The sequence below is a fragment of the Lissotriton helveticus genome, chromosome 8 (genome assembly GCF_964261635.1).
Source record: "Lissotriton helveticus chromosome 8, aLisHel1.1, whole genome shotgun sequence".
Classification (NCBI taxonomy): Eukaryota; Metazoa; Chordata; class Amphibia; order Caudata; family Salamandridae; genus Lissotriton; species Lissotriton helveticus.
This window is the reverse complement of record NC_136069.1, coordinates 1,032,441,814-1,032,585,992: the sequence shown is the minus strand read 5'-3', so window position 1 is coordinate 1,032,585,992 and position 144,179 is coordinate 1,032,441,814.

Below are 144,179 nucleotides of genomic sequence, written 5' to 3'. Positions count from 1 at the left end.
TTCCTCGAGACGAATGGATTCCTCGACCCCTCACAGTCTGGCTTCCGAGCGAACCACAGCACCGAGACCGCCCTCATCGCTGCCACCGATGACATCCGAACCCTGATGGACAACGGAGAAACAGCGGCCCTCATCCTCTTGGACCTCTCCGCGGCTTTCGACACTGTCTGCCACCGCACCCTAGTACAGTGCCTCGGCAACATCGGAATCCAGGAGAAGGCACTGGAATGGATCACCTCCTTCCTCAACGGAAGAACACAGAGAGTCCGCCTACCACCGTACAAGTCAGAGGCCACCGAAGTCATCTGCGGCGTCCCTCAAGGATCCTCGCTGAGCCCCACCCTCTTCAACGTCTACATGAGCCCCCTTGCGGCCATCGCACGCCAACACAACCTCAACATAATCTCCTACGCCGACGACACCCAGCTGATCCTCTCCCTGACCAACGACCCTGCCGCCGCCAGAGCCAACCTGCACAAAGGGATGAGAGATGTAGCCGAATGGATGACGACCAGCCGCCTGAAACTGAACTCAGACAAGACGGAGGTCCTCATCCTGGGCTCCTCGCCCTCCGCCTGGGATGACTCCTGGTGGCCCCCCGCCCTGGACACCGCACCCAAACCGACGGACCACGCACGCAACCTGGGATCATCCTGGACTCCTCTCTCTCCATGACCAGACAAGTCAACGCCGTCTCCTCGTCATGCTTCAACATCCTACGCATGCTACGGAAGATCTTCTGGTGGATCCCCACCGAGACCAGGAAGACTGTCACCCAGGCCCTCGTCACTAGCCGACTGGACTACGGCAACGCCCTCTACGCCGGAACCACCGCCAAGCTCCAGAAGAGACTCCAGCGGATCCAGAACGCCTCAGCCAGACTCATCCTCGACATCCCACGAAACAGCCACATCTCCGGACATCTGAGAGACCTGCACTGGCTCCCCGTCAACAAAAGAATCACCTTCCGTCTCCTCACCCACGCGCACAAAGCCCTACACGACCAAGGCCCGAGCTACCTCAACAACCGGATCAACTTCTACACTCCCAAGCGCCACCTCAGATCAACCAGCCACGCCCTCGCCGCCGTCCCCCGCATCCGAAGAGCGACAACAGGAGGAAGGTCCTTCTCCTACCTGGCCGCCAAGACCTGGAACTCACTCCCGACCGACCTGCGCCTGACCCAAGACCACCTCTCCTTCAGGAAGAAGCTCAAGACCTGGCTGTTCGAGCAGTAACGGCACCCCCCCCCCCACCTAGCGCCTTGAGACCCTACGGGTGAGTAGTGCGCTCTATAAATGACTTGATTGATTGATTCATCTGTGGCCAAAAAGTGGGCTGGAGCACGTTTTGCCTCTTCATATTCGCCATACGCGAGGGGGGTGATGGTGTTAGTTAAAAAAAGCATTCCCTTTGTTAGTACTTACGAGGAGATTGATGATAATGGCCGGTACATCGTAGTGCAGGGGAGGCTCTGTGGCACTTTCATCACGATGGTGAATGTCTATGGCCCGAACATAGATGACCCAGAGTTTTTTAAAGTGCTGTGGAACAAAGTTTATAAGCTGCCGTCATCTGCCATCATTTGCGGGGGGATTTTAATGTGGTGTTGAATCAAGAAATGGATCGACATTTGAGAATAAGTGCTACTGTTAAAAAGGCTGCGCAGGCTGTTCATGATGTTATGTGTGACTTGGGCCTTAATGATGTTTGGAGGCTGCGACATCCTGGGTCATGGGAGGGAACGTACTACTCATATACACATAACACATGGACCCGGTTATATTATTGGCTAGCGACACATGATGTCAATGCTTGGGTGTCCCGGGTGTCGCATCTGGCCCGCACTTTGTCGGACCATGCACCTGTACTGCTTGTCATGCAAGTGCCCACTTAGGCTCTGGCCCCATTTAAATGGAAGCTGCAGCCCTCAGCTTTGCTAGATCCGGTTTTTAAGGAAGGTTTAAGGCTGGCTATCGAACATTATTTCACTAACAATCTTGGCTCAGTGCAAAGTATTGGCACTATATGGGAAGCATTTAAAGTGACTATTCGGGGGCTTGTATAGGCATGCAGGCAGGGGTGCTCAAATCTCTGCGTAACTTCATGGGAAAAATAGAGCGTGAATTGGTGAGCTTGGAGCGGCAGTATGAGGAGGCACCCGATGCGGCTACCCTGGCTGCTATACGATCGCTGGTGACTGAGAACAATGAGCTGGCAGATCAGGAAGTGAGGCATCTTTCGTGGCGATGCAAAGCCCGATATTATGTCGAGGGTGGTTGGCCGGGGCGTGCGTTAGCTGAGAGAATTGCGGAACCGTGGGCCAAGTATTGAAATGTGCAGGGAATTACAGAGGAGGGCACGTCATATTCAGACACTGCTGGTATTCTTGATCAATTTGTCAAACACTATAAAGATATGTATGGGAGCAGGCGGACGGCTAGTGAGGAGGAAATAGCACAGTATCTGGACGACGTGGCTTTGGTTTGGTTGTCTAAGGGTCAGCAAGATTTTCTGATGCCCTCGCTAACTGCTGAAGAAATTAAAGATGCCATCTCTGCATTGCCTAATGGGAAAGCAGCGGGCACTGACGGGCTCCCACCTGAATTTTATAAGGAGTATGTCGATATGTTGCAGCCCCATTTAACAGCCATGTATGATGAGGCGTTCAAGCAACAGTGATTGCCTGACTCGCTTAGAGAAGCATTAATCGTAGCAATGTTAAAACCGGGCAAGCCACCAGATCGGTGTGAGTCGTACAGGCCGCTATCACTTATGAACACTGATGTAAAAATACTGGCGAAAGTTTTAGCAACACAGTTGCGCCTGTTGTTGAATGTCATGGTACTTCCGGACCAGTCTGGATTTATTCCTACTTGCTCCATGGTGCATAATTTAAGGGCATTGTTTGCGGTCATGCATCTTTTAAAATCCGAACTGCCGGCGGCTGTGGTTCTTTTAGATGCTGCAAAGGCGATTCTATTGCCTGGACTTATATGTTTACTGTGCTACATTAAATGGGGGTGCCCTTTTTTTTCACCAGTTGGATAAAATTACTGTACACTGATCCGGTAGCCCGGGTGCGTATTAATGGGCACATTTCTGAGGTGTTTTCAATTAAGTGGGATACCAGGCAAGGCTGTCCGCTGTCGCCCTTGATATTTGCGGTCATGCTGGAGCCACTTGCATGTGTGCTGCGGCAGAGGCATGTTTTGATAAAGCCAAACCAAAGTTAGCAATAACCGCGAGGATTATAATGCACTTAAGAGTATATGGTATGGCAATATCCTGGAACAGCTATAAGGACATGGTTCCGAAAGCTGCAGACAGGCTCAGCTCATGCTAGAGCACCATCTCACATAAAACCAAGCACTCTGCTTTCAGGATTGTTAAGGCCTGCCATAGGAGTGACTTATAGGTGCATATGTGTCTAGATAAGGTTAGATATAGGAATACTATACCTAAGCAAGGGGTGATTACACAACCTTGCCCCAGCTGAGTGATCAGCCAGTTGTGTCAGTTTGGATGGCCAGCCAGGGGTGGCAAAAGATATGCTGCAGCCCCTGGTAGGCCTTGGGTGCACCTATGCCCTGGGTACCTATAGTACACTATACAGGGGCTGATTAGGTAACGTAATATCCAATTAGTTATGTACCTAGGGTACATGGAGTCCATTTTACAGAGAGAGCAGATAGCCTGGGGCCCTGATTAGCAGGACCCCAGGCCAACTAAGTCGAAATCCAGCTAAACACAAGGCAAAAAATCTGGGGTAACCATAGTCAGATATCCATGCACCTACACTGCCACTTGAGTCTTAGCAAGAGAGGCAGCAAAGATTAATCAGTCATCCAGGTAAGGACAAATAGACCGTCCTTTAACCCCTTCGCTGCGGCGGCAATTCCACCGCAGCGCTAGGGGGTGGGGCGGCCGCGCGGCGCTCCCATGCTCGTGACGGAACCGCTCCGTCACGAGCCTCGGGTGCGCTGCGCTTATGACGGAGCGGTTCCGTCACGGCCCCGCCTGCTCAATGGAACGTCCAGCGCAGGCGCAGAATCCACGCCGCGCAGGTGCGCCGAGCGGGCCGTGACGGAACCGCTCCGTCATCAGCACAGCGCGTCCGTGGCTGGTGACGGAGCGGTTCCGTCACCAGCATGGGAGGGGTTAAGTTGCAACACCACCACTACTGGAGCAAGTAGTTTCACGTTCATTTTTTCCATGCACAGTTAATTAAAACCATTACATGTACATTTAAAACACATTAATGTGCTACCATGATAATACAATATAACATTTAAGACAACTTAAAAACAGTGCATGTTATCAAGTTGGGCTTTTGATCCGTTGAGGCAAACAAGATAGTAGCTTCATAAAATCAGTCAAGATAAACACCTATGTGGGAATGTCTTGGCTCTGCGCCCCTGCATATGGATGTACCCCAAATATGTTTTGCTATGTTAGGGTGGGGGGGGTGTTAGGTTGGGTGTTGGGATGGCTTTGGCATGATTGGGGTGCTGAAGTGGGTGGGGGGATGGGGATGTTCGGGTGGAGATGGGGGAAAGTTCTTGGTCCTTTCCCAGGCACACAGTAGGAATGTATGTCAGTAATCACTGCCTGGTATTATTCAATTCACGACCTCTCAATAGTTGTCTCAGTGTGTTTGGAAGAGTGGGGGGTTGGGGAGGTTTGGGAATGTCCTCGGCATTGTTGTGGTGCTGGGGTGGGAGGGGGGTGACTGTTGTAGGGGGTTTTCTGTGTGCAGCTGTGCGAACTGTGTTATCAATCTATTGTATCATACATCTGGTAGTGCAACATTTGATCCTTTGTACTGGGTGTTATCTCAGTCTGGTGAATAATGGAGTGGACAGCTAAACTCACTTGGATTACTTGGAATATCAGGGGGTTAAATACTCCGAATAAAACTAGGCAGGTACTGGTGTTTTTTGGACAGTCAAAATGTCCAAGTCACGCTCCTACAGGGGACTCATCTTAATGAGCATACTGCATCATCTGTGGCCAAAAAGTGGGCTGGAGCACGTTTTGCCTCTTCATATTCGCCATACGCGAGGGGGGTGATGGTGTTAGTTGAAAAAAGCATTCCCTATGTTAGTACTTACGTGGAGATTGATTATAATGGCCGGTACATCGTAGTGCAGGGGAGGCTCTGTGGCACTTTGATCACGATGGTGAATGTCTATGGCCCGAAAATAGATGACCCAGAGTTTTTTAAAGTGCTGTGGAACAAATTTTATAAGCTGCCGTCATCTGCCATCATTTGCGGGGGGATTTTAATGTGGTGTTGAATCAAGAAATGGATCGACATTTGAGAATAAGTGCTACTGTTAAAAAGGCTGCGCAGGCTGTTCATGATGTTATGTGTGACTTGGGCCTTAATGATGTTTGGAGGCTGCGACATCCTGGGTTATGGGAGGGAACGTACTACTCATATACACATAACACATGGTCCCGGTTATATTATTGGCTAGGGACACATGATGTCAATGCTTGGGTGTCCCGGGTGTCGCATCTGGCCCGCACTTTGTCGGACCATGCGCCTGTACTGCTTGTCATGCAAGTGCCCACTTATGCTCTGGCCCCATTTAAATGGAAGCTGCAGCCCTCAGCTTTGCTAGATCCAGTTTTTAAGGAAGGTTTAAGGCTGGCTATCGAAAATTATTTCACTGACAATCTTGGGTCAGTGCAAAGTATGGGCACTATATGGGAAGCATTTAAAGTGACTACTCGGGGCTTGTATAGGCATGCAGGCAGGGATGCTCAAATCTCTGCGTAACTTCATGGGAAAAATAGAGCGTGAATTGGCGAGCTTGGAGCGGCAGTATGAGGAGGCACCCGATGCGGCTACCCTGGCTGCTATATGATCGCAGGTGACTGAGTACAATGAGCTGGCAGATCAGGAAGTGAGGCATCTTTCGTGGCGATGCAAAGCCCGATATTATGTCGAGGGTGGTAGACCGGGGCGTGCGTTAGCTGAGAGAATTGCGGAACCATGGGCCAAGTATTGAAATGTGCAGGGAATTACAGAGGAGGGCACGTCAAATTCAGACACTGCTGGTATTCTTGATCAATTTGTCAAACACTATAAAGATATGTATGGGAGCAGGCGGGCGGCTAGTGAGGAGGAAATAGCACAGTATCTGGACGACGTGGCTTTGGTTTGGTTGTCTAAGGGTCAACAAGATTTTCTGATGCCCTCGCTAATTGCTGAAGAAATTAAAGATGCCATCTCTGCATTGCCTAATGGGAAAGCAGCGGGCACTGACGGGCTCCCACCTGAATTCTATAAGGAGTATGTCGATATGTTGCTGCCCCATTTATCAGCCATGTATGATGAGGCGTTCAAGCAACAGTGATTGCCTGACTCGCTTAGAGAAGCATTAATCGTAGCACTGTTAAAACCGGGCAAGCCACCAGATCGTTGTGAGTCGTCCAGGCCGCTATCACTTATGAACACTGATGTAAAAATACTGGCGAAAGTTTTAGCGACACGGTTGCGCCTGTTGTTGAATGTCATGGTACATCCCGACCAGTCTGGATTTATTCCTACTTGCTCCTCAGGTGCATAATTTAAGGGCATTGTTTGCGGTCATGCATCTTTTAAAATCCGAACTGCCGGCGGCTGTGGTTCTTTTATATGCCGCAAAGGCGTTTGATTCTATTGCCTGGACTTATATGTTTACTGTGCTACATCAAATGGGGATGCCCTTTTTTTTCACCAGTTGGATAAAATTACTGTACACTGATCCAGTAGCCCGGGTGCGTATTAATGGGCACATTTCAGAGGTGCTTTCAATTAAGCGGGGTACCAGGCAAGGCTGTCCGCTGTCGCCCTTGATATTTGCGGTCGTGCTGGAGCCACTTGCATACGTGCTGCGGCAGAGGCACGCTGGCTCAGCATTCAGATTTTACTGAAGACCATTAGCAGTGTCCATGTATGCTGATGACATGGTCCTGTATGTGAGGGAACCGGTACAGCATCTAGAGCAGGTTATTCGTGAATATATCTGTTTCGAGTGGTATTCAGGATTAGATATCAATTGGAACAAATCTATAATATTCTCTCTCACACAATGTACTGAGCCATTTGTGTTAAATTACCCCCTGGAGTGGGCCACTGATCCTGTAAAGTATCTCAGAATATGGATACATAGGGACCCGCAGGAAGTCATCAGGGCGAATTATGGTATGGCAATATCCAAGCTCGAAGATCAGGTGGCTCGGTGTATTTGCTTACCACTGACATTCGCTGATAAGGTTGCCTTAATCAAAATGGATTGTGCTCCCAAAATTTTTGTATTTGTTTGTCAATGTACCTATCACTTTAACGCAGCATTTTTTACTATGCAGCGCTCCTTGTTAATCACTCTCACTTAGGGATGGGGGGGGCAAGAAGTCCTGAGTTGGATGGGAGACTCTAACGAAGCCTTACGCGATGGGTGGCTTCTCGGTGCCAGACATGCACTTATATTATTTATGTGCAAAGGCACAGTTTGCCTATTATTGGCAGACTGCTCCACCGTTCACACCGCAGTTGAGGCCGGCGCTGTTCACCCCTTGCCCTTGAAGGCAATGATTGTAAATCCCTATTCTGTGTTTGAACAAGATAAAGTGGACACGGTCAAATGTACGGCTCGGGCTTGGGATGAGCTGGGGAAGCGGGCGCGGCGTCTTCCACTGTATGCTCCGTCTATGCCTTTGCTTCATCACGCTGCGCTATCAGTAACAGGGGGAGCGGGAGCCCTTATGGTCCTACATGCTGCTGGGGTACTTACCATGGGTGATGCCTTCCCAGGTGGGACATTTATCTCCTTGCAGGAATTTATGAAGGATGGGGCGAGAGAGGCAATATCCACATTCATATACACTAGGCTTCGGTCTGCCATGCGTAGTTTATAATCATGCTTTCCTGAAGAACCCTCAGTGTTGGGGGCTTTGCAGCTAATCTACACTGCACAAAACAAGACTAAATTAGTTTTGCGGCTATACCTGCCTCGCAGCTGGATGAAGGTGCGGTGCTGAATAACTCCAGGGTCAAATGGGATGCGTGTCTATCACAGCCACTAACGGATGAGGAATGGGAAGAAAGCTGTAGAATGACTAGGAGTTTTGCGGTTAATGGTAACTTTAAACTCATTCATAATAAGTATATTCATCAAATGTACTATACACCGGTCGAATTGTATAAATATGGTCTAAGGGAATCGACTTGTTGTACAAGGTGCGGCGTGGATAACACTGATTTTATGCATCTAGCCTGGGCCTGTCCAAAAGTGCTAGCATTCTGGGATAAAGTGGTAACAGCATTAATGGTGGAATGCTGAAATAGTGGGTGTACCAATCATAAGAGATGTGAAGGTATGTTTATTAGGTAATGTCTCTAATCTTCCGTCAGGTGCTCGTAAATTGGTGGCGCTATCTCTGCAACTGGCTAAGCGCAGAGTCGCAATACACTGGGATATAGACCGGCGCCTTTGATGAAGCAATGGCTACATGATCTTGCTTATTGCCGTGATCAACTCACTTGTTATGCAGAAGAGTTGCCAAGTGCATCTAGACCCCGGGAAGTGTGGGGCCCGTACACTGCATATATGCTGACCCACTCTGTGGACAATTGAGCATACATTGCATGGCCGAATTGCTAAGAATGAACTGCCTTAATCCCATGATCATTTTCCTTTTTTAACTGATCTATGTACTGTTTCCCTTCAACAACTAATGTACTGTATGAGATATTGATTGTATGCATAAGGGACAGCTGCACTTTGTTTCTGTTTGAAAATGTATAAATAAAAATAAAATAAATAAAAAAGTTGAATATAGGAGTTAAGTGTGAGGACCAAAAGTAGATTATAGGCCCAATTCACAGAACTAACTTAAGACATAATTCTAAACTTACTACCATTTTGGTATTCACAGAAGGCACTTACTCATTTCGGTATTCACAGAAGGCATTTAGGAGTCCTAAAGTTAGGTGTCCTAACTTTAGGACTCCTAAATGCCTTCTGTGAATACCGAAAGTCTTAAAGTTAGGATTTTTCTCAGTTTAGGAGTAGTATAGTTAGAAGTCCTAACTTTAGGCCTCCTAAATGACTTCTGTGAATAACGAAATGAGTAAGTGCCTTCTGTGAATACCAAAATGAGTAAGTGCCTTCTGTGAATACCAAAGTGGTAGTAAGTTTAGGATTTTGTTTTAAGTTAGTTCTTTGAATCGGGCCCATCCTTTTTAAAAAAGTATTTGCAAAGGCCGTTGGGTCCTGGAGCCCCCTCAGACATGAGTCTTTTTAGTGTTTGGGCAACCTGCTTGTCACTGATCAGCAGGTAGTCCACTTCTGGAGGGTGCAAGCTTTGTTGCTTCTCCCAGCCCAGCAAGCCAGCCTCTGCTTGTGGTAGGGGTAGGGGGTCTTATCCGCAAGATTATAGACTGTGGCAATGTGTGTTGACCTGGCAGCTTCAGTGATATTGGTGTTGTTGTGTTTATTCTGCTCATTGGCCAATTTGTTAATTTCGTCCCAGAATGATTAGGAATTAATTATATATATAATTTGTTACATGGACATATAATCCCATATATGACATACTTGGTTTTACAATTTGTAAATTTAGAATGTTTCCATGAAACACCATTGTGCTTGAACAAGTCTCCTTCCATCGTCAGCGGACAACACACACACGTTCCGCACCGGTGGTGTCCTACGACTGGGGGTAGATTGAGGTAGGACACCACCGGTGCGGAACGTGTGTGTGTTGTCCGCTGACGATGGATATGGGATTATATGTCCATGTAACAAATTATATATAGGCAAGACAAGTCAAGAGGTCAGACAGCGGATTAGTCAACATAAATCAAGGATCAAGAAGACCATCCTCACTGCCCCGCTGGTGCAACATTGGATGGACAATGCACACACTGAAAATGACGTCAAGTGGACTGTCATTTCCAAGATTGAACCTGACCAAAGAGGATGGGATTTGGAAGCAAAACTATCGACAAGAGAGGCAACCCTCATTCTCAAATATAATTCCGCAGTTACAGGTTTAAATGAGATGTCGGAATTATACCACCTATAACCGCCCTGACCAGCCTTCACAGTCCATCCCTCATGACTGGTGCCGCCACAGATTGCACTCACTTCACCTCCCAGCATGCAACAGCACCCTCGTCTCAAAAACATGGAGTCCCCACATTAATCACACGGACCCAAGGATGTCTTTATCGCGATCCGCGACAACTAATGACTACATCGTACATAATTCACCACGGAACCCACAGAGAAAGTCCCAGCACCTCAGTTCCACTCAACACGCAACATCATCAATTAGTCCAACTGACACCGGACTGGACTTAAAAATAGAAAGGCAAAAATAATTCCGCCGTAAGAACAACTACGACTCCCAGAGGTCTCAGTGGCAGATACCAGAGTCATATGACTGGTGGTGAGTCACGCCTCCAATGCGACAGCAGATTGAGACACGTCGAACGAGGGAGAGGATCTTGTTTTCCAACACGGTAAGCCTGGGTGATCCAGCCCTGTCTTTTTCCGACTTTCTTGAGAATGTAGGCTCACGGTATTGGAGCCAGATGCAACCGTTCTGTGCTGTCCGGACTTAGGCGCCCTTCTCTTTTCTCGCCTCCTGCAGGCATTGAAGAGAAGAAGATAAGAAATACAACGCTGACTGAGCGTCCCTGGGAGGACAGGTAACTTAGTTGTGCGCTCGACACATTCCTTTGGTAGACATGAACCACAGTGCTGTTCCAAAGTGCGTTTTGGAGTGAAATCTGATAGTTACGTTTTTGTTAACAGATGAAAACGGATAATCGAGTGTAGAATAGAAAACAGTGTTTTCATCAAGATGGACATTCAACATAACGCTCAATTAAGATGAGGTAATGGCATTGGTGTTGCTTGTCGGTTTTAAAGTTGAGGGTCCATGTTTCAGGAGTTTAGTTGATTAAGATGTTGTTGTTTCTTTCACAGGACTTAACCCCATGAGGTCCTGAGGAGAATCCCCACAATAAAGGGGCTTCGAAGCGCGTCGACCCTTTGTACGACCTTTTGTACACAAGGCCAATCTTTATGTCAAATGAAATTGTGAAAATTTAGATTGTAAATAGATGCGATGGCCTTTTCTAAATGTAATGTAATATTGTTGTAATCTAAAACTATCTCCCCACCAACTAGAGTTAAGGTTCTGCTGAACCTTGGTGAGGCCCTTTTGTTATTCCCCAATTTGCTTTGCCCTTAGTTTTTACTCCTTCATTTCTTTCTCCACTTACACCAATCACTTTTTTATTTTCTTTCGTGTGATCATAAATGCTCAGTGAGAATGCTGGTATGAAAGTATCACGTACAAATGATGGATGTGTAATATAGTGTGTTCGAATGTGATTTATCCTCTAACTTTGGGTGACAGCTTGCACCATTTCTTTCTCCCCACTTTGTATACAATATACCCCCTCTGTAAAACAAATATAAATCTTGAATCACTTGAAAAAGTAAATCAAAAATAAGAAATAAAAACAAATTTATTCATATAGACACATTCGCGTCTTGTGTATATGCGACAAATGTTTAATCTCATTGTGCATAAAAATCGCCGAATGTTCATGGCAGTACTGGCATCCTGTTTTGTTTATATTGATATGTGGCGCAGCCTTACTGCGTATTTGCCAAACCCTTTTGGTGTTACTTGGTATTTCTGTAAAGTACAGACACCCCCAAAGAATAATTCATCTCTATCATTTTCTCTGAGGTTGCATATATGCGATTAAAGTGTCAGGTACAATTATTAACCTATATAGGAAAAAGTGGCTTATGCTCATGTAATCATAATGAATAAATTGCATTAGATGATTTACTGTTACGTACAAATATCAACAACTGGTTAATACTATTCCCTCCTCCTTTCCAACATTGCCCATACGTTATTAAAATACCAAGGGCCATATGTAGGTAAATGGCATTTACCGAATCGTAAATACCGAATTTTACCGATTCGGTATTTACAAATCGGTAAATGCCATGTAGGTAATTATTCGGTAACAATTACGAATCTGTAAAATTCGGTAATTACCGAATCGTTATTTACCGATTCGGTAATTGCCATTGATTCCTATGGGCCTTGAGGCCCATAGGAATCAATAGCAATTACCGAATCGGTAAATACCGATTCGGTAAAATTACCGATTTGTCAAGGGGGACAGGGTGTCACTTTGACACTCTGTTGCACCCCTGATTCTGGCTTGTGTGCCATGTGACACACATACATGCCCTTAGGGCATGTATGTGTGCCACATGGCACAGGTGTACATGCACAGATGTGCATGTACACAGGAATTCGTTTTACCATGCAATAGTATTTCATGGTAAATAACGAATTCCTAAGGGCCTGTGGCACTGTTTCCAGTGCCACCTACATCCCATATTACCGATTCTGTACATTTACCGATTCGGTAATTTACAGATTCTGTAAATCTACCAATTCGGTAAATTTACAGAATCGGTAATTTTCTGGCCCCCTACATCTGAAACTACAAATACCGGTCGGTAACGGCCGAAATCGTCCGTTACCGACCGGTATTTGGCCACCTACATATGGCCCCAAGTGCAGTTTTTATCCTATTTTGGAAAAAGTGACTCATGCATATATTGGAACACAGATATAAAACGATTCAAATTGGAACATACCATGAGTTAAAAAACAGGTAAACAATCAGGTAAACAATCAGGTAAGAAAATCACATTGATAGAAAAAAGTGGTCACATTGATAGAAAAGAGTTGATAGAAAAAGGTGGAAAGAAGTTGATAGAAAAAAGTTCAGAGTCCAACTGCTACTATAGATTGATGATCAAATCTCTGTATCAAAATATCACGGACATGGATTGGATATATTAGTAATCTATCCACTAATCCAATTGTACAAGAGGCATAAAAAAGGAAATACAAACAAGAGACACTACAGAAAGGTATAGAGTTTGGTGTCTGCATTGACGCCCCATAGATTTTCTATGCCCAGAGTAACTATCCATCTTGATTCTGCATGCCTCAGCTCTAGTTCTCTGTCCCCTCCTCTGATCTTAACCGGAATATGCTCAATGCCATAGTAAAAGAAATTTTTATGTAAGATACTACCGTGCTCTTTCCAAATATGCTTGGCCATCACATATGCAAAATCCTTGTTGATCACAGCCCGCAGATGCTAAAGAATGCTAGTTTCAATTCATTCAAAGTATTACCGCATCCGCATTCTAGGAGAAACACTACATGTGTGGTTTCACAGGTGATCCTCTCCTTGATGGGTTTCTTAACCCCTTGTAAAGTAGTTATATCCACTCGGTTGCGGCCAAAATTACATGCTTTGCATTTGGGGCATTTGACAAAGCCCTTATGTGTTAGCCAAGTGTTCTTTTGGTTATTCTTATTAGTAAAATAACTCGGGTGAGCAAGTTGCCCAAAGGTGGTACCTTCTTATATGTAATATTTGCATGTTCTGGAATACAATGTTTGAGTTCTTGGTCTTTCTTTAAGATATTCCAATGCTTGATTATTACTTGTTTGACTCTGATGTTAGAACTATTGAAGTCCTTGATAAATCTAGTTATTTCTGCGGTTGTTTCAGTTGCTATCACAGTTTGTTTAGGCAACAGTAGATTGTCTCTCTTTTGTTTGGTGGCTCTTGTGTGTGCATTTTCCAAGACAGTGACCGGATATGCTCTTCTCAAAAATCTGCCATGTATCACGTCAACCTGTCTTTCATATTCCTTTTCCTCGGAGCAATTCCTGCTAGCCCGCAGGAACTCTCCGTATTGACGCTCCGTTTTAGGGCTTTGGGGTGAGCACTATTTGTTGATAGAATACTATTGCATGCTGTGGTTTTGAGAAAAAGAGTGTTGCACATTCTCTCTTCCTCAATGTAGACCTGTATATCGTTAGTGTATTGAACTTCTACTATATGAATGGGTACATTGTAAATTGAGGGAGTTGTTGTTCAATGATGTCAGAAAATCTTTCAGATCACTCTCCTCTCCTTCCCATATGAGGAAGAGATCATCGATATCACAGACCCATAGCACCACCTTCTCCAAATTGATGTTATTGTTTTCTGACCACAGGCATTCTGCCTCCCAAAAGCCCATAGTTAAATTTGCGTATGTTGGAGTGAATGAAGTGCCCATGGCAGTTCCTTTGTTCTGTTTATATATATACCCATTGGCTACATTATAGTCAAAATACTGCCCAAAACCTACAGCAGTTGCCAGACTGCTCCATTCCCCAAACGTTCCTGGGGAGGGGGGGCAGGACTCCCTGTGGTCAGATGCCGCCCCAAGACTCAACTGGGGAATAGGGGGGGGGAGGGGACTGCACAGACCACTGACACCGGATTTGGGTGAAAAAGGTTTCATTTATTGAAACAGGTGCTCATCACAAGTATAAACCCTAGGCCTTTCACCTTACAAAACTATAAACTCACTATACAAATATTAAACATGTTAAACTACCCCACCCTTAAACATCCCCCAACAAACTTAACCTGCAAGTCTTTACCTCCACCTGTGCTGATCTTCATCAATTGAGACCTTAAACCTTCAAAACATTTTTCCTGTAACTATTAGCTTCTAACAAGTCAACTTCCTTTTTAACCTTAAACTTTCTGCCTCGTCCTTTCAGCCTTGATTGCCGCTATCAACAATAGACTTGACTGATCCATGCCAATTTCTCAGCCAAACGCTACCCAGAAAAAGGCCCCGACCACCTTTGTCTGCCCCACCTCATGACCTGCCACACACTAATGTGCGTTCAAAACCTTAGCTAGGATGTCCAGCACCTGCAATAAATACAGCTCCACCCCATAGTACGAAAGATGCACCCAGTCCCGGCTCAAAAATTAGTACCTCAATTCATCATGCTCGAATCCTACCTTTCCCACTTTCCCTACAAAATACTCTCATTTCTCTTTTTAACTTCCTCCTCACTGTCTCTATGGCCATCTGCTTGTTAGCCCCTCGCCAAAACCTCCTAGGTCTGAACTCCGTCACACAATGTGACATCCTAACCACTGCCTTAATAGCTCTTTGATATCGTTCTTCATCATTCTCATGAAAGACACCCCTTTTTCAACCACTAGATCATTCTCTCCTGAATGCAAAAACAAAACACCGGGGGAACACCTCCCTCCTACCATCCACTTATTCAAGCAGTGTAACATTTCTTGCTATCGTATCCCACCTATGCCATGCCATCGAACTTGGAATCCTTTGGGGTCAAGACCCCGTCTCTACTCTGTTTCACCTGCCTTTTGGCTCATTTAAAAAAGGAATGCCCCACTATCCACAATGATAATCCGGCAACCTCCGGCCCTGGAACCCAACCTAGTAAACAACAATAACAAGTGAAACGTAGAAATGTACTAACATTCCCACTCCCCTTCCCGCACATAGCGCTGAAAACAATCAAATGGCCATCAAACCAGGCCCATGATATCTGTCCTGCTCTAGCCCCTCTAACCCGCCTCCGTCGCCATGCCTATGCGGAACAAATGTGTCACCAATCCTTTCGCGTACACTCCCATCTGTTTCAGACCCTTGCGCAGTCCAGCCAATAGTTGAAGTGCCGTCACAGGCCTGCCACTAATATGCCTGTAAACCAGCCTTGTGGCTCCTGGGGATTTTTTCCCACAGAGAGGCAGCCCATTGCACCGGGGAAAACTGACCACAGGGTACCTGTGCAGCAAGACCGATCTTCCCTGACCACTCGGATCCATTTTTGATTTATGCAGCCGATACTGTAATTTTTTTTTTAAACGTAGTTTATTGGTTTTTCATACAAATATACATGGATCCTTGTGTGATGCGTATCGTCATACCCCCAAAAAGGATCAAGCAATACCCCCCCATTAATCATACATTACATGGAGTGACGATATATTGGCTGCCACAGTCAATACTCCAAGTGAAGCTGGACCCATAATAACTTAGCCCCTACGTTTATCCTTATGAAACTGTATCTTCCCTCTCCCCTCCCTCCTGACCCACCACCTACGTAGACAGCCGTATTTAAACTCTAGTAATATGCTTTCCCAGGAATAGCCATGTGTTAAAGTACGTGATGTGCCCGTTGTGACCCGGCTCATCTCCCCCCATCAGCGTCGTGTCCCTCCTCTGCGTCATGTGGCTCGTGGTCTCGAAGTGTCTGCACTAGTGCCTCCCAAGCCGCCGCTGCCTCTAATGCCTTATCATCATTACGCCTGCGCGCCATTTGAAATCGTAGTGCGCTTTCGCTGGCAGCCCACTTTAGGAACTCGCTCTTCCATCTATTACTGCTGGGACCTATGGTTGCTTTCCAATGTTTCGTGATTTCCCGCTTTGCCAGCAGTAGTCCCATGTCTATGAACATGCTTGTGATCTTGTTCTTGGGTGTGTGTGGAAACCAGTGCAGTATACTAATAGCCATGTCAAACTGCAGCCGCCTCCCTGTCACCTCATTCAAGATGTCAGCAACTTCCGTCCAGTATCGTCCTACTGCAGGGCAAGTCCAAAGCATATGGTCTAGTTCTACCCCTACCCTCGAGCATCTAGGGCACGCCGCCTCCTCGGCTCCAAAGTATTTTCGGATCTTTCCAGGTGTTAAGTACGCCCTGTAGAGAATGTAAAAATGCACCAGCTGGAATTGTGCGTTCCTTGTGCTCTTCCGGGCTCGCTGCACTATCTGCGCCCAGGCTGTCTCAGGGATGTCTTTGCCTAAATCAGTTTCCCACTTTCCCTTGAGCGCAGTCAGGGGAGGCAAGTTTTCGCAGAGCATTCTAGCGTACAGTCATGTGACTGCTTTCTATGTCCGAGCCGCCATCATGGCGTACTGGCAGGCCATAGTCGTCTTAGGTTCTAGCAACCCTTCCTTCCAGTGCGCCTGTATTGCTCTAGTGAGAGCAGCATGCAACAAGAATCCCCCCTCGGCAACTCGAGCCTCTGCTGCAGAGTTTGGTAGGGTAACAACGTCCCGTCTTCGTATAGATCACCCAGGACTTGCAGCCCTGCCTCGTCCCATGCTTGTAGCTGCGACCAATCGCCGCCGTGCGGTAGCGCCGTAATCATCCCGAGCGGTATCTCGGGCGCATATGGGTGAATCACCCCGCCCTGCATTGGGAACGATTCCAACAGAGCCTAAACGTCTTCTCTTCAGTGAGAAGGTCTCTGAGGTCCAGTCTCTGCTGCAAAGCTATGTATGCAAGGACGTGGCGCGGCGTTCCCCTCTCTCTTCGGTGTTCTAGGCCCCGGAATACCCTCGCTATCTCTTGCGTAAAGATCTGCAGTTGGGCTGCTAAATAGTATATCTCAAAGTCTGGGACCGCCAGTCCACCCTCATCTTTAGATTGCAAGAGCGTCGTCTGTGCCACCCTACATCTGCCCGAGCCCCAGAGAAACGATATTATTAATGATTTCAATAATTTAAAAGTAGAGCTGGGTATCCACACCGGAAGCGTCCTAAAGTAATATAAAAGCCTTGGGAGCGCTATCATCTTCAAGAGGGAGATGCGGCCTGTTACCGATAGGCGGAGGGTGGCCCAAAAGGCCATACTGCCTTTCAAAGCCCTTATGCCACGGCCCACATTGCCCTCTAGCATGTACGTCGTTGTGTGATAGACGTACACCCCTAGGTATTTCAAGCAGGTGGGCTCCCAGCTCATTTCCCGACTCATATGTGGTCTGGCTTCCCCCTGTCACACTGGGAATGTACATGTCTTGGACCAATTCACCTTCAAGCCCGACAGTTCTCCGAATTGTGAGAGTAGCCTCTCCGCTCCAGTCAGTGCCCCTTCCGCATCTTCAAGGAACAGTAGTAAGTCGTCTGCGTAAAGAGATATGTACTGCTGCCCGTCCCTGCTGCCTAGGCCTACATAGTGTTTCCCTGTTCGGGTCTCCGCCGCAAGGGGTTCTATCGCCAGGGCGAATAATAGTGGGGATAACGAGCACCCTTGCCTCGTCCCACGCTCTACCGGATACTGGGGTGATATCAGCGATCCTATTCTCACCCTGGCCACCGCGGAGGTATACAGTACTTTCGTCCATTGTAGATATCCCTCACCTAAACCGAATCGCCTCAAGACTTTATATAAGTACTCCCACTCCAAGCTATCAAAAGCTTTCTCAATGCCTATCCACATTATCAGTGGTGTTTGCGTGTCTAGGTGGTCGTCATCTAAAAGTCGTATCAATCTCCTGATGTTTGTGGTTGTGTTCGGCGTCGGTATGAAACTGGCCTGATCTTCATGGACCAGCGCAGTCATGTGTTGCAGGAGGCGGGCCGCCAAAATGCTACTTAGTGTCTTATAGTCTGTGGTCAACATTGACAGCGGTCTGTCTGAGGTCGTATTCTCACTCTCCCTTCCCGGCTTCAACAGTGGAATCACCAGCGCTTCGCGCATTGATTGGGGTAGGTGCCCTGTCTCTTTGGCCTCTTTATAGACTTCCTGGAGCCTCGGCGCCAATAGATCTACATACTTCCCATAAAACTCTATGGGTAACCCATCCAGACCCGGCGTTTTATTGCGGGCCATTCGTTTAATGGCGCCCCAAATTTTCCCCAGTTCAATTTCTTTCCCCAGGGCGTCTGCCTGTTCTTGGTCCAGTCCCGGTAAGTCCAACTCGTCTAGGAAAGTGTCGATAGTAGGGCCTCCGATCTCTAATTTACTTTTATAGAGCGCCTCATAATAGCGACGGAAGCACTGCATAATTTCGTTTTGGGTGTAAATCGGTTCTCCCTCCTCACTTTCCAAAGTCAGGATAGGGGAGTTTCTCTTTGTGGGGTTAGCCAACCAGGCTAGCAAAGTTCCCGCCTTGTCTCCCTCTGCATGCACCCTCATCGTGTAGGCCCTGTGGTCAAAACAGCGCAAGCTTTCCACTTCAACCGCTCCCGCTTCTTTGGCTGCGCTAAGCTCCTCTTGTAGGTCAGGGTGGCCAGGTCTCGCCACTTCAATCTCTCGCAATTTAGTGTCAGCTCTGTCCAGGTCTTCCCGGAGCACCTTTCGTACCCCTGCATGCTTTCCTATACAGAGCCCCCTGATGACCACCTTAAAGGCGTCCCATTCTGTCGCCCTCGATGTGGCCGTGCCAGCGTTCACGGCAAAATATTGTATAATCCCCTCTTCTAGCGCCGCATGGAAAAGTGGGTCGTCTAACGTTTCGGGCCGTAGCTTCCAAGTAGGGACACTCGAGATCCCAACCATCCAGTCCATGGTGATTAGCAGGGGTTTATGATCTGAGATCGTTCTGGTGAGATATTCAGTCCGCACAATCGTGGGCATCACTGTTGGGGAGCACAGCACCGTATCGAGCCGAACGTGCAGCTCATGCATACCAGAGAAATAGGAGTAGTCTCGGTCTCTCGGGTGTTTTGCGCGCGCCAGATGTCTGTCAATCCCCAACGCACTTGCCAGTCAAGTCTGCCTTTAGCCCAATCGATGCATTGGGGAGTCCGCCAAGGGAGGGTGAGATCTATCTAGTGAGACATCCACTACAGAGTTGAAGTCCCCCCCCATCACAAGCGGACCCGCAAAGTAGTGCGCCATAGCTCCTGATAACTTCGTCAGGAAGGTCAGTTGATCAGTGTTGGGTGCGTATAGGCTACACAGGGCAACATCCCTGCCCCTGAGCCTCCCCTCAATAGCTACGTATCTACCCTCCATGTCTATTGTCTGCCTAGTCAACTGAAAAGGAACTCCCGCCCTAATCCAGATCAGTGCTCCTCTAGCAAAAGCAGAATAGGTGGTGTTGTACACCTGTCCCCTCCATCTTCGCTGCAGCGCTATCCCCTCGGTTTTCGTTAAGTGTGTTTCTTGGAGTAGGGCTATGTGTACCCCCCTGCGAACTAGATAAGCATGAACTTTGTGTCGCCTCGCCATAGTGTGTAGCCCCCTCACGTTCCAGGTCATACATCTCAGGCTATTGGAATCAGCCATTTTCCCTAAGCATTCTGTGGTAACGAAAACATTCCTCCGCTTCTACATAGGTGGCGGACCCTCCCCAACATCCCCCCAACTGTCCCAATCCCCCGACCCCCCAAGAACAGGTCCTAGTGATTCCCACCTAGTTCCCATCAAAACCAAGACTTCTGTCATACAACTGTGAAGCCCAACAGCAGTCCCTGTGGGCGTGACTTAAGGGCTACGAGGGGGTGCCGGACACCAACGGGTAGCCGCCCCAATTCGTCCAGCTCACATGTATCAACCGGGCCCTGTAAAATCAAGCCCCCATGTTCTTCACCCTCCCCCCCAGGCAGCCGAGCGTCAATTAGTTCCAATGGTGTATGTCCAAAGGTCCACATCAACTATAGACCTATAAGCCAGCTATTTCGCTTGGCGCATCTACCTCTAGTGCTGCATGTCTCTGCCCGCCCCCACTGCCATCACTCCTCCATCCTCCCAACAAACCTGCTGTGGTGGGCCCATCAATGTCAAGGAGGAGCGCTATGCTCAGTCTGACAGCCACTTCAGTTTCCGTCCATCATGTCACCTGCCGTGGCCGGCGTGACTGGTGGGAGGTTCGTGCTGTCCGCCTCGGAACGCTCATCTTCCGAACCTTCACCGCCGATGTCCGAGTCTGCTTTCTCTGGGGAGTGGGGTCTGTGTGGGCCCGATAATGCCATCACCGCCTCTAGCACATCCCTCCGTTCTGATTCTGCCTGCTGCAATGGTGGGCCTCTGGGACTGCCCTGGCGACTTCGGTGCCCCCTCGGTCTTCTTTGCTGCTGGAATGCTGTGGGGCTCCGCGCCCTGCGGTCTGTGCCATCCTTTCCAGCTCTGTAGAGTTCTAACCACGGGCCGACCTCATCTGGTGTATCAAAGAGGAAGTGTGTCAAGCCATCAACAATGATGCGCAGTTTAGCTGGGAAAAGCAGCGAGTATTGGAGCCCCTCCGCACGCAGTTCTCTTTTAAAAGCCAAGAAGGAGGAGCGTTTCCGTTGGGTTTCGTATGTATAGTCCGGGAGTAGGTTCACCTTACTGTTACCCACTTGATATGGCCCATACATGCGCGCTCTCTGGAGCAGGAGGTCTCTGTCTCGGTAGTGCAGCAACCTCGCCACCAGCTGCCTCGGGGGGCGTCCCTGCTGTGGAGGTCTAGCAGGCACCATATGAGCTCTCTCCAGAGTGTAGAATGTCGACAGACCTTCTTGCGCCACTTATGTCTTGAGCCAGTCCTCCAGAAACTTTACCATATCAGAGCCTTCCGTTTTTTCGGGCAGCCCCACTATGCGGACATTGTTCCGGCGGTTGCGCCCTTCTGCCTCCTCCGTTCTTTTCTCCAGCGCTCCCACTCGGTCGAGGACCTCAGCCATGGTGGACTTGAGGGCAGTGTGCTCCGGAACCACAGTCTGGAGCGTCTTTTCAACCTCCGTGACTCTGTCCACCAGTTTCCCGTGGTCCACTCGCAAAAGGCCTAGCCCCGTCGCAACTTGTGCTATATCCTGCTGCAGCGTTGCCTTGGTGTCCACTATTGCTGCCAAGATCTTGTCCAGCTGCTGTTGCAGTTGTGGGTCGCGTGGCTGATCCTGTTCATCTTGCTCACCGTGCCCTGACAATTCCGTGTCGGATTGTTGTTGGGCCCCTTCTTTCTTGCCTCTCGGTTTCCCCATATTGCGCTCCCGTGTGGGGCCAGTCTTTACACCTGGCTTCCAAGTCGAGGATGGTTAGCGCCCCTTATCAGAGGAGGGGCCTTGCGTGTCTCTCTTGAGTAAATTGATGAATCGTACCGTCCCAGCTAGTACTAGCTCAGCCCTGGATAATTGCGCCGCTCGGGCTCCCTCGGTCTCACCTCCGCTGCGGCGCCAGCGGCAGTCAACTCTCCCAGCTCCCTCCTGACGACCCTCTTGTGCGGGTCTCCGTGGGTGTGTAAGCTACCTCTCAGGCTTCGCCCTCTCTCTCTTCAAGCTGCAGGAAAGCGTGCCGGTAGGGCAGGGAGCGCGGAGTTCATTCAAGTCCCGCGGGACAACAGTTATGGGGAATCGGACAGCTGTGGGACGCCTCCATGTTATAGTGCTCCGCCCAGGCGAGAGGGCGCCGTCCTGTCACCCCCTCTTGTTCCGCAGGGCTGCGCAGCAGGGCTAGGTCCAATCCCCAGTCGATTGTTCCACGGTGGGCCCAAGTCCCCAAAGGCCCGTTACCCGGTCCTCTAGCTCCCCAAGCACTCGGGGTATGCAAATTGTTCGGGGCTCAACTTCTCCAGGGAAGGGACGAGGTCCTTTGACACAGTAAAAGTCCTCCCACTAGGGCTCAGTAGCCGTCCTTATGAATAGGCCAGCAGCGCCTTCCGTAGGCCCCGCAGCCAGGGGCAGAGACCGCAGCGTAGCACAGAGCAAAGCACCTAAATCAGGGGCAGGAGAGGCCGATAACGGCCAGCTGCCATATGGAGAGAACTGAGCAATGTTACGCCGGCAGACACCAGTGGCCTATCAGTGAGGCAGGTCGCGAAGGGCCCAAGCGTCTCCTCCGACTCACGCGAGACCGCAGCCCGTCCCGCTGCTGCCGCTCCCGTCAGGCCTCCAGCTCTCATAGGGCCGTAAGCTGCACCAGGGTCTCGAGCAGCTCTCGGTCCCACAGCACACATGGCCCCGTCCTCCCACAGGGGCCAGCCTCGGGATCCGCGTCAGGCTGCAAGGCTCCGCAGCAAATAGGTCGCCTCGCTCTCAGCGGGGGTGAGCGCTCAGCAGCGATCGTTCGCCCGGCGTCTCACCTCCCGACACGGCTTTCTTCAAAGCGGGTCTTCCGTCAGCCTCGCCTCCAGCTCCCCGATCAGCCGCTAGCCAAGGGGGGGTCCGCTCCCCGTGCATCCAAATCTGGCGGTCCGATCTTGTGCTACGGTTGCCCCGGCCTCTCAGCCCGTAACTCGCCGAGTGCTGCGGGGGCGCGGCAGTGCGCCGTTGCCGCGGAGGTCTCCGGGTGACGACAATCTCAGCGCTCCGCCATTTTAGGCTACGCAGCGCCGTCTTCGCAATCTGTGCTTCCGGCCGCTGTTTCTCGCGTCAGCGACCGCCGATCTCCGCGAGATCCCAGTCGAGTGGTCCCCGCTCATTCCCCAACCACCTGGGCAGGTTTGGGGACCCAGGGTGCATGGTTTCCAGGATAACTGCGGGCTCGGTTGTGGAGCTCGCAAGTTAGGCGGCCGTGGCTCCAAGCTCCGCCCCCATGCAGCCAATACTGTAATGTTGCCTCACACAGTCGGACTTCCTCCCAGAGGACCCCCCGAGTCCCTCTTCCCCTCAAGAGCTCAGACATGCTAAAAGCCCCAAAGAACATCCAAGACATCAGTGTGGAGAACAAAACCTTTTCCTCCTCATCTGTACATATCCCGAGAAGATCCTTCCTGAGTACTTCACAAAACAAGGCCCACGTGAGAGACACCCACTTGTTCCCCATACACCCCTCATCTGTAGGCCAACCCTTTAACATCCTGTTTCCCAACTCCCCCCAAAGCCTGCCTATAAGCCCTCCTTGTCGACAGTACTAGCGGAGCCATAGCTTTCCTGCATACTGACCATACCTACTAACCATAGTGTTGGAAGGGGCGATCCCCGAGGGGCAGGATATACTCTCCCGACCACCCCGTGACCCACCTCTCCCAGGAATACGGCCGAGCCCTGACGTGAGGTCCTCGCCGGGGAGGACTTTGTGTCTAGGATTGTACACACTGAGCTCACACCACACTCATGAACGGACACCACACCGTGGATTTCAGTAAGAGAGTTCTTTATCACACAGTAGGATTTAGGCTAAATGAACACGTATTTACAAGCGATCGAGGGATCGTGAAGTCTCAGTTGTAAGGAGTAGGGAAGCGGGACAGTCTCTGTATTGGGCCAGTACGAAGCGTACCCTGCGCCCAGCTCTCAATCCTCGAGCCGGGGGATACGGGGATGGAGGTTGAACTGGCTGCTCCACTCACTCTTCTCGAGCCAGGTCATGTTGGCAGCGTCGATGGTCCAGCCGGACCAGAGTACTCCTCAAGCCGCGACGAGGTCAGCAGGGCTCGATCCGGAGTGAACAGAGGGTCTGTTGCATTTTGAGGAGCCGTGACTACGTCAGCAGGGCTCAGGATGTTCCACGAATGTCCTTAGAGTTACAGGGATAAGCCGCGACGAGGTCAACAGGGCTCCGAGGTTCCAGTTCCTTCTTCACGAGGATGAGCCGTGACAACGTCAGCAGGGCTCGATAAGTTCCAAAGTTCGATCTTCTCTAAAAATGGCTGAGCCGCGACCAGGTCGGCAGGGCTCTCTAGTCCAGGATTCCACTGCCCGCTAGTTCTTGGGCGGGTCTTCATATAGCACAGTGGCCCTTTGATCCTTTTGAAGATGCGTCCGGGGATTCCCAGACGCCCAGCAGGGTCTGGAGCCAGCTCTCGGGGAGGCTAGAGGTGTGCTCGAAACCAGCCCACAGAGGAAGGCTAGAGGTGTGAGAGAAACCAGTCTCCCAGGGGAGGCCGGAGGTGCAATCGAAACTCCTTGGTCTTATCTCACTCAGAAAGCCCTCTACCCCCCACCCGGGCATGGCGCGTCTGAAGCCTAAGCTTCGCTGGGGCCGGGGTCAGGCAAGGGCTATGGAGTCAGGGACCTCGGGAAGGGTAATGGCGGCCGGTGGCCCTGTGGGGAGATGCTGGTTCCGGGCGCCCGGTACCGGGAAGATGGATGGCGGGATGCGGGGATGGTCGTCCGTCGGTAGGGTCATGTGGGGAGCGGGACGACCAGGGGTTTCTGTGTGCGGGGCTAGGCTAACGGGGTGCTGAGGAACGGGGGGAACCACGCCACGAGGCCAGGTCCAACACACGTCCCCCCCAGCTGCAAGGCAGGGAGAACTACCCATCCCCTTGGGGGTTCTCTTCACTGAGGCGGAAGAACAGGGACAGGCCGTCCGCGTTGGCATGGTCAGCACCAGGACGGTGCTCAACAGTGAAATCCATCCCCTGGAGGGAGATGGACCAGCGTAACAGTTTGGGGTTTTCTCCTCTCATTTGCATTAGCCACCGGAGGGGCCGATGGTCGGTTTGGACCCGGAAGTGAGTACCGAACAGGTAGGGCCTCAGCTTCTTCAGGGCCCAACCCACCGCAAAGGCCTCCCGCTCGATGATGCTCCACCTTTGCTCTCGGGGGAGTAACCTCCGGCTAATGAATGCCACTGGCTGGTCTAGGCCCTTTTTATTCATCTGAGACAGGACTGCTCCGATGCCATTCTCGGACGCGTCCGTTTGGACCACGAACTCTCAGGAGTAGTCGGGAGCCGGCAGTATGGGGGCAGTGCACATGGCGACTTTCAATGCTTCAAACGCCTTCTGGCAGGCGGGGGTCCAGCTAACTCTCTTCGGCTGCTTTTTGGAGGTCAATTCTGTGAGGGGGACTACGATGCTGCCATGCTGTGGAGTGGTGTGGCTCACTGGTTAGAGGCGGCAGACCCGTAAGCAGAGACGGGCCTGGGACCAGGGTTCAATTCCCGATGCGGCAGGGTCGTGGACCAGGGTCAAAACGGACTTGATAATTCTCGCCTCGGTGCCTACTCTAACCAGGGAACACACTCGGCAACTCTGGGCATTAAGCTTGCCTCATCTCTACAACGGCCCCCCACAGACGCCGGGGATGCCTGGATTCACCTTGGAGATACCCAGAAAGGGACCATCTCATAGGGAAAACCAGGACGGGTTCCCCAGCGGTCTTCAGCGCCAGGATACTCCTTGGAGTCGCAGTGCGCTTTACAAGTACACCCACATTTACATTTACATTTACATACCCCTTTATGAATCTTCGGTAGTACCCCGTGAGCCCTAGGAAAGACAGCACTTCCGTCTGGGTCGTGGGGGCCTCCCAGGCAACGATTGCATTGATCTTTGGTTGGAGGGGGGCCACTAGGCCGCTCCCGACCTGGTGCCCCAGGTAGACCACTGACCCTTGTCCGATCTGACATTTACTGGCTTCGATGGTGCGGCCCGCTCGACGCAGGGCCATCAACACCTCCCAGAGGTGTTGTAGGTGTTCGGTCCAGTGGGAGCTGAATACCGCGATATCATCTAGATATGCCCTGATCTGTTGACTGGGTAGGAGTGTTCTGATTAACTCAGATACTCTGTCCATCACCACCCCCTTTATGAATCGTTTTGGCCACCACAAGTGTGGAAGGGTATGCTCAGATGTGAGTCCCTTGCTCACTGCACCATCAGGATTCAAGCAAGCCGGGCCGAAGACGGCTGTAATGCCAGAAACCGGTCCCCGGAAGCTTGTTTCCTTTCCAGTAAAGAATTGGCTTGGTAGTTTGGTCTGCCCTGTTCCCATGATGCACTGGGCCAGGGACAGACTAATTTGCATGTAGCCAGGTTCTGAACTGGGATGGTGCAGTGAGCTAAAAAACGGTGATGGATCAAGCCCTGATCTGTTGACTGGGTAGGAGTGTTCTGATTAACTCAGATACTCTGTCCATCACCACCCCCTTTATGAATCGTTTTGGCCACCACAAGTGTGGAAGGGTATGCTCAGATGTGAGTCCCTTGCTCACTGCACCATCAGGATTCAAGCAAGCTGGGCCGAAGACGGCTGTAATGCCAGAAACCGGTCCCCGGAAGCTTGTTTCCTTTCCAGTAAAGAATTGGCTTGGTAGTTTGGTCTGCCCTGTTCCCATGATGCACTGGGCCAGGGACAGACTAATTTGCATGTAGCCAGGTTCTGAACTGGGATGGTGCAGTGAGCTAAAAACAGGTGATGGATCAAGCCCTGATCTGTTGACTGGGTAGGAGTGTTCTGATTAACTCAGATACTCTGTCCATCACCACCCCCTTTATGAATCGTTTTGGCCACCACAAGTGTGGAAGGGTATGCTCAGATGTGAGTCCCTTGCTCACTGCACCATCAGGATTCAAGCAAGCCGGGCCGAAGACGGCTGTAATGCCAGAAACCGGTCCCCGGAAGCTTGTTTCCTTTCCAGTAAAGAATTGGCTTGGTAGTTTGGTCTGCCCTGTTCCCATGATGCACTGGGCCAGGGACAGACTAATTAGCATGTAGCCAGGTTCTGAACTGGGATGGTGCAGTGAGCTAAAAAACGGTGATGGATCAAGCCCTGATCTGTTGACTGGGTAGGAGTGTTCTAATTAACTCAGATACTCTGTCCATCACCACCCCCTTTATGAATCGTTTTGGCCACCACAAGTGTGGAAGGGTATGCTCAGATGTGAGTCCCTTGCTCACTGCACCATCAGGATTCAAGCAAGCCGGGCCGAAGACGGCTGTAATGCCAGAAACCGGTCCCCGGAAGCTTGTTTCCTTTCCAGTAAAGAATTGGCTTGGTAGTTTGGTCTGCCCTGTTCCCATGATGCACTGGGCCAGGGACAGACTAATATGCATGTAGCCAGGTTCTGAACTGGGATGGTGCAGTGAGCTAAAAAACGGTGATGGATCAAGCCCTGATCTGTTGACTGGGTAGGAGTGTTCTGATTAACTCAGATACTCTGTCGATCACCACCCCCTTTATGAATCGTTTTGGCCACCACAAGTGTGGAAGGGTATGCTCAGATGTGAGTCCCTTGCTCACTGCACCATCAGGATTCAAGCAAGCCGGGCCGAAGACGGCTGTAATGCCAGAAACCAGTCCCCGGAAGCTTATTTCCTTTCCAGTAAAGAATTGGCTTGGTAGTTTGGTCTGCCCTGTTCCCATGATGCACTGGGCCAGGGACAGACTAATTTGCATGTAGCCAGGTTCTGAACTGGGATGGTGCAGTGAGCTAAAAAACGGTGATGGATCAAGCCCTGATCTGTTGACTGGGTAGGAGTGTTCTGATTAACTCAGATACTCTGTCCATCACCACCCCCTTTATGAATCGTTTTGGCCACCACAAGTGTGGAAGGGTATGCTCAGATGTGAGTCCCTTGCTCAGTGCACCATCAGGATTCAAGCAAGCTGGGCCGAAGACGGCTGTAATGCCAGAAACCGGTCCCCGGAAGCGTGTTTCCTTTCCAGTAAAGAATTGGCTTGGTAGTTTGGTCTGCCCTGTTCCCATGATGCACTGGGCCAGGGACAGACTAATTTGCATGTAGCCAGGTTCTGAACTGGGATGGTGCAGTGAGCTAAAAAACGGTGATGGATCAAGCCCTAATCTGTTGACTGGGTAGGAGTGTTCTGATTAACTCAGATACTCTGTCCATCACCACCCCCTTTATGAATCGTTTTGGCCACCACAAGTGTGGAAGGGTATGCTCAGATGTGAGTCCCTTGCTCACTGCACCATAGGATTCAAGCAAGCCGGGCCGAAGACGGCTGTAATGCCAGAAACCGGTCCCCGGAAGCTTGTTTCCTTTCCAGTAAAGAATTGGCTTGGTAGTTTGGTCTGCCCTGTTCCCATGATGCACTGGGCCAGGGACAGACTAATTTGCATGTAGCCAGGTTCTGAACTGGGATGGTGCAGTGAGCTAAAAAACGGTGATGGATCAAGCCCTGATCTGTTGACTGGGTAGGAGTGTTCTGATTAACTCAGATACTCTGTCCATCACCACCCCCTTTATGAATCATCATCTAGATATGCGGCGCTGAATCCCTCCAACCCAGCCAGTACCTGGTTAACCAGCCTCTGGAAGGTGGCGGGGGCATTTTTCATTCTGAAGGGAATCACCCGGAAGTGGTAGTGGCCATCCGTGGCGGAAAAAGCGGATCTCTCCTTGGCCCCTTCCGTGAGTAAGATTTGCCAGTACCCGCAGGTCAAGTCGAAGGCGCTGAGATAGTGAGCAGATCCTAGGCGGTCAATGAGCTCATCTGCTCGGGGAATGGGGTGTGCGTCGGTTCGGGTGACTGCGTTGAGCCCGCGGTAGCCCACACAGAACCTCAGCTCGGGAACAGCGCCGGGGACGGTCGCCTTCGGAACCACAACCACGGGGCTGGCCCATGGACTGTCAGAGGCCTCGATCACTCCCAGGGTTAGCATTTTAGAGACTTCGGCCTTGATGCAGGCCCGGACTCTGTCAGGGACGTGGTAGGCTCTGTGCCATACCGGAGGGCTGTCCCCGGTGTCCACATCATGGACGCACCAACCGGTAATGCCGGGGACGAGGGAGAAAAGGTCAGAGAACTGTCCCAGTATCTGGCGACAGTCCTCTTGTTGCTCGGGTTGAGGGAGGAGGAGAGACTCACTCCCTCTACGGAGCCATCTTTTCCCTTCGCACACAGGAGATCGGGGAGAGGCTCCGTGTCCTCTTCCGCTCCGTCGTCGGTGGCGAGGAGCAAACCCAACTCAGACCGCACGAAGTGGGGTTTGAGGCGGTTCACATGGAGGACCCTCAAAGGGTTCCTGGGGGACTGCACATCTACGAGGTAGATAACTTGACTCTTGCATTCCACCACTTTGAAGGGCCCGGTCCACTTGTCCTGAAGGGCACAAGGTTCCACCGGGGCCATCACCCAAACCTGCTGGCCGGGTTGAAACTCGAGCAGAGTGGCATTCTGGTCATACCAGCGTTTCATTTCTTCTTGGCTCGCCTCGAGGTTGGCCTCGGCAAGCTCCCGGAACCTCCGAGTCTGGTTCCGGAGGGCCAGAATGTATCGAAACACATCTGGGGGAGGGTCCTGGGGCGCCGCCTCCCAACCCTCCTTAACCAGGCTGAGGGGTCCCCGGACGGGGTGCCCGTAGAGCATCTCGAATGGGCTGAACCCCAAGGATTTCTGGGGGACTTCCCGGTAGGCGAACAGGAGGCAGGGTAGGAGGATGTCCCACTTGCGCCTCAGGGGCTCCTCGAGACCCATGATCATTCCCTTGAGGGTACGGTTGAATCGCTCAACCAGGCCGTTACCTTGAGGGTGGTATGGGGTGGTGAACTTGTACGTCACCCCACATTGTTGCCACAGGGACTTCATGTATTTGGAGATAAAGTTCGCTCCTCGGTCGCTCACCACTTCTCGCGGGAATCCCACCCGGGAGAAAATCCCATGGCATGATCCACCAGGACGAGGATGAACCGGTGGCCTAAGGAGGTCCGGGGGTCCAGGGGCCCCACGATGTCTATTCCCACCCGTTCAAAGGGGGTACTGACAACGGGGAAGGGTTGGAGAGGAGCCTTGCTCTTCCCTCCGCTCTTCCCACTGGCCTGGCACAAGGGGCAGGACTTGCAGTGGGTCTCCATATCGGCATGCATACGGGGCCAATAGAAATGAGTGACCAGTCGGTGATAGGTTTTGTCTTGTCCCAGGTGTCCCGCCAGGGGCACATCATGGGCCAGTTTCAGGAGGAAGCCGCGGAAACGTAGGGGTACCATCAGCACCCGGGCTGACCCTAGTTCGGCAGACATCTGTTCACTGTATAAGAGGCCATTTTCCCAATAGACAAAATGGGAGCCGGACTGGTCACCAGCAGCCTGGGCGACGGCCTGCTGCCGTGGTCCAACTAGAGAAGGGCAGGAGGTCTGTTCCAGACAGAACTCCTCACTGGAAGGCCCCCCTTCCTGGTGCCACTGGGCTAACTCAGGGAGGTCGTCCAAGGTCTGGGTCTGCTCGACGGGAGGGTCTAGGGGACCGGCGTCGGGGTCAATTTCTTCACCGGGGGGTAGTCCGAGGACCTCGGGTCGCTCGCTGCCCTCCTGGTTGTCAGAAACCTGGCTAGGGGTCTCCGGTTCCACCCCCTGGGGGTGGACATTCTGGCGGTCATGGCTCGTGTGCTCACGCAGGCCCATTCGGGCAGGCCCACCATCTCTAGGTGAGTCCTTCGCTCCACCTGCTTCCACGGGGAGCTCTCCAGATCGTTGCCCAGTAGACAGTCCACGGGCATGTCGGTGCGGACCGCTCCCCGCAAGTCACCGGAGACTCCCTCCCACTCAAACGGGACCTGAGCTATTCGGCAGGTGCGGACGGAATTGTCGGCTGAGATCACCTGGCAGGAGGCGTGTGGTATAATTTGGTCCTCTGTGACTAAGTGACAGCGCACTGCGGTGATGCTTGCTCCTGTGTCGCGGAGGGCCCCTATGCGGTGCCCGTTGACTGTCACCTGTTGTCGGTACTTTTCAGTGTTGTCCGGCAGGGGGGCTCCTGGGACCATCTCCCTATCCCCGAGGGAGACTAATGACATGGCTGCTGGTTCCCACCCCTCTGTGAAGAACAGCAAAGCTCTCGCACACAACAAAGTAATATTCATAAATGGTAATCAAAATTAAAACATAACAACAATATCAGTCAAGGATAGAAGCAGAGTCTTGAACGTGTATATCAAGGTAGGTTGTATTTGATACGTCAACAATCAGCCGACACGTGTTTCGTCGTGTAGGTGTAGTCCACAACGACTCTTCAGGGCTTGTGGCGTTTCTGCACGTGAGCAGGTTTGTTAAGATTAGCCTTAGTATGGAGACCCCTCTGTGTCCTCTATCTCTTCCTCTTCTAGAGCTACTGTGGCTATCTGGCGCGCGGGGGGACTCGCAGCAGCGGGTTTCTTGTTCAGGGGGCATTGGGGATCACTCGCATAATGCCCTGGTTGCTGACATTTGTAGCAGGTTATGCTGGCTCAGGGTCCCTGTCTACCTGAGGGGGGCCCTGCTCTAGTCATGGGAGGGGAGCTTTGGGATTAGTTTCGGGGGGGCTATGCTGGGGCCCGGACTGGGACCCTCGCGGATGTATGACATTACAACGCATGCTTTTACATCGCATGCTTTTACAACGCGTTTTTTACAACGCATACCATTACAACGCATAGTGCTTTTAGGCGCTGGATAGTGAATTGTTTAATTTACTATTCCAACTCCAGTCCCCGTGGATAGTAGGGTAGGTGTTGGATAGTACATTAAACCTATTCCCTATCCTAGAGCGCCCCCCAGCGCAATGCGTTGTAATAGTTTGCGTGTTAAAAGTTGCATTGTAAAGGTTGTTTACCGACCCTCGCTGCCTCCCTTGACCTCCCCCTCCTCTCTGGAGGGAAGACCCCGGTTCATTTCGGCCATTGTCTCCCACGGGCCCCCTAGGGACTCGGGTGTTCACCCAACGATCGGCCTCGACAGCGAGCTTCCGTGGATCTGTCAATTTGCTGTCCAGAAGGTGCTGTCTCAGTTCTACAAAGCAGGAAAGGTCGAATAGTCCTTCAAAGGTGGTAACCTTGCTGCCCTTGATCCACCCTTCCAAGGCCCGGCTGTAGAAATTCACGTATTCTACCCATGTTGTGCCGGGGATCTTTTCGCAGTCTCGGAACCGCTGCCGATACATCTCCGGAGTGAGCCCATATCTGGATAGCAGAGCGTCCTTCATGTGGTTGTAAGAATTCAGGACGTCGGAGGGTAGGTCCAGCATGGTGTCTCTTCCCTCACTGAGGAAGCGCCCCACAATCCGGCCCCCCACTCCTTTTTGGGCACCCAATAGGAGGTCATGGCGATCTCGTATGCTTTGAACCATTGCTGGATATCGTCTCCCTTGTAGTACTCTTTTACTACATCCTTGGGGATGTGTACTTTGGCCTCCACCGGGGAAGTGGTTTCTCAGTTCCCCGGGAGTCGGGTCTCTTCACTTCTTGCTTTCAGTTCAATTTCCTTTAAGCTGCGCTCATGCTCGAGCTGGAGTTTCTTTCCCTCATGCTCCCTCTGGAGCTTCTTTTCTTCTAGTTCCCCTTGTAACCGTAATTGTTCGACGGCCAACTTTTTCTCGGCCAGTTTGAGCTCTCCTTCTATCTTGAGGCGCGCTAGCTCCAGCTCGTGGGTTCGGCCTCGTTCTCGGTCTGTCAGCTCCTCTTGTGACAGGCCCCTCTCCGTGCTGGGACTCCGTGTCAGGGAGTCGGTCCTCTCTCCTTCTTGGGCGCTGGTTTCGTTCTGCGGCCCTCCCTCTCCGCCGTCTCCTTCTGGTGGGGGGAGGGGGGACCCGGACTCTACCCAGCTGTTAGGGCTTTCTGGAAGTCTTCTTTGGTGCTCAAACCAGTGGTAGCGATGCGAAGATCCTTGCAGAATTGTTTCAGTTCTCTGTGCGTATACTCCTCCACAAGGTCCTTTTGGAACGTGGGCTTCTCGCTCGTTCCGGTGGAACTCATGATTGCTCTTTTCTTCTGTTGTTCTTGTGTCTTTGTTCAGGTGGTGTGTCAGTCGTTTACTGTATGATCTCTAGACGTAGGCTCTTATCCCATCGCTTGCCACCAATGTTGGAAGGGGCGATCCCAGAGGGGCAGGATATACTCTCCCAACCACCCCGTGACCCACCTCTCCCAGGAATACGGCCGAGCCCTGACGTGAGGTCCTCGCCGGGGAGGACTTTGTGTCTAACATCGTACACACTGAGCTCACACCACACTCATGAACGGACACCACACCGTGGATTTCAGTAAGAGAGTTCTTTATCACACAGTAGGATTTAGGCAAAATGAACACGTATTTACAAGCGATCGAGGGATCGTAAAGTCTCGGTTGTAAGGAGTAGGGAAGCGGGAGAGTCTCAGTATTGGGCCAGTACGAAGCGTACCATGCGCGCAGCTCTCAATACTCGAGCCGGGGGATACGGAGATGGAGGTTGTACTGGCTGCTCCACTCACTCTTCTCGAGCCAGGTCATGTTGGCGGCGTCGATGGTCCAGCCGGACCAGAGTACTCCTCGAGCCGCGACGAGGTCAGCAGGGCTCGATCCGGAGTGAACAGAGGGTCTGTTGCATCTTGAGGAGCCGCGACTACGTCAGCAGGGCTCAGGATGTTCCACGAATGTCCTTAGAGTTACAGGGATGAGCCACGACGAGGTCAGCAGGGCTCCGAGGTTCCAGTTCCTTTTTCATGAGGATGAGCCGCGATAACATCAGCAGGGCTCGATATGTTCCAAAGTTCGATCTTCTCTAAAAATGGCTGAGCCGCGACCAGGTCGGCAGGGCTCTCTAGTCCAGGATTCCACTGCCCGCTAGTTCTTGGGCGGGTCTTCATATAGCGCAGTGGCCCTTTGATCCTTTTGAAGATGCGTCCGGGGATTCCCAGACGCCCAGCAGGGTCTGGAGCCAGCTCTCGGGGAGGCCAGAGGTGTGCTCGAAAACAGCCCACAGGGGAAGGCCAGAGGTGTGAGAGAAACCAGTCTCCCAGGGGAGGCCGGAGGTGCAATCGAAACTCCTTGGTCTTATCTCACTCAGAAAGTCCTCTACCCCCCAGCCGGGCATGGCGCGTCTGAAGCCTAAGTTTCGCTGGGGCCGGGGTCAGGCAAGGGCTATGGAGCCAGGGACCTCGGGAAGGGTAATGGCGGCTGGTGGCCCTGTGGGGTGAAGCAGGTTCTGGGCGCCCGGTACCGGGAAGATGGATGGCGGGATGCGGGGATGGTCGTCCGTCGGTAGGGTCATGTGGGGAGTGGGATGGACAGGGAACGGGACGACCAGGGGTTTCTGTGTGCGGGGCTAGGCTAACGGGGTGCTGAGGAACAGGGGGAACCACGCCACGAGGCCAGGTCCAACACATAGATTTTTTGCCATCCTGGTCCTTACTCTGTCTGCCGCTGCAGTCAGCCCATGGAATCTCTCCCACTGTGAATGAGACAAGGCATCCACAATGTCATTGTCCACACCTGGGACGTGTCGGGCTCTAAACAGAAAGTCAAACTGATAACATTTCAAAACAAAAACCCATAACAAGCTCAACACTTGAGCATCCCTTGCAGGTGGTTAACTATGTACACCACTGCCATGTTGTTGATGCAGAATAACACTTTCCGGTGTGACAACTGCTCTCCCCACAGGAGCACTGCCACTACAATAGGAAAACATTCTAAGAAGGCTATTCTTCATCCCCTGCGCTTCCATTCCCCTAGCCATTCCTCTGTGCACCATTTCCCTTGGCAATATAGGCCAAAACCAATCACTCCGACAGCATCAGAGTAAACCTGTGCATCCCACTCAAAGTCTGACATCCGTTGAAGGAATCCGAAATGAAAGTTTGCATTCTCCTATTCACTTTTGTCCCTACTGAGAGCCTGACATGGTGATATGGTAACAGTAATCCTGACAGTGAACCCCGCAACCTCCTACAAAATGTCTTCCTCCTCTCACCAACCTACAGACAAAGTTCATATTGCCCAACAGCACTTGCACCTCCTTAACCATAACATTTTATTTTGTCAACATGGCGTCCAACAACAATTACATCTTATATTTTTTTCTCCACTGGCAATCAGGCTTCCATTGTCACCAAATCAATTTTAATGTCCAAGAATAATAGTAGCCTACTGGGTCCTACTGTCTTCTCCGGTGTCAACAGCACCCCCAGGTCCCCTATGAGCTCCTGGAAACTCACCAACATCTGCTGGCAGTCCACAAAACTGGGGTTCTCCACAAAAAAGAAATCATCAAGATAGTGGGTCACGTGCTGGTGCTGTAGACCAATAAAACACCCACAGGCGAAATGCACTAAAACCTTCAAACAGAGCACATGATATGGAGCAACTCATCAGTAGCGCTTTGTCTACATACCAATGCCCTTCGAACGTAATGCTTAGTCATCTGGGTGAACTGGGAGAAAGCGGAAAGTCGACTTGATGTTGCTCTTGGATGGTTAAGCCCTCTCCCCCATACTGCTTCTACTATTGACAGCACCACATCTACTGAGGAATATGTGACGGGACCCTGATCCTCTGGGATAATATCATTAACGGAAGTTCCCTCTGGCCACGACAGAATCAGTCTGAACAGACCTTTTTCTTTTTCGAAACCAATCCAATGGGTGACAAAATTAAATGGCTCATGGGCCAAACATCAAATGGATCAGCCATCCTCCCTTTCTGAATCTGCTTCTGCGGTTTGTCTTTAACCTCTTGGTTATATGCGCTGACCTCAGTGTAAAACCTCATTTGAAACCCTCAAACTAGCTTCCTTCTTCTGATCATAGAGTACCAACCAGAAATGTAGGAGGTCAAGCTTAAGGAGCATATGAGCTTTTGCTCCCACATACTTGTGTCTCCGCCCTTCCCTACCCCCGAAGGCTTGACCAAACTGCTGACTACCGCAAGTTCCCTGCTGCCACTGCCCTGAAGAATTACTGGATTGTGCTCCCACCCCATAGTTATTAAGAAGGAAGCGTTTGCTGGCACATTTTGAACATTTGTGAAGGAACTTGCAATATTCCATGGTGCATGCTCCCTTGTTAAAGTCCCAATAGGCAAATATTACCCAACCTGTCCTTCCCCTGTTGCTCCCACCCCTTCATGGGTGGGGCACCCTTGAAAGGGCCGATACACAATAGGCAATCCTCTGGCCATAAAGACTGTCTTGCCACACTTTGACAGGCCCGTGGTATGGTGCAGAAGGTCCGAGTTCACATCCTCCACTGTGTAACGGGATCTAGTGCCATGCATGCCCTAAACTCATCATCGTCTTGGGCCCAGGCATAACATCCATAGTTGATCCACGCCTTGCATATCGTGTCCATATATTTAAAAAGTGTCACACAACTCTTCGGAAATTTCTTGCAACCAACTCTGGCATAAATTCAAAATTGCACCATCCAGTTCTCTATTGACATCGGGAACTGGGGTTGCTTGGCTAGCTAATATTCTTCCTCATTGGAGCCCTCCTTAGCCCAGAGATGCCTATGTAACAATGTAACAACTTTAACATTTCAATGTACTCCCCATTCCAATGTTTTTCCTTTGTTGCCAGCATCAGTTGCGCTCCCAAAGGTTTCGAAACCCCCATATAGGGGAGTTTCTTAAATTTTAACTCTTCGCTCTACTTCCCTTCTGATTTCTCCCCAGTTTTTCTTACTCCGTCACCCCCTCTACTCCCTTCTCTGTTTCTTTGGCCCAGGACCCAGACGTCCACCGTCCTTACCGTTGGAACCTGCAATTGCCCCCTTGACCCACGTATTCTTGTCCCTGGCCCGCATCTTTGTGTTGTCAGCACCAGTTAACCTCTGTTCCTCCATGCCGATACCTATGTTGTACACATAAAACGCTTGCACAACGGTATGGTGTCCCCAACCTACGACTTCCATCACATCCACACCAACTGAATCTATTTCAGCAGCCATGCGCGCACTTCAGCGATCCTTACGTGGCGCCAGGGTTGGTGCCAGTTCCGGAGCTTGCTGCTTCACCTCCTGACCCCTTCGCTCAGGCACACCACAGCCTCCATGTTGCTGCCGCTCAGTACTTACACTCTGTAAGACAGGATTAACATATTCATGAGTTTCCCCCACGTTACCCCCATGGGCATTGCCACCATCCTGTTTCCTCTTTCTGACGTGCCTCATAATCCACCAATTCCTCTTCTTCCAAGCTCTCCTCATCGTAATTCAGCACCATATCCTCCACATAAGTAGCAACCCCAACATCTGTAGCAGCATTTGCCGCAAGCCGCCATGGCATGGCCATTCGTGTAAAACCTGAGCATTGCTCTGACCTGTGCTGGGAGGCCTTACCCTGCCCTCACAACTGCACCTCCCCTGCAGGACACTATATCCTGTGTTGTAATTCACATGGGGAAGTGCCATATCCACCAGCCAGTTGCACCGCCTACGTCGTACTGGACCTTCTTGGGCATTGATCTTGCTGTCCTTTGCCACCGTCGAGCTGGCCATGCTGGGCCCAGCCTTCTCTTCCCCTTAGGGTGTAGCAGCCGCCCTGAGCTCCCTCGAGTCTGCCATGATGCTGTACCAGTCGCCATGCAAAAAAGAAGAAAGGCTCAGTGTGCTGGTCACTACTTCTTGCCCGCTCTAATTTACCCCAGTCTCTGACAACCAACCGTGCCCCTCCACTGTCCCACTGTCCTCTCCTGGCGGATTTGCCCCCCTGTGCCACCAACACATAAGAGTGTCGGTCCACCCTGGCATACATCTTCCTAGACCTCTTTCTCTCATGCCCGGGTGATACACTCCTACTCCAAATCCTTTGCTCCCTGCCAAAATCCACATCCTTCAAATACAAGTCCAGGGAGACCCTGGGCTGCTAGAAGCACAACAGTTGGGCATTAAGCCTCTAAAAATTAAATGGAATTTTTTCACGTTTTCATTTATTTTTTAACCGGTAGCTTATTTGCTCATAAGTAGTAATCATCAAAAAATATATATACACATATGTTTCAAAAGAACATTAGTAATCAATATCAACGTTAGACACATGAAAATATTAACAAGACATATTTTCAATTCCTGTGAGATGGTATTAACGGTTCATCAATAATAGGTATTCAAAAACAATAACCAACATCCCAATGCATTTCGGGTTACGTGAGGAACCCTTCTTCAGGGGATTAATTGTATGCAGTCAAAAATTCAATCGTCCTTGAATGATTGGTATCTCAATATGCAATTTCGACAGGATCTAAAAGGCAACAACATACCAGAATATATTTTGAATTTTTTCATATGTACAAGAATTCATCACAAAAGAACATTCTGGAGTGAACACTGAGGGAAAAGAGCCAAATTACATGCCACCAGAAGATGACACCCGTGTCATACTCAACAATCAATGAATGTGAGGTGCAGGAAATGAAACCGACTCGTTAATGAAAAGTACTGAAAATTAAACATGCTGCACTCTCAAAAGTGTGAAACAGGCTATAAAACCGTGACATTAAAAAACATGCCGGTGACAGTTACACCATGTGAATTGCAGTATTCAAATATCTGCCCTTAAATCTAAAGGTGCATCTTCAATATAAAAGAGTACGTACACTCGTGAAAACAGTCTCACGTTTATCAAATGGAGCCAGCATCAATATCCCTTTCTGTATCAAAACCTAAACAACGAATAAATAAATGGGAGCCTTTGTTACTATAGTACACTGTGTTTATATACCAGTGTGATTCTGAAGTCGAAGCACATCTTACCGCCAACTTCAGAAACGGGTGATGACGCTGCTCAAGAAGTGGTCGCCCAGCAACATTCTATGTGTTAAAATAAGACTCGCGGTCAGTCTAATGCTGTAAAGCTGCCGCCCTTACCAAAACTAACTATTAATATTATATTTGTCAACTAACCTGCCGCCTCCAGCTTCGGCGTCCTGAATGAGTTTCTCCGGTGCGAGTCCACCCTACCGATCACGTGGTGCGGAACTCGCCCGGTGGTTACTACCTTACTCAACACAAAGGAGGGACAATAGTCACGCAGCTTTGTTGTGCCTCACTAAACATGGCGATTATAGTGCGCCCTGCAGCCTGAACGCTGTGTACAATGAGTGCATCTGTCGTATGGATCATCAGTGAACCTATTCAGAGTTTTCTTAATGGGTCACTAATTCTAAAGTCCTTTATCCTGAATTGAGACAAAGTAATGGTGGTGTAATACCCTCATTAGTGAGATTATGCACAAAAGTGTGTTGAAATAAACTCAAAGGGAGTCTCAGCCATACTGTCATGGATTCTTATTGTATTCCTACGCTTGATACAAGAATATCTAAGGTAACAAGGTGAAGGTGAAGATAAAAGTGAAAAAACATAATGAGTGAAAAAGAGTAAAAGAACTAATTCATGACTCAATTACGTGATTTATGAGAGAGCTGTAACAGAAATGAGAAAAGAAAAGTATGAGTGATTGCCAAGACTTTTGTGCTCTACTATACGAGTCTTTATTTTTCGACTTGTACGTCCCACGTAAACTAGTCCACAGGACTAGTTTACGTGGGACGTACAAGTCGAAAAATAAAGACTCGTATAGTAGAGCACAAAAGTCGAATTAGGAATCGCACTACAACCTCCCCATTGGCCAGACATTGGGTAGAAGCCAATCATACAATTCCCCAACTCAGGTACACAGTCCTAGAACGAATAGAACGCTCCCCAGGATTGGATTTGCATACACTTCTAGCGAGAAGGGAAACACATTGGATAAAATTCTTAGGAACCATTAATCCAAATGGTTTAAATGATCATTATGAACTCTTGTGTTTTCTTTAAAATTTCATATGATGACGTACTTCAGATTGTAAGGGGGAACACTGAGTCTTGGCAATCACTCATACTTTTCTTTTCTCATTTCTGTTACAGCTCTCTCATAAATCACGTAATTGAGTCATGAATTAGTTCTTTTACTCTTTTTCACTCATTATGTTTTTTCACTTTTATCTTCACCTTCACCTTGTTACCTTAGATATTCTTGTATCAAGCGTAGGAATACAATAAGAATCCATGACAGTATGGCTGAGACTCCCTTTGAGTTTATTTCAACACACTTTTGTGCATAATCTCACTAATGAGGGTATTACACCACCATTACTTTGTCTCAATTCAGGATAAAGGACTTTAGAATTAGTGACCCATTAAGAAAACTCTGAATAGGTTCACTGATGATCCATACGACAGATGCACTCATTGTACACAGCGTTCAGGCTGCAGGGCGCACTATAATCGCCATGTTTAGTGAGGCACAACAAAGCTGCGTGACTATTGTCCCTCCTTTGTGTTGAGTAAGGTAGTAACCACCGGGCGAGTTCCGCACCACGTGATCGGTAGGGCGGACTCGCACCGGAGAAACTCATTCAGGACGCCGAAGCTGGAGGCGGCAGGTTAGTTGACGAATATAATATTAATAGTTAGTTTTGGTAAGGGCGGCAGCTTTACAGCATTAGACTGATCGCGAGTCTTATTTTAACACATAGAATGTTGCTGGGCGACCACTTCTTGAGCAGCGTCATCACCCGTTTCTGAAGTTGGCGGTAAGATGTGCTTCGACTTCAGAATCACACTGGTATATAAACACAGTGTACTATAGTAACAAAGGCTCCCATTTATTTATTCGTTGTTTAGGTTTTGATACAGAAAGGGATATTGATGCTGGCTCCATTTGATAAACGTGAGACTGTTTTCACGAGTGTACGTACTCTTTTATATTGAAGATGCACCTTTAGATTTAAGGGCAGATATTTGAATACTGCAATTCACATGGTGTAACTGTCACCGGCATGTTTTTTAATGTCACGGTTTTATAGCCTGTTTCACACTTTTGAGAGTGCAGCATGTTTAATTTTCAGTACTTTTCATTAACGAGTCGGTTTCATTTCCTGCACCTCACATTCATTGATTGTTGAGTATGACACGGGTGTCATCTTCTGGTGGCATGTAATTTGGCTCTTTTCCCTCAGTGTTCACTCCAGAATGTTCTTTTGTGATGAATTCTTGTACATATGAAAAAATTCAAAATATATTCTGGTATGTTGTTGCCTTTTAGATCCTGTCGAAATTGCATATTGAGATACCAATCATTCAAGGACGATTGAATTTTTGACTGCATACAATTAATCCCCTGAAGAAGGGTTCCTCACGTAACCCGAAATGCATTGGGATGTTGGTTATTGTTTTTGAATACCTATTATTGATGAACCGTTAATACCATCTCACAGGAATTGAAAATATGTCTTGTTAATATTTTCATGTGTCTAACGTTGATATTGATTACTAATGTTCTTTTGAAACATATGTGTATATATATTTTTTGATGATTACTACTTATGAGCAAATAAGCTACCGGTTAAAAAATAAATGAAAACGTGAAAAAATTCCATTTAATTTTTAGAGGCTTAATGCCCAACTGTTGTGCTTCTAGCAGCCCAGGGTCTCCCTGGACTTGTATTTGAACGATTATTATTTAGGAGGGAGTCTGGCACGCAACCCTCATGCTAGTAAGCACGCTAAGATTTCCTCAGAATCCACATAACCTATTTACATAATTGAGTACTGGTGTGCAGATCCACCCCACACAAGCAAAATCCACATCCTGACTGTGTTCCTCCCCGTCACTCCATTCCAGACCTGCTACCCAAATAGACGCAGTCTGTGCCTGTGAAACTCCCTGCATGGAGTTTCTAAATGTCCCCCTTACTGACCCACTCTGTGAGTCAACTCACTGCTGTCTAGCGGCTGGGCACCTGCTGTTTACCAGCACCACCTGCGCCAGCCATTCCAGTGCACCTGACGGGACATGCTGCAAACCCCCCTGTCCAATGATATGGATGCCCATCACCTCCCCTCTCCCCAACCCATATGTCCCTCCATTCCACCCTCCCCTGCATTTACTCTTCTGTTAACCTGTATGGGATCTACCCAGTCAAAAGCTTCTCCACGGCTGCACTGAAAGTGTCATTCTCTGCCCTACTTTTCCCCTCCCAAATAGTGCCTGTTTCTAAGTATCCCCCCGCCGCCCCCCCCCCCCGGCACCACCCACTCTCTCCCAGCCCTGGATCTCCCCGGAGGACTGATGAGCAGGGGCGGATTGGCAAGGCGGGCATTCGGGCATGGGCCGAAGGGCCGGTGCCTCAGTGCCCTCTGTGGGCCGTTTTTTCTCCCCATTCCCAGTCCACAGAGAGTGGACTAGGAAAGGGGAGAAAAAAACCGGCCCACAGAGTGCACGGAGACAGACAGAGAAAATGAAAGCAGCCTCGCTGTGCGGCCGGACAGCGTTTGTCAGCTGTGGCCTCTCCTTCACCCCTGCCCTGCCAAGCAATCAAGCTGAGGCTGGGCTGGGGAGGGGTAATTGTTTGCAAGAATCGGCCTCCCTGGGGGCCAGGTGTTTCTCAGGCCTTTGAGCCATTTTCACCTCGGCCCCCCTGGGGCCCATGCAGCCCAGAAACGGTGTTAGTCTTAACACCTTGCCCACAGCCCTTCACATTCAGGGCATAGTGGGCGAGGAAGAATGGGTCTTGCTGTGGGGGCCAGGTGATGTTTGGAATTTTTTTATTTATTTATTTATTTATGCGATTTTATATAGCGCGGACTTTACCCAAAGGTGTCGGAGCGCTTCACACTAGGAACAGCAATAATACATGAGGAGAAAAATTACAAGTGGACAAATTACAAAAGCAAACGTTAAGTTACATGAATCAAAAGTGACAATAGTGAGCAACCAAAATACATGAGGTAGCAATCGGTACATTACAGGAGGAAAAAGTGATATGTGTGCAGGTTACAAAAGCGTACAAATTACAAGTAGAGGTATAATACTGCAATAACTGGCAGACACTCCAGCACAAGAACAAACGTTACGTAGGCAATGGTGGCACTTGTGCAAGTATCTAAAGCAAACAAAAGTGAGAGGTAGCATACAGTGTGATACCAGAGAAAAGTGACGTGTGCAAGTTACAAAAGGGTACCATACACAGGTACAAGGGTAATACTACAGTAAATGGTAAACACTCAAACTGCCAGAACACACTGGGAAGGCACTTCCCATGCACCAGCTTCACCTCAGCCTCCCCCTGGCTACCTTGGATGACCCAGAAAGCTGTGTTTTGTGCTCCCCTGCCAGGACATTTTCCCGAGGCCTGGAGGGCTGATTAATTTACTAATTGCAGGGGCCTTACCTTTGTTCATGTGCTCCTGAGCTGAAGGTATGGGGAGGGCTAAGTAGGTTAGTAATAGCAGGGGCTTTGCTGCTTTTCAGGTGCTCCTGTGCTGGAGGGCTGGAATAATTTTGTGACAGAAAGGGGCCTTGCTATTTTTTTAAGTTGCTCAGCATGTAGGCCATTGTCACCTTGACCCTGTGTCCTGTGCAAGAACAGTATCCTCCCACTTTCATTCCTTGTCTGTGCAAATGGTGTTTCATGAAAGGGGACTCCCCTTGAATGTGGGCCACGCCCCTTAAATATGGGCCACGCCTCTTGAATGTGGGCCACTTTTTTCGTCAGTGCCCGGGCCAAATTGTGATCCCAATCCGACCCTGCTGATGAGCCTTTGATAATCTTCACCCATTCCTCCCCCCTCCCAGCTTTAGCATGTGCATTTACAGCCTGCCCGTCGTCCTCGACTGGTCAGCCTCATTCAGGCCCCTTGCCTCTACTGGAGAGAAGGGAGCTGTCCGCTCTCTGACCTTGTCTCCAACCTGGGCCTCATTGTAGACGTGCTCCCAGGGGGCCAGTCGGGGGCTTACACATGCTCTAATACCAGTGAGAATGGACCGCCCTCTCTCAGTCTCTGGCCATGGCTCGCCCCGAGCTCTCAGGCCACTCTCCGAAGACGAGAGCAGACCCTTTCTCTCAGCTCATATTCCTGAACCATGGGGCCCGGCATTGCGTGGCAGAAGCATGCAATAACTGCTGCCTTGACCTCTGCTGAGGCCTTCTCCTGGAACCGCAGTGCCTCTGCAACTTTTTCTCACCGGCCATTATTCTAAGGAAACCGCTATCACCCAAAAAGCTCACTATTAAATGCCACAAAATGCTCTAAAAACAGCCAACAAAAATGCTCTACAAACTGTTACCAGTCACCGTGTCACTACTATAAAATGGTGGCTGGCAGTGGTAAAATGGCCGAATATGCCGAATATATATATATATATATATATATATATATATATATATATATATATATATATATATATATATATATATTACCTACTGGCGGTCGCCAGTAGGTATATATAGTTAGGATTTTTTCTCTATGGGATTTTTGAAAATTCTATGTCTAATAACTTTGCCGTTTGTGGACGGAATTGGCTGAAATTTTCTGGAAAATGGAACATTTTGTTTCTGAGCAGCCCCTGGAGATTTGGGGGGGGTTTGTCAAGGGGGGGGCCGAGAAAAAAGGGAGGTCCCAAAACGTGTTTTTAACATTGAGTTTTCCATAGGGCGGTTGGCCTCACTTTTAGCCCGAACGGCTGAATGGATTTGCACGAAACTTGGCAAAATTGTAGGGACTGGTAGCCCGATGTGCCTTTTGTAGGTCTCAATATATGTGCTCCAGTGGATTTTGAGAAATTAACGTTTAAAAAAAGATATATATCTGTAACAGCGGACCGGGCAGCGCCCCGGTTCGCGGACCGGGGCGCGTACCGGAACTTCGCGTAGCGAAGCTGATTGGTTCTCCGGTGTCTGTCAACATTCTAAACAGTCCGGAGCGGCCGCCATCTTGTCTCTCGGTAGGATTGAGAGACAAGAGGAGGCCAAAACAAAGGGGGAAATAACCATAAGGGGGCATAGTAGATCCTCCCTGACCCCCTAGGTTTAATGTGGAGGCTTTAAAAGGGCTTTTTTTGCGTGGGTAGCGCCCGGTCCGCTAACCGGGAAGCGTTCTGGGCAGCGTACTGCAATGAAAAATGAATGATAGACTTTTTAAATGCTGTATGTTAATTGATTGTTGGTTTTGTTGATTATTTTTTATTTTCTTTATTTTTTAAGCATTTTTTTTTATTGTGATTGTGTTTCATAATTTATTAAACTTTCTAACATTTCATTGTCAGAAATTTCATAATTATCATTGAATATACATTGTAGTCTCTGAGGGTGTAAAATGTCCTCATTTTCAAGGAGGTTATCTACTGCTTGTACACATTGCAGTAGTTCTTTGTCCCAAGTTTCATCAAAAAATTCAATATCATTTTCATCAATGATTTCTTGGCTGCTCTCTTGCAGGACAATTTGAAATTCAACTTTCTGTTCGCCTTCCATTTTGCCTGAAATTTAGATTAAAAAAATATATATTAGTAGAGATAGGGCACTGTTGGGATTAATTTTAGATAGGCAGTTTTTATCAGTGAATTTATCTTTGGGCAGTGTATAGTATCAGAGTGGAAGTAGGAATATAAAAAAGTGTATGTGATTTAACGTAAGTAAATTCATAATTATACAAGAGAAGCCTAACTCCATCCATAACTATAACAGAGAAGTCTATCTAAATCTATAACTACTACAGAGGGATAGTATATAACTATCAGAAAAAGTTTACCATATTAACTTATAGTGCACAATATACTTCAGTTTTAAAAATAAAAACTTACCTTTAGAAAGAAGTTGAAGGAATTAGTGAAAATACTATTGAAATGTACACCAAGAAGTAGTAGTCAAAATGGCTGTGTTTTCTTCTCTTCCTTTATATATATTCAGGTATATAACCAATGAAATGTCAGGTAAAAAAAGTAGAAAATGAAAGTAACATATTAATTGGTTGTCAATTCCAACACTTCAGATGTGTTTTGTGAAGTAATTTACCTCAGGGTATTTAGAGAGGTCTACAGGCTAAATGGCTAAATGGAATTCCAATCAAATTTGTGAAAATGGTAGGGATTGGTATGTAGTATGATCTAATCTATATTTGGTGAAATTGTCTCCAGTGGCTTTTCTGTGAACTACTTTCCCACCTTTTTTGATGGTGCGCTTCCCAGGGAGCGACCCGGTACGCGAACCGTTGAGCGCCCCGGTTCGCGAACCTTAAGCGTTACGGGAGTCCACCATTTTGTGTTTCGGTCGAATTAAGATACAAAATGGAGGGCAAATAATGTTCAGAATGGGTAGAAGGGGGCACGGTAGACTTATCTTGACCCCCTAGGTTTTGTGAGGGTGGCTGAGGAGGCTTATATGTGCGAAAAAAAACATTTTTTTTAAAAATTTCGCGTGGTTAGCTCCCGGTTCGCGTACCGGGTAGCGCCCCAGGGAGCGTACTTTGTTGAATATTAGTGAAAAATGTTAGAGTAAAATAATAATTGTGAGTGATGAGATGTAGGGTAGCTCTGAGAAGAGCTTTTGGGTTTATGGTACATTTAGGTACTTATAAGTAGGTACCAATGCACAGTCTTAAATTCAGAGTGAAAATTCTGTTGCCCTCATCTGAGAAGTGAACTCCATCTCCTCTGTAGATATCTTGCATGTAGTAACGCAAGTTATTGTTGTACATGGAGCCCATTCCATGGTCTCTCATGTAAGCTGAAACAGATTTGTTTATATGCTTCCTCGACTTCTCAATTTGTGGACAAAATTGGTTTGACCACCTCCATTTCTGTCTTTGGCATATATTTGATTATACCAAGGCAGTCTGAGGAAAAAGTGCCATCAATTGCTCAAAGGTGTCCTTTAAAAGCATTTCCAGACCTACCCCAGTCAAAGTGCCCAAATCATTACCTCCACAGTGCACAATTAACAGGTCAGGTTTGGGCAAATGCATAAAGGTTTTCACCAATGGTATCAATTGGTGACATTTTAATCCTCTGTGGCCAAACCACTTAATTTCCACATCTTGTAAATTGAGGTTAGGTAATTTTCTGTTCTCAGCATACCTGTGAGCCCAGTGAATATAACTATGTCCAACAATCCAGACAGAAAACATGGTGAGAGGAGGTTCTCCTGCAGTCAGATGAAGTGTGGCAATGAAATGGCAGTTGAAAAAATGAGAGTTTAAAATGAAAAAAACTGTGGAGTTTCTGTGTTCATGAAGCAGTAACAGTGATTGGTGGATTTTGATTGCTGAAAACAGAAAGTTAGGGTGCATGGATGTGTTCTTTGAAAGATGTATTTTGAGTGGTCAATAAAAAATCATTAAATGAAAGATTGCAGTGGATACGCAGGTGCACTGAGAGTTCAGAGTTCAATTGCAACATTGTTGTGTGAACTTGCAAACACCAGAGGTCTTCCAAGAGGTGGTTGCTATGCAGAAAAGGCATGAAATGGCAGAGGGGGGAAGGGTTTTCATTTGAAAAAAAGTGAGGGAAGAGTTTTGATTGGGTGACATGAGAGATATGTGTGAAGAATTACAGCATTTCTGTGCTTTTGATAGCTGCAGACTCTGGAGTGCATACCTTTTGCTCTGCTGAAGACAAATTGGTGTGTTTCTGAGACTGTTTTCAAACTCAAAGTATTTGCTAAGGTGAGAAAATATTTCTTTAATTTAGATAGAGAATAGTGTGCTTTAAGGAGAAAATTATGAATTATGTGGCGCAAATTGCTTGTAAATATGCTCCCATCTGTGCATGGAAAATTTAGATTTTGAATGTTTGTGTTACATAGCCATGTTAAAAGTGATACAAACATGCTGCAAAGGCAATTAAAAAACGCTTTTATGTGTCTTAAGGACATTTTAAGTAATTTTCCCATGTGCAGTGTTTTGAAATTATGATTTGAAAATCGTTTTTGGGGAAAAGGAATTGTTTTTAAATTTATGACAAGGACATAATGGTGTATGCTTCTTTATACGGCAATTGACTGTCCCTGATGTTATTTTTCCCATTTTAATGTAAGACCTTTCTCTGTGGCGCAAATTGCTTGTAAATATGGTCCCACCTGTGCATGGCAAATTTAGATTTTAAATGTTTGTGTTACATAGCCATGTTAAAAGTGACCCAACCATGCTGGAAAGGCAATCAAAAAACACTTTCATGTGTCTTAAGGACATTTTAAGTCATTTCCTCATGTGCAGTGTTTTCAAATTATGATTTGAAAATCGTTTTTGGGGAAAAGGAATGGTTTGTAAATTTATGACAAGGACATAATGGTGTATGATTCTTTATAAGGCATTTCAGTGTCTCTGATGTCATTTTTCACATATTACATTAAAAGACCTTTCCCCGTGGAGCACATTCCTTGTAAATATGCTCCCACCTGTGCATGGTAAATTTAGATTTTGACTGTTTGAGTTACATAGCCATGTTAAAAGTGACCCAAAAACTTGCAAAGGCTTTTAAAAAACACTTTCATGTGTCTTAAGGACATTTTAAGTAATTTCCCTGTGGGCAGTGTTTTCAAATTATGAATTGAAAATCGTTTTTGAGGTAATGGAATGTTGTTAAAATTTATGTGCGCCATATGCCCCCAAATTTATTTTTCAGGGGTGCAGCAGGGTGTTCTTGAGACACCCCTGCACCTTTGGAAAAATTCCAAATTTGCGATGAGCTAATTGCTAATCGCAAATTGCACCTTCATTCATATGGGCATCCTGGCCCATGGAAATGAATGGGTAATTTGCAATTAGCAATTTGCTCATCGCAAATTTGGAATGGTAAAGAATCGCTATTTATTCCTTAAAATTCGCTATTTTGGAAATGCAAAATAGTTATATGATACATATGGCGGTTGATGTCTAACAAGATAAGAAGCTTAGGGATACATTTATGATGACTGGCGCAATGAAGTGGACATCACTTACTTCATTGGTAGAGCTTTACATGTATTATGTCCTCTGTATTCTTCATCAAGCGTAACTTTAATCTGCAATCCTGAGTAGGCCTCACCTTAAACAAACCTCTGGATAGGCCACACCTTATCGTCATCATGAATTAATCATTTAAAATGCTAGGGACAGATTTATGATAGGTGTATGACTCTTTTGCGCCACTTACAAAACACTGTCCACGGGGAAATGACTTAAAATGTCCTTAAGACACATGAATGTGTTTTTTTAAAGCGTTTCCAATTTTTTTGGGTCACTATTAACATGGCTATGTGACTCAAACAGTCAAAATCTAAATTCACCATGCACAGGTGGGAGCATATTTACAAGGAATGTGCTCCATGGGGAAAGGTCTTATAATGTAATATGGGAAAAATGACATCAGAGACACTGAAATGCCTTATAGAGAAGCATACACCATTATGTCCTTGTCATAAATTTGCAAACCATTCCTTTTCCCCCAAAAACGATTTTCAAATCATAATTTGAAAACACTGCACATGTGGAAATTACTTAAAATGTCCTTAATTCAAAATTTGCTATTCTTTATTTTGTGATTGCACTGAAGGATTTGCAAATTTTGCGATTACTTAAATGCAATGTATCGAACAAAAAATATGTAAAAAATAACATTAAGGATTTGGAAACTACCACCAACTTCTAGTTTGTGGTAATTTGCAAATTCTTTTCAAAAAGCATTTTTTTCCAAAAAACAAAAGGTGCCATATGACGCCAATACATGTCCTTAGAGCATGTATGTGCGCAATATGCCCCCAAATTTCTTTTTCAGGGGTGCAGCAGGGTGTTCTTGAGATACCCCTGCACCCTTGAAAAAATTCCTAATTTGTGATGAGCTAATTGCTAATCGCAAATTACACCTTCATTCCTATGAGCCTCTCAGCCCATGGAAATGAATGGGTAATTTGCAATTAGCAATTTGCTCATTGCAAATTAGGAATGGTAAAGAATTGCTATTTATTCCTTAAAATTCGCTATTTAGGAAATGCAAAATAGTTTGATGGTACATATGGTGGTTCATCTGTAACAAGATAAGAAGCTTAGGGATACATTTATGATGACTGGCGAAATAAAGTGCACATTACTTACTTCATTGGTAGGCCTTTACATGTATTATCTCCTCTGTATTCTTCATCAAGCGTAACTTTAATCTGCAATCCTGAGTAGGCCTCACCTTAAACAAACCTTTGGATAGGCCACACCTTATCGTCATCCTGGATTAATCATTTAAAATGCTAGGGACAGATTTATGATAGGTGTATGCCTCTTTTGCGCCACTGTGCGTCACTTTTATGATGCAGCGGCGGTGCAAAAGATTTGCTATGAGGCGACAAAATTACAAATTGATGCATTTAGGCAGATATGTCATGGTGTAAAAAAAACGTACCACATGAAACCGATGCAGCAGTGATGCAAAAGATGGACCATGTTGCAAGACAGGCCTCACTTGGGGCCATATGTATCAAGCTAATTAGCATTCGCAAAAATCAAAATTCTGCGAATTTCGGCCTTTGCGAATGTTAATTAGACAAATGGTATGTATCAAACAAGTTTGATGCAAAATAAGGAGTAGCAAAATTTGCTATTCCTTATTTTGCGATTGCACTGAAGGATTTGCAAATTTTGCGATTACTTAAATGCAATGTATCAAACAAAAAATATGTAAAAAATGACATTAAGGATTTGGAAACTACCACCAACTTCTAGTTGGTGGTAATTTGTGAATTCTTTTCAAAAAGCTTTTTTTCCCAAAAACAAAAGGTCCCATATGACGCCAACACATGCCCTTAGGGCATGTATGTGTGCCATATGCCCCCAAATTTCTTTTTCAGGGGTGCAGCAGGGTGTTTTTGAGACACCCCTGCACCCTTGGAAAAATTCCTAATTTGTGATGAGCAAATTGCTAATCGCAAATTAAACCTTCATTCCTATGAGCCTCCTAGCCCATGGAAATGAATGGGTAACTTGCAATTAGCAATTTGCTCATTGCAAATTAGGAATGGTAAAGAATTGCTATTTATTCCTTAAAATTCGCTATTTAGGAAATGCAAAATAGTTTGATGGTACATATGGCGGTTCATCTGTAACAAGATAAGAAGCTTAGGGATAGATTTATGATGACTGGTGCATCACCAGGGATGTGTCAGTCATCCTGCGCCGCTTTTCCGCCACCCATGGTGTGCTGCATTTACAATGCGGGGCATCATGGGGCAAAAATGGCACAGATGCGTGACGTATCTGTGCTGTAAAGGTAGTGATTGCTGGAGTTGTATCGCAAGTGCGATGCAGCTCAAGCAAGGCTCAGGGGTGCCCCATCTCCACAATGTTGCGTCAAGACCTATGCCTGCTTAAAGCAGGCGCAGGGTTTTGACGCAGCTTTCTCCTATCTGATTGTAAATACGGCACACCATGGGTGGCAGAGCAGCGGTGCACGTTAACTGGTGCATGCCTGGGGATGTGCCATTTAACATAAATCTGCCCCTTTACATTTAAGTATGTGCAGGACACACAGAGTCGGTGAGGCTTATCCAAGGTTAAGAAGAGATGAGTCCTGTTCACTGAAAAATTAGACATAGTCTTCACCTGCTCAGCATTGCTGGACATGGCTAAATAATAGCTGCAAAATATTACTCTTGTTAAACAATTTTACTATTATAATCTCTGAGATTTGTCTCTTACTCTGCAACATCTCATTGTTGTTATGTTTCTTTAAAGATAAAGACAACATCAACATGAGCGACAATCTGCAATCAGTTGATTTTGACCTCATCATTGAACTCGTAATTGAAACATCAGTGGATGTTGATCCCTTGGATGATTTAAATCCTGAGGATGAAGAAGAGCGTGATGAGGATGCAGATTTGTCCGAATTATATGACATAGGGTGGGAAGCTGACCTCCTTGAGCCTATGGAACTATAAACATTTATTTTTAAAATTTATAATTAATAAAAAGTAAAAATGTAAACCGTTTAATTTAAAAATAAAGACACCTTCAAAAACAGGTTATGTGTAGTGTCTTCAATAAAATATTAAAATATGCTCATAAAATTAGATCAGATTCACATATAAAATAGCACAGGTAACATAAATATAAATGTCATTTCTTTTCTGCTATTTCTGTATTGTAAATTTGCCAAGGACTAAAAAATCTTCTATTTAAAATGTCAAGTAGTGTGTTAAGTTTTTGATCACTGTTATTGATTTACTGTTTGGTAATAGTGGTTAATAACATTTTTTATTATATTTTACCACAGATTCAACTGCAGATCATTTCAAGATTTCACCATGCCAACAATAGAAAGACAGAGAAAGGCTGCAAAACGTCAAAGACAGCAGGTGAAACAAAATAAGCAGCAGTCCTCTAACAAAAAGATTTGTCAAGTCACGAAGAAAGCACCGGGTAAGAGCACAAAATATTTCATAAGAAATATGTGTAGTAAAAAAAATATTACTACAGAAAATGTTTCAGTCCAGAAAAAGAGAACCAATTCAAATGGAAAGGAAAGGCCAATCAAAAATGTTACTGCTAGAGCAAGAGATAACTCTGTGCATGATAGTAGAAGGAAACAACAGTTTAGGGACATTCGTAAACGAATGTTCCGCAACAGGATAATTGGCAATTTGTTAAAAAATATTAAGAAAGGTCAACAGAAAGTGGTTTTTTATAAGAGAAAAAAAAAAGTTGAGAAAGTTATTGATCAGGCATTTGAAATTAAACGTAAGTTATTTATTTTGATAATCAATAGAATTAGGAAGCTAAACAAGGCAATTTATGATTTCAAAAGAAATAGTAGATGGAAGAGAATAGTTAATCGTAGTAATTTTTGTGAAGTTTTTTCTGGAGAATGGATGCATAGTTCAAGCTGTGAGGCATTTTTTAATGAGGAGAGTTATTTCCAGGATAATGATTTGGTGCATGCAGTTGACACCAGTGGTCGTGCTTATGAAGTGAAAGATGGTTGTCCAGTTGAAAAAGAAAAACTTGTGACAACAGAGACAGAAGAGGTGTTAGGTAATGAGGTTTTAGGAAGACGTGCTAAGGGTCCTGTGTACACCTGGAAGTGTAGTAGTATTTGTAGTGTGCGACAGGATTCCATCAATTTGCTTTGTGATTTTGTACGGTCATTTAATAAGAAAAGTTTGAAGCAGAAAATAAGGTTGTTGCAAGAATTAGATCCTTGCAGAGTGAGAGAAGTGACAGGTTTGCATGGTCATTCACTGGCTTGTCTTTCCAGGAGAGTATGCCAGAGTGTTTTTCATCATTTCAGGATGCTAGCAGTGCATCATAATAAAGTGAGGAAATTAGTTAGAATGTTGTATTATGCTAAGAGTCCAGCAATTATGCTTAAACAATTATGCGCTGCTCTTTTGCATGGTTCTGAAATAGATGTGAAGAATATATGTGAAGAAATTGAGTTTTGTTACTTTGGAAGTAAAGAGTAGAATGTTGAAATTGACCAAGAAGAAGAGGGTAATGTGGAAGATAGTGTACAGGTTTCCAGTACAGATAATTTTCAGAAGGAAATTGCGACGTTTTAGGTGAAATCAAGTGAGAGGCCTAATTTCACTTGTGTGTGTTGTCGACGCACTTATTATAAGAATCAGACTAAGTTAGTGGATTTATATGCAAAAAGTGAAAGGGAAAATAATAGTGAATGGAAGGATTTCGCAACATACTTGATGGTAGAAAATTGTTTTGATTTGGGATTGGATCAACGTGTGTGTACTTATTGTTGTTGCAAATTAAATCAAAACCAGATGCCTGCTAGAGCAGTTCATAATAATCTGGAATTGGTTGAGATTCCTTCTGAATTGAAGGATTTAAATACTTATGAATCTATTTTGATTCAAAGTATCCATCCCTTTCAGGCTATTGTAAGAATGGAGCCAAAGACAGGGAAATTGCCTCCATCAGATTTACAGAGAGGATTAAAGGGAAGAGTTGTTTATTTGCCTCTAGATTTGAAGAAAAACATTAACACAATTGGAGTAGAAAAAGTGGAAGAGGAACCTCTTGTTATCTTAGTTAATGGGGTTCCGACAAAGAATAAGAAAATATGGCAAGATTTAGTAGATGTTAGGAAAGTCAAAAGGGCAACATTGTATTTGAAAAAATATAATAAATACTATAAAAATGTATATGTTGCAGAAGAGGAAGTAAGTGAGGAAGAGGACAGCGATTTGTGTGCTGGTAAAATTGAGAAAGTAGAACCCTGTACTAGTGAAGAAATATATGAACATTATAGTGTTCATCCTTTGCATTCCAAGGAAGTCATGGGGAATGCTATTGAGTTGTTTCAAATGAAACAAGCGAAAGGGAGTCCCATTAGTGTTTGGGAGGAAAGTTTGGAAGCTCGGTGTTTCCCACAGCTTTTTCCAACAGGTCAGGGAGGAAGATATGATGAGCGACCTCATCAAATTCCTGCTTCTGAATACCGGACTTTGCGATTGTATGCAGGAGATGCTAGGTTTCGACAATGCATTCCTTATTTGTTTCATCTCCTGTTTGAAAGCGATCTGTCTGGACTGTCATATGCAGTGAACCACATCTTGAAAAGTGGTATACACATGCAAAACATCTCGGCAAGTGACTTTATGGATAAAGTCAATGTCCAAGACAGTATTTTGGATTCTCACCTGATTAATCTCATGGCGTGTCAGCGTGGTACTAATGAGTACTGGTACCGTCGTCATGGTGATTTAAAATGTATGCTGAGGAACTTAGGTACTCCCACATGGTTCCTCACTCTGAGCTGTGCCGAGTATGGCTGGGAAGACTTACTTGAATTTCTACGAGAGGCAAATGCTAACGTAGATAACATCGAATTCAAGACACCCGGAGAACTGTGCTCTTTGGATCCAGTCAATGTATGTAGGTACTTCAATCATAGATTTGAAGCTATGATGTCTTTCATCATGAATAAGAAGAATCCACCTCTTGGAGAGGTGTTGGATTTCTTCTGGAGAAAGGAGTACCAAGCAAGAGGTGCTCCTCATATACATATGTTGCTGTGGATCAAGGATGCACCTAAATTTGGAACGGATCCAGAAGACTCAGTGATGAGTTTCATCCAACAGTATTCTACGTGTGCTGTTCCAAACGCAAAGGAGAAGAAAAGCCTAAGAGAAAAAGTTCTGCGTTTCCAAAGCCATCGATGTGGAAAGTACTGCCGTCGTAAATTCCGAAACAAGGACAAGTTCTACACTAAATGTCGTTTCGGCTTTCCACGACCGGTGATTTCTAAAGGAAGAGTAAACAGTTTGATGTCTTCGCTGCGACACAATGTCATGAAGAAATCACCTAAAAACACATACAATTTGAAGAGGAACGAAGAGTCCAAGTACATCAACGACTACAACCCGGTGATTTTGTCCATGTGGAATGCTAACATGGATATACAGTTTGTGGCTGATAACTGTATGGCTGTGGCTCGGTATGTGACGTCTTACATCACCAAAAAAGAGAAGACAGAATTGAAGGATATGTGGGAGGACATTTCCCATGAAAAGAGCCTCAGCAAGAAGTTGTACAGTTTCAGTCTGAAGATGTTGTCGCATCGAGAAATTGGAGCTTACGAATGCTCTGACCGGTTGTCTTCAGCAAGTCTCTATGCCAAGTCCAGGAGTATCGTTTGGGCGAGTCTTGGTCTTGCTGCAACGCGTAATCGAGTTCTCAAACCTGTGCGGGAAATTGAGTATTTGGCGGAAAAGGAGCCAAACAGTACCGACATTTTGAAGACCAACATGTTGGATACATATTATCCAAATAGAAGCAGTCACCTCGACAATGTTTGTCTGTATGAGGTTCTTCAAAAATACATATTCAAGAGGAACATCAAAGAAGATACTGAGAAAGGAGTGTATGCTGTAATAGGAAGTGAGGGATGTCTGGTAAAGCAAAGAAAATGCCACTTGGTAAACCATCGAAAATTGAGTGGCGAATCTCCTGAAAAAAAGGAGTTTTTCTATTTAGCACTTTTGCAACTTTTCAAGCCTTGGCGTGCAGAAGAGGAACTGCTTGGAGATTTCCTCTGTTACGAAGACTCTTTCAATGCCGCCAAGGAGACCATAGAATGTCCTGCTTTTCCCAAATATGTAGAAATGTTGAATGCGGAAATTGAGCAGGAAGCAACGATTGCAGCCGAGATTGCCAGAGACAGTTCTCAGGACAGTCAGAGTTCTGCTTCATTGAGTCAGGATCCACTAGGAGGACCTGTTATCGAAAATGAAGCTGCCACTGCCATGAATGAAGTGGAAAGAGCCATGGCACATGCTCAGGAGGATGCGGTTAACTTAGAAGAGTTGGAAAGACAACTCAACGTTGAGCAGAGGAAAATATATGACGAAGTTACCATGCAAATTGATCATGGATTAAGTCATGACAAGAAAGAGTGCTCATGTACATCGTTGAAGCCTGTCCGACTGTACGTGAGTGGAGAAGCGGGAACTGGAAAAAGTTTCCTCATTAAAGCAATTTCATGCTATTTGCAGGAAAGGACAGAGTCATCGCTGTCTTGTGTTGTCACCGCTCCAACTGGACTGGCAGAACATAACATTAAAGGGATTACTTTACATCGTTTACTGATGCTGCCAGTGGAGCATGACAACAAATTACAATATCACAAGCTATCTGGAGATGCTTGTTTTGAAGTTTTAAGAATCTTGAGGAAAATGAAACTTCTTATCATTGACGAAGTAAGCATGGTTTCCAATGTCATGCTTGCCTTTGTGCATTTGAGAATGCAAGAAGTTCTCAAAACAGAGTATGATGTGTTATTTGGTGGCAAACACATCATTGTTTTCGGAGATCTTTTGCAGCTGACACCAGTGAAAGGGCAACCTGTGTTCAAAATGCTCACGCATGAAGATACCAGGAAGTGCCTAGGGAGCATTGGCAACGTCAATATATGGTTAAACTTCAATTATGCTGAACTGCATGAAAATATGCGTCAGGCGAAGGATGAAGTTTACAAGACTATTCTACAAGATGTTAGAATTGGAAAAGTGACCGAGCATGGGAAAGAAGCTTTACATGCACGATTACTGTCAAATTTATATCCAGAACAAGATGTTGTGCCTGAGAATATTTTTCAGAAAATTACTGAGAAGAAATCTGGAATATGTTTGATGCCAACTCTTGCAGAATGTGCCAAATTCAACAACAAAATGTTGCATTTAGAAAAGCAAGAGATTGTGAAACTGGAAGCTATTGACAGAGTAGAGCATATGTGATCAACAATTATTTTGTCTGAGAATCTGAAAACAAAATTGGATTCATTAGAGAAGAGTATATCTAAAACTGCAGGTTTTGAAAAGACTCTGAATGTGTGCTTGAACTGCCGTATAATTTTAAGAAGGAATTTACATGTTGAAAGAGGTCTGGTAAATGGATCAATGGGAAATGTTGTTGATTTTGTGAAATACAGAAATAGAGATGGAATTGAATTTTTAAAAATTAAATTTGATGGCATTGAGGAAGTACAGCTAATTGGTCGTTGTTCTGCTAGATTTTTGCTTGTAAAAGACTTATATGTTCGCCGTAAGCAGTTTCCTGTTTGCTTGGCATATGCGGTGACAATCCATAAATCGCAAGGTTTAAGTGTAGACAGTGCATTGGTGAATATTGGCAGTTCTGTGTTCAAGGAGGGTATGGCATATGTGGCATTGTCACGAGTTAGAACTTTATCGGGATTGTACTTGATTGAGTGTGATGTCACAAACATTTGTGCGGATCTAGATTGTGTTAAGGAATACAATAGGTTAAGAAGAGAGTATGCGCCACATTTGCCTCAGTATCCTTTGTTTGAGAAACGTGTGGTAGGCCGGAAACGAAGAAATGTGACCAATACTGGGGAGGTTGTAGCAAAAAGACAAAAAGTCAATGAACCTAAAATTACAAGCAGAAACAAAAAGGATTCTGTTGAAGATGTTGTTGGTTTTCAGTTTGAAAACAGTTCTGGTGTCAACTGCTATGCTAATGTAGTGGTTAATGTTTTGTTTTCTCTAGAAAATGTAAAAGAAGAGATTGTGGTCAATTCTGATCAAACATTTTGCAGTTTGTTAAATTCTGTGTTAGAGAAATGTAGCACTGATAGAACAAACATAGAAAGTGTGTCTGAAATTCGAAATCTGTTAGACAGATGTTCAGGCCAAACACAATTCTCTCAAAATATTCAGCAAGATTGTCAGGAGTTTTTAATGTATATGCTTGATGTATTACATGCTGAAGGTGTAGATGTAGATCAGCTGTTTGGGCTTTCTTATCAATGGCAGCATGACTGCGAGAACTGTATGGTATCAAGTACTACTAGTGTAGACTCAGAAAGATTTATATATTTAACTTTGCCAGACAGTAAATCAGTCTCCTTTAATAAGCTAGTAAAAGCAGCTGATCACAACATGGAGTGTAGCCAATGTAAATCTGAAATGATGTCCACATTATTTATACGAACATATGGCCAGTATGTCATTTTAATGTTCCAACGATGTAGGCCTGATGGAACAAAATTGACAACTTTAATTAAAAATTTTGTAGCTTCGCAGTTGTCAATATCAGGAAGGACTTTTGTAACTGCAGCAATTATATATCATGACGGTCCTTCAATAACATCAGGACATTACACAGCTTATTTAAAGTCTAGAAATGGCTGGTCATTCTGCAATGATTCTGTTTTAATTTTCAAAAAAAAATTGCCGTATGACCTTAAAAACTCTTACCTGGTGTTTTTAAAACCAAAATTTTAGGGAAATAATCTCGGGATGTGCTCTGTGGAATTTCAAGAAGTTCTAATGGCTCCTACACAATTTGGCCTTGAGGATAAGTGTAGTTCAGAGACATAACTTCTAACCATAAGACTGGACGTCATGGAGAAATAAGTGCACTTTGAATGAGTTCAGAAAAACTATTTCTTTTTATAAGCTAATTGAAGCAGCCAATCAAAACATAAAGTAGAGGGAATGTAAGTCTGCAATGCTGTCTACTGTTTTACATTGCTTTGTGATTAAAAGTGATGTAGAGAATTAAATAATTGTAGTAGTCATAGAGGTAGTGTAAGTCTGCTTCATAGTAAGCAGTATCAGTGTCATAGGAAATGTAGAACATGACTGAGCAAGAAGGGGAAGATATTACTATTCCAGGATTGTGAAAATGATCTTCAACATTTTAATTCTGAAAGTTGCGGAAATGCCAAATGACGGGATTGGCTTACAAGAAATCCAAGAGTTATAAATGGGTCTGACAAGATTTGGCCTTGTGGAAACTTGTGGTAGAGAGCAAGAAGTCATTTATTGCATGAAACATGTTTTTAAAAACGATGGAGATTTTCTTTCAGAAAGTGGCGGGCTGAAAGTAATAACAGCACAACAGAGTGTAAGCTGTTCATAGGACATCCTTTGACGTCATGGAAAGTAAGTTAACTTTAAGGAGTTCTGAATTCTGATTTGTTATGTTGTATGGGTTTTTTAAACACAATCATTTTGATTGTGTTTTTTTTTCCCCGCTGTTATATGATGAATACCTTCAAGTCACTGTTTTTAGTGAATTTTGATACATTCTGAGAACAGCAAAAATAAACCATTTAACATGTATAATTAATTCTGTACTGTTTGCATTTATGATGTATATGTAGAACTGTGTAGGAGGCATGGAGAAGGTGAGGCTTCTGTAAGTGTCAAAGTTGTTGCATGCAGTGCTGCACTTCTGCGTATTCTTTCATATGCTGGACTACATCTGCACAATGAGATACCTAAGCAAAGGAAACACAAGTGATGTGATTGTGAAATGAGCAAAATAAATTGCACGTATTTCATTTACATCACCTGTGTTTCCTATCATTACGAATCACATTGTGCAGATCAAGTTTAGGTCTGTCCAGGGAAACATAGGAGGTTTGGACTTTGTTCAAGAGTGCAGTGGACATGACTCACTTCATTGGTAGACCTTCACATGTATTATGTCCTCTGTTCTCTTCAACAACTCGAAATTTCATCTGCAACCCTGAGTAGGCCTCACCTCAAACAAACCTCTGGATAGGACACATCTTATTGGCATCCTGAAGTAATCATTTAAAATTTTAGTGTCTTGCGACACTTTTCTGAGACAACAGCAATGCAAAAGATGCACCATGTTTTAAGATAGGCCTCACTTCATCTGCATCAAGATACTGTTAGTTTAAAATGTATATCTTTAGGACTGTGTAGGGGGCCTGGAGAAGCAGAAGCTTCTGTAAGTGTCAAAGTTGTTGAAAAACTGTTTGTCCTTCAATCTTTTCCCTTGTCTTTTGTAATTTTTAAATACATGTTTTAATATTTTTCAAATGTTTGTTCTCTTTCACAGATTGAAAGTATAAAAACAAAAAGTGAGTAATTTAACGACAATTATAAGGTAAATGTTTTGTACTCTTTTCGTTACATTTCTATCACATTTAACTTCTATTAGTTCCACTGCTTCATTTCTTTAACCCTCAGTTTCCTGCCTTTGCTACTTTCCTCATTCCTTTCTCTATTACCTACTTACTCAACTCCTTCCACTCTTTTTCTCAGTCCCTCTCTTCTCATAGTTCCTCACTCTTGTTCACTCACTCCGTCTCTATTACTCTTAGTGTCTTTGACTGATCACTCTATCACTACTTGTTCATAATGCTTTCTCTGTGTAGTTGAAGCACACTAGGGGGCATATTATGAACACAGCCAATAAAATTATTGCTCTTTTTATTGGCAGAAAACTGGTGCAAAAGTGGTTTTAGCGGCAGTTTTCTGCCGCAAAAGCAGCTTTAGCGACACATTTCTGCCAATAAAAGCTGCAAAACTTTTATTGCCTATGTTGATGATATGGCTCTATGTTACTTACATTTCTTTGCTGTTTCAATTAATCTTTTTCTGTTATTTTTTGTTTTCTGTTTTCTATTTTTTCTCTCTGTTATTCCTCATGTTTTAATCTTATTTTGAACATTCACTCACATTCTCCAAGAAACTCTTCTTTGTTAATGTTATACTCTCTTTTTTTTTCTTTCACTTCGTTATCTATTTTGTTTTTCACAATTATACCCTCTTCCGTCTTTTCTTCGGTAAATAGATCTATTAAACAGTATCTCTTCTTTACTCCCTATAGCTGTCTTTCTTTTAACATCACTCTCTGTTTACTTTCCTTATACTTACTCTTTTTGTGTAAAAAAAATGTTTTTGGTTAGCTCCCGGTCCGCGTACCGGGAAGCTAACCGGGAAGCGAACCAAAAGAAATAGAGCTTGCCAGAGTGCTAAACATTCTAGCAATTTTTTTTGAAAGGGAAGGTAGTTCTGAAAAGAACTTTTTTTTAAATATTTTTGTTGTTTTATATTTTATTTTTTTTTTGAACATTTTTTGTTTTTTTTGTATTTTTTGAACGATTTTATATTTTTTTTTGTTTTTTTTGGGGGGGGAAACAACAAAAAACAGGCATTGAAAAGGGCTCAACAGGAGCAAAAAAAAAATTACTGGGGGCGGTTAGAGCAATTATGGTGTTCATACGCCAGGTTTATAGCATTTATGCTCATGTTGCCACATGCTAACAACGCACGACAGTGCATACAAGAGTGTATCATGTGGCCAAAATGTTCTTGTATATTTGGCACAGTTTCCCGTGCCTCTGCTGGTGTCAATGAAATGGGTATTCTTGATCTGGCCACAGGAGTTGATCTTGGATTTTCCTGCAAATCCCGTATTTCCGCCCGGCTATAATTGAGTGGATGCTTCCTTGTCATGTGCCTGTGCATTGTATGATTTCCGTAACTATATTTCTTATCCGTCCCTCTGGATAATTTTTCTTTACAGATGAGGCAGGTGACATACCTTGCATTGACTTTTTTTTGGCCAGGAGGGATCGAATAAAACTGCCAGATGAAACTGGCTTTCTTATGTGAAACCCGGGGCACCTCTTCTAAGAACTGTGGTTCTTCTCCCTCCTCTTCATCCATTTCTTCCTCTTCCTCCTCAGTGTTGGTCATCACCTGGGGAGGTGGTCCTCTCTTCCCATGAGGAGGTGGAGGTGGTGGTGGGGGTCCACCAGCTGAAGCAACTACTGAAGCCATTTCTGATATAGTAATGAAGGTCTTCCTCTCACAATGATGAAAGTCAGAGTGAGGAAAGAAGGAGGGGTTTTCATCATTTGGGAAAAACAATACTTCTCAACCAATGAAAAGTGTTATTTTTAGGTCACCTGACCTAGCCTTACATCATTATGAAACCAAAAGTGAAATGAACCAATGAAAAGTTTTATTAACAAGTCACATGACCTCTCACGCTCATGTTACGCGCTGCGGAACGCGCCCCGGTTAGCTTCCGGGTCGCTGAGCTTCGCGCCTCGGTCCGCGCCCCGGGACACTTCCGGGTGCGCTAACGCGGTACGTCACAAGACGCATTACGCGGCAACGCGATACGTCGCGCTTTCGCGACGCGCCGCGGATCGCTTCCGGGGAGCTGCGTTTCGCGCCTCGGTCCGCGCCCCGGGGCACTTCCGGGTGCGCTAACGCAGTATGTCATAAGACGCATTACGCGGCAACGCGATACCGTCACTATGTTGATTTCTTATCGGTTCGCGGACCGGGTCGCGGCATCAAATTGAGCTAACGGGAAGCTTCCCGGTTCGCGGACCGGGAGCGAAACAAAAAAAATATTTAAAAAAAATTATTAATAAACATATAAAATATATTTTTGGATTTAAAGAAGAATACATTTTACAGCTATAGATATTAGCTTTTAAAAAACCAATTAAATTCACTGAAAAAACCATAGGTTATAGACCATATATAGTTAGGAATTAGCATTTACAAAACCTTGAAAATTCACTGAAAAAACCATAGGTTATACACCATATATAGTTAGGAATTAGCATTTAAAAAACCTTATTTTACTCACACAAAACCATTGAAATTCCATATATAGTTAGTTGTACTAACTATATATCGCGCACCCGCAATCCACTGCTGATCATGTCACATATTACATCATTCATGACATGGTCAGTGACATCACTGATGACATCACTGATGACATCTCAAATGACATCACTGATGACATCACTGATGACATCTCAAATGACATCACTGATGACATCACTGATGACATCTCAAATGACATCACTGATGACATCACTGATGACATCTCAAATGACATCACTGATGACATCTCAAATGACATCACTGATGACATCACTGATGACATCTCATTTGACATTACTGATCACATCACTGATGACATCATTCATGTGATAATACGATGAACCTCTTCAGACTCTAATATAACCTTAGATACACTCAGTGTAAACACAGACTCGCAGATTGTCACTCATCCATGAAGTTACACACACACCTAGTCAGTCATGCAAACAATCAATCACACCTCCATTTCCTTAACTATACAGTTAAACACACCTTACTTATTCAAACATATACTAAAACATATTTACTCACTTATACAATCCTGGATACAAGTTCACAATGATCCATACAGCCACTCACACATTCACTGGCTCTTATGCACAGTTATTTATATATGTCAACTCTCACATGTACTGTATTTTACATATGTACTTACTTTGACATGTAGCACTGAGATATCTATTCACTCACCAATACAGTCATGCACACAGTCAACCGCCCATACAGCTGTTTCCACATGCACTTTTGAACCCATACATCTATGCAGAGAGTCATACACCTCCCAGCCACCCATACACACTCTCAGTCTCCCATACAAATACTTGGGCAACCAATCAATAACCCATATAGTTAATCATATAGCTACTGATCAACACATGCAGCAGTTTACAGAACAACAGACATAATGATGCACAAATTAAGACAGTTTAGTCACTAACCCATGCACTCAGTGAGACACATTTAATCACTCACTCATACAGTCAGTCATGCACCTACTAAATCCTTTGTTCAGACACTTCTACATCCACTCATTCTTCAATATGTAAGACATATTTTAACTTTACAGAAACATACAGTCACTGGATGTTGTCATCAGTGATGTCATCAGTGATGTCATTTGAGATGTCATCAGTGATGTCATCAGTGATGTCATTTGAGATGTCATCAGTGATGTCATCAGTGATGTCACTGACCATGTCATGAATGATGTAATATGTGACATGATCAGCAGTGGATTGCGGGTGCGCGATATATAGTTAGTACAACTAACTATATATGGAATTTCAATGGTTTTGTGTGAGTAAAATAAGGTTTTTTAAATGCTAATTCCTAACTATATATGGTGTATAACCTATGGTTTTTTCAGTGAATTTTCAAGGTTTTGTAAATGCTAATTCCTAACTATATATGGTCTATAACCTATGGTTTTTTCAGTGAATATATATATATATATATATACCACTGGGCTACATTACAGCCCAAATACATCCCAATGCACCAGCAGTCGCCGTACTGCTCCATTCCCCAAACTTTCCCTGCGGCAGACTCCTGTTGCCCCCACAAGAACCCATTTTAGAACAGGAAAGTGGGAGAATTTGAGAAAAAATCGTGGGATGCATTCTCCCCATTGACTTCTATTGAAGCACAGGCAATTTCAAGAGGCAGACAGCTAATATAAAGCGTTTATTTTACTTCACAAATCGCGAGTTTCCTGGCTGAATCGGGTATGTTGGCATGTACAGGCAATAGGCTCGGCAGACTATAAAGTTGCACCATGAGAAGTGTCTGGTAAACAAAGCAAACAAACAAAAAATACAAATAGTGGCTTAGGTGCTGTCTAGTACCAAGGACTCCAACAGACAGAAAAATGCACTTCATCGTGCAGCACGTGCAAGCATTTGCATCACAGGCCACTCGATGTTTCTAGCCGATAAAAGTAATCCACCCTAGACAATTATTGATTGCGTTATTGTTATCCCAATGCTTAAAAAGCAGCGTGGCAGCTCAGAGAAGCTTGAAGGATTGCAGCTAATCTTTCAGTTACGAAGGCATGAGACTTTTGACCTTTGCTCTTCTCCAGAACATTGGCCTGCACCATGTTTATTTTCAACTTACTGGAGTTTTCGCATTCTTTTTCTGTGTTGTCCTGGTGGATGTTCTTTTGTGTCTGGCGTACACGCACGTAGGAGCCAGCTCTTTCAGACACTAAGCACTTTTTTTGATTAATTCACATTTATCAGTTGTATTTTTTGATGGTCGCTTAAACATACAGTTGTAATCTTTATTACTAGCAATCAACCATATTGGGAAGAAGAGTAAATAACAACTAAAGTAAGTGCAAATGTTTAAATGATGTCAGGGTTGGCTTAAATCAATGTCGATGTGTCTCGATAGTATTCAGAAAATAATACGTTTTCTTGGTAATGACAGATTTTATTTGACCCAAAAATAACAAAGATGGTATTTTGCGTGATGTACATCCCGTATTCCTTTTAGACGAGTGTAAAAAAAATAAACATTATTCTAGATAGTCTTTCATATTTTGATATGGCCTAATAGATTCCAGAAATATTTTGTAGGTAGTGGCATCTTTTATTTGGCTAGCAAAATAAGGACATAGATAGAATTCGGCATGAGATACATCATGTAAAACCGTAATCAGTTGAAAGAGCATAACCAATATTCTGTATAGTCATTCCAATGTTTATGTGTCCCTTTGTGTGCATTTTTAAGCAGTAACAGCTATTATTTGTGCATCAGAAGAAGATGATATACATCATGATAGTAACTGGATGAAATATTCCCTCAACAGTATTAATGTGCATTAAAATAACAAAATAGCAAATAATACTGCCACAGAATGTGTTGCATTGAGCTACATAATTTAGTCAACCTAGCTACTTAATACTGTCCACCATTGCTACATAATTCTAGTATTTTAGTGGCTCAAATTATACTATACGGATTGGTGCATAGCAGTGGCTCGGCAAGGGGGGTGGAGAGGTCCAGTTTACCCTGGGTGGCACAAGTTTTTGGGGCGGCGGCCTCCCCAAACTCTTACCTACTGTCGCGGGCGGCAAATGCTACCCCCGCTCTTCCATCAAGGCCAAACGCAGGGACAGGCGGTCAAAGGGCTAGCTACTACACTGGTGGAAATAACAGAAACAGTATGCTCCACAAAGCTGCTGTTCTTAAGCCCAAAACCGGTGCTATTGAATGTCTGTGTGCCAGATACCAAGGCTGCATAGACTTGATTCCACCACATTCATTTTTAATCCACCACCCGAAACTCCCTCCCCCTTTATCTCTCTCTTGCTGGTTCCTGCTTTCTCTCTTTGTCACGTTTGTTCACGTCTTTCTTTTTCTCATTCTTTTTCCTTGTGTGTTTTTTTATACTCTCTTGTTCTGGGTCAAAGTCAAATAAGGGTTAGTACCCAAAAATGCTCGCCGGTGGGCTCTACCTGCAACACTGGCTCAAAGTAGGCACTGCAGGGCTGCAGCTGGTGAAGCAGGCATTCATTACTAAAGATCTGTCAATACTTCACAGTGTACCTGTTTTATGCTCTTGCACCACGTAAAATAGAACTACATTTGAAACCCCATTTCCAGTGCAGTCAGTAGATCAGTGCCATGCTACCTGTTGCAATGCAGGACACTAGCATCTGGCCTTTGAAGCAACCAAATGGAATGAAAGGTCATAGTAAACAGGACTCCAAGAATTGTAAAAGAGGGCTGTGCTGCATTCAAAATAGATCAACGTTGCTGTGGATTGCAGGATAATGCCTATAACTGGAATGCTGCCCAGTGCTTTGCAGAGCTAGATTGTGACGAAAACAAAAGAAATGCAGCCAGGCAATAACGTTCATGCATATACAACACCGGAATGAGTGAGTGAGCTTAGCAAGCCAGCCTGTTGCTCCTAAAGGAAATTTCCAGGTTCCCTTTGTGAAAAGTTTGGACAAAAAGGAGCCCCCTGGCACATTTTAAAGCATATTTTCAACATCTGTGGCTACAAATAGGCACTTCTGATGAGGTAACTAATGAATTATCCAATACATCATAATGCCATAATACCCTGTAGCCAGTACTTAATTTGTAAAGGAATCAGCACTACTGATATCGGGAGTGCTGAATACCAAGGCTGCGTAGTCTAGATTTCACCACATGCCTCTTTTATTCATTAGACACTATCTACCCCTTTATTTCACTCTTGCAGATTCTTTTTCACCCCTGCTTTCTCCCTTTGTCAGTTTTTCCGTCCTTCTCTTTCTTTCCCCCTTTTGTGTTTTTTTTCTCCTACACTGGATAATAGTCTGATAAGAAAAAATAAGTGGGGGTTCCCAAAAATGAGTGCTGGTACTCCTCAAACCACAGGCTCAAATTAGCTTAGTAATTGGCGGGTACTTCCTTTTCCGTTCCCACAGTAGTGCCTATAAAATAGGCACCTCAATGGGAAAGTCAAAGGAAGTTCTAGCACGGCATGGACTTGAAAGTCAAGTCCATGCCGTGCTGGACCTTCTGTGCATGCATACAGGGAGGCACATATTGTGCACCCCTGTGTACATCCACAAGGAGTGAGGCATAAGGGGTCCCTGCAGGGCCCCCTTTCTTTCCTCACTGCCACTGTTTTCATGGAGGAAAGACCTCCATGAAATCAGTGGCGGTGATGAAAGTCGTAATATGCTTGGCAGAACTGCGGCGGTCCCCACAAGCATATTGCTGCCTGTTGACTGCTGTGCCACGCCATTTCCTGGCAGAGTCGGCAATCTCAGGGTGGCACAGCCACTAGGGTCGTAATGTGGCGGTCTCAAGACCACCAACACCACGCCTCCATTTGGTTGGCGGTTCAAGGACAGTAATCGGGCCCTAAATAGGAATTTAAATTATTTAGTTTACAAGTTAATGTATGTTAATGTATACATTTGTTAATTTAATTAAGCATATTGTTATTTGTCTCTCTCCATCACCCACATACAATTTCCTCCATCAATGTTGTGTGCCAAAGATTTTTTGGGGGAGGTAAAGAAAGTTTTATTGGAATGATTTTATAAAAAGGTACATCTTGATTACACGTCTAATATCTGAGAAGAAGGATAATATATATCCATAAAATTGCAGAGAAATGCAGTCAAGGCATTAATCAACATTAAAAATACAGCATTTTACATGCTACGGTCACAAGAGTAAAAGACACACTTAATTAAATGTAGTACCATAATAAACTGCATTTTATTTTTTGCATTCAGAGGGGAAAAAAAGTAAGATAGATAAAGAAAAGGAGGAAGGAAAAAGAAGATAAAAAAGGCAATAGTAAATGTAGTAATGCAGAAAATCGAGTATACCAGAAGTAGTTATTATGAATTAACAAAAGGAATTGAAATGAATGCAAAAGCGTGCCAGGCGTGTTTGAAGTCCAACATGAGTTTGTCATCTAGTGTTATATTTACAAATAGAGGTAGGGGTTAAGAATGATCTATGATAAAAGTAGTATAAAGTTTGTGTAGTGCTAGCATTGCATGAAGTGTGATGCACTTTTTCCCATATGAAATTCGGGGTTTGTGTGGGAAAGAGGGCTTAGTTTACAAGGAATGAAAGCAGTGTGGTGCCGCATGCCATTTGGCTGTGCAGCACTGCGTTAATTCTGAAGCACAGGGATGCGTCAAATCTACAATGATATGATGGATCCCTTTGCTCTCCCCTGCGCTGGCGCACAATTTTCTGCCATGCCCCGATGCTGGCACCCTTGCACCATAGGGTGCCTGCGTTGAGAGGAATGATTGTTGATGTGCAGGAACGTGAACCTTCCTGCACATAAACAATCTGAAATGACGTTTTGAAACTTCTACGGGTGCTGCTTGAAAAACTTTTTTTTCCAATGATTGTTTATGTGCAGGAAGGTGCCCCTTCACAAGAGGTGATTTCCTCATTCTATCTGTGCTGCAGAATGCAGCACAGATGTGGAATAGTGTGTGGAATAGTGAAGATATTTGTAAGATTTGGGGGTCTCTAGTTGGCATAGGTAGGTACCTGTGACAAATAGGGACACTTGCGTCTAGTTAGGGTAAGGGTGTACACTCCTAAAATAACCCCTGCTCACACCCTTGGTAGCTTGGAACGAGCAGACAGGCTTATCTCAGAGGCAGTGTGTAAAGCATTTGTGAACATATACAGTAACCCAGTGACAACACTACAGATGGACACCACACAGTTGTATATTAAAAATAAGTATTCTTTATATATTATGCATCTTGTATCGCGCAAACTAAAACCCAAAGGTGTCAAGGCGTATATATTAATATTTTAAATATAATATATTTAAAACAGACCACAAACGACAAAAAAATCAGAATACTGTACTTAAAAATGGTAGAATTAGCTTAGTTCTCTTTAGATCTTAAAATGCGACACTTTGAGTCAATGTAACTTAGGATGCGTAACGCAAGGCAATGGAAATGTTGCAGGGAAGGTGACGCCGTAGTCCCTTACCCGCAAGGACGGTGATGCGTTGAAGATCTGGTGCAAAGAAACAAAGATGGTGCTTTCTTCTTGATGCGACATGCTTCCCGGTGATGCAGCGGCATCTGCTGTGACGTCGATCCTCTTTTCCTGTGATGCGAGATGCTTTACACGATGCGAGCCGCGACAGGCCCTGCAACACGCTTCCCGGTGATGCGGCAGCATCTGCTGCGACGTCGATCCTCTCCCCTGGCGATGAGAGTTGCTTCCACAACTAAGCGAGCCGCGTCAGGCCCAGCGACACTCTTCCCTGTGATGCGGCGGCGTCTGCTGCGACGTCGATCCTCTTCTCCGGCGATGAGCTGCGACAGGCCCTGCAACACGCTTCCCGGAGATGCAGCGGCATCTGATGCGACGTCGATCCTCTTCTCCGGTGATGAGCCGCGACAGGCCCTGCGACATGCTTCCTAGTGATGCGGCAGCGTCTGCTGCGACGTCGATCCTCTCTCCTGGCGATGTGAAGCGCTTCGTTGGCCCTGCAATGACTCAACGATTCTTCTGCGACACGCTTCCCGGTGATGCGGCGGCATCTGCTGCGACATCGATGCTCTTCTCCGGCGATGCGAGGCGCTTTGGGTTGTGAAGCCGCAGCGGCAGTTCGGCGACACGCTTTCTGTTCTTGAGTCGTGCTTCCAGCTCCTTGTGACACGCAGTTCCTCAGAAAGTCCAGCACAGCTGCAGGCACTTTCAAAGAACTTGTGGGGAGTTGGTGGTTGAAGTCTGTTGTCCATGAGACTTCAGCAGGATGCAAGCTCTTTTCTCAAGCCCTTAGAGATCCTTACAAGTTGATGAAAGTACACAAAATTCCTCTCTCCTTTCTTTGGCAGTCAGGCAACCACTGCAGGCCAATCCCCCAAGCAGCACTTCAGCTTAGGGATAGACTCTCCTCAGTCTCTCTGGTTCCACTCCTCAGCAAAGGTTTCTTCTTGTTGTCCAAAAGTGATCAAATTCTCTGGGGTCTGGGTCCCCTCTTTTATACACAGTTTCTCTTTGTTCTCTGAAGGCAGAGAGGCCTTTGCCTAGTCCAAACCAGTTATGGTCAGTCCTGGAGCACTTTGTTTACATGACACCTTCTTTACTTTTACCGTGCAGGGCAGAGACATCAGTCGTACCACAGGAGGTGGAGCCAGCATTGTGGAGGGAAGGCACAGCCCTATTCAGGTCCCAGGTGCAACTCCTCCCTCCCATCCAGATGCAGATCTCTCTATTCAGCACTGGGCTGACTCACCCTGTCTCCTGGAATCCCCCCAGCCCCTGTCACTCAAACTCCAGACAAGGAATACACAATCTAGCAGAGGCAGGCTTGGGTAGTTAGACAAGAAAATACCTACTTCCTAAAAGTGGTATTTTCAAACACAGAATGTTAAACCCAACTTCACTAAAAATGTATTATATCATTCTGAGTTCAGGCATACTAAACTCGAATTTCTACATAGTTCCCTGAGTCAGTTAGGATTACAAGATGTAATAATCAAACTGCCCATTCTGGCCTATAGGGAATAGGTAGCCTTGTAATAGTGAAAAACGAAAATAACTTTAATTCACTATTAGGACATGCCACACACATCAGGGCTTGTCCTACATTATACTTACAATGCACCCTGCCCATGGGCCTATCATAGAGGTGTCTGATATGAAGAAAAGGGAAGGTTTAGGGACTGGTAAGTTGGTGCATTTGCCCAGTCAGCATGACAGTACCAGACTGCACACAGACTCTGCAATGGCAGGCCATAGACACACTTTTACAGGCTGCTTCTGTGGGTGGCACAACCAGTGCTGCAAGCCCACCAGCAGCATTTGGATTACCAGCCCTGGGCACTCCTGGTGCACTGTACTAGGGTCTGACAGGTAAACCAAACCAGCCAATAATGAAATCACTAATCAATACATCAATTTACAATAGGGAGCCCTTGCACTGTGGCACTGGACAGCAGTGGCACGGTGCCCAAATCATCTAACACCAGCAAAAACACATGAGCCAACAGCAAAAATGGAAGGTAGACCCACGCCAAGGTGCCAGGTCTAACACGTGTCCCCTCCAGCTGAAATGTGGGTAGAAGTACCCTACCTCCTGGGAGTTCTCATCACTAAGGCGGAAAAATCTGGACAGACCATCATCATTGGCGTGTTCTGTACCAGGGCGGTGTTCCACCGTGAAATCCATTCCCTGTAGGGAAATGGACCACCTCAACAGCTTTGGATTCTTACCCCTCATCTGCATCAGCCATCTGAGAGGTCTGTGGTCTGTCTGAACCCGGAAGTGAGTCCCAAACAGGTATGGTCTCAGCTTCTTCAGTGCCCAGACCACAGCAAATGCCTCACGTTCAATAGCACTCCACCTCTGTTCCGGTGGAAGTAACCTCCTACTGATGAAGGCTATGGGTTGATCTAGGCCCTCCTCGTTCATCTGTGGCAAAACAGCCCCCACACCATGCTCTGAAGCGTCTGTCTGAACGATCACTCTCTAGAGAAGTTGGGTGCCAGGAGCACGGGCGCTGTGCACATGGCAGCTTTCAGGGCCTCAAAAGCTTTCTGACAGGTGTCAGTCCAAATCACTTTCTTGGGCTGCTTCCTGGAAGTTAGCTCTGTCAAGGGTGCAACAATGTTGCCATACCCCTTGACAAACCTCCTGTAATACCCAGTGAGTCCTAAAAACTCTCTCACCTCTGTCTGGGTCTTCGGGGGCTCCCAAGCCAGGATGGTTTCAATCTTGGGTTGTAGGGGTGCCACCTGGCCGCTCCCAATGTGATATCCCAAGTATACCGTGGAACCCTGCCCGATCAGGCTCTTACTTGACTTGATCGTGAGGCCTGCCTTCCGCAGTGCCAGCAACACTTCCCAGAGGTAACGCAGATGTTCTTCCCAACTGGTGCTGAACACTGCAATGTCAACACAGAGCTTGTGAAAGAAACGAGATGTGTAGTGTAAGGGAATTTTTTGTGATACGCAGGATTTTCTCTCAGTTTATGAGTAGTGAAGTTAGGACTCCTAACTTTAGGACTATTAAATGCCTTCTGTGAATACCAAAACTCTTAAAGTTAGGATTTTACTCAGTTTAGGAGGGATGTATGACGTTACAACGCATACTTTTACAACGCATACCTTTACAACGCAACATCCTTTACAACGCATTCCTTTACAACGCATGCCATTACAACGAATTTTTAAAAACTACCGTTACAATGTATTCCATTACAGCGCATACTACCTTTACAACGCATACAATTACAACGCATACCATTACATTGCATGTATGGTAAGTATTGGATAGTGTAGGGGTAAAAATTACTATTCTAACTCCAGGGGGGTGCAACAGTAGGGTAAGTGTTGGATAGTGTAGGGGTAAAAATTACTATTATAACTCCAGGGGGTGCAACAGTAGGGTAAGTGTTGGATAGTGTAGGGGTAAAAATTACTATTCTAACTCCAGGGGGGGCACCAGTAGGGTAAGTGTTGGATAGTGTAAGGGTACTATGCGTTGTAATGGTATGCGTTGTAATGGTATGCATTGTAATGACTGTGTTGTAATGACATGAGTTGTAATTGTATGCGTTGTAGTGTTATGCGTGGTAATGGTTGCGTTGTAATGGCATGCGTTGTAAGGGATGTTGCATTGTAATGACTATGTTGTAATGGTAGTGCGTTGTAAAAGTTGTGTTGTAAAGGTTGTTTCCCGTTTAGGAGTAGTAAAGTTAGGACTCCTAACTTTACTACTCCTAAACTGAGAAAAATCCTAACTTTAAGACTTTCGATATTCAAAAAGGCATTTAGGAGTCCTAAAGTTAGGAGTCCTAACTGCTGTGAATACCGAAATCAGTAAGTGCCTTCTGTGAATACCAAAATGAGTAAGTGCCTTATGTGAATACAAAAATGGTAGTAAGTTGAGGATTTTGTCTTAAGTTAGTTCTGTGAATCGGGCCCAGTAAGCATAGATAAAGTAAACAATGCAATACAAACACATGCTAATGGAAATGCTCTGTAGATGCATTTAATTTTTAACTACACTCTGGGCCCTAATTTTCACTCAAGTATGTACTGCAGCAGCCCAAGGGTGTTTCCCTGTGACTTGGACTGAAAGCATAATAGTCCCGATATTTAAGAAAGGGGACAGAGGGTATGCAAAATGTTACCGCCCAATATCCCTTCGGGGCTCATCCGCTAACTTAATGGGAATAATCATTTTAGAAAAGTTGGAAACCTGGACTATAGATAATCTGGTGCTGACTGGTACACAGTATTGGTTCAGAAGGGATAAGAGAAACAATGTATTAACATAAACCTTCTTATTAGCAAATACACTCCAGCTAAGGAAGGGCATATCCATCTCTGTTTTGCAGACTTGAGTAGTGCCATCGACCTTGTAAACCATGCTAAATTGAGGCATACCTTGGTAAACATGGGTCCCCGCAGACATCATTTCACATCTACCACAGCTGTACAACTCCCAGCCTGTACGAGTACAGTATGGAATAAACGGGGAATGCATGTCAAGAATTAGGGTTACAAGAGGCATGAAACAAGGGTGTGTCCTTGCCCCTTTCTTGTTATCTTTATATATAAATGGAGTGGATAGGTCATTGCAACAGGTGAACACTGATCCTCTGAGAGTTGGCACGCAACCCAATCCTGTACTCCTAAATGCAGATGATGTAGGTGTGCTATTTAGAACTGCCAATGGCTTGCAAACACCTGAGAGATAATTTTGTTGCATATATGGAAGAGAAAGATTTGAAGCTTAATTTAATGAAAACTTTCTAAGCAGTATGCAGGAGTGGGAAACCAAGTAAAAACCCCATTATGTTAAGGGACATGAATTAGCAGAAATACAATATTTTCCATATCTGGGTATTCACTGTTCACATGGTCGACAATTGGACTCTCAGTCGAGAATGCAAAATTGAGATTTATAAGGACATCTGAAGTCCTGTTCAGATTCGCTAAAAAAATAAGTAGTAAACCTGTAAGAGAAATGTTGCAACTATATAAAAGTAAATGCCTATCTGACGTTCCATATGGGGCTCCTTTGTGGGGGACGACAAACAGTATGATACTGCAGAACCCGGAGAACCTTTTTTTGCGCAGATTCCTGGCAGTGACAGGCTCAACATGGACATATACCATCCATATAGAACTAGATGTTCCTTAGCTAGATGTAATTCAGATAAGTCTGAATATCACTTGGCGTAGCAATTGGAGCAAGATGGGTACTAAGTTTACTAAGAAAACCATAGAAGACTGTTCAACACTTGCGCATCGTGATAAAAATTCCCTGGCTGGAATATGTGAATACATTATTAAAGGAGAATGATTAAAACATTAGAATAAAGGACCTCACTAGTATTTACAGTGCAGCAAAAAGGAATTGAAAATGATCCTCACAGTGAAAAGAGGATCCAAAAGAGAAACTTAGAAAGATCTAAGTCTACTGTATTCAGATATTGCTTAGTTCATATGCAACAAGGCATCAAAAGGTACCTGATCATTGTAAATAAAGCACAGAATAGACTTTATCTTACCAGATTACATTTAGGCATTTTACACTACTTGTTTGCTTTGACCAAAATGCCTATGTGATGGGAAAACTGTCCAATTCACATTGCACTTTATTTTATTTTGTACGTTTTATAAAGATATTAGAAAACGTTTCTTGCATTCACAAATTTTATCAATGAAACTGTAGTGTAGTTCCTATCATCCTAATAGGCTCTGCGCATTGGAATAATACCTTCAATAGTATAGGCCTAGACCAGACGTTAACTAGGTCTACTACTGTCGATATTAGACTTAAAGTTTTGGGTTTGCCAGCTTAGCTCAGAGTTCACTAGAAACTTTCTCGAATGTTCAGGAAGGAATTAACTTCCCTGATTAGACAAGAAGGGATTTAGTTTCTGACAACCATAGAACATGACAACTTTGCTCTCCCCTAATCAAGAGTGTATCTCGAGAGTCGTGTGAACAAAAGGCAATTTATTTTACTCAGTCAGTACGTGCATTCTTAGTCTCATCAGATTGTAGAGAAAAGGAAGAGACGGGCGTGTTCAATAAAAGATGTTATTTATTGATCAGTCTCTTTTCTCATACAAGAGAAATGGATCGATATTATTGCAATACTTATGGTTAAGTAAAGTGCATACATTAAAAGCAGAAGTATAAAATAATACTGAAAAAACATTGATATGGTTTCTAAGCCATATGAAGGTTTAAAATGAATAAAATAGATTTATACACATATACATTTGACTAAACGTACTCAACTGGTGTTTCTAAATACGCCTACCCCGTGTACCTGACCTAAGCCTAATACGTGGGCGGGAATAGAAAGTTACAGTTTAAGTTAAGTTTTGTTTTTGCCAAGTGACTGACTAAAGAATTCTCTGTGAGGGGTTATTCAGTTCTGTACCTGGAAGTTAGGATGAATGAGGGATGGTATCTCTCTCTCTGGTCTCGATATTCCAGGCTGCCTGCGAGGGCTACCCGGAAGCGCCGGTGCTGGATCTCTCGGCAGGAGAAAGCAGCGCGTCTCGTTCTCAGCGCGTCAGGAAGGCGGGGCTGCGCCAGCGGGGTCTGCTCTGCTCTGGGCTTCGGCAAGTATGGCTGCTCCGTCTCGTCACCAACGCGTGTCTTTGCATAGGGCAATATCGGTAATATTTATACCTTTAAGGTGCCGAGATTGACGTAAGGATGGACATAGATACGTCAATAAGGATGTCATACGACTTGGTCGTTAGCGCATTCTTTTGCTGAAGTTCTCGATGAAATCAAAACAATGGCCGCAGGGTTTTTCCCAGGTTGTCATAGGTTTGATTTGTTTAGAGAACTCCGTATGCCTTATCAGGGGCTGGAGGAATATCGCTTGTCTAATTAGATCGCAAGCGTTATGACCTAATCAGATAACACGTTCCTGTGCCGTAGTGTGGCTTCGTCAGATAACGGTATCTGCATCATGGGGGTTTGCTGCCTCATGGGCTGACTGCTAGTTAACTTGTTGGTTTGTTAACCAGAATAGGGTCAGGAATAGGGGGATCGATTCAGAACCTATAGGAATACATCACACCCACTCCACGCTAACTATGGACATATTTACTAATCTAGGCATAGTAAACATAGTACAACATACTATAGAGTAATGTGTATACCTTACCACCCCAAAATACATAAATGCATTTTGAAATTTTTCAAATATACGGAAAAAATGCAGTCATAAGCAATATATGCACTCAAGCTGTAGAATAATGCTAAAGTAATCACGCATTTCTATACATTATTGCTATTCGGTATATGAGAATTTACACATGAAATGGCTCTTAATACAGAAAAAAAGTTCGAGACCATTTCATCACAGAATAAAATAATTATGAACATACCAGCGGGCAGCTAATGTCAATAAGCTATCTAAAATTTAGGAATTTTAGTTCTCTAAGAATAGTTCTTACTTTAAGCATAAGATAAGTGTCCCGAAAAATATGCAAAAATATTTTGGGGCTGCTTGAAAAAATTGCTGTCCGTGAACTGGAGGGAAAAATGTTCATGTGACTCTATTATTAAAGTTGAAGGCCAAATTCAGGGAACGCCGTGTGCGAGCTTGCTCAAAAGTCTCTATTTCTGCTCTGGTGAGAACATCATATCATTTAGACTTTCGAAAAAGTTGTCAACAGCTTCCTGGGAAAGTTCCACTAACTCGGAAATCGGTGTAACCATGCATTCGTGCGCATGATTGTCTCCATTGACATTCTGATTTGGATTGCTGACAGAAGGTCGTACCTGATCGATGCTGCTTTCATCTTGAACTTCACTACCCCTTAATCGTAGTGGTGAAGCTTCCACGAATGCCGTCATCAGGATTGGTAGCCTTTGAGGGCAGCACAAAGCGTGAGCCTTGATTGGACTCAACAATGTTTCTGCATCCATTGGCGCATCCGATTGTAGCGTCAGACAGGTGTCTAACACGCATTCTTCTCCGCATAGCAGGCACCTTAATACAGGTAAAACACATCGTTGCCACATTGGTCGAAATGATAGAAACCAAGTCATGTTCAGGTCTCTAAGCCGGGATAGTCCCAGGATTTTTGATATCCGGTCCCGGTATCCAATGGCTAGGATTGTTTCTTCCCTTGTCGCAGGTGTTTTGTCTGTGACATGGTTTGCCATAACGAAATATAAGGACTAGGAATAGGATTCCTGCAATCAGTCCTAAAATGAGGGGAAGTCCGCCAAAAATCCAATGGACGAAGTCTGGAAAAATACCCAGTATGGCTTTGAATGGTGTTAATGCCATCGAAAATACTGTCTTAAATACTTGTGAGACCCCACTGGTATCTGAAATATTTAAGATTTCATTCAGGATTTCTGCGAAATGTATGGGGGAATTAGTTGATAACAATGAATGTATCTCTGCAGTCGTCCTTGCGACTTGAAGATCATACGTTTCTTTTGATGACGTGAGCCTGGTCGGCGTCTGAATAAGCACTGTTTTCATTCTGCTTAAAGTATCTATTCGAATAGAAGTAATTTTCAAGTTGGGCCATGCCCTTGCCTCCCTGTCTGGAAAGGAGCTGGGGAACAATGAGTGTCCACAGCACTTGACCTTCGCAGTCGTAGTTACGAGATAAGGAGTCCCGGGCATAAGACTACAACATCTGCGATCTACAATTAGAATGTAACTCCCATTATAGAGTCTTTGAAAGAATGGTTCAATCTCTGTTGCAGGTGCGCCTAGTTGGTGACATGAAAGGTTATATGAATTCCCTTCACAGGCTCCATGCAAACTAATTCCGTTACACAGAAGTGTACCGCTTAGTGACATCGCACAATTATTGCCACTAAGAAACACTTTCTGTCCTTTATTACTGACACATGCATGTGAATAGGGCAGGTTCCATGTTGTTTTAATGTACCCATTTCCCAATTTCTCGTACATGCCAGCCTGTATATATTTTTGGCAGTATTGAAACCTGAAGGTTGAAATTGGAATATTAATTATCCCATGTATTATCCATTCACTGACAGGTCGTTCTGACATTGTCACTGGTAATCTCTCAAGTTTCTCAATGCTCAGGATTGTATAATCAGCACCCTTTTGTGCCATACTGATTTGTCTATCAGTAAGGTTAAAGATATGGAATAGTGACGTTGTGTTGATTAAACACCAAGGCACATAGCCTGAACGCAGATTTTGTAACGTCCAGCCAAGCTGTACAATAGAACGCAATTGAGACTGACCGTGTTGTAACAACAGTAAGTCCTGCGATAATATGTCGATTGCTGAAGACACAATGCTGTCCAAAGAAAAAATTCTGGAGGACAGAGTCATTAACCCATTGTCCACTACAGAAAGTGATTTTTCCAAATTAATACGGTCAATTTCCCGTATTCTCTCTGCTGTTTCAATTTGAGTAACCTTCCAGGCCTCATTGTATGCTGCATATACAGAGGCTGCTATGAAACGCTTTTGACGCTGTTTGCGTGGTCCCATAATGAAATCACGCAAGTCAGCACCATCAGTAAGTAAAGTTAGGTGTTGCTTAATTTCTGCCAGTGTGGAAGTTTGTAGCCATTGAAGGCATAATTTGCCCACACTGTAGGTTGTTATTATCCCTGGGTGATGTCTTTGAGGATATCTAGGGTCTGGCCTGGTCATTTTGAACCCCTGTGTTTTATTCAGGAATCTGTCTTGACAGTTATTAGTGTCTGTGGGCCAGATCAACCACTGTTTCCAATCTGGATGTGTTCTGTTTTGGTTTAATACATAGTTTACGTCTATCTCTTCATCTATAGAGCTATTGCTGTATATTGTTGGCTTTGGAATAGACGGTTTATTTAAGTCTTTGATTTTGGCTAAGCCAAGACAGGTAGTTTGTTGAACAGTGTCATTTAAAAATATAATTTGTTCTGGGATCATGCAGGCTCTGAACAAAGATTCTATACCCTGTACTTGCCATTCTTTTGTGCCCCAAACACTTTTCAATTCAACATTTTTGTCCCAATAATCAAAACCAAAGGTATTCATTTTTTCAAAGAATGAGTCTGAATAAATCAATTTTGTGTTTGTTATCATGGTCTTGGTCCCTGTCTTGTTTGACAATTTGAAATAAAATGTTTCAGCATTACTTATGTTAAAACCTGAAAAGTATGAATATTTGTCATAGACGGTTCTTGAGCTTCCTTTTGGAGGGGTTGCACAATGTTCCCATTGATTATAATTTAAAACATTTCTAGGTTGTGCAGATTTATGTAGAAAATGGTTACCATAGTGGTTGTAGCAATACATACTATCATAATTTGTAGAACCCTGCAAATAATCAGGTTTGGTAAATTTAGCAGACATTACTAAGTCAGACATCATATTATTAATGCTTTCGAAGTCCCAATCATCAGCAAATGAGCTTGGTTTTACAAAGTCACTCAATGAGATCTTAATTTGGTGTGGATATTTCAGGATTTCAACCGGAACATAAATTTCGTAGTCAGTGTTGTCCCATGCTACCCCACCCGGTATAGGATTGGCTGTGAAGTTGACTGAAGAAAGTTCTCTTTTCTCGACGTGTGAAGATGTGTGTGGTTTGAGGATCAAGTTGATTTTCTGACTTGCTGTGTCCATTTTAGCATATTTTCCCTCAATGAAGCGTCCCAAAGTTAGTACCATGATGAGCCAAAGTATGAGGATAAATGCACCAAAACCCACCCAAAATTCGATCCATGGAGAAATTAGATATGTTTCTTTCAGTTGTTTCAAAAGTTCTTTAGCTTTATCTTTAAAGGTTTTTGTTGATGGCTGTGTCTTTGATTCACTGAAGCCTTCAGAGGAATCATCGAAGTTTATGAAGTAGCCGGATGCAGTTCTGTCAATTGTTCCAATTGCTTCAGGATTGCTGTTTCTTGCATTTTCACTTGGTACTTCATTGTAGATTGGTGTGTCTCTGCTAAATGTTTTTATTTGGGTTTTCAGAGGTCTAAGTTCCATTGCATTGTTGCATAGTCCTTGTTGTTCTTCTGTAGGCGTTTCGAATGTGATTAGCCTCTTAGTTAGGACCTCTGTACTGGTAGCAAACCTTGGTGTTCTGCTACTCATTGGGAGTCCACTTGGCCTACTATTTGTTATCGGCCACATGATTGTGGTTTTACCAGGTCGATGGATACAACTCGGTTCTCCTTTTTACCAGCAAGTGGCGGTAGTACAACTGATCTTGTCCCGTTGACAGACAAGACAGGAACTGCTTTTCTGTAAGAAGGCCCAAATTCCTTCTTTACCGCGATCTTTTCTCTGACTAGATCCCCGACTTTTGGAATCCAGACAGGTCTTGCTGGGACAGGTGGTGGTTCTTCAGTGGTTGTTGGCTGTTGTTTCAACTTTATGTTGCTCAGGTCTTTTCTTGTTTTGTTTAAGTCCTGCAAAATAGCCAAACGTTCTTTGATATCAAAGCTTTTTTCTTTCACCACTGAAGTCTGACTATCAAGGTCAGAGATCAACATCCTAGTTCCAAATAATAATTCGTACGGACTGAATCCCTTCAGAGAATTTCTTGGCAAGTTATTTAGACTACGTTGGACACTTATTAGATGTTTGACCCACCCAGCTCCCGAACCTAATACCTTTGCCGTTATAGATTGCTTTATGTCACGTTTTTTTCTTTCAACAATTCCGTTCCCCTCAGGGTGAAATGGACAAGAGTACCGCAATGTCACGCCCATGCTGACCATGGCCTCCTTATAAGCCCGAGAGCTAAAAGCAGGACCGTGGTCTGAATGCAGCATGCCAATTGCGTATGTGCCGATAAAGACTCGCAAATCTTTTATAACAGTTCTGGCGTCAGCCGTTCGCTGGGGCCACATCCATATGAATCTCGTACATGAGTCCACTGCAACCAAGATATATTTATAGTTACCATCCCTTTGTAAGGGACCACAGTGGTCTAGGTAAACACAGGCTAATGGTTTATCCGAGATTAGAAGGGGCGTCTGTGCTGGACGTCTCACCGTTGATACCTTCATTTTTTGACATATCTCACATTCTAGAACATAGTTCCTTGTTTGTCTTCTCATTTGTGGCCACCAGTATCTCTGTTTTAATAACGATACTGTGGCTGAGACGCCAGCATGTATAGAAGCAAGCCCTTCGTGTGCCGCTATTATTAGTCCTAACCTATGTTCCATGTTTGGAATTGCCCTATCCCCCACTCCAGGGATTCGAGCAAAAGGAACATTGTTTGCATCAGTTATGTATGAGTATTTTACTGGAAAGCCTTTCGGGAGTGTTTCTATCGAATCCTTTTCTGAAGCGCTGACAGCTTGTAATATTTCGCTGTCTATTTTTGTTTTTGACCGGGTGATGGCAGCTACGGAAGCCGTTTGCACAGTTGCCTTCGCGGCCTCATCAGCCAATGAATTCCCTGCAACGTGAACGCCATCACGTTGATGACTCAGTGTATGTATCACGTGAGTCTTTGGTAGTTCTTTTTGTAAAAGAACTACTTGTTCCCAAAGCATTTTATGCTTGATTGTGCTTCCTTTTGCATCCTTAAAACCATTCTGAAGCCAGATCTGCAAATATTCATTGTAAGACTGAACGCAATAATACGAATCGCACACTATGAGTGTGGGGAATTCTCGATCGGTATTTTCAAGCGCCATCTTGAATGCCAGTAGTTCAGCTCGCTGAGCTGTACAATCTCCTAGAGATTGTGTTTTAGTGACGGCTGGTTTAAATTTCCCTTCGTGCCAGCGACCTTTAACAATCGCGCACGCAGCACTGTAAGCTTGTTTACCCCCCACTGCGGGTTGTGCTGAACCGTCTGTATATATTATACCGCCGTAATGATCTAGAGGCAGAATTTCGGTCGGAGGAGGACATTCAAATTCATATTGGAGAAATTCTTGTGTTTTTAAGTTAGGATCAAATTCGTATGCCACGTCTGTTGCAGCAAGAGAATTAGCCCATTGTATCCATCTTGGATGGAGTGCTTTAGCATTTGGAATGCTCGCTTTTGTTACAGCCTCTAGGGCTGGTATCGGTGTCACGATTATTATTCGTTTACCTTGTGCCAGGGCTCGTTCTTTTGCTATAGCTGTCTGTGTTGCAGTAAGAATTTTTTCCGTTGGACTAAATTTCATTTCAGCCTTAGTGTACAAGTGTGATTTGAATGCAATTGGTACCTTTTCTCCCTCATTAGAGGTCAGGTATGTGAATCCGCATCTTCCTGGGATGACTCGAATCACAAGATTGCGTGTGTTATCACGTGTTTCTAATTTTGTTTTAATTAGCATGTCTGTTTGTAGGGATCTCAAAATTTCTGTGTGTATTTGAGTCTAATTGGATCTTTTAAAATCTGGTTTTATCAGATCATAAAGGGGTTTGACCCTTTCTGCGTAATTTGCAATGTATGTTCTTCCGAAATTTAGGAAGCCTAGAATTGACTGTAGGTTTTTTAGTGTTCTAGGTGCTTGGATTACGGCACATTTTTCTAGAAAATTGTCAGCCAGGCTACACTTGATAATTCATATCCTAAGAACAGGACTGTCAGATGGGCAATTCTGGATTTTTTAAAGTTGAATTTGTAACCCTCTGCTGCGAACCCAAGTATTATGGTGTTCACTCTCTTCAAGTGAGTATCCAAGTCATCATCTGTTAGGTATATGTCGTCGACATAAGATAATGCTTCATCATCATATATTTGTAGTAATTCTGTTACTCTCGCTGAGAATACTCCCGGGCTGTTCTTGTACCCCTGGGCTAACCGACAGAATTGTTTTTGAGTGCCATTTATGGAGAACGCAGACAAATATCTGCTCTCTGGTGCTATGTTTTGACAAAAGAAACCATTAGAGATGTCTAATGCTGTTTTGTATTTTTTGCGCACTATGTTATTCATTAGTGCAGCACTATGCGAGTTTTGCACTGCAAAAGTTTTGCAACATGAGTTAAGGTGTCGGTAAACCAAAACTAGACGATATGAATTGTCTGGTTTGGAGACCGGAAACAAAGGGTTGTTCATTTGTGAGGTGCAAGTTTCAATCACCCCCTGGTATTCTAGCTGATCTAGTATTTCTTTTACCTGTTTTTTAGTTTCTTGCTTAATTGGGTACTGCCTTTGTGCAGTAGGTTGTGATTTTAACTGGATTTTGTGAGGAGGAGAGTCCTTATCCCATCCTACGTGATTTTTATATAAAGCAGGAGCTAGAGCTACTGCCCACTTTCTAGCAAGTGTATATTTTTTATGAATTGGGATATAGTTTGAGAAGGCAGGCATAATTATTTCTTCGCCATGAGGGCAGTCCCTGACAAACTCTGGTGGCCAGTCTTTTTCAGCTAGAAGGATGTCATAGCCCTTGGAGAGATTATCCCAAAATAGTCCCCTTATTTTTCTAGTCTTATCCCCCTCTATACGTAATGTTATTTCATATATTTTGTGAGGTTTGCTAACTCTGGTGTCTGCAGTTTCCACTTGAAGATATTCATTCGTGTCCACTGTCTCCAGATGATTCATAAGGACTTTGCGAGCTATGCTCACTTCTGCTGCGCTGTCTAGCATTGTCTGAGCCCATTCTCCGTTTTTCAGTTGTGTCCTCAGTATTCTCGGCATTGTTAACTACCTTGATACTGGCTACCTTCTTTTTTGGAAATTGTAATTTCTTTATTAGCTGAGCATGTTCCTTGTCTTTGGACTTGGCGTGCTCTTCTCTTTGTTCTGATCGTCCTCTTCTTTCCGATTTCTGCGAGGAAGTCTGAAAAGATTGAGAGGGACATGTATCAATGTCTTGATATCTATCAGGCTTTTTTATATTATCCCTATTTCTAAGGTTATATCTTTTCCCAGAGGGGTCACTCTGGGGTGACCTGTGTCTTTGGTTCGGAGATTTTTCTCTTCGCCTAGGAGACCTTCCTCGGGACTGGAATTTCTTTTCTTTAGGATTGGATTGTTTGTTTCCATCCCAGCTCTTTTTCTGTGATGTTGAATTATTATTAAAAAATATTTTTTCTGGACTTTCAATCAGTTGTGGTTTTACTGGTATTCCACCTAAACTATCTCTACCTAGTTCCTCATAGGATTTTTCTATGATTCTGGCAATTTCAGCTGGTTGGTCTGCTATATCTGTCTCCTTTAACCTCTGGCGGATCGCCACGTTTGCTGCTTCACCCTTTATGTTGGCTAATAATATAGCCGAGACCTGCTTGAAGTCTTTTAGTAATTTCATACCAAGAGTTAAAGCGGGTTCCGGACCATATTCGTCTTGAATTTGTTTTAGCACATCTGGTATTACCGAAATGGATGGACCACCGTGCGTTTTTGTGTAGATGGAAGCAAAGACTGTACCCCAAGTGTCACAGTCCTCAATGTGTGGTGCGATTCCCATTGGAAGACAGATAGTCAGAATCCTGTGTTTTTCTAGCGGGGTGGTGTCAGGAAACACCGCCTCTATTTGGGTGATTTTTTGTGCCAACCAGAATGGTATTTGTTCCCGTTTAGCCGGTACTTTACCTAGGCAGGACTGGATGTTCTGTGGTGTAATTTTATTTGTGTTCCCCTGGTGAGGGGTCAGCTGTGGAATTTTAATCGCTGGTTGAATTGTTGAAGTCCGCATCACATGCTGGACTAATTGTCTGTGTATTTTAATTAGTTGTTTTAACTGTGTTAAAAGGTTTGCTGCAGACATCTCGTCGATGTCTGGATGTGGTGTGTATCCGGCTAGGACCGGCCACGTTGCTCCTGGTCTACCTAAAGGACCGAGCCTGGTGATGTGATTATTATGTTTTAGGGCGCCATCAAATAAGAGCAGGTGCTCCTGAAATTTGAGTGGTACTTCCACCTCCTCGAAAGGAGTGTACGTTTCAGGAGGTTCCTCTATTTTGTAATAGTGGAAGTACTTTGTTACAGGATTTGCTGCTGGAAAATGTATCCATGAATAGTATACCTCTGTCTGTCGATATTCGTGTGCCTCAATTACGAATATGACTGTGCCACCTCTAGGTGTCAGTCCATTTTCTATAAGTTTTAAGGTTATAGATTTCCTTTTGATGACCGGGATGAGTATTATATCCTGGTCTGCTTCCTGCATGGTAGCATCAGCTGCTGCGAGTTCAGTTGCTATTCTAACTGCCTCTCTTTCATCATCACTCTCTACCATTTTACTGACAGGAAGGTTATTTCTTTTGTTTGCAGATCAGGTTTCTTATGGAAACAAAGATTAGATGCACAATATTTTGGAACAGTGTATCCTTCAACGTTGACTATACCAAGAACCATACATAGGAGTTCCCTCCTGCGAGGTCTGGCGGATATAACCTTTCACCCACTCCAGACGTCTTTGGAGTCTAATGGAAAAAAGGGGTCTGAGTGAGAAAGCACGACAGAGTTACTCTAAATGTCTTACGTTAGTTTTATCGCCCTTTCCAAACGCGTTGGGCGCCATGTAGTGTAGTTCCTATCATCCCAATAGGCTCTGCGCATTGGAATAATACCTTCAATAGTATAGGCCTAGACCAGACGTTAACTAGGTCTACTACTGTCGATATTAGACTTAAAGTTTTGGGTTTGCCAGCTTAGCTCAGAGTTCACTAGAAACTTTCTCGAATGTTCAGGAAGGAATTAACTTCCCTGATTAGACAACAAGGGATTTAGTTTCTGACAACCATAGAACATGACAACTTTGCTCTCCCCTAATCAAGAGTGTATCTCGAGAGTCGTGTGAACAAAAGGCAATTTATTTTACTCAGTCAGTACGTGCATTCTTAGTCTCATCAGATTGTAGAGAAAAGGAAGAGACGGGCGTGTTCAATAAAAGATGTTATTTATTGATCAGTCTCTTTTCTCATACAAGAGAAATGGATCGATATTATTGCAATACTTATGGTTAAGTAAAGTGCATACATTAAAAGCAGAAGTATAAAATAATACTGAAAAAACATTGATATGGTTTCTAAGCCATATGAAGGTTTAAAATGAATAAAATAGATTTATACACATATACATTTGACTAAACGTACTCAACTGGTGTTTCTAAATACGCCTACCCCGTGTACCTGACCTAAGCCTAATACGTGGGCGGGAATAGAAAGTTACAGTTTAAGTTAAGTTTTGTTTTTGCCAAGTGACTGACTAAAGAATTCTCTGTGAGGGGTTATTCAGTTCTGTACCTGGAAGTTAGGATGAATGAGGGATGGTATCTCTCTCTCTGGTCTCGATATTCCAGGCTGCCTGCGAGGGCTACCCGGAAGCGCCGGTGCTGGATCTCTCGGCAGGAGAAAGCAGCGCGTCTCGTTCTCAGCGCGTCAGGAAGGCGGGGCTGCGCCAGCGGGGTCTGCTCTGCTCTGGGCTTCGGCAAGTATGGCTGCTCCGTCTCGTCACCACCGCGTGTCTTTGCATAGGGCAATATCGGTAATATTTATACCTTTAAGGTGCCGAGATTGACGTAAGGATGGACATAGATACGTCAATAAGGATGTCATACGACTTGGTCGTTAGCGCATTCTTTTGCTGAAGTTCTCGATGAAATCAAAACAATGGCCGCAGGGTTTTTCCCAGGTTGTCATAGGTTTGATTTGTTTAGAGAACTCCGTATGCCTTATCAGGGGCTGGAGGAATATCGCTTGTCTAATTAGATCGCAAGCGTTATGACCTAATCAGATAACACGTTCCTGTGCCGTAGTGTGGCTTCGTCAGATAACAGTATCTGCATCATGGGGGTTTGCTGCCTCATGGGCTGACTGCTAGTTAACTTGTTGGTTTGTTAACCAGAATAGGGTCAGGAATAGGGGGATCGATTCAGAACCTATAGGAATACATCACAAAACCAATTTACCATCAATATGCTGTTAACTTCTTATGTAAATTGGATGGTGCTGGTACGTGCTAATCAGTATCCTCATATATTTCATTTGTAATTAAAAGAAGATCTATTTTACGTCTATAAAGATTAATGTATGAGGTAGAATAATGAAGATAATTCCGGCTTGTTCCAATAGTGTAATGGGTATTCCCTGTCCCCTACATGATCTTTATATTTGTGTGGCTCTGAATCCACTTTGCATAAAATGAGGTGCACTTTTGATTGCTAATGGATTTCCTTAATAATATTTTTGAAAGGCAATGGTTTTAAATAATGTGTTTTAATATGTTCCTTTTCGTCTTTGCGATTCTGCACATCGTTTTGCACTATATGTATCCCATGCACTACAGATTGATAAGGCATCTACCCTAAACCTGATTAAGATTTGATGCTGAGAATATGATGGTTTTTAAACATTGTGTTTAATATATTTAGATTTTTGCAATTTTGCACAATCACATCTGATTGTTTTGCACTACATACTCTTCATGCATTTAAGATCGAGGCGGTATCTCTTTTTAACCTTATTATTATATGATACTGATTTAACATTTAATATATAGTGACAAGGATTTGTAAAAATGTGCTGTACTGACATTGTGTTATTCTTTTATTGATTCTTGTTATTCCCGAATAATGTTTTATAACGATGATGATGACTGCTCTCTCTGCAACATACCCTATTAGTGCAAGCAGCGGCATCAAGGGGAGCTTCCCACCCCCAATAGTTATCAATCAATCAAGAAATCTTTATTTCGGCATTTGCCATAAAAGAAATACAAGAACATATAAAAGGCAATATACATGGATGGCAATTCAATTCATTTTAGCAAGACATGATGAATTAATACCATTGCTATAGACCACTATTACATAAAAACAATAAATAGTTTGATATAAAACCATAGAATAAAAAGTTTGCAAGGATTTCAAGAGAAAACAGTGTCTTACAGATAGCTATTAGTCAATGATCATGAAGTAGTATTTTATTTGTTGATTAATTAAAACCATTACAAAAGAAGAAAAAAATCAAATACATTACAAACACAATGACTAATTGAACACATAGGGATACAGTGCATAGATAAAAGATAAAATATCCATAAATGTTTAGCATTTTCCAGTTAGGGATTATAGATCTGTCAATATTTCCATAGTTCGATACCAATCCACAGGGTCCAAAATAAAGTGCAAAGTACTAACAGGTCCGAAGCTAAAGTACAATGTGCTAGCAGCAAAGGGAACATTTTACAGATTCTCTATATCTATTGTATTGCCAAACCAATGCTAAGTTGACTTATATTATCATCAGAAAGTGAACAGTGCATTCAGTGCAATAAACTAGCAGCAAATATTCAATCACAAAAAGTGAAAAGTGCATTAAGTGCAATAGTCTAGCACCAATTGTTCAATAACAGAAGGCAACGAAGCTAAAAACAATATCAAGGTAAAAATAATTTCAACAAATGTCTAAATTTAAAACACGCTAGAATACACTGGTATAACAGAATCAATACTAAAGTAACTTATGCTATCAGCTGACTTGAAAGGTGAATTAAAACTTTACTAGCGAATCTAAAATACCTTGTACTTTTTTTTGTGTGGCTTATGTCGGGGGTAAAGTGCACATGTGCTGAAAAATTAGTAAACATAATAAGCGGGACATCATTAAAAAGTACTCTAAAAACATGCATATGTAACACAGTAAAAAAAGTGCCATAAAATTAATCAATCAACCCCCTAAAACCGACAGCATCATCATAACTCGGTAGGAACAAATTTACCATATACTTTGAGCGTCAACCTTACATAGTTTCTTTTCCACATGAAGAATGAATTGAACAAATTGCTGTATAATATAAACATTGTCACCAGTTAGGCAAAATATTAATGCCGATTTACATGTTCTAACTCCTATTAATTTAAAAATAGGTTTTAAAATTATTTTCCGTTCCTGCAACATTTTTGGGCATATTGTTATCATATGCAGCAGGGTTTCATCATACGGCCCACAGAGCTTACAGATATTTGATGCCCATTTAGACATCCATTTAGGGGTTCCATCTTTGGTTGGATAAATTCCAAACCTTAATAGCATAAATTTCATTTTAATTAAGGGTTTTTGATGAAAAAATAAATAGGGTTGGGCCGTCATTTTACCAAAAGAGTTGGCAATAGACCAAAAATGAGTTATTTTCCTCAACTCATCTTTGTCCAAGACTTCTGACAACAGAGCAGCAGTTGAATTAATTGATTTTTTAAAAACTATTTTACTCCTTGTTTCATCTTCCAACTTAGGGCATTCGAAATTTAGGATACACTCAGCTAGATAGTCCTGCCAACTTCTGGAATATTCGCCTTTTAAAATCTCACGCCAGCACATATTGGCCAGCGTGCCCTCCTCGGCTCGAGATAATGATAGTAATGTTTTAAAAAATGTAGCTTGACTAACCCATAGCTGATTTCTTAGGCCAAATTCCAATCTTAAATTGGCACGTGGGATCTGCCTAGGAATCCTAAAAACTGATTTATATGTCCTTGCCACAATGCCCTCCAACACTTTCACATCTCTACCCTTAAAAATAATGGACCCGTAGTCCAGAGAGGGAATACGTTTAGCTTTCAATGATCATGTACTGGCAATTAAATGCCTTCGCTTGTACCACATAGCTACCAGGAATTGCGAAACAGCAAATACAATGGGTCTAGTTGTGTCTGTTTTTAGTACTCTAAAAGCATGCATACAGTGTACAAAAGCCAAGTTCTTGCACAAGGGTATGAGCCAGAACCTCCTCTCTTTTTAACCTTATTATTATATGATACTGATTTAACATTTAATATATAGTGACAAGGATTTGTAAAAAATGTGCTGTACTTACATTGTGTTATTCTTTTATTGATTCTCGTTATTCCCGAATAATGTTTTATAACGATGATGATGACTGCTCTCTCTGCAACATACCCTATTAGTGCAAGCAGCGGCGTCAAGGGGAGCTTCCCACCCCCAATAGTTATCAAGACAGTGATGTAGCGGAAACCACATTTTATTTGTAGGGGTGCATTATAATCACACGTGTAGAGAGCACCCACATATAATCCTTTGTCGTTTTAATGTGAAGTGTTAGAATCTTGAAATGCAATAACATGAAACATGATGTATTTAGGCCACTGAATAGTAACATGGAGAATTAAAGTAGAAAGTGAATGTAACTAGCAGAAAACATTAACATGAAGAACATGTGTTGTGCAAATGGCAATCATTCAATTATTAAATGTGTTTATTAATTTATTGTTAATGTACAAGGGGGGCCAAGTTCTTACAGTAACTTGGACTGGAGCATGCACTGCTGTATGAAACTAAATGTCTCTGCTATAAATCACAATTCTTGACTGCAGTTAATCAGATTCTTACATGAATAAGTTTATTCTTCTGTATGTGAATGTGTCAATCAATTTTTCATCACTGATTTGAACATAAACAAAAAGACAGATTTTTTTTACAAAGCATAACACTATTGCATCATCAAAGTTACATTGTAATAAAAAAAATCAGCATGAAGTTTCTTTGAGCTCACTGCATTTCGGGGTCATGGTGCCTTCATCAGGGGCATAACGATTGAATTCTATTGATCGTTTTAGATGGCAGACAATTATAGAATTTAAGACGATTGGGTGAGTGAATGTGTACGGAGAAATTGTAAAGGATGGTGAGCCTCTGCGAAGAGTGAAGGCGACGTCAGAGTGTGACACTCTGTGATAAGTCGGTTGGTGTAACGCCACGCTGGGATTGGTTGGTAGTCATCGGGAGTTGTCGTTGGAAAATATTGTTCCATTGTCAAAACTTTTAACAACTTTCATTTCAATCATGCGTTGTTTAAGGGTGTTACGGGATCTTTTTAGGGGTGATCAAGGGGTTGTTACTCGAGCGGGCGAGAAGGCGTCACCGAAGGATACTCCAGCTCATTACATGGCGATAAAAGTAGGGCTCCACACTATACATTTTGCTTCTAAATAGGCATAACAACACTGAAAAAGAGGGTAAATTTTAATTTCCACTTTTTGGTTCATTTTGTTTGGATGTGTTGCACCAGTTGAGAGGAGTAATGCGCTGCGACCTTTGCGTAGACCAACACTGTTTGAGGTGTTAGATGCATGGATATGTGCAGCTCAGGGAATGAAGCGGGAGATATACCAAGGGAAGATGAGGAAAGCTTTGAGGGCATGTCAGGAAGTGCAATAGGATGCACAACTCAAGAGATGGAGAGTGGATACTATTGAGGGAGAAAGGTTGTACCCAATGTTGGTAGAAGAGGGAGATTCTCAGAACAGAAATAGAAGGGAAAATGGCAATGACAGGAGTGATACGGAAGACAGCTTGTTGGATCGATTGTTATCTGAGCGTCCACCACCTTATAATCCCCAGTCAGAAGAGGGAGGCGAGATCTGGTGAATGCAGTGAATATGGAAAGTGTGTCAGCACCTCAAACAGGTCCTAGTACTGGAGTTGTGGGAAGGATATTCGCAGGAGTAGGGGGGACATGAGTGACTGCTTTAGGAGGTATGGAACAAAATGGAGTTAGTGCTGCTTCACGGGTACCGTTCACCATTGGTCCTGTTGTCCCTGTGTATGACCAGAGTGGACCATATGTAGAAGCTGACATAGATGGTCATCCCATTACATTCTTGATTGATACTGGCTCTACTGTAAGATCTGCATTAGTCCCAAACCTGCCCCTCTGTGGAAAGTCGATCCAAGTTGTAGGAGTTGCTAACAAATGAATGACAAACTCTTTGGCAAAAGAGGCACCAGTGAAAATTGGAACTTTTCAGGATCACCATCTGTTCGTAGTATGTGATTCTAGTCCAGTCTGTTTGTTAGGGCGTGATCTCTTATGCAAATTGAAGTGAACCATCTATTGCACGCCAAAGGGAATTGAATTGCAGACTAATGATGAAGATATTGCCTTCAAATTGGCATATCAGAATCATTGCACAGCTATATTTCCTTTACTGACAGTGGAAGACATGCCGCTAGACTTAAGAGATGGGAAACATCCTTTACAACGCGGTGTTTACACCACGGGGCCTTTACGACGCAGCCATCACAACGCAAGTCATTACCACGACTTGCGCTGTATGGTGCTCTTGCTCAAGGAATAGTTTAATTTTCTATTCCAACACCTTCCCTACTGTTACGTGGGCTGGAGTTGGAATAGAAAATTAAAATAATCCACAATCCAGCGCCCTCCAACGCAAGTCGTTGTAACGATTTGCGTTGTGATAACTGCGTTGTAATGGTAGCGCGGTGTAAACACCGCGTCGTAATGGCATACATCCTAAGAGACACCGTCACTCCGGTGGTATGGGACTTCACAGGAGGATTTGAGAAGTTGAGCCAGTTCGTATACAGATTAAGCCTAATGCAGAATTCACGAGAACACCTCAGTACAACCTGACCACAAAAAAGGTGGCAGGGAATACACCTGTAATTGAGACCGTGATCGCTCAGGGTACACTGAAAAAGATCATAGGAAGCCCGTGAAATTCACCCAAAATGGAATTACAGAAACCGAACGGAAAGTACTGCCTAGTTCAGGACCTTAGAAAGGTAAATAACACGCAATTCCATGTTGTCCTGTTGTACCAAATCCAGCTGTAATCCTATTTCAGATCCCTTGTAAAGCTGTCTGGTTCACAGTGATTGACCTCTGTCAAGCATTCTTCTCCATTCCATTGCATGAGGAAAGCCAATTTTTATTTGCTTTCTGACTGGAAAATCATGTCTTAACATGGTGTTGTATCCCTCAAGGTTATATTGAAAGTCCATCCATCTTCAATCAGGTCTTGAAGATAAACTTCAAGAGCTTAATTTTGCCCCGAAATTCAGTGCTAGTTCAGTACATTGATGACCTTCTCATTGCATCTGAAACACTAGAGGCTTGTGGGGACGATACTATCACTTTATTGAACCATCTGGCTGATAATAGGCATAAAGTGTCCAAAGCAAACTTCAGAACTGTCTGACTGAAGTTCAGTATTTGGGTCATCGAATTGAGAGAGGCAAGAGGAAGGGGTCAAAAGAACAAGTGCTGTCGATCATGAAAATAAATCCGCCTACTACCCAGAAAGAGGTCAGGATGTTTTTGGGTATGGTTGGCTACTGCGGGCAATGAATCCCAAATTTCTCCTTGATGGCAAAACCTTTGCAGATGCTGACCCACAAAGATGTGAGTGATCCGGTACCTTGGGATAACAACTGTTTACTTGCCTTATTGGAGCTGAGAGAGTGCCTGTGTCGCGCACCAGCTTTAGGAATGCTCATTACAACAAAGTGTTTTCGCTGTTCTGTCATGAAAAGGAGGGTAGTGCTCTTGTCGCAGGAATACTGCGCATACACAGAACTATGCACCGGATTATGGGACCTCGGTGTATAGGGTTAAGCCTTCCTATCACCTTAGTACCCACGAGCCTAGGACCAACTTGCTATAGTGTCTCATTCGCACTCCTACTCACAAATGGAGAAACCAATGATTAGACACCCCAGAACACAACACTCCCGGAACTCTGAGTAATCGCGGTAACAAGACGCACCTTTTCACTCACATTCTCATACTTGTCCACAATAAGATCTGACTGAAACACGAAAATAGTTGAAAATATTTATTTTAACTAACGTGCTCTAAAATGCAGAATACGAGCCACCACCAGCAGCAACATGCATAATATCAATACAGTTAGCATTGCAGCAAGGCCATATATCATAAAGAGAGATGTCATTTTATAAAGACAGTGGATTAAGAACTATAGGCCTAACCAACCTCCCCTTGGTAAGCAGAAGTATTATTATATAATAGAAGATCTCTGGGCTTTGTCAGCAGGCCCCATACCTCAGGCCATAGATCATATTTCTACATCACAGGTGCGGGTTGCTCGTCTCACTGGAAATGTTCCTCTCCAAGTGTGTGTTACCTAAACATGCATCGCCATAATATCGAAGTACGCGTCTCCAGCAAAAGCAGCTGCATTGGCATGTTTTGTCTAAGTGCTAGGGCCTGACAAGATCAGAATAACAAGAGTCAGTGTTTATCGACCTTGCTCACTATGTTCAGACTGAGAGTTCTCATGTGAAAGGCATAATCAGAGTCGTGCAAAATAAAGACATGCAGTGTTATGCGCAAAAGCAGCATCATTGCTACCGGGCTCATGCTATGTTAAAGATGTCGATAACGTCTCTAGTAACCTCCCGATAGGAAAATGTTTCATACATGCACTAAATTGAAAGAGGGAAATGGGTAAAGAAATAACCCCATGTATTAACAATACTGAGTAATCAGTCTCCGCTATAGAAATTGGTAGTTGTTCTAACTTCTCAATATGTAACAAGGTGTATGTGGAATCTTTCATAGACATAAGCTTTTGTTTAATGGTCAAATTAAACAGTAAAAAGAGGGCAGTTGTGTTGAAATAATCCCAAGGCACTTTCCTATTTTTCAATGTTTGCAAAGTCCAGCCAAATTGCATAACAGAACGCAACTGATTTTGACCATGGTACAAAACAGACACATCATTCTGCACAATGTCAAGAACAGATGAAACAATATTGTCTAAAGTGTCAATACGAGAAGACAGAGTAGAGTATTAATGCTGTTGTGTACCACATCCAAAACTTTGGGCAGGTTATCCTGATCTAGCTGTCGCAATCTGAATGCAACCTTCGGTTGGGACAGCTTCCAGATTTCGTTATATGCTGTATATGCAAAACGCCTCAGACGAGGAGACCGGGGTCCTAAATGGAAATCAATGTCACCATTTAAACGTGAGAGATGTAGTTTCACAGATGATAATGATGACTGTCCCAACCACTGTTGACACAATTTACCCACAGAATATGTAGTAACTGTATGTGATTGTGGAAAGCGAGGGTCAGGTCTACTGAGCAGAAACCCCCCGTTGAATTGGAAAAATGCAACTGGCAAACATAGTACTGAAATTAACCATCTCAAGATGCAATAGTGGTCGAATTGAGGGTACCATTGTGGACCATGCCTTGTAAGTCCTCTAAAGAATAATTTGTACATTGCAGCCAGTCGTCATAAACTGTAATGAAGGCAACAAGGGAACATTTTAATTCTTAGCAGTAGCTAAACCAAAACATGTAGTTTGTTGCACTGTCTGATTAAAAAATAACAGCTGTGACAGTATCAAACACGCACGATACAATGATTCAGTTCCCTGCATCTGCCAATTTTTGGTACCCCATATTGATTTCAAATCAATCGTGTCTTTCCAATAATCATTACCTTTCAAGGATAAATTGGTTATGAAAGTCAAAGAATATACCAATTTAGTATGGGTCAGCATGAATTTCGTGTGTCTTTGTACATTCAATTTATAAATAATAGGCTCTCGGGTCCGATAAATTATAACCCGAAAAGTAGACAAACGTATTTTTCTGTGTGTGCAAACTACCTTGAAATGAGGCAGGACAATGTTTACATTGTGTATATTTAACCTGACTACGTACTGTGTTTGATTTATGCAAAAAACTTATGACCCGAATGCTGAAAACAGAATGAATCAGCATAATTTGCAGAATTCAAATACAAATCCTCAGTTTCAAAAGCAGTGTAATATTTTAAATCTGAAAATAAAGAATGTACGGCATTAACATCCAAGTAGTTGGTATGTAGTCCAGGTATGATGACATGACCTAATGAGACACGAAAGATGTATGGCATTCTAATTGTCTCAGTCGGACGTATATTTTGTATTGAACCTTATCCCAAACAATGCCATCTACTACTGGCACAGCTGAGATGTTAACATGGGATTGATCCCTTTTCATCATATGAGATGGGGTGTGTGGGGCCAAAAGACCATCAACCAAATGTACATAAGAACATTCAGGTAAATAATGACCATTAATGAAAAGGAAAAAGACAGTTACAAAGGTAATCCACATAAATAGAAACACAGTTGTAAGAACCATTCAAATGTGAGTCCATGGAGGGACCGCATAAGTTCTGCGAAAACAGCAAAATAAAATTGAAAATCGACTGGGAGTTCTTCTGTAGTAGAATTTGATGAAGAAGACGATGAAGGTAAAGTAAAAATGTCTCTGTCCATGTAATAACCCACAGTTCCTATTTGATACAAAGGAGGATGGTCAGCATTAAAAGATGATTGGAGCACATGTGTAGGAATGTCCACAGTAAGCTCCATTGATGGCGAGTTATATGTTTGAGGTGTCGTCGTCGAAGAAGAGGACAAAACTGGCAGCACATTAATTGAGGTTTCTACTTCCCTCTCCTGGTTTACGGTAGTCGTCGTCAAAGACCTCACAGTAAGTGAAACACCTCTCTGCAGGGCGGTTTAGGGCATATTATTCAGTATCGGCCAAATGGTGTTCAATGGAAATGTAGCGATTCTCCTTGCATCCAGTTAGTGGAGGCAAAATCACAGTTCGAGTGCCTTTCAATCCAAGAGCTGAGACTGGCGCACGGTAGGAGGGACCAAATTCTTTCTTGTTCTCTATCTTCTCCCAGAGCAGGTCTCCCACTTTAGGAAGCCACCCTGTGACTGGTAAGAGCAATGCTATGTCTTCGGATGAGTGCAACTCAGCTTTAGCAAGAGTGTCTTGAATATTTTGTAGATCCTGTAACATAGCACAATGGTTATCTACGTCAAATGTTGCAGCAGCCGCCACAACGTATAGACCATCAAGGTCTGGCACAAACATTTTGATGCCAAAGAGCATTTCGTATGGGTCTTTCCCCTCCAGAGATCTTCTCGGGAGATTATTTAGTGCACATTGAACCCCCTATAAATGAGTTTGTCAACCCCTGCCTGTACATAAGACTCTGGCAGTCGAAGATTGCTTTAAGTTACGGTTCATTTGCTCGACTATTGAATTGCCCTAAGGCCTGTATGGAGATGAAAATTGCAATATCACCCCCAGCAACCTCATCACATCCTTGTAAGCCTTAGAGGTGAGTGCAGGATCATGGTCAGAATGGAAGGTACCAGACACAAATGTTCCGATAAAGACACGCAAATGACATTTCGAGCATCAGCACTACGTTGCGGCCAAACCCAAAGGAATTGAGTGCACAAATCCACTGCAACCAAAATATATTTATAGGCAGTGTCTGATGTCAAAGGACTGCAGTGATCAAGATAAATACATACAAATGGTTTGATTTGAAATGTATAGCTGCGTGTGTGGCGGGCATGTAACCTTGGATAGTTTAATCTGTTGACAAATGTCACAAGAAAGAACATAATGATGAGTTTGTCAATATAGATCGCACCACCAATAACGCTGCTGCAAAACAGACACTGTCGCTGAAACACTAGCATGTGATGAAGCCATGCCTTCATGTGTGGCAATGATCAATGGAAGCCTGTGGTCCTCGTTGGAATCAGCTGATCCCCAACGGATGGAATGGATGCAAAGGGAACTTGTTCCGGTGATAAATGATAAGAATATTTAGACAGGAAACCTTGTGGGAATTCCGTTCCATCCCTCGTAGCAGCTATAGCTGCCAGAATTTCAATATCAATTTTAGTCATGGACCTTGTAACTGCTGCTACTGAACATGTGGCAACTGCAGATTTGGCTGCTATTTTTTATTTTTATTTATTTTATTTTTTTTATTTATAAAGTTTTATATAGCGAACAAGATCCCGAAGGATATCAGAGCGCTTAACAATAAATTGGTAGAGAGGACAAAGAATTACCAACAGCATATGCCAAAGAATTAGCAACAGCATATGCTCCCACACGCTGATGGCCAAGAGTATGTATAACATGTGTGAGTGGCAAGCTTTCCTTACGAGCTGCCACCCGAACCAAAAGCGTTTTATGCTTGATTGTACTACCTTTGGAGTCCCGATAATCATTTTGAGACCAAAAGAATAGATTGTCATTAAAGGACTGGCCACAATAGAAATAATCGCACACTATAAGAGTAGGTACATCTGGATCAGCGAATTTGAGAGCCAATACTAAAGCCTGCAGCTCAGAAAACTCAGCTGTGCAGTCTCCAAGAGACTGTGTGTGGACTAAGGAAGACTTAAGCACACCGTCAACCATAGAGCCCGCCACAATAGCACAGGTGGCCGAGCAGGCATGTTTGGAACCAACGGCTGGCTGTGCAGATCCATCAGTATAAAATATACATTTCTATTGGTCAGGAGGAAGCAAAAACTGTGGTGCAGGAAGAACCTGTTCGTACTATAAAAACTCCTGCATCTGCAAGGATGGGTCAAAGATAAAATCGACATCAGAGTGGGTGTAAGCCTTTAGAATTCGGTACGCTCGCCTTTGTAACTGCCTCTAGAGTAGGCACAGGCGATACCTTAAGAATGCGTTTTCCCTGAGCCAAAGAGCGTTTCTTCAGGATCGCCATCTGTACTGCCGTAAGAATGTTCTCAACGGGTGAAAAACGCATCTTTGCTGAGGTGTACAAATGCGATTTGTAGGCAATGGGGACCGTATCTCCCTCATTGAACGTCAGGTGAGTGAAACCCACTGTACCTGGTACAATCTGTATGACTAAGTTAGTTGTGTTGTCACGAACTAACAAAAAGCTAGTCGCCAGCAGATCAGACTGCAAGGACCGAAGAATATCTGTATGTTCCGGAAGCCCGCTGGAAGACAAAAAAGAGGGTTGATACGCTCAGCATAATCAGGAATGTATATCCACCTGAAATGAAAAAAAAACAGCAAAGATTGTAACTAAAGCCCATTCCGATGCATAAGCCTGTTTAGACTCATCAGAGACACAACACGAAAAACTCTGAAGAATCACGTCCTCACCTCGGGAAGAAGCTAAAACAAATGGAGGGGGCCAATCTGCCTCAGCCAACAAAATGTCATAAAACGAGGTAAGGTTATCCCAAAAGATAAACTTAATTGTACGTTGTATATCACCTTCAATTTGGAGGACTATCTCATAAAGTCTATCTGGGGGTGCAACTCGTTTGTCAGCTGATTCCTCTGTAATGAATGTGTCAGTTGCTCTCGCCTCCAGACAAGGACGGAGAACCTCTCGTACTATGGTAACTTCTGCCGCACTGTCGAGGAGGATCACAGCCCATCTCCAGTCGAGGAGCAGGGTTCTCACCGTCTGAGGCATACTTCGCTGTTAAAGCGGCAACTTTTTTCTTTTTAAACGGGGCACGATATGGCAGTTGTCCCTCCGGTTTGGCCTTTACGTCAAACTGGAGCGGCGGGTCACATTGTTGTTGTGTGGTCTCGCCTTTTCTATGATCTTGATCCTCCCCTCCTGGAATATTTTTCAAGTCTTAATCACACTTCAGAAAGCCTGAGATGGAGGGTGTTAGATAAAATCAATGCAAACCCAAGAGGTGGCTCAATAGCGTTAGCCTTAAATAGAAAAGAATGCAAATGGATACATACCCTTAACTTGGTGTCCGACGGTCTAAATGAACACGAAGAGATAGCAAAACAAATGGGCCTGCTGTGAGGGACCCTTCTTACCGCAAAACGTATAAAATCATTGCCTGTCATACATGGAATACACACACTGTATATATATTATAAGACCACGTGACTGTTATCCAGCCTTCAACATCACAGGCAGACTGGTTTAAATTCATTATCATTTTTACATTTGTCCAATACAATTTTGTTCATGTCTAAACACTCATGAATTGCGCTCTTGAATCGCACAATTCACTTGTCAATTGTTAATTCATTTCGGTCCAAACAGTTTGTACATGCCTCCGTACCTGCCAATTTTATAATGTATTTGCTCTAGACCGTGCTTTCACAACATGAGAAGCACATGAGGGTCTCATCTCTGTAGTGTGTACGGTGTTCTAAATAGTCTGCATAACCGCGAAAGGCCAAACACACGTGAATTGCCCTCTTTAATCGCACTATTTACTTGTCAATTTTTAAATTCTTTGTGGTCCAAATATTTTATACATGTCTGAACACCTGCTAAATTTAAATGCTTTTTTCCTAAATTGTGCTTTCACCACATGAGAAATATTCGGGGGGCACTTTTCTGGAGTTTATATGGTTTTCTTAAACAGTCTGTATAACCGTGAATTGCCATTTCCTAACTGCATAACATTGTTGTCGATTTTCTGATCATTTTAAATGCATTGTGGTTGTCACACTTTGTCATCCCCCTTTGAATCGCGTAACACTATGCACAGGCTCACCCCTGCCTGTCATTTTGTTCAGCCTGGGTTCACTTTTGACATGCACAGGATTCTTCCCGTTACAGCTGTTTGACGTCACCCCGCAGCCTGCAAGCCCCTCAGTGATCACACACGTGTGGCGTAATACAGTGAACTACACAACGCCGTTGCATGGTGATCCAGCGCTCTGTTTGAAAAACTGTCTCAAAAACGCTACCTATCACCTCAATACTCACCATTAATCATGAAACACACGTAAAGGCCCATAATACCAAAGAGACAATTTTTGAGCAACTGAATCAGGTGGTCTGATTAACTAATCTACTCACATATTATTTACATAATTATATACAACTGCAGTTTATCTATTTTCACCATGGTTTTAAACATTTATCATTTATTAATCAGGCCACTAAGGCGATTGGATCAACTGATGGAAACTAGACAATGAATAAACAAGACCAGCTTGTCTTCTCAAATCTAATTTTATTAACTTTATTTTTCAAAAAGAAAATAGCATTAACGTTTTAAAATCTTTATTTTATAAGCAATTAAGAAAGTAGCATTTTAATAAGGAAATGTAATTAATAAACTGACATTTTCAAGGCAAGCTCAGAAACATGAAATATTAGCAGAATAACAGTTTCCATTCCCTAAATCTATTTCCCTGTCTATTTCTCACTTCACCTAGAAAGGAAAAATCATTTAAAGTCTGCTGTCCTTACGTGCGCCAAAAGTCCAACAGCATGTTAGGTCATTCAGGAATCGGAAAGTACGAGTTTTTTCCCTGCTCATAGTGTCAGGTTTTATACCTTTCTTTCTAGCTAAACTTTCTACATTTTACATTCTTTTAAGCAAATCCAAGCTTTTCATTGGCTGTCCGGTGTCAGTCCATGATAAAATGCATTAGGTCATCTCCGATTCTTGACCAAGTCCAGGCTTCACATAAGCCCTATTGTCTTTCACTTCCACATCTTTCAGCTTCCTCAAGAAAGTAACTTTTCCTTGAGTTTCGAACATTTACTTCCTAGCCTTGGCAGACACTTTAAGTTCCTGTCCTTGAGCCTTTTCTCCATGAGCACGTTCAACTCAACCAAAGAACTGCTTTTTCAACTAACGATGACAATGCAGTAAAAATCTTCACAGCTTCGCATGTGTAAAGACTTCACTCTGGACAAGCTTTTGCGTCTGCAGCTCTGTCAGCCATGTTTTCTGAACCACCTTTAGGCCTCACTTTGGAAACTATTCTTAAACAAACACAAGACATCAATTAATTAAAGAATTGAGACCCATTCTGTTACCCACCCCCTTTACTAATTAACCCTGTTAATTATGTTACCTAGCAAAAAGCACAATCAGGCAGCATTATAATTACTTTTCTTCTTTGAACTGCACGAACTCCATGAGCTTTCGTCACAGAAAAGACATAACATAAGCACACAAAATAAGCACATGCCATTAGTTAAACAGCCGCATTTTATACTGACAAAGATAATAGATAAGGTTAGTTTATTATTTTTTCTTTGTGTTTGCATCATAAAGCACATTAGTTTATCCCACGTGTATTGATGAATGTATTCTTAAACTAAGTTGATTAGTAATTTCACCACAAGCTTATTATTTTAATTGCTGTTATGGGAGATTAACTTCACAAGTTTGAACAAAATCGTGTTCTTCACCTTGCTTCATCAACTCCCGCATCTGGTGATTTCTAAATCACCAAATAATACCCAAAATGTATACATTTTCAGCCCTTGAACATGTTTTGGACTTTCTTAATATTAGTATTTCTAAACTTTAGATTCATCTGTTTTTCTGCATTTATCATATTGAGTTCTGCAAAAATCTTCTAATTCTATTTCTTTTTCTTTTTCTTTTCTTAGTTTGCAAATTCTTTTCTTTTCCATTACATGTTTTCTTCTCTTGTGTATCATACAACTAATTTTTAACAAAAGTATCACTATAGCTATGACTATTAAAGGAAAAACTTTTTTACCTATAATTGAATTACCAATCTCTTGAAACCAGTGTTTAATTGCTGCAAATCTTTTACTTAAACGTTCTGAAAAACTTTCCTCTTCTAAAGGTTCTACTTCATTATGTAATTCAGTAATATTTTTATATACATTTCTATATTCTGACTTTTATCAGGTATGTAAGTACAACAATGTTGAACATGCAAAATTCCACAGACTCCACCCTCTTTTGCCAGCAAAATGTCAAGAGCAAGACGATTTTGCATCACCATAGTTCTCATAGCAATAAGCTCTGTATTCACTAATTGAAATCCACTTGCAGTATCTGTTGACAATCTATCAACAATTGTAGACATTTTTCTAATTTTGTTTGCATTCAGGGTTATTCCTACCATGGGTATTAGTGCACCAAATAGGTCTCCTATTATTTCTGTAAAGCTTTCCCTTCTAAATCTATTCAGGTGATTGTCAATTTCAAATGAACCCTTTGCATTTCTATCTACATGAAAAAAAATTGGAAAAACTAAACCTACATAACATGTCCCATACCAATGGTCTGGGATATTGTAATAAGCTTTATTCCCACAAACAAAATAAATTCCAGGAAAAATTGGATCTTTGCCTCCTTTAAATCCCCAACCCCCTATAATACGATAAGTGTCTTCACATTGACTTGCACCTACAAAATAATTATCAAACAAAGTATTATCTCTTCTTATACAAAATTTTCCACTAACAGGTTTATCTATGTGAATTGCAACATTTTCATTTCTACCATTAAGCTTTTCATCTTCCATCTGCCAAAATTTAGACTTAATATGTTTCATCATCTCATTTCGCTTGTAAATTGCTCTTCTCTCTTCCACCATATTTAAGAACATCTTCTCTTCTGTTCTCAATTTACATGTTAAATTATTTCTAAAAGCGTACTCATAAGTGATTCATTAGTCACTAGGAAAAATTCCCTCATCTGTTTAGCATATTTCACTTTATTCAAGCTATTTTCAACTTTTAAATTTGCAAAAATCTCATAAAAATCTGAATAATAATATTCCAAACGTCCAGTTTTATAAAACAAACTAGCTATTACACTACATGTTATGCCATAAGTAAGAGGAAGCATATTATACGTAACACCCTCAGACACAGAAGTAGGTAACTTCACACAAATGTAGCAGTCTTTTGCGTCCATCACCTTAACATATTCAGATAAAAGTCTTGAAAAGGTATTACTAGAAAAATCTCCCACAGATCTATCTTGATGAATCTCTGGTTTATGTACAATAATTTTATCAGTCTTATCAACTTTATCATGATTAACCACAGCTTTACTAGTCATGTTAGTTTTATACATCTCTTTATCTATTCCAAGAGGAAAATTGACAGCTAAAATTAACCAAACTAAAATTATCAAGATTACACATATTGAAGACAATTTACAACATCTTTTGAAAATTGAGCATCTCGAATTATTATTAGTAGAAGGCATCTTTACTTTCAAACAAGAGCCTTAAAAAAAATTAAAAATGAAAAATGAAAAATTACTAAAATTACTAAATATACTCCCCTCTTTTTTTTCTAACAGCTTTTCTTCGACCTTATGTCATACATCAATGTGTTTTCCAGCTAACACAATTTCTTCGACCTAGTGTCACCTAACACAGTTTCTTCGACCTTGTGTCACCTAACACAATTTCTTCAACCTTGTGTCACCTAATTAACAAAATCAATCATTATCACTGGCATCATCTACATTTCTTTGACTACTATTTACTTCTATTATGGGTGGAATTATAATATAGGTCCACTCAGGTGATTTGTATTTCTGATTTGGCTTTATTACTCTTTTTGCTCTGCTGTTTATCACTTCTATTTTCTTTCCTGCCTGTTTTTTCTTATTTGAGTCTTCTTCCTTTTGACTTGTGATCTCATTCACCTGCTCGTTTGCTTTATTCACTAATTTAAATTTTAGGCCTTCGTTTTCATTTGGCCAATTATCTCCTTTTCTTGTTAATTTCCTTTTCGGTTCCGCTAAATTATACTCCACTCTCCAAGCTCTTTTCCTTGATCTTTTCACTTTTGATTCATCTCCACTATCATCTGTTTCACTTTCTGTGTTATCAGCTGATTCATTAATAATCAGTTTTATTGTATCAGATTCTTTTTTAGATTCAGGTACTTCTTTACTCGACAGTTTCACTCTGTTAGGAACAACATCCTTATAGCTGGTACTTGGAATTTCTTCTTCTTTTTCTTCCTCAATTACTTCCAATTCACCAGTTTCAGAATTTTCGTTCCTTCTTCCAGAGCTTCCAATCTGCTTTTCAATACTTTCCTGATCTTGAATCACTTCTTGTTCAGTTTCCTTTTCTGCTTCTTGATCTAGCAGATCTTCATCATTTTCATTTTCTTCAGAATCTTGTATCACAATTTCTTCATTTTCTTCATTCAATGCTTCATTCACACTTGAATCTTCCAGATGTCGACTTTCTTGTCGATCTTCAGGATCTGGATTTCTTTCAGGTTCTTCTTCTGAATCTGAATCAGCTGTTGTTTCACCTTCGTCAGGATTCTCAGGTGCTGGCACACGTATGGTGTGGCTAGCATGAATCCATCTCTGCAATCCCCTACACTTTACTGCATTTGTTGTGACTAATATCACCTGTCTTGCCTTCTGCCACCTTGGTACCAGGCAATTTCTTCTTCGATGTACTTTTGTCCTTACCCAGTCTCCTGGTAACAGATCATGAGCTTGTTCTTTCTCTTTTGTAATTACTTCAGTTCCCACCTGATGGAATACAGAAGTCACCACATCAGATAGATTTTTGCAGTATCCATAATGACGCTATCATTAATGCTCAACAGTTTATCAACTGGAACAAATGCTTGCCTCATAACCCTGCCCATTAAAATCTCATGTGGACTCAAGCCTGTTTTTCTATCTGGAATGCTTCTTAAAGACATCAAAACAAGTAGAAGTGCATCTGTCCACTTCATTCCTGTTGCTAAGCACATCTTTGCTATCCTGTTTTTTATTGTACCATTCACTTGCTCAACAACACCTGATGCTTCTGGTCTGTAAGCACAATGTAATTTTTGCTTTATGTCCAGTGCTTCAAAAATCAATTTTAGCAATCTGTTTTCAAAATGTGTGCCACGATCTGTCTCGACCGTCACTGGAAATCCATACCTTGGTATGATTTCTCTCAAAAGCAATTTTGCCACAGTAACTGAATCATTATGGCGTGTTGGGAATGCTTCTACCCATCTTGAAAACAAACAGATTATCACCAAGACATATCTGAGTTTGTTGTGAGGTGGCATGTCAATAAAGTCAAGCTTTATTCTGGTAAATGGACCACCCTCCTGTCCTATGGTTCCCATGCTCACAACAGTTTTTCTGTTTGGATTGATCTGTTGACAGATAAGACACCTTTGACAAAAAGACTCTGCAATTATTCTGAATTTTGGATTGTACCATATTTGTCTGAATAATCTAATCATTGAATCTCTACCAGTATGTCCTGGACCATGGTACATGCGTGCCATGTCAGAAATCATACTATCTGGCATTACTGGTCTGTCATCTTTGTAAACCCAAACCTCATCTTCTTCTCTCTGTCTGCATCCTGCTTTTAACCATGTGTTTTTCTCCTCATCATTTGACTCATCTTGCAACTGTTTTACTCCCTGCCAAGTCTCAACTACAGATGTTAGCATAAGTGAGTTCAAAACATGTTCATTTTCTTTTTCCCGATTAATGGACACAATATGTTTTGCACAAAATTTTGCTATTGAGTCAGCATATGAGTTTCCTTTTGTTATGTAATCCTCACCTTTTTTATGTGCTGTGCACTTTACTACTGCAATTTTTTCTGGTAGCTGAATTCCATCAATCAATCTTTTAATCAACTGAGCATTTCTTATTGGTGATCCCGCAGAAGTTAAATAACCTCTTTGAGACCAGAGCTGGCCATAGTCATGGACTACACCATACCCATATTGACTATCAGTCACTATGGTAATTTTGAACTCTTTTCCCAATTCACATGCACGAATCAAAGCAATTAATTCTGCTACTTGAGCTGAACGAATTCCTTTGAGACAGGAAGCTTCAATTACATCTGCAACTGTATATACTGCATATGCTGCACTCAGAACACCTTCATCTGTTCTTAAGCATGAACCATCAACAAATAAAACAATCTGATTCAACTAAAGGGACATCTTTTATGTCTTGCCTTGGTTTTGTGCAGTATTCTAATACATCCAGGCATTTCATGAACAATCTCATCCCTGATTTCTGTTTCAGTAGTGTCAGGTAATAATGTGGAAGGATTTAAATTCACACATTTCGCAATTGAAACATTATCCGAGCCAAGGATAACCTTTTCATATTTTTTTAGCCTATTATTTGTCAAATGTTGTGTTTTGCTTCTAGTGAGGAGAATTTCAACTGAGTGTGGTACATATACTTTTACAGGAAATCCCATTATTAGTCCTTCACTTTGTTCCAAACTTACACTTGTTGCAGCTACTGCTTTTAAGCAACCTGGTAATGCTTTTGCAACAGGGTCAAGAACAGCTGAGAAATATGCTATTGGCTTTCTCAGTCTTCCATGTCTTTGACTCAGGACTGATAATGCACATCCTTCTCTTTCACTGCAATACAGCTCAAATTCTTTTTCATTATCAGGCATTCCTAATGCTGGAGCTTCACACAAACTTTTCTTTAACTGTTCAAAAGCTTCTAATTCAGTTTCTGTTAGGCTAATCGGGTCTTTTATGCCTGCTTTTGTCAGTCTCTGCAGTGGCTTTGCGATTACTGAAAATCCACTAATCCATTGGCGACAATAACCTACCCTTCCTAGAAACATTCTAACCTGTCTCTGTGTTTTTGGAGGTTGCATTGCTTGAATCATTTTTATTCTTTCGGTTGTCACTTGTCTGACTCCCTTTGCAATTCTGTGACCAAGATATTTTACTTCTTGTTTGCAAAACTGTAATTTTGCTGGAGATACTTTATGTCCCTCATCTGCCAGATGATTTAAAAGAAAAACGGTATCTGTTACACAATTATCTCTTGTTTTTGCAGCCACAAGGAGGTCATCAATGTACTGCACTAACGTAGATTTTCCAGGTAAATCTAGATTTTCCAATGATTTCTTTAGCAACTGATTAAAAATAGATGGACTTTCAGTATACCCTTGAGGGATTCGACACCATGCTAGAATACGCTCTTTGAACCGGAATGCAAACATTTGTTGGCTTTCTGGATGCAATGGAACAGTAAAGAATGCATTACACAAATCAATAACCGTATACCATTCTGCATCATGCGGAATCTGATATAAAATTACCGCTGGATTTGGTACAACTGGGCAACATGGAACAACAATTTTATTAACCTTTCTCAGGTCTTGGACAATTCTGAAAGTTCCGTTTGGCTTTTTAATTCCCATAATTGGTGAATTACATGGACTACTCTCAATTTCTTTTAGAACACCTTGTTTTATGAATTTGTTACAGGGGTGACACCTTCAATCACTTCTGCTTTCATTTTATACTGAGGAATGTTTGGATAATCTGCTCCTTGTTTTACTGATATTTTTACTGGGTCTACATTTTTCATCAAACCCATTTCATCTCCAGTGAAATCCCAAATTTTTACATTCACTGTGTCTTTTAATTCTTCAGTTGGATTATTCTTATCAAACACAGGAAATAATCTACTTTCTTCTGCCTCAACCATTGACATTGTTAATTTGTAAAGCCCATCTTCTTCTGGAGTTTGAAGCTCTATACCATCCGGTGAGCAATATATTGCACAATTCATCTTACACAGGATATCCCTTCCTAATAGATTTACAGGACTGCTATCACAAACTACAAATCTATGCATGTCTTTAAATGCACCTATTTCAACATCAACTGGTTCAGTTAAATCTGTTTTTATTTGCTGATTAGCTACACCTACTACTTGGATTTTATCTCCAGAGATAGGAAGGTTTTCTATTTCCACTGATCTAACAGTAGAACGGGTAGCACCTGTATCCACTAGGAAAGTAATTTCTACATCATTCACTTTACCATTTACAAATGGACCAGATTGATCTACCTCAAGAGAGGCTCCAAGCGCACACTCTTCCTCCTCTCTCAGGCACCGTCAGAAATATTCTTCAGATTCACTCCCTCCATCTTCTTTCAACCAATATTGTTGATACACATTCGACACATTTACTCTTGGCGATCTGTTTACCTGTTCACATCCGCTGAATCCTGTTTCTGCACTGTATCTCTGCACATTTACACAGTTTGGAAGTGGCGGTTGTGGTAACTGACTTTGCTGAATCACTACCTGTCGCTGTAGCTGTTGCTGCTGATTTATCTCATTCTGCATCTGTGGATTTAATGATGCATTTTTAAAATAAATTCTGGGCGGATTCTTGCATTCACGCTTCCAGTGTCCAATGTTGCCACAATTAAAACATGGGAGTTTCTATTTTAGCTCTTCTATATTTCCCATCAATTTTGGTTTAATATAATTACTTTTAAATTTCCCTTGATTCTGATCAACATTTCTATTTCCTAAAGTTGCTATTTGTTGTTCAGACACTTTTACCTGTTCCCACATAGCTTTTTCTTTTAACTTCTTTTGTTTAGCATCTATTTCATCACTACAGTATTTTGCTTTTCTCAAGATATCATCTACTGTGTGTGATTGCCAACCAACTATTCCAGTTCTTACCATTTCACTAATTTCAGGTCTCAAGCCATATACAAACCTGTATATAAAATGGCTTGTATTGTTTAAATACCAGCAGTAATCTTTCATAAAATGAATGTACTGATTCCTTTGGCTCTTGGGTTGTTCTATTTATTTTAACCCAATCTATCTCTTTTGGGGGAATCTTGTTTTTCAAAAACACAATTACCTGTTCGTAATTTCTCATTACCTCTGGTGAAGGAGCACCTGTTTCTTTATGTCGAGGGTATTCTTCTCTAGGCCAATTTATAGTAGTTTTACATTCTGTCCAAAGATCTGATGGGACAACTATGTCAAAGAAACTATCAAGATCAATCCACAAAACTTTTGAAACTTTCACAAATCTGTCTACCTGTCGATACCATTCTACAGGTTTTTCTCTTAATCGAGGGAAATCATTTGTAAACAGTAAAATGTCCTGTCTTGTCCATGGGACATGCACATACCCTCCTCCCGGTATTTCTCTCATTGGAAACTCATTTACTACTCCTTCCTTTTCTCTGATAGGAAAAGCTAAACTTGTTCTGTCTTCATCTCTTTTCTTTGCCCATTTTGTTCTCCATTTACTTAATTCACCCCATTTTCTCAAAATCACAATCAAGTCTTTTATATGAGTTATTCTTCCTGTGGTATTCATATTTTCAATGTCTTTTTCAGAGAAATCCACCCTATAAGTTTTCTGAAAATTCTTCTGCTTACTTAAATCTACTTCTAATTCAAAAGCCATATCCTCTAATTGATCATATTTGTTTTTCGTTTTCCATGTTATGCATTTGCAAATAAATAATAATTCATCATCCTGATATGCCTTCAATCTGTCAGTTCCAATTGTTCCAATTATTAATTCCTCTAAATCTGCTTTCAATTTTGCAACATCAAGTAATTTACATACTGTGGTTTGTGTTAAATCTATTTTACTCAGACTCTTTTCCGGAGTTCCAGAATCAGATTCTGCACCAGATGGAGTTTTACATGACAAACTTTGATTAAAAGTTAAATCAGGCATCATTATTTTCTCTCGATGTATTTCAGACAAGTCTGAATAAAAATTTTCAGTCACTTTCTGTATTTCTGAATTTAATGGAACAGTTACAGCTGAATGCCTAATTTCTTTTTGATCAAATACTGGAAGAACAGGTCCAATCGTTACAGGTACTGTTACTGCTTCCATGCTTTTAGTTAGCTGCTGTATTAATTCATTCTTAGAACGAATATATTCTGAGGTATTTGGTAATTCCTCATACCTTTCTGTTCTTTTCCCATTACTTGGGGTTTCATTTCTTTGAACTGGGGTTTCAGTATAATTTCTATTTTCTCCTGATATATTTGAACTACGTCTTGTTTCTACTCTTTCAGGTGTTTTTCTATAATCCGGATTTGTTTTAGGTGATGTCTCATCATTAATTTCTCTTGGAGGGGCACTTGGAGAAGTCCATGAACAAACTGGATGATAAGGTGGCGGTTTTCTAGTATACATTTCTTTTAATAGCGCATCCTCTGAATCACTTTCTTCACTATTTTTCATTTTCTTTTGGGCACTCTTTTGTCCAGTTACCTCATTAATTAGTCTCACCGGGTACAAACCTTCACACATGTCTGCACTTCTCTATCGACACATTCTATCCTCATGTGTTTCTCTATCAAGACCTAATCCTGTTCCTCTTAATATTCCTCTACTCTCTCGTTCTAATTCCAACATTTCATCCTCCCATTCAACTAAAGCTTCAAATTGAGTAGTCTAGGCTTTGGTACGAGTTTCATCATTTTCTCTCTTAAATTTTTCAAAACTGCTATGTTAAATGATCCATCTTCCGGCCATGCTAATACACCATCATTTTCAGTATACTTCATCCAATTCTCAATCCAAAGACATGTATGATAACCATATTCACCCAACATATAAGCTGCAGGTGTTTTGTACTTATGAAGTAATCTTCCACCCCGCTTTGAAATTTTCTTGTCAGGTTTAATTTTGTTTTTCAATTTCTGAAACCATGAAAGCTTCTTGTTCTCCTTTATGTAATAGTAATCCATGTTTTTAAACAATTTTCCTTACTTCGGAAAAGATCGTAACAACTTCCTTGTTATTCCGCAACACCAACCAATCCGTGCGCGAAACTTACCAACAAACCAATCAAGTTAAGCCTTGTCACTATTTTGCTCAACCAATAGAATTACTATTTTTCAGGATGAGCCAATCAACTGTAAGCTTGCCTTAGTCACGTGAACCAATCTGCGCGCGAATACTGTGACGTATGTTAGCCAATCACAGCGCAACACTTGTGACGTATGCTACCGCTGCAGCTGCTCTGTCCCTCACTCCACTCCTTAAACTAACACCTCCTTTACAAAAAAAAATTCACAACGCTATATTTACAAATCTTTCAATTGAATTCAGTTAGTAACTCCACAAAAACAAAACATTTGTCTGTTTCACTAAAATAAAGTGATAGCTTTCCCAAACATTCAAGTATTCTTTTCACGTGAAATAGACGACACTATTTTCACAGAATATTTAAATTTGTCGATAAAGTAAGGCTACTTTACCCTTCTAGCAGGTAATAACGAACTTGTTTCTCTCTAAATGCACATACAGAGATATTTTACACCTCCTTAGAGACAATTCAGAGTTTCACTCGATCGTATATTACAATTCATTTACGCACATTCATACAGAAAAATCCCTAACCATGCATATATAAATCTTTAGTAGGACTTTAACCCACTAATAGAAATCCTCACTCACCAGTAAGATAGACGACGCTTCCTTACCCTTCACTCAAGCTTAGATAAATTCTACTACTCTTTTCACTGTGAGTTTTAAAACAGGACAGAAGTCCCTATACTCGAAAGCTACAATTTCATAGACAATCCTCACTATGCATTCTACCTTACACACCTAATATCCCTAAACTTGTGCTGTACGACCACAACACTTGTGATATACGGTGATACCACTATTTTGAAACAGAACAAATGCACTGTGTAACTTCACCTGTCACACTTCTCATGCCGGCACAAACCAGGAATTTTCACACTGCTGGAAAAAACCTTTTGACTACATATAACAACTGAACAAATTTAACATGTTTTAGACATCAATCCTATGTATTACCATGTAACATGCTAGTTACCATAGAAACCGTAATTCTGCTACCAAGTAATTGATCCAGCGCTCTGTTTGAAAAACTGTCTCAAAAACGCTACCTATCACCTCAATACTCACCATTAATCATGAAACAAGGATAAAGGCCCATAATACCAAAGAGACAATTTTTGAGCAACTGAATCAGGCGGTCTGATTAACTAATCTACTCACATATTATTTACATAATTACATACAACTGCAGTTTATCTATTTTCACCATGGTTTTAAACATTTATCATTTATTAATCAGGCCACTAAGGCGATTGGATCAACTGTTGGAAACTAGACCATGAATAAACAAGACCAGCTTGTCTTCTCAAATCTAATTTTATTAACTTTATTTTTCATAAACAAAATAGCATTTACGTTTTCAAATCTTTATTTTATAAGCAATTAAGAAAGTAGCATTTTAATAAGGAAATGAATTAATAAACTGACATTTTCAAGGCAAGCTCAGAAACATGAAATATTAGCAGAATAACAGTTTCCATTCCCTAAATCTATTTCCCTGTCTATTTCTCACTTCACCTAGAAAGGAAAAATCATTTAAAGCCTGCTGTCCTTACGTGCGCCAAAAGTCCAACAGCATGTCACGTCATTCAGGAATCGGAAAGTAAGAGTTTTTTCCCTGCTCATAGTGTCAGGTTTTATACAGTTCTTTCTAGCTAAACTTTCTACATTTTACATTCTTTTAAGCAAATCTGAGCTTTTCATTGGCTGTCCTGTGTCAGTCCATGATAAAATGCATTAGGTCATCTCTGATTCTTGACCAAGTCCAGGCTTCACATAAGCCCTATTGTCTTTCACTTCCACATCTTTCAGCTTCCTCAAGAAAGTAACTTTTCCTTGAGTTTCGAACATTTACTTCCTAGCCTTGGCAGACACTTTAAGTTCCTGTCCTTGAGCCTTTTCTCCATGAGCACGTTCAACTCAACCATAGAACTGCTTTTTCAATTAACGATGACAATGCAGTAAAAATCTTCACAGCTACGCATGTGTAAAGACTTCACTCTGGACAAGCTTTTGCATCTGCAGCTCTGTCAGCCATGTTTTCTGAACCACCTTTAGGCCTCACTTTGGAAACTATTATTAAACAAACACAAGACATCAATTAATTAAAGAATTGAGACCCATTATGTTACCCACCCCCTTTACTAATTAACCCTGTTAATTATGTTACCTAGCAAAAAGCACAATCAGGCAGCATTATAATTACTTTTCTTCTTTGAACTGCACGAACTCCATGAGCTTTCGTCACAGAAAAGACATAACATAAGCACACAAAATAAGCACATGCCAGTAGTTAAACAGCCGCATTTAATACTGACAAAGAGAATAGACAAGGTTAGTTTATTATTTTTTCTTTGCGTTTGCAACATAAAGCACATTAGTTTATCCCACGTGTATTGATGAATGTATTCTTAAACTTAGTTGATTAGTAATTTCACCACAAGCTTATTAATTTAATTACTGTTATGGGAGATTAACTTCACAAGTTTGAACAAAATCTTGTTCTTCACCTTGCTTCATCAATGGCAACCGCCGGCTGCTTCACGACGTGCAAGCGTCCATGCGGCAACATCTCTGTAATCTATTAAACAAGCACATTTCCGACGAGTCGGGAGCTTCCATCACACTCAGGAAGACGGATGGGACTTTGAACCACCCTGTGCTCCTTGATTCACTCAAATCACGGGTAAGCGCGTTTAGCCTGGCATTCCCCGGTTTTTGCACTACCGTACTCCCTCTCGGCACTAGGTGTGTCACCCCAGTCGGATTTATAAGTAAGGAACTATGACACCCACTTCGCTATAGTTTTCACAGAGGCGAATTTTTACTATTCACCACCGGTCCGAATTGCTCACTGTCTCACTGTACATTCCAAGACTCAGCCACCACGGACCGGTTTAAACGCAAGCGGCCGCACTCGGGCAGACGATCTCCGACACTATGCGCCCACAGGGCACCCATGAATGTAATTGAACCCGACGGTTTTTCACTTTTACTTCTATTCACGATTTGAGGTTTAATAGACAGAGACTAACATCTGTGTAGTTTGGTAGATGGTCACCCCTCCTCTATTTAGCACACGTAATTAAAGTTATAAAAGAAATGGAGCCATTTAGTTACTTTTAAGATACGGCACACATTCTTATATGCTTATCATGTTGTTGCAGATGTGAAGAACCCCCAGTTTTACCTGAAAATGTGTATGAATATTGTTATATATGGGTCCTTGTATCTCAGTTAGTTTGATGTTTTTTTTTGTATCTTTGCACAGTATGAGAGTGTGTATGCATGAGAAGAATGAATGTTGAGATAGTTTTGAATGAATGGACAATGCTGACATTGTTTAGCTTTTTATAATTGTCTTATGGGGTTATATGATTTTTTGTACGAAAGGAATGTGTTATATACAAAAATAAGTCTTTCTACACTGTGGAAATAATGAATTGGAAACCACTGTTTTTTACACTTAACAAAAAAAGTTTATAAATACAAAAATTTAATCTATGAATAAATTAATCTGATGAATAAAATGAAATTCAAATGAGAACCAATTGTTGTTGAAAATTTGATATGTTGTGCAGTATCTTTGAAAAACAGACATTGAGTTATACCAATATGATAAATTTGAAAGGTCAGATTAGAGGTTTCTTGTATATATAGTATGTACTTGAGCCCCACTGCAGAGTGCTATACCTGCAAGCACACGCGTTTTAATTCAGCCTAGACGTTAACTAATCACAGTGCACTTTCTAGGCATTTAGGGGCTCATTAAGATGGCGGACGGAAGGACTTCCGCCGTCCTGGAGTAGGCGGAAAAAGCTCTTTTCCGTCCGCCTGTCGCGGACAGTCCGACCGCCATATTAGGATGGGAAAAACTGTCAAAACTCCGTACGCGGCGGAAGAGAACGCACCGCCGCGGAATTACACCCGACCCCGCGGCGGACGTAACCAATCCAGAGACACCGCCGTACGGAATTACGTCTCCGACCGTGTCCCAAATCACGATGGCGGAAAACACACATAAAACCGCTGCGGAAAAACAACCTGCCTGAACACGGCGGATTCCCCACAGCTAACAAACCACACATTGCGAAGCTACCCACCACAAGCAGCTCGCCAACATGGACCCAGCGCTACACGCTTTTCCGATACTCTTCGCGATCCTCCACCAGCAAGTCATGGACCATCATCGACGACGACGCAGGTACGCTACACACCATTTACTTCCGGAAGGGGAGTACCTGGCAGGGCTGTGACGTTGGGAGGGGGAGTGCCATGTCACAGGAAATACATTGACGAACGCACCAAAATATACACAATTGAAGTACACAACCAGGAATGACAGCGACAAACCACTAAACATGATACATTAGCTTTATTCAACAAAATAGGTGCACAATATCAGAAAATCCAAGAGCATGGGCATTGTGCCCAACAGAGCAGGTACATCATTGGCAGCATATGAGAGGGCAGAATGCAGTATCAGAACAGCAACAGGGCAGTGTGGACAACACAGCAGGTACATCATTGGCAGCCCGTGAGAGGGCAGAATGCAGTATCAGAACAGCAACGGGGCAGTGTGGACAACACAGCAGGTCCATCAGAGGCAGCAAGTGAGAAGGGCTAAGTGCATCAACAGTTCATTGCACTGAACAGGTCCATCAGAGGCAGCACGTGAGAGGGGCTAAGTGCATCAACAGTCCATTGCACTGAACAGGTCCATCAGAGGCAGCACGTGAGAGGGGCTAAGTGTATCAACAGTCCATTGCACTGAACAGGTCCATCAGAGGCAGCACGTGAGAGGGGCTAAGTGCATCAACAGTCCATTGCACTGAACAGGTCCATCAGAGGCAGCACGTGAGAGGGGCTAAGTGCATCAACAGTCCATTGCACTGAACAGGTCCATTAGAGGCAGCACGTGAGAGGGCAGAATGCAGTATCAGAACAGCAACAGGGCATTGTGCCCAACAGAGCAGGTCCATCAGAGGCAGCATATGAGAGGGCAGAATGCAGTATCAGAACAGCAACAGGGCAGTGTGGACAACACAGCAGGTACATCATTGGCAGCACGTGAGAGGGCAGAATGCAGTATCAGAACAGCAACAGGGCAGTGTGGACAACACAGCAGGTACATCATTGGCAGCATATGAGAGGGCAGAATGCAGTATCAGAACAGCAACAGGGCATTGTGCACAACAGAGCAGGTCCATCAGAGGCAGCATATGACAGGGCAGAATGCAGTATCAGAACAGCAACAGGGCAGTGTGGACAACACAGCAGGTACATCATTGGCAGCATATGAGAGGGCAGAATGCAGTATCAGAACAGCAACAGGGCAGTGTGGACAACACAGCAGGTACATCATTGGCAGCATATGAGAGGGCAGAATGCAGTATCAGAACAGCAACAGGGCATTGTGGACAACAGAGCAGGTCCATCAGAGGCAGCATATGAGAGGGCAGAATGCAGTATCAGAACAGCAACAGGGCATTGTGGACAACAGAGCAGGTCCATCAGAGGCAGCATATGAGAGGGCAGAATGCAGTATCAGAACAGCAACAGGGCAGTGTGGACAACACAGCAGGTACATCATTGGCTAGCCAAGTACGTGTGTCAAGCGACCCGTCACAAGGAGACTAATAAAACATAGGTGGTTATATATGTCAATCTACACACAAACTTAAATGAGATGTGACTGATGGCAACTAGACCTCACACCACAGAATCTGGTTGACTGCTTGAACAACTCGCCTCGGACACACCGCCAGCACCAGCAACAGGAGTGTGAGACACAGCCACCGATCTACTGACTGACACATGAGCCATAGACCCAGACACACCGCCAGCACCAGCAACAGGAAGGTGAGACACAGCCACCGATCTACTGACTGACACATGAGCCCTAGACCCAGACACGCCGCCAGCACCAGAAACAGGAGTGTGAGACACAGCCACAGCTGTGGTGACTGACACATGTGCCATAGACCCAGACACACCGCCAGCACCAGCAACAGGAGTGTGAGACACAGCCACCGATCTACTGACTGACACATGTGCTATAGACCCAGACACACCGCCAGCACCAGCAACAGGAGTGTGAGACACAGCCACCGATCTACTGACTGACACATGTGCCATAGACCCAGACACACGCCAGCACCAGCAACAGGAGTGTGAGACACAGCCACCGATCTACTGACTGACAGATGTGCCATAGACCCAGACACACTGGCCGGACATGTCCCTGTACACTGACCAACAAATACCATGCCTGCACCTGACACATGTGAGTGAACAGCAGCTGAGCCACTAGGACCACTGAAATGTTGAGCCACAGGGCTGTATGGGCCAGGAGGCAGGGTGGCTCTGGGAGCCGGGGACAGCTGTACTGGAGCGACATTGGGGTGTTCAGGTCTCACTGGTGTGTGTCTCCGTTTCTTTGTGAAACGTAGGGGCACCCCGGACATGCCTGGACTGGTAAGTGGAGTGGCATCACCAGACATCAAAGGTGTATCATGTGCTTGTGGTGGTCTGCTCTCTGGGGACGTGCTGGACCCTGCCTGCCGTTTGCTTTGGGCCTGCCTTCTGCCCTCTGCATCATGTGTAATGGGGGATGCAACAACAGTGTACTCCTTCCTCTGCTTTAGCGGGCCGTAGATGGGAGTAGAGATATGGGGGGACTCCACCCCTGATACATGTGTAGTACGTTCTCTAAACATCATCCTCAGTGCAGCCAGGGGTGAAATATGCCTGTCCTTGATGGTGCTCGTGTCCATGGGAGAACCCTTGGCCATGGGATGTGCCTTGGACGTCGGAGGTGTCCTGTCCCTGGAATGGCCCTGATCCCTTTCCGGTGCCCTGTCCCTGGGTGCAGACATTTCCATTGTAGTGTCCCTCTCATTTGAAGCTACCCTGCTCTTGGGAGGTACCCTTTCCTTGGTACTGTCCTTGTCCTTGGGAGTGTCCCTGCTCTTGGGAGGTGCCCTTTCCTTGGTACTGTCCTTGGGAGTGTCCCTGGTCTTGGGAGTGTCCCTGCTCTTGGGAGGTGCCCTTTCCTTGGTACTGTCCTTGTCCTTGGGAGTGTCCATGCTCTTGGGAGGTGCCCTTTCCTTGGTACTGTCCTTGTCCTTGGGAGTGTCCCTGCTCTTGGGAGGTGCCCTTTCCTTGGTACTGTCCTTGGGAGTGTCCCTGCTCTTGGGAGTGTCCCTGCTCTTGGGAGGTGCCCTTTCCTTGGTACTGTCCTTGTCCTTGGGAGTGTCCCTGCTTTTGGGAGGTGCCCTTTCCTTGGTACTGTCCTTGTCCTTGGGAGTGTCCCTGCTCTTGGGAGGTACCCTTTCCTTGGTACTGTCCTTGGGAGTGTCCCTGCTCTTGGGAGTGTCCCTGCTCTTGGGAGGTGCCCTTTCCTTGGTACTGTCCTTGTCCTTGGGAGTGTCCATGCTCTTGGGAGGTGCCCTTTCCTTGGTACTGTCCTTGTCCTTGGGAGTGTCCCTGCTCTTGGGAGGTGCCCTTTCCTTGGTACTGTCCTTGGGAGTGTCCCTGCTCTTGGGAGTGTCCCTGCTCTTGGGAGGTGCCCTTTCCTTGGTACTGTCCTTGTCCTTGGGAGTGTCCCTGCTTTTGGGAGGTGCCCTTTCCTTGGTACTGTCCTTGTCCTTGGGAGTGTCCCTGCTCTTGGGAGGTGCCCTTTCCTTGGTACTGTCCTTGTCCTTGGGAGTGTCCCTGCTCTTGGGAGGTGCCCTTTCCTTGGTACTGTCCTTGTCCTTGGGAGTGTCCCTGCTCTTGGGAGGTGGCCTTGGCTTGGGAGTCCCTTTGGTGGGGGATCCCTGTGTAGCATGTGAATCCATTTCCATACACACCCCTACATGATCCTGTGTGTCAACTCCAGTGTTGGACACGTCGTCTTTGGATAAAGAGATCACAGGCTTAGGGGAGGGTGTCTGTGCCCTCCGTGCCCTGCCTTGCTGCCTGTGGCTGCTCCTAGTGTAATAACCAGAATAAGAGGCCTGGTCTGAAGACTCACTCTCCCCTGTAACATCAAGTGGTGTGGATGGTTGTACAGAAGTAGCACCCTGTCTATGCGACTGTACAATGGCTGAGGACACAGTGTTTGCCAATGACTGAACTGTTCTGTGGAGACCAGCAACATCGCCATGCATCCCCTCCATGAATGCCACCACCTGCCCCAACTTCCTATCGTGGTCTTGGAATGCATTGATCATGTTGGTCTGCCCTACACACAGCTGTCGCAGCAAATCAACAGCCTCTGCACAAAGTGAACTTTGTGTCACTGGGGCAGGGGCGGCGGTTCCTGCACTGAAGGCAAATCTGCTCCCCCTCCTCTGGCGAGCACGAGCAGTACATGTTGCAGTGGGTGGCAGTGTGGGCCCTGTGTGCTGTGTCCCGACTGAAGGTGTCGATTGCCCACTCCCTGTCTGTGCCAACAGTGCGGACTCACCAACACTTTCTGAGGATGAGGGCGATGGTGTTTCCACATGCGAGTCCTCAGGGACGGTCCTGTCCCCCTCTCCGGGGCTGCCCCCTTCAGTGTCAGTCTGCGTGTGCGTGACCTCTGATTCGGAAGCATTGCCACCACTCATCTCCATCGTCTGTGGGTCAGTGCCCTCTGCCAAAGCTGAAATAGAGAGAAACGCGGTGTGAGTAAGTGCCACACTCACGTACTGAAGGACAACAGATCTAGGATTCCATTACATACATTGTACATGTAGCACACATCCTGCACACGTCCCACCCCTACTATCTGCACACGTCATGCCATGGGACCACAGACCTCAACGGCATGTCCTGGAACCCTCAACTGCAGAGCAAGTGGGCTGTCCACCTGGCGGACATGGATGCCAACGCCTACTCCGCTAATGGCACCAGCATGGTATTTCAGATAAACATACGCACCACGGAAGCCACTACTGTGTCCGAGCAGCAATACATGCATTGCAGGCCTAAGTAACATACACATACAATCTGCTTACCGCTAGTGTGCTGTTGTTCCCCACTCAGCTGGGCGGACAGGTCAGGATGCGTCACAACAATGATACGGTGCATAAGAGGGGTCATGGTGCGGCGGGCCAGACGTGTAGATCTTGGAATCATCCCCAGTGTCATCTCCGCCACATACTTGCTAAGCCTGGAGATGTCGTCCCAGCGCTTGTTGCAGTGTGTGTGTCGTCTATTGAACCCCTCCACTGCCCGTACATCATGTGATATCGTCCTCCACACGGCCTTACGAACGTGCAGCTTTACCTGCCATGATGGGAGACAAGAGGGTAACGTAAGTGGACAGTATGACATGCACAAACATCGCAGTAACACGATTCAACATGCAGCCATGCTCAGCACTACACATGTAAAGGTCCCACAGCACACCGCCAGGCCTGCAGAAGACAGGAGCCACTGAACACCTCATGACCAACAACATGTACACCACTGTACTTACCACCTGTCCGGGTGCACCGTAGAGCCGTTGGTAGTGGCTGAGCACACCGTCCACAAGGACATCAAGCTCCGCTGCGGTGAAGGGACGCGACCGGGTCTCTCGCACTCCCTGCATGGCAAGGTCCTGGACTGTGGCACAGCAGCAGCAGCCGTTGGTCAGCTCAGCAGCAACAGGTCGAGGTGATGGTCACAGGCAGCAGCCGTTGGTCAGCTCAGCAGCAGCACGTCGAGGTGATGGTCACAGGCAGCAGCCGTTGGTCAGCTCAGCAGCAGCAGGTCGAGGTGATGGTCACAGGCAGCAGCCGTTGGTCAGCTCAGCAGCAGCAGGTCGAGGTGATGGTCACAGGCAGCACTGGATCAAAGCAGTGAATGTGTGCTTGTGAAAGTCACACATATATAGGGCCCAGAGCCCATGTCAGTGGCACACGTGGCCAGCTATTGGTTCCCCCTGGAATCCTCATACGAAAAGGCCCAATGACAGGCCCTGGTGTGGCGGTGCACTGTTTCCGCCATTGTCGATGGCGCATACGCGCCCCGCGTTCCCTCTTCCCATTGGCTGCCTGTGCATGTGCCGTCACGGACACACATCGGCAAGCGCAAGTGCGCACTTCCGCGACAGTTGCATCATTTGCAACAATGTTCAATCAGTGGCGCCACCATGGCGGTGCACGCCTTCCGCGGGGGAGGTGCTGGCCAACACATACTTGTAATCATGGATATCGAAATGGTAGGTCATGACCCCCTTACAGTCACGTTGCAACATACACCGTACACCGGCCGTGGCAGGCCCGGTGCACAACCGCCGTGCCAGGCATGTCACCCACCGCCGGCCCAGGCCCGGTGCACAACCGCCGTGCCAGGCATGTCACCCACCGCCGGCCCAGGCCGGTCACCCACTGCCGGCCCAGGCCGGTCACCCACCGCCGGCCCAGGCATGTCACCCACCGCCGGCCCAGGCCAGTCACCCACCGCCGTGCCAGGCATGTCACCCACCGCCGGGCCATGCCCGGTGCACAACTGCCGTGCCAGGCATGTCACCCACCGCCCGCCCAGGCCGGTCACCCACCGCCGGCCCAGGCATGTCACCCACCGCCGGCCCAGGCCGGTCACCCACCGCCGTGCCAGGCATGTCACCCACCGCCGGGCCAGGCCCGGTGCACAACCGCCGTGCCAGGCATGTCACCCACCCCCGGCCGAGGCCCGGTGCACAACCGCCGTGCCAGGCATGTCACCCACCGCCGGCCCAGGCCGGTCACCCACCGCCGTGCCAGGCATGTCACCCACCGCCGGCCCAGGCATGTCACCCACCGCCGGCCCAGGCCGGTCACCCACCGCCGTGCCAGGCATGTCACCCACCGCCGGCCCTGGCCGGTCACCCACGGCGGGTGACCGGCCTGGGCCGGTGGTGGGTGACATGCCTGGTCCGGCGGTGGGTGACCGTCCTGGGCCGGCGGTGGGTGACATGCCTGGCACGGCGGTTGTGCACCGGGCCTGGCCCGGCGGTGGGTGACATGCCTTGTCCGGCGGTGGGTGACCGGCCTGGGCCGGCGGTGGGTGACATGCCTGGCACGGCGGTTGTGCACCGGGCCTGCCACGGCCGGTGTACGGTGGATGATGCAACGTGACTGTAAGGGGGGTCATGACCTACCATTTCGATATCCATAATTACAAGTATGTGTTGGCCAGCACCTCCCCGCGGAAGGCGTGCACCGACATGATGGCGCCACTGATTGAACATTGTTGCAAATGATGCAACCGTCGCGGAAGTGCGCACTTGCGCTTGCCGATGTGTGACCGTGACGGTCCGTGCACATGCAGCCAATGGGAAGACGGAACGCGGGCCGCGTATGCCCATTTGGAAATCGCGGAACCAGTGCACCGCCATGGCGGCGCCAATGATGTTATTATTTGGACCGTTGCACCGTGCTGTATAGTCCGCTATTGCGTTATGAGGGTTGTGACCGTGCTGGCGACACTGCATATGTAATGCACTAGATCATGTGTGTTCATACTATGCCCATTGATGTGCACACAATGTGCTACACATGTGCATGTCGACGTGTTGACGTCTTGTATTTCCCTACACACGTTTCAAATACTTCACATCTACACTGTACATCAGGCCTGTCTCGCCACAGTCAGAATCTGTTGACAGTGTGTAGTTAATGTGTGCTAATAACAATGGTGTGGGTACACATGCATTCTGTGTATGCGTATGTGTGTTGCCTGTTGTTTGACCATGCATGTAATGAGCGGATGCTCACCATTGTCAGTGTTGTCATTGGTGCATGATGACATGGAGTGTGTGTAGCAGAATCGTTTAGTGTTTGCACGTGCATGTGTGTCTGTGATGAGGCTTGGGTCCTTACACATGTCTTGTTGGCAGTAATGTTGACATGAGACTAAGTTGCATTGTACATGTTGACACACTTCATGTTGCTAGTGGCTGCACATTGTTCATAGGGCACTCCGTATTGTCGTTACTTTCTGAGATGTCACACATATGACTATTGTCCACAACATTAATCTTCTTGCTAGTGTTGGCTTACATGTGATGGAGTTGCACAGCCATGCGTTCTTTGTAAGTTGACTTATATTACATCTACTCCCACACAGGAGGGCTCCAAATGTCCATCGCCCATACACTGTGCTGGAGGATATGGTTGACGAGGAGGTGATCAGGAAATTCCGGCTAGATCGACGTAGATTGATGGAGCTTGTAGACCAATTGTCTCCTCATCTGCAGCCACGAAGGACGTATCCTGGTTCCATTACACCCACAGCTAAGGTGATGGTGGCACTACACTTTTTTGCTACTGGCACCTTTCAGTACACAGTTGGAAATGCCGGGGGGATGTCACAGTCCATGTTCAGCATGGTACTTCGGGATGTTCTAAAAGCCATGATGCTGTACAAAGATGACTACATCCATTTCCCACGGCCGGCAGAGTTGGCAGCTGTCAAAGCAGACTTCTATGCACTGGGTCAGATACCACACGTAGTGGGTTCCATTGATGGCACACATATCGCTCTCATTCCACCACGGGCACGTGAGCCGGTATATAGGAATCGCAAGCACTTTCATTCGCTCAACGTGCAGGTGGTGTGCCTGGCCGACAACATCATCTCCCATGTGTGTGCAAGATTTCCAGGCTCCGCACATGACTCCCACATCATGCGGAGCAGCATTGTCCCCCAACTGATGGCCAATCTGCGTCCAGGACACGCATGGCTTGTTGGTGAGTATGCTGTGGGGACATTTGTGATTTCTGTGTGGCATGGGGTACCCACCAAATCTGGTTGTGATATTAGTGGAGTAGTGTGGCTCACTGGTTAGAGGCGGCAGACCCGAGAGCAGAAGTCGGCCCGGGACCAGGGTTCAATTCCCGACGCGGCAGGGTCGTGGACCTGGGTCAGCGGAATCGATAATTCTCGCTTCGGTGCTTACTCTAATCAGGGTTTCCACTCGGCAACTCTGGGCATTAGCTTGCCTAATCTCCACAACGGCCCCATCAATTCCGGGGATGCCTGGCTCCACCTTGGAGACTCCCAGCAGGGACAATCCCACAGGGAAAGCCAGGACGGGTTCCCCAGAGTTATACAGCGCCAGGAGACCTATGGACAGGTAGCAGTGCGCTTTACAAGCTCAAATACATACATTTACATTTACATATTTGTGTCTGTCATCCCCCTACATAGGCGACTCGGCGTACCCAAACCGGCCCTGGCTCCTGAGTCCCATACGTAATCCTACTACAGCGGGTGAAATGCGCTACAATGATGCCCATGGAAGGACACGTAGAGTGGTGGAACGTACTTTTGGACTGCTAAAGTCCAGGTTTCGGTGCCTGGATAAGACCGGAGGGGCCCTGCCTTACTCACCAGGCAAAGTATGCAGGATCGTGATTGCCTGCTGCATGCTCCACAACCTGGCAGTGCGCAATAACATTGAACTGATCTTGGACCCTGAAGACCAACAAGTTCCTCTGCCTCCCATCCCACCCATGTCGACTGATGAGGATAGTGGTGAGGAGGAAGGTGTGGACCAGAGGCGTCAGCTCATTGATCGCTATTTCCCTTGAGTGTGAGTGACTACCTCTTGTGCCGGTTGACAATGCGTTATGTATGTTTGCTGGTGGTGTGTGGATGTGGTGTTCATCAGCTGCCTGTTCTGGTATGTTATGTTTGCATGTGTGTGTGTTTATTTTTCTGGACATGCAAGTCTCCATGATGTGTGTCCTCTCATCCACTGATTTTGTGATGGGTGTGGTTTGTGGAATTTTGCACTGCTGTGTGTTGTGATGGGTGTGATTCACTTACCTGACGTGTGTTTGCTGTCTCTGATTTTCCCTAGGTCACTCCCACAGCGGCAGGATTCTGTACGACACGGTTCCCTGCACCTGGTCAGGCCTGTTTCTGAGACAATCATGTGAATAAACATGGAGGCAACACATCATTGAGTGTGTAAGTGAAATTTATTTACAGGTTGTGCATTGGTGCTGGTGGATATATACAAGTAAGTGTTGGGTGGGGGAGTATGAGTTGAAGGTCATGGTAGATCAAATGTCCGTGCTGACACCACATTGGGTAATGTCCCGCTAGTCCAGCAGACCTGTGCCAATACTTGGCGTAGTGGGACAGGATAGTTTGCTGGTGGATGGCAGCCTCAGGCAGTGTTACAGTCATTGTCGGCCCCTCTTTGAGCGTGTAGATGGAGCACCCCACTGCTCTCAGCTCCATCCAGCCTCGGACGGCCCCTCCGTCTTGGAGGCGCTACGGAGTCAGCTTGTGGGGCAGGTTGCTCAGGGGCCACATCCATGTCCAGGGGCACAGGTGGCGGTGGCGGTGGTGTTGCAGACCGTGGCGGCTGGACACTTGGTTGAGGGGGGGCGGGGAGGGGGTGTTGCGGTCTAACCATACCCTCCACAGTGATGTGTGCTGGCCCAGGAGGTCCACTATTTGGCCAAGGCGGCTGTCAATGGACCGCAACACATTGGTGTTCTCAACCGAGTCCTGGTGGGCACGATCTGCGTGTCCCTGCCCACGCTCATAGGAAGCCTGGACTCTGCCGAGGGCTTCCAGTGTCTCAGCGGCAGGATGGGGTGGGTGTCCTTCCCCAGCTCGCCGGTGTGAGGTACTCCTGCTTGGGGGATGTTGTCTCGGCTCTCTCCTTTCCCGTCCACTCTCCCTGCTTGCCTGGGATGTTGATGGCCCTGCGTCTTGCGGTGGGTCAGGCAGGTGGCACAGGCAGGGGTGGTGGTAATGGAGGTGGTGGTGGTGGTGGGCCTGCAGCTCACTGTGGCAGGTGTTGCAGGAGTGACACAGGCCACGGTTGTTGAGGCAGGGATTTCCAGTGAGCCAGATGGCCCTGGCTGTGTGCATTGGCCCGCTCCCTCCTCCGCACCGGAGCTGGCTGTGGCATCGTCACAAGAGAGTCCTGGATGTGAGTGAGGAGAGTGTGGCGGCGGGTTGCTGGTTTCACTAGTCAAATTGCGATCACCTGTGGGAAAAGATTTTGATGATCAATACTTTGGACATGACATGTTTTGATTGACATACATTACTTTTCAGTGTCCTCCCGCACACACCCCACCCTCCACCACCCTCCCTGTGGACATGGGGACCTATTGGGAGTTGTAGTTGTGACCTCTCGCACACACCCCACCCTCCACCACCCTCCCTGTGGACATGGGGGCCTGTTGGGAGTTGTAGTGCTGGTCTCTCACACACCCCACCCTCCACCACCCTCCCTGTGGACATGGGGGCCTGTTGGGAGTTGTAGTTGTGACCTCTCGCACACACCCCACCCTCCACCACCCTCCCTGTGGACATGGGGGCCTGTTGGGAGTTGTAGTGCTGGTCTCTCACACACCCCACCCTCCACCACCCTCCCTGTGGACATGGGGGCCTGTTGGGAGTTGTAGTTGTGACATCTCGCACACACCCCACCCTCCACCACCCTCCCTGTGGACATGGGGGCCTGTTGGGAGTTGTAGTGCTGGTCTCTCACACACCCCACCCTCCACCACCCTCCCTGTGGACATGGGGGCCTGTTGGGAGTTGTAGTGCTGGTCTCTCACACACCCCACCCTCCACCACCCTCCCTGTGGACATGGGGGCCTGTTGGGAGTTGTAGTTGTGATCTCTCTCACACACCCAACCCTCCACCACCCTCCCTGTGGACATGGGGGCCTGTTGGGAGTTGTAGTGCTGGTCTCTCACACACCCCACCCTCCACCACCCTCCCTGTGGACATGGGGGCCTGTTGGGAGTTGTAGTTGTGACCTCTCTCACACACCCCACCCTCCACCACCCTCCCTGTGGACATGGGGGCCTGTTGGGAGTTGTAGTTGTGACCTCTCGCACACACCCCACCCTCCACCACCCTCCCTGTGTACATGGGGGCCTGTTGGGAGTCGTTTACATTTTGGTGAGTATGTAGCCCACATGCATGGGTTGGAGCCTGGGAGCTTTTTCTTCTCAGTTGTGTGAGGCAGGCCATGTCTATGTGCTCGTGGTGCTTGGTTTGTACTTATAAGCCTCTTCTCCTTCCTCAATTCCTCCCAGGCTCTCTGGGTGCAGTATGCCCAGCACCTTTTCCTCCCAATCAGTATAGGGTATGGGCTCCGGGGGTGTGCCGCCGTCAGTATGATGTGCTCGCAGATGGTTTTTAGCACGGATGCTTTTGACCCTGGTTTTTAGGTCATGCCACCGCCTCTGGATCTCGTGCTTTGTCCTTGGCACGGTCCCTGACGCATTCACCCGAGTTACTATCCTGTCCCACATGTGATTTTTCTGGGCCACGGTGGTCTGCTGGACTAGAGTCCCGAATAAGTTGGGTTCAACACGGATGATTTCATCCACCATGACCTTCAACTCTGTCTCCGTGAATTTTTTTTTTTTTTTTGGGTGCCATGGTGTGTGGTGCTTAAGGTGTGGGTTGATTGTTTTGGGAGGTGCAGGTGTGTGGTGTGTAGGAATGGTGTGGTGGGTGTGTTTGGGTGGTGGTTGTATGTGTGCAATTTGTCTCTGCTGTCAGTCGTCTCGGCCCTCTTGCTAGCAGCTATGCTGTGATGCAAAGGATTGTGGTAGTGGGTGGGAGTAATTTTATAGTCTGTGTCGTGGTTGTGTCCCAATGGTTGATGGCAGTCAGGTGCTAGGTGGGTGTGTTGACTAGTGTGGAATAGAAGGTGCTTGGGGGGGTGTCATTGTGGCTTATGATTGGTGTGGGTGTTTCAGGTGGGTGGGTGTCCTGTGTAGTGTGTTTTGTATTTACTTACGTCTGCTATTTGTAAATTGGTTTGACGGTAGGGATGGTGTCCGTGTTGTTCTTCCGCTGGGATGCTGGGTTTCTCGTTGCATTGTTTCCGCAGCGGTCGTGGATGGAGGTGAGTTCCGTGGGACTGGCGGCGTGATCCTAATCGCGGGAACGGAGCATCCGCAGGTATTGCGGTGGCTGTGCCTGTTCCCGCGGTCATGTTCGTCCGCGGCGGACGGAGTTTCTTAGGTTCCGTCCGCTTGCGGCGGTCTCAGGTGTACTCCGTCCGCCGTGGACGGAGTTTCATGGCATTATTATCCTAATCGCAACGGCGGTTTCTTCGCGGAGCGGTCGGGAGTATCTTGGCCACGTCCTTGGCGGACGGAACCCGTTTCCGTCCGCCATCCTAATCGACCCCTAAGTTTGTATAACTCTACAGAGAGCAAACGCGCACGCTCCGACTAATTTCCTAGTCACTCGTGTGTGAAATGCTATTAAATCAGCTTAGATGTGAGTATAGTATGATTACCCGTCACAGTGCGCATTACATGTATGTAGTTGCTCTAACATTACAGAGAGACTACGCGCACGCTCTGGTTACTTCCTAGTCACTTTCTTGCTAAATGCTCACTTTTAAAACAAGGAATTCACACCAAGTCACGATTTTACCTTTAAATATAATGTGTGAGGTCCTGACCGAGACACTCCTCCTCCACAGATAACCTGGCCATTGTGCCCTGCAGTTTAAGGCTGAGGTTTCCCCGGCCTTCTTTATGTAAGTATCTTCTCTCCCCTTATTGTTGAGGCAACACACCTGTGCCCACATAGCTTTCCTGACACACAGCTCATTATCTATTTCAGACTGCCCAGCCTTACGCTTCTATCTTGAGAAAGACCCGCCGTGACCACCCATTGGGGCACATCAGGGTTGAAACATCGACGCTAATCATAGGTCCAGTACCACCAGGATTCCACTAAGAAAAATAAGAATCCTTGGCTCCAAATCGGTGTCTGGCCACCATAAAAACACTTGTGTATATATCTGTATATAGGAAATTGTTCGCACTGTATAGATTCCTCACTCATTGAGCACTTTTTCACAAGTGTCACTGAACCGTACTTTACCATATTCAAGCTATGTATGTGAACACTGAATGAAGTAATTAGGCTACAAATGCATAGTACAATCTCATGAGTCATGAGCATCTATTTCTAGAGCTGTGTTTTCTTCTGGGGAGTATGATAGTCTTAGATTGCATTAAATCATTTTGTTTTACCCAACAGAACCATCTCTTCATAAACCACCAGACTGTTGATCCAACAAGTCCTGCAAGGAACGAGGAGAACGGGGATCAGGAACCTGAAACCTCTCTGGTGTCTTAAGCTTAGAGCGTGCACGACCAATAAGGCAGAGGAAGGGGCCGCTGCAGGCAGGGGCAAAAGCCCCATAAAGTCAATCTCGGAAGAGCAAGGTATCAGTTCAACAGATCTTGCAAAAACTCCTTCGGGCTCGACATATCAACATGATGAACCAGTTTTGCAGAGCTCAGACAAGGGAGTTAAGGGGCACTACAAGGTTAGCACAGTTTGTAGTCCCGCAGCTAAGAACAAGGTTCTACCTGATCACGACGTAACACCATCGCCGACCTACAAAGTTCAAGCTCCGCACCTCAAAGCAAGCAAACGGGCATTGATTACTGACTTTCTCAAAGTCTGTCAAAGACTTTCCACTGGGAGCGGACTGGAACCCCCACCACATGACGTTAGTTCTAAATCCAACAGCACTCAATTTAACGCCTTCAAGGAGGGCTCGAACAAAGGTGTCACATTGCCATCATTACCACCGCTTCACCCAAGGTTTCACAGTGAACCTCGCAATGCTTTTATTTATTTATTTATTTATTTATTTATTTATAGGTTTGTATAGCGCTATGAATAAACTCCCGAAGGAGTATCTCCGCGCTTATGACACCTAGAGTAGAGAGCTTAGGAGGAGCAACGGGGAAATAATTTAATACTTTAATACCAGAGACCTAGTAGGAAGCCAACGGATAAATGCTTAGCATAGGCTAAACAGAAAAGTTTTCAGACATTTTCTGAATTCCAGATGACTCCCACATTGTTTTAAAAAAAGCGGGAGGGAATTCCAAAAGCTTGGGCCTATCACAGACAAGGTCCTACCTCCTTGCCTTGCTTTGGTGATTTTAGGAATGTTTAACAAGAGCTGTTCACCAGACCTAAGGGTACGCATAGGAACATAGGGAACAAACTTTGTAGCAAGGTACTCTGGTCCCAATTCATTGAGGCCTTTGTGGATTATACAGCCGATCTTAAACTTCACTCGCTGCCGAATTGGCAACCAGTGAAGTTTGTGCAATAAAGGTCTAGAAGGAGACCTAGGGGGGGCATTAAGCACCAACCTCGCTGCTGTATTTTGTACCACCTGTAGGCGGTTGAGAACCTCTTCATTAGCTCCTGCCAAGAGACCATTGCAGTAATCAAGACGGCTGATAACCAGAGCTTGAACCAAGGTTCTCCTATAAGAATCCGGGAGGAAAGGAAAAATCCTCCGGAGGAGACCTATTACGTGGAAACATGTTCCTACAGTAATGGAGACATGATGTTTCATGGTCAACTCTGGTTCCAGTCTGACTCCTAGGTTCTTGATCACTGTTTTGGGCTCAGGGACTGGGCCCAGATCGAGAGGCCACCAGTCAGGGGACCATTGGATCTTAACATCACCAAAAAGCATAACCTCCGTTTTTCCAACGTTACATTGGAGGAGATTGGCGGACATCCATCTTGCAACTGCCTTCATTCCATCGGAGAAAGATTGTATTATCTCCGGTGTAAGATGTTTAAAAGGAAAGAGCAGCTGCGTATCATCAGCATATGATACTGGGTGGAATCCGTAAGCTCTAGTGACATCTGCCAAGGGGGCCACATAGGTGTTGAACAGGGTTGGGCTCAAGCAAGAGCCCTGCGGAACCCACTTGGTGATGCTAACCTCCTCCGACCTAAAATCACCCATGGTGACAGATTGGGTGCGGTTGGAGAGAAAGCTTCTGATCCAATCCAGTGCCATACCACCGATTCCACTCTCAGACAGGCGTTCGATAAGAATGTTGTGCGAGATAGTATCGAACGCTGCCGATAAGTCTAGGAGTACCAGGATCACAGAGTAACCTTTGTCCTGGTACAACCGAAGATCGTCTGTAATCGACAGCAAGGCCGTTTCTGTGCTGAATTTTGGCCTAAAACCTGACTGAGATGGATCGAGGTAGCCAGATTTTTCCAAATAGGTGGATAGGTGTTTATTGGAATGCTTTTCGGTGATTTTCCCCAAGAATGGTAAAAGGGAAATAGGTCTAAGATTAGACAGATTGGTCCACGGAATTGAGGAATTCTTCCTGATCGGTCTGACAAGAGCTTTTTTCCAACATTGTGGAACTACTCCAGATGTTAGTGAAAGGTTTACTAGCCTCTGAACGTCAGGGCCCAGAATGCTCCCTAGTGGACCCATAAGTCTGGCTGGGAGCCGGTCTGCCGGACTACCACTTTTAATATCCATAATTAGACTCTGGACCTCACTCAGTGAGATTTCTGGAAAGTTATTAAAGGAGTGAGACTTCTTGGCTATAGTTGATGACATACACACCAAAGCAGAGTGATCTTGACTACTATTCCCAGTATTTGTGGTCTCTATTCTCCTGTAAATGGCATCAATTTTATCGGAGAAAAAACTCGATATGCTATCACAAAGATGTTGTGAGGCCATATCTGCACTTTCGCAAGCAACGGGCTTCAAAAATGTATTGACAATCTGGTACAAGGTCTTTGAATCATTACCAGCTGCCTCCAACTGAGCGGTGATATGGTGCTTGCGAGCAGATCGTATGGCTTTGTGATAGGTATTAAGAGCCATCCTGTAGTTGACTTTGTCTCCTTCCAGGTGGGAGGTTCTCCATGTCTTCTCAAATTTCCTAGCTGTACGTTTTAAAGTACGCAAATCCTCCGAATACCAGACTTCATGTTTCTTGGTAGAGCTAGTTTTAAAGGTTTTTATCGGGGCAAGTTGTTCTACTACATCACCGACTGCTAGATCCCACTTCGAAAGAGCACTGTTAATGTTGTCTGTACATACGACAGGAGGGGGACAATATCTTTGTTCAAAGGTGATGTTAGTAATTTTATGCCACTGCCTTCGTTTGGATGGAATATGGGCATGTACAGCGGCACGGGGAACATTTATTGGCATGAAAAACTCAAGCATAAAATGATCTGTCCAAGGATATAGTTTGGGTAGGTTACATTCGATGCCCGGAAAATTGGCTATAATCATGTCCAAAGTATGTCCTGCTTGATGTGTGGGTCCACTGTTACATTGTTTTAATCCCAGAAGAGAGATATCAGTCATAAACGATTGTACCTCCTTATTATTTCCGTCTTCACTGTGGATATTAAAATCCCCGAGTAATAGGAAATCTTTATCTATGCTTATATGTGGTGCAATTGCTTCCACTAACAATTTAGGCATGTTTTTCAATGGGCCGGGTGGACGGTAAACCAGGGCTCCTTTCCTACTACATTTAGTGGATGAATCAATCCTAAATGTCATCATCTCAAAGTCAGGGGTGCAACATTGATCTAAGACAGAGACAGAAATGTCATCTTTAAATATGATTGCTATGCCACCACCAGTTTTTGTAGGTCTATCCTGTCTGACAATCTTATAGCCCAACGGTATACCAAGAGTAATAGCGGGGGTGGTATGAGGTTTAAGCCACGTTTCAGTTAGAAAACACATATCTGGCTTGTAGGTGGAAATGAGATCCCAGACCTCAGTAGAATGCTTAACTAGAGATCTTACATTACACAATAAGTTACTACCCCCACAAGTCAGAGTAGTCGTGATATTATCAAAACATTGTTGATGGAAGACGCTATGCGTTAAGAATTGTGTATGGCAAGACCTACACGAGAAAGGCCCTTCAGGGCAAAAGTGAGATGACGGGGAACAATTAGGTGAGGACACATTAGGGCGTAAATAACGTAAAGTGTGAGAGGAATATACCCGCCTGGAACCCAGAATACCACCAGTCGGTAGTACCATAGCCCCTAGCCACGTCCTGTCGCGGACGGGCGCAGACGGGCTTCTCTCTGGCGCGTCTCAGGCGCTTCGCTGCGCGCGACCGCTGCGCGCTTACTGTGACGAGGGGGCTAAGTACTGCTCAGCGCGCATCAGCTAGAGCGCTGACCGCTCGATGTAGGAAGTGGCCTGGCTCTGCCTGACCCGCCCTCCGCTCTACGGCACTGGTTGCCGAGTCGGACCGGGGCGGGTAGGCCAGGTGATCGAGCCCAGGCTAAGTTTACTTTGAGTTAAGCCCTGAGTGATATTATCTCAATTGCGGCGCTTTAGCAGCGTTATTACACAACAGCAATTATCTACACAATGTGAACATTTAAAATCCGGCGCTATTAAAATCAGTCCGTTACCAGATTCTATCAATCAGTGTTTTAAAATCATGTGCAGCCTACAATTGCTCTAGCTTAGGCGTCAGCGGGTTCGAAGACACTGCCACCGTCCTCTTACCGCAAATCCCGCCTGCTCCTCGCTGCCTAAGTACTGCTCAGCGCGCATCAGCTAGAGCGCTGACCGCTCGATGTAGGAAGTGGCCTGGCTCTGCCTGACCCGCCCTCCGCTCTACGGCACTGGTTGCCGAGTCGGACCGGGCGGGTAGGCCAGGTGATCGAGCCCAGGCTAAGTTTACTTTGAGTTAAGCCCTGAGGGATATTATCTCAATTGCGGCGCTTTAGCAGCGTTATTACACAACAGCAATTATCTACACAATGTGAACATTTAAAATCCGGCGCTATTAAAATCAGTCCGTTACCAGATTCTATCAATCAGTGTTTTAAAATCATGTGCAGCCTACAATTGCTCTAGCTTAGGCGTCAGCGGGTTCGAAGACACTGCCACCGTCCTCTTACCGCTTTCAATACAAAAATAAGAAGGAACCGTGGGAGCGGGGGGTCTGGCCCTCCCGGGTCAGAAGACCCAAATACCCGACAACTAGTCAAAGGCTCGGACCAATGCAGGGGGGATCTATCTCCCAAGCCACAACAAACAGCCCATACATCACCGGCACGTGCCTTAGTCCACTGGGCTCCGGATATGAGCAATGACTCGGTTTTTCTAGAGCAAAGCCCATAATCCATTCAGAAAACGACCCCGATAACAATCGAGGAACGCCCCCTTCAGTCATCGAAGCTACAGGAAGAAAACGTAACAGCAAGCGAGACTGTAGAACTGGAACGAAGTATGCGTCAGTCCTCAGTCCAATATGATCAAAGCCCTGGATAGGAGGAAAGCAGCGTTAAAAGGCCATCGCCAAGGAGTGTGCAACCGCGTGAGCATCGCAACCAATCAGACCCCCGCGAGCATCCTGTTACCTCATCCACACTAAGTCACACTCAGGGGGAAACACCAGAGAGCACTCGTACGGCCTCCATTTGGCCGCAACTACTAAAGACAATGGAAACCATAGGTGCTGCCATGTCCTACCATGCGGACAAATTCGGACACGCAAGTCGACCTGCTCAACCTCCTGGCCTTCCTTGTTCTTGTTCAGGGAATTGAATCAAATTTACAAGACTTAAATAATATGATCATAAAGGTGCAACTTAACAAGGACTCCACCTTTTATACTTGCCACTGTTCCGACATAATAGACAAACTGGCTACAGTCCCCAGTCTGATGACGCAGATATTGGGGGCTGTCACGGAATCCTCAATGGATTCACCTTCGGAAACAATTACATCCATAAGCCAAGCAATCGGCCAACAGTACGTTATAGAAGGTTTATGCAGGCAGACTGAGGTTAGTAGTGGCGAAGTATGCTCGGAATCCCAAGATCAATTAGAATACCCCATCCCTAATGACACAACGACGGCAGTAAGCTCAAACGAACACAACCCAGTAGATCCCGGAGAGGAAGCACACCTAATTCAGGCGCCACTACTAAACGCTGCACCCAGCTCCAATCTCATTGCACAGGCACACACGCTTACTAAGAGAGAAAGGAAGCGCTTAAGGAAAGCTAGAAAAGCAAAATCACACAGCCGACGTGTACCACCAACGCTTCCCAATAAAATTAACAACAATTCCAATAACAGCGAAGTTAAGGAGCAGCTAGAGGGTGTTCCACCTCAAACTAGAACAACCTCAGAGCAAGGGCCTACTTCAAAAGTTCACCCTCCTGATAAGGAAACTACTATTCCAAAAGGAGCAACAGATTGCACAAATTCACTCCAGAACGCAAAAAAAGTGTTCAGTATCTTTAATCCACCCGGAGAAAAGCCAAATTGCAAATCCTCAACCCAAGAGCAAGCCACCAATATAAACACTAAGCAAAGAAACAGATCAAAGGATAACATCTTATCCACTCAAGCACTAGAAAATATAGATATAGATAAACCCGCAAAGATCAAGGGAACAACCTCACGACACACGCAGGGTGGAGAAACCCAAGCATCACCAGTTCCAGTCCTCAATGGACAAGTAACTACAAGCAGTCTACAGACAGTCAACCTGCATACATTAAACGCAGAGGTCGACCGGGCAGGTACGGCTCCCCTAATCATCGAAGAGAGCAGACGACCAAAAATCCAAAAGCGGCACATCTTAAGCAATAAAATCGAGCTAACTCCGCAATACTGCTCAAGAGGGACCCATGACATCTTGAATAGAGGGGCCATCTTAAGACTCTTAGAAGAACTACCAGGCCTGCAACATTTAAAATCAAGCGACTTGGAATTAGTAGAGTTTAGACCAAACCCTCTCCAACAAGGCCCTGATCCCACGATAACAACATGGACTGACCACATCGTCACAGAATTGATCCTGACTTATCGGGAGGACTTTGCCTTATGGGGTATTGATCTGAAAAAAGTGGAGCCCGCTCGATACCCCAGCCCGCTGCGGAAACAAAATCCAAAACGAAGTCTCTTAAAAAATGCCAAAGGCCCAGATTTAAGAGGCAGCAAAAAAGAAGAAGAAGGCCACCAACTCAGTCAAATTACAATCACGTTTGCCCATCAGGAGGCAGACATACCCGAAAGGCATCAACATGCCCCTTTGGCTTCGATCCAAGGGAACAGAGAATGAATTAATAGTAGACCAACGGCTGGGAAAGAGCAGTGCTGTACGATCTGCTCATGGAATGTCAATGGACTAAACGCGAAGCTGGAGGAAGAAGACTTTATAGAGTTCATTACTCAATTTAAAATATTATTGTTCCAGGAAACATGGCAGGACACATGGCAGACCAAAAACACGCCTCTTGTGGGATACAAAGAATTCTTCATACCATCACACAAGGAGGCACGTTCCGGCAGGGCAAAAGGAGGTCTATCCATTTTTACATCGACAGACTTCCTGTGATCACATAGTCGCATTGACCTAGATTCTACATGGATGCAATGCATCAAAATTGAAATTTCACCTAACATGGGCCTTCTGATCGTGAACCTTTATATGCACCCCAGCGGAAAACAAAAAGGGAAAAGGATAAAACAACTAGTAACCGTAATCAACATGTTAAAGTCCACCTACCCAAGTGAAAACATGCTTATAACCGGAGATTTCAATATGAATCTAATACAACGCCAGGAGGGAATTCTTCCTCCCCACATTGATCCGCAGGGCAATCAAGGTAGACAAAGTGCAACGGAAAGGAAATGTGCTACAGAATTGGAAGCGCTCCACTTGTACACCTTAAATGGAAGGGGCCACCTAGATACACTGGCTGCCCTAACGATGGTCTCCAAGAACTCAGGATCAACCATAGATTATACCCTGGCTGACCCCGACCTATTCCCTTATATCAGAGACTTCCACATCCAGGAACGTGGAGAAACCGATCATTTCCCACAGACCTTCACCTTGACTATCCTACCAAAAAAGTCCGAGCAAGCGCTGCCCCTATCCTTGAACACCCAAATCTTTAACCTACAACGGCTAAATTGGAACAAAGAAAACCTCTCCAACCTAATGGCGTCATGCCACGTATCGCTTTCCTTATCTGATACATCAAAGGACATAATAAAGAGCTGGGAGTGCTTTGTAACCGATATAAATAAGACATTTCAATCTAACCACAGAGGACAAAAAACCATAAGAAACAGCGGAGGGAAAAGGTTCACCCCAAAACTGCGACAACTAAAAAGGCAAATGAATGCATTTCTTAGGGCCGAACGTAAAAAGGAACTTCACTTTTCACAACAAACTCTGAAAACAATTGAAGCCTTAAAAAAAGAGCTAAAAAGCTGCAGTGGTTGGTAAAAGCCACGCTTGGATTGTCTTGCCATCATACATCCATCTGAAACCCCATCCATATCTGCAAGACTGCTTCAGGGACTATTACAAAAGGAAATTAAGTCTGCTAAGGCTGGGTTGCTTTTTGAGTAAAGACCTCACCCCCAAATGGCTACGGTTGTGGCCAACACCCGACTGTCGCCTTTGTGGCAATGGCGCAGAGTCACTACTGCACTTAATATGTATATATCCGTCACTTCAGGAACTAAGGAAAACGCTCCTGCTACCTCTCTTAAGAGACGCTCAGGTGAGAACTTGCAGGGCGGCTGTCATTAAATGCCTTAGTGGGTCTTGGATCCAATTATCCTGTAATACTATAACATTTCTGGAGTATGCCGCTCAAGAGCTGGAAAACAAGGAACCAACCAAAGAGGACTCAGGATAACACCCCTGGCTATAGCCGGTCATGGACCCTCCTTCATTTTGCTCAATGGACACTTTTTTCTCCACTCACTAGTATAGTACAAGTATCTTTAATTTGAGTTAAAAAAGTGCAATGTGATCCAACTTACACCACTTTCCTAAGTTTTACTTTTCCCCTGAGATTATTTTCTGCAAAGCTTGTGTAATTTTATGTTATTATTTTTTTAATCTGACTTGTTGTTTATTTTGTGCTGTTTTAAAGATGTAAATGCTGATCGCATGGTGGTAAGTTCCACCCTTTTATGATTTTTTACAAATCAAATAAAAGTATATTGATTGATTGATTGCATTATTAGCATGGTTAAATGATTTTGTTTCACCCAACAGAACCATCTCTTCATAAACCACCAGACTGTTGATCCAACAAGTCCTGCAAGGAACGAGGAGAACGGGGATCAGGAACCTGAAACCTCTCTGGCGTCTTAAGCTTAGAGCGGTCACGCAAATCATACTTACTCTCTGAAGCATCAGGTGTCGGTGAACCAGCACGCAAACCTTGCTTCTGGTGTTGTTGTTTATTCTTGTTCCAATTCTTTTTAGGAAAGGATAGACACCCCTCCTTCTTGGGAGGGGGATTATTCTGTGGCTGAGTAAAAGGTTTATTCCGCTGTCACCAACCTCACGGCGTGCAGGAGACCGAGAAAGGAGCAATTGCCCTTGTCTGTCTCGGAAGTCAGGCAGAGGGGAGGAGCAACGTTCCTAGACACGACCTGGATGAGGAAGACAAGAACAAATTGCGTCTGGAAGGACGCCAACAAAAAGAAGGAAACCCGGGTCCGTGGTGTGAGGAACAAAATGAAAATGGAGGGGCCAGAGGAACAACAGAGAGGAGCGACGAACCAGTTCCGGACAAAGCCAGCGTCACAGGCATGGATCGAAGGACAGCCACAGGAGTGGAGTCTCATACCCGCCAGCTGACTCTGGAACCCCGCCCGTCCCAGGAGGGACGTGGCTCCACCAGGTGCATGCCCGGTTCCAGAATAGGGCTCAAAGACTCTGAATCGGGGCAGGGAGAGGGAGAGAGAAAAAGATAAAAAAGTGAAGAGAAGGAAAGAAACAAAAAGTATAGAAAACTGAGAAAGGAGATGGGAGGGAAAGAATAAATAAGAAAAGAGAGAAATAATAGAGAGGCTTGAGGAACCAATCATTTAACGACAAGTACAGTCAGTACTGCCTTTGAGTATACACCCTAGTATTTTTGTGTGTGTTATTTTTTTGGGGGGCTAATAAACACTCTTCCATTAGACAGAGAAAAAGATCACCTTACTTATCCACTCATAAGGAAATAAGTATAGAGACTTACCAGTTTCTTTATTTCTGTTGAGGGTGCTCGCGGCGAGGAACTACGGAGGACCTAGGAATGAGAAAGAAACACTATTAGGATCGGAATGTGACTTTTCTTTAGTCTTTGAACAAATTGTTTTGTGTGAAAATAAAGTTCACACCAAAGATATTTCTGCCTTGAGTGGTTGTTGGCTCACTTTGTGACAAGTGGTGGAGAATGCGGCAGATAACCTCCTCTGATACAAATGGAAGCCCTAATAGAACATCCTGTCCAGAGCCAACAAAAACTCGAATGGGCTTTAGAGCGTCAGATTGGAACTCACTCCCTTTGGCTCTAAAATTAGAGACCAATTTGTTCCGCTTCCGTAAGGCCTTAAAGACACTGCTTTTCACTCAACGTGCCTAATAGTCTGCTGTAGCTCAAATCCGGTGAAGTTGCCTCCTTCTTCTTTAGTCTATCCCTTGCGCCGGGAAACCCACTGTGGGTAGCTGTGCGCGATATAAGCTTAAAAATAAATAAAATAAATAAAAAGATGATTTCTGCAAATGCTGATCGAAACTGCTTTGTGACGCAGTGAAAACACAGACAGAACAATTTACCAAATTAGCCCAAGAACAGTTGCAGTTAACCTCGGATTAACTAGCCATAGAGCGATTCCATCCAGTACTCCTATGGTAACGTTACAAAAACTACTACCTGGTGCTGATCTCAATGCTTTTCTAACAAACTTTGAATGCACAGGAAGAGCATGTGTGTGGCCCCTCGAAAAATTGCCCTTTTATTTAGCACCTCTACTGTCTGAGGATGCCCTGGCAGCATATCAAACTGCCAACTCCCAAGGGAACGCTACTTATGAAGAAGTAAAGAAAGTGATATTAGATAGGGCGGGCCTAGATGAAGAAGCCTACAGGCTACGATTCAAACAAGAAAGGGGGAAATCAGGTGATACCCCGAAGGTACGGGGTACTATATTTTAAGCTGAAAAAGGCGGTTGAAAAATGACTGAGACCCCAGGATCTTACTAAAGAGGAGATAGTGGAGAAGATATGTCTTGAACAGTTCATAGAGGCCCTTCCCCATCAAACCCAACAATGGTTATGACAACATGCAGGACTCAGCAGTGAACAAGCTGTTGAAATGGCCACTACCTTTTCAATGGTCCAACCCCGGTTTTCCACTCAAGAAAGGGATAGACACTCCAAGAATTCATCCAAAGCTGCACACTTTCAACCTGAACAAAAACAAAATAAAGTGCCTAGTGAAACCAGGAGACCCGTTCAAACAAAGCCAGATTTTCAGGTCCCCTCTGGCCCTCAGTGTTTTGAATGTGGTGAATGGTGCCACATAGCCCGTCTCTGAAAAAAACAGAAAGTCACAGACGAACCTATGGAGGTTAATTATTCCCCAAGCTCTGTATACTTCACCCAAGAGATGGGACCCGTCTTTCTTGTAAGTGTACAGATCAAAAACAATCAGACAACTGTCCTGTTGGACTCTGGGTGAAAACAGTCAGTGGTGTGAGCAGAACTTGTTTCAGCTTCCCAAATAGTACCCGAGAAAAGTGGACTAATTAGGTGTATACATGGGGACATTACGAAGAATCTTGTTGCCAGATTGGTCCTTTTCACACCCAATCGAACAATGGACGTTGAAGTAGGGGTACTTCCTAATTTACCGCAAGATATCATCCTGGCAACTGATAATCCACATTTCTTTTAAATGTTCTATACAATGCTTACTCATATAAAGGAAGCTCAAGACTCCAGCCCCAAAAATGCCTTACTAGCCCCAGAACCCTGGATGATAGGCCGTAGTTTCCGTTTCACACAAATGAATGATGTACTCCTACAACCCATTTGGGAGAAAGCCCGACAAAATAATACTCAAGTTTTTCCCCATTTCCAGATAAAAAACAGACTCCTGTACAGAATTCCAGGGCCTACTGACCCCCCTCAGTTATTGGTACCAAAGGATTTTCAGGACCAAACCATGTATTATGCTCAGTCACATTTATTGCCCGGACATTTAGGGCCTGAGAAAACGACTAAAGACATCCTTACAAATTTCTATTGGCCCGATATCTTTGCCCATATAAAAAGGTATTATCTTGAATGTGAGGTATGTAAAATGAAAAACCCATACGTACCTCCTAAAGCACCCCTCCAACCCTTACCTGTTATGTGCACCCAGTTTGAGAGAATTGGGATGGACTTGATAAGTCCTCTACAGAAGATCACAAAAGGACACCAATTTGCCCTTGTTATGGTCGATTACGCTACCCGCTACCCGGAAACCTTTTCCCTTCGTAGCCCTGACACCAAGTCCATTGCAGGGTGTCTTATAGAGTTCTTTTTCCATGTCGGATTTCCTAAGGAAATCATTACAGATCAGGGTAACCCCTTTGAGTCCCGACACAGATATGTAAATAGCTGAATATTAAATATCTAAAACCTTCCGTATATCACCCCCAGACTGATGGGTTAGTTGAGAGGTATAATGGTTCACTCAAACTCCTTCTAAAGAAAATGTTGTCTGGAGAAGGAAGGCATTGGGATCAAATGCTCCCCCTAGCTCTCTTCGTGCGGAGATGTCAGGTCCAGGGTAGCCTGGGATGTTCCTCCTTTGAATTACTTTATGGACGAAAACCCCGAACCCTCTTGGAGATTACCCGAGAGGCGTGGGAAAAAGACATAAAGCCCGAGGCAGATGACCTCTTGAAGTACACACAACAGTTACAAGCCTGCATTGGGAAACTTCCTGAAATAGCTAGGATCAAACTAGAGAAAAGCAAAAAAAAAAAAACAGATCTACGACAAAGGAAAGAAATTTGGGATTTACCAACCAGGTGATTGGGTTCTGGTGCTCTTACCAAACTCTTCCCATGAGATGAAATCTGAATGGAGAGGCCCCTTTAAAATCCTAGCAAGGGTTGGTAATCTTTCCTATAAAGTCAAAATGGGGAGACATGAAGAACAAATATTTCATATCAACCTCCTAAAAAAGTGGTTAGGTCCCTTACCCCAATACATACATACAGCACATCCAGAAGAGAATTTTCCGACTACTCTGGAACAACTAAGTATAAATGAGGACTTATCTGGGGAACAAAGAGAAGGGCTGAGGAAAACATTGCAATGATTTGCTTCAATCTTTTCAGACACTTCAGGGAAAACACACTTAGCTCAACACTCTATTTCTACTCCCAAAGGAAGTGTAATAAAACAAAAACCCTATCGAATACGGCAAGCAGTACTTGCAAAGATCGAACAAATGCTGAAAATGAATGTTATAGAACCCTCACAAAGCAACTGGTCTTCTCCCATTGTATTAGTTCCTAAACCTGATGGGAGTATAAGATTCTGCTTAGACTTCCATGCTGTGAATAAGATCTCCAAACTGGACGCATACCCTCTTCCCATGGTAGATGAATTAATAGAGAGAATAAGAGACGCCAAATATATTACCACAATAGATCTCACAAAGGGCTATTGGTAGGTTCTCCTAAAACCGAGGACAAAGAAAAAATGTATTTTTCCACACCTTTTGGCCTCTTTCATTTCACAGTATTGCCATTCGGGTTAGACAGAGCCCCTGCTACTTTTCAGAGATTAATGAATGTTATTCTCAAAAACCATTCAGAATACTCCTCTGCCTACTTAGATGACATCATTGTATTTAGTAGTTCGTGGAATGACCATTTAAACCATCTACACTCAGTCCTAAATGAGTTGACAAAAGACAACCTTCACATAAACGCAAAAAAATCCAAAGTGGGCTTTAATAAAGTAAAATAACTCAGATACCGGTTAGGTAATGGACTGATTGAACCCCAAGCTAAAAAAATCTAAGCAATTACTGAAATCCCTTTTCCAACTACTAAAAAAGCCCTAAGGTCTTTCTCGGGAATGGTAGTGTATTATCGTACATTTATTCCTAGATATTCCATTATAGCTGCACCCTTGACCAATCTTGTAAAGAAAGGAACACCGACTGTCAGGTTTCAATACCCCACCAAAGAAGCAATAAAAGCATTCCAAACTTTAAAAGAGACTATCACCTCCGCCCCAATTCTCATCGCCCCAGACTTTACAAAGGTGTTTGTTTTACAGACTGAAACTTTCGACGTAGGTATAGGAGCTGTCCTCGCTCAAAAGGACGATGAAGGTGTTGACAGACTTATCTTGTATATCATTAGAGAGCTATTTCCCTGTGAGACTGCTTATTCCACAATAGAAAAGGAATGTTTGGCCATTAAGTGGGCAATAGAGAAACTTGGTTATTATCTTGAGGGTAAGCCCTTTGTCCTATATACTGATCATGCACCTTTAACCTGGCTAAGTAAAAACAAAGGGAACAATCCTAGGGTTCTTAGGTGGTTCCTTTCCTTACAACCCTTCCAATTCGAGGTGTTCAACAAGTCCGGCAAAGTCCTAACAGGACCGGTCTTCCTATCATGTTTTCCCCTTTTTCCCGATCACGAAAATCCAGGGATGGGGATGTGTGACCAACCTGATGGTGTGCAGGAGACCGAGACCGGACCATTCACCCTGGCCTGTCCCGGAAGTTAGGCAGAGGGGAGGAGCCACGTCCCTACACGCGACCCAGAAGAGGAAGACAAGAATGAATGGCGTCTAGGAGGATGCCTACAAGAACAAGGAAACCTGCAGAACGAGAAGAAAACAGAGGAGCCAGAGGAACAACAGAGCGGAGCGACGAACCAGTTCCGGGCGCAGCCAGCATCACAGGCAAGGATCAAAGGACAGCCACAGGAGTGGAGTCTCCTACCCATCAGCTGACTCTGGAACCCCGCCGCGTCCCAGGAGGGACCTGGCTCCACCAGGTGCATGCCCGGTTCCTGAAAAGGGCTCAAATACTCTGAAACGGAGGAGGGAGAGGGAGAGGGAGAGAGAAAAAAAGAAGAAAAAAAAGAGAGGAAAAGTATAGAAAACGGAGAAAGGAGGTTGGAGGGAAAGAATAAATAAGAAAAGAGAAAAATAATAGAGAGGCTTGAGGAACCAATCATTTAACCACAAGTACAGCCAGTACTGCCTTTGAGTATACACCCTAGTTTTTTTGTGTGTGTTTATTTTTTTTTTTTTTGGCTAACAAACACTCTTCCATTAGACAGAGATAAGGGTCACATTACTAATCCACTCATAAGGAAATAAGTTTAGAGACTTACCAGTTTCTTTGTTTCTGTCGAGGGTGCTGGCGGCGAGGAACTCAGGAGGACCTGGGAATGAGAA